Below are 144,179 nucleotides of genomic sequence, written 5' to 3' on the forward strand. Positions count from 1 at the left end.
GAAATTGGAAAAGAGAGATCAATGGGCTATTTCTATGTATTTCAATTTGGACTCAGACTATCTGGAAAAGATTATATTGGTAACAAAGCAAATAGTATTTCTGAAAGCAGAAAGGATAAATGAAAACTAAGGCCACCACTGCCTAAACTGGAAAACAACGTTAAATTGATGTTGTAAATTGGTTTATTATATCCTGTTCACATGGATCTTGAAAAGGAACTATAAATAGTGAACATTGCAATACCAAAATAATTTAAATTACAAATGAAAAATGTTTTACATCTAGCCATGCAGTTATTCACAAAATATTTATTGAGCTATTACTCTACTAGGCACTGGATACAGACATGCAAATTTTAAAAATTGGAGTCTGTATACTATCTTATTTTAATATCTTGGAATTGATTTAGTTTATGTTTTGTTGTTGGTTTTAATCCTCACCCAAGGATATTTTTCTATTGATTTTTAGAGAGAGTGAAGAGAGAGGGAAAGACAGAGAGAAATATTGATGTGAGAGAAACACATCAATTGGTTGCCTCCTGCAGGTGCCCTGACTAGGGCCAGGGCTGGGAAGGAGCTTGCAAGCAAGGTACATGCCCTTGACCAAATCGAACCCAGGACCCTTCAGTCTGCAGGCCAATGCTCTATCCACTGAGCCAAACTGGCTAGGGCAGAATAGATTTACTTTAGAAATAACGAACATATAGAAGAAAATCAGTGGCATTTAGTCTTTTTAAAAATTTCATAAGCTATATACAATGTTTTTATACCCAATTTTCTTCAAACTTACTGCTCACCCTTGCCATGTTTAGCTCTGTAACTAAGCCGGCCTGAGATACAGACTGGGCTTTCAGCTGACTGCTAACCCTGCTATGCCAGTAGTAGGCTATCTTGGGTTACTAGTACCAATTCACTCTCCGACCAACAAGCAATTCTTGAATACCAGAAGGGTGTCCAAGAATCCAACTCAATTCTGACACTATCTACTTAGAGATAAGAGTCCCTACAAGACTGCTCCCACCCCACTTCAGACACCAGTCGAACTGGAGGTTCCAATGACCCCCTTCAACTCAGGATGCCAATAGCAAATCTAGGTTGTTACCTATACTTCTGACTAATTGGCTATATCAAAGGTTTCCACAATCTTCTCCTCAGAATTTATTAATTTGCTAGAATGGCTCACTGAACTCAGAGAAACATTTTACTTACTAGATAACTGGTTTATTATCAAAGGATATAACTTAGAAACAGCCCAGCAGAAGAGATGCATAGAGCAAGACATGTGGAAATGGCATGGAGCTCCCTACCCGCTCTGAGAGTACCGCTCTCCCAGAACCTCCACCTGTTCATCAACCTGGAAGCTCTTTAAATGTTGTCCTTTGGGTTTTTATGGAGGCTTTATTGCTTTGGCTATTTTAACTGTTCAGTTTGGTAAAAGTTCATGTATTTGTCAGGGTTCTCCACAAAAAAAACCCCCAGAACCACATGTACACGCAACACATGTGCAGGTATATAGATTTGATATAGATATAAATGATGATATAGAGATAGAGATAGAGATAGAGATAGAGATAGAGATAGAGATAGAGATAGAGATGATATGGATGTAGAGAAGAAAGAAAGAAAGAAAGAAAGAAAGAAAGAAAGAAAGAAAGAAAGAAAGAAAGAAAGAAAGAAAGGAAGGAAGGAAGGAAGGAAGGAAGGAAGGAAGGAAGGAGGGAGGGAGGGAGGGAGGGAAGGAGGGAAGGAGGGAGGGAGGGAGGGAGGGAGGGAGGGAGGAAGAAAAAAAAAGAAAGAAAGAAAGAAAGATAGAAAGAAAGAAAGAAAGAAAGAAAGAAAGAAAGAAAGAAAGAAAGAAAGAAAGAAAGAAAGAAAGAAGGAAAGAAAGAAGAGATTTACTTAAAGGAATTGGCTCACAGGATTGTGAAGGCTTGGCTAATTCAAAATCTGATGAGGTAGGCCATTAGGCTGGAGACCCAGGGAACAGTTAGTTCAAATCCAAAGGCAGTCTACTGGCAGAATTCTCTCTTCTTTGGAAGAGGTCAGTCTTTGTTCTATTAAGGCCTTCAACTGACTGGATTATGCTCACACATTTTATGGAAGGTAATCTGATTTACTCAAAGGCTACTAATTTAAATGTTAATCTCATCCAGAAATACTTCTGCAGAAAAGTCCAAAAAAATGTTTGACCAAATATCTGGCTATAGTGGCCCAGACAAGTTAACACATAAAATTAACCATTATAGTTCAAATTAATTCTTTAGCTCTGAAGTCTTCAAGGAAACTCCTCCCTAAGCCTAGAATTTGTTGTTTATCCCCATCCCAGGAGACAATAGGTTGTGACAGCAGCTGGCTTTAGGCACTAAGTGTGGCATTCATACCCCTTGACTAGACTACCAGCCCCAGTAGAGCATAGGGAACTGAGTGCCATACTAGTTTGCATTTCCCCACTTTTAAGTAGCTATTTCACCATTAAAGAAGAAGTTATAAAGTGAGTCAAATTCCCCCATCTGCCAACATGATAAAAGACAGATTAGATGGGACACTGGACATAGTACTTCACACCCCACTAGCCCTAACTCTCATGTACAACTTGATTCTTAGTATTTCTTAAACATGCCTTATTCAGCTATTTCTAAACCCCTGCTCTCTTGCATAAAAACATAGTGTCTGATGAGAAAAAAATTCTCAGAATTAGAAAGTAGGAAAAATGCAGTAAAAATAATAAGCGTGAGTACAGGCTATTATGTGAGACATGTTGCATGTAGGTTAAAATAGATTTTTAAAATTTCCTTATGAATACACTCTGAGCTTGTCTGTTAAGTTAGAATGCATCATATTTGGTAGAACAGCTATGTAAGAAAGATAAGAAAGATCTCAAACAAGTATACTCATGAAACCGAGGAAGTAACTCACCCTGGGTTATTCATTGAATGAGCAACAAAATATGAGTTATAAAATTCATTTAAATGTCATTTTTCTCTTGAAATATTTTAATTTTTTGAATAAGCATGCATATTATTCTAATAAAAACTTCAAATTATGATATTCATTCAGAGTTTGGCAAATAGAAGTAATAATGATATGGAATGATGGTAATACAATATGGATCCTTTCCTTGGCTAGGTAGCTCAGTTGGTTAGAGCATTGTTGTCCCAATATGCCTAGATTACGGGTTCTATCCTTAGTCAAGGAATATACAAGAAGCAACCAATTGATGCATAAATAGTGGAACAGCAAATCAATATTTCTCTCTCTCTTTTTCTCTCTCTCTCAAACCCCCTTTCTCTCTCTAAGATGAATATATATGTGTGCATTTATATATATAAGGTAGAATAGCTTCTCTACATAAGGTAGAATAGCAGATGAACAACAACAAAGTAAGTTCAAAGAGAAATTTATTCAGAGGCCAGCAAGCAGGATTTTGTATAATCGAGCCTAGAGGAAACAGAGGTCGAGATGAGCTTCCAGGAGCCTGATCTAATGACATAGGTGATGAAAGTTGAACCTTAACAAAAATAAAGTAATTCTTTTCCCCAGTCAAACCCCAAGCCTATATATTTAGTAGCCATGATCTTAGTAGCAGGGCTTCATAACATGTAAATGGATTCCGTGAAACATCAAAGAACAATATAGATCCTTAAAATGTGTTAACTGATGCAAGTTGAGGAGGTACTATTTCATGAAATGGCACTCAATAATGTCCTGTTGGTGCAACATTTAAACCTCAAGTCAGAGCACTGCTACAATTGCACATGTTAAATGAGACTAAATTATGTAAGTGAATATAAATACATTTTCCCTCCTTCAGATTTATCAGTTTATATTCTGAAAGAGTTCTATGATGATCCTTCAGCAGAAATAACTGAGCATTTCACCAAAAATTTCTGCACCCCCTTTTCATAGTGCAAAGTAGTCATGAGAATCAGTTGCCCAGCCAGAGGGAATTTTTCTTGGATTCATTGTATATAAAGGAGCCATGTGACTGGTTCTTGACAATATAATAGCAGAAACTGTGCATACTACTTCTCTATCCTCACTCTCCCACTGAATGAAGATGATGCTGAGGTCCCAGGGGATAGCACAGTCACAGAACGATAGGATACTGGGTCTGGTTCACAGGACATTGAATCCTTAGGATGATAAGTGGGGACTTTGTGAGAGTGATCTGCCATTGGACTCTAGAGTCTCCAATAAATGAAGTAGACTGGCTGCAGTGAGAAGGGACAGAGAATGGTGCAGTGAAAGATACCTCAAGAGTCCAGAGATTGAATAAGGTGGAGAGGTAATATCTAGAAGAGAGAGTGAAGATCAGTGGACACCAAGCTCATCAGCTCCTAATAGAAAGTCCTGCTTGGAAGAACTACAAAGGATGAGGTTACTCAAAGGAGAGTTTAATAAAAGCAAGGAGAGGAAGAAAGCTTTGGGGGATGAAGTTGAGTATATGAGTGAGTTGGCTGGGTATCGAGTGATAGTTATAGAAGACACAATAGTTAGATTTGAGGATTGTAAGTAAGAAAGAGGAACAAGGAAGGTAAGAGCATCCTATATAATAAAAGGCCAATATGCAAATTACCCGAACGGTGGAACAATCAGTCGCTATGACGTGGAGCAGGCCTAAGCCATTAGTTGGACAACCCCCAAGGGCTCCCAGACTGCAAGAGGGCGCAGGCCAGGCTGAGGGACACGCTCCCCTCTGAGTGCATGAATTCCGTGCACTGGGACTCTAGTTATGGAATAATAGTGTGGTAACATAAGAAGTTTAGGGATCTTACACATTTAGTGTTGACTATCCTACATAATAAAACCCTAATATGCAAATTGACCAAACAGCAGAATGACCAGTCACTATGACATGCACTGACCATCAGGGGGCAGATGCTTAATGCAGGTGCTGCCCCCTGGTAGTTAGTGTGCTCCCACAGGGAGAGTGCCGCTCAGCCAGAAGCCAGGCTCGCTGTTCTTCAGCACTGCCTTGGAGGCGGGAGAGGCTTTTGCCACCCCGCTGCACTTGCCAGCAGTGAGCCTCTCCCACCTCTGCGAGGAGCAGGCCTAAGTCGGGAGGTGGACATCCCCCAAGGGGTCCTGGACTGCGAGAGGGTGCAGGCCGGGCTGAGGGACAACCCCTCCCCCTTCCCCCAGTGCACGAATGTCGTGCTCTGGGCATCTAGTTGAAAATAAAGATCAGGGATTTGGTAAATTTTGTGTCAATTTTCTTTGAGATGACTGGGGACTAGCCCTAGTGGTAATCTTGATCATTTATTACTCCTTACAGTTGCCAAATCTTTTTCACTTTTATTCAAACTCAACAATAGTAAGCAGAGTAGTCATCAATATTAACAACTAGAGGCCTGGTGCACGAATTCATGCATGGGTCGGGTCCAGCCAGCCAGCCCCAATCGAGCCGGGCTGGCCTGGGGGAGGGGCTGCCCTCTGGTGGAACTCCCAGTCGAACTCCCAGTCGAGGGGACAATTTGCATATTAGCCTTTTATTATATAGGATGCCTTATTGATTAGATACATACAGGACTTAACATTTTTTATATTATAAAAGAATAGGGGCCCAGTGCACGAATTTGTGAACCTTGAAAGGAACTGTGGGCCGTAAGACTGTGGTGGGCACAGGGACAGGTCTCGGTCCATCCTCTGTGCCCCTTCCCAGCTCCTCCCGCTGTGGCCCCATGTCCCTGTCTGCTGGCAGCCCTGCTCCTGCTGCTGCCGCTCCCATGTGCTGATGGTGCCAGCCCTGCTCGCACCCGCTGACAGTGTGGAGTGATTGGGGCCGGTGCCAGTAGCATGTGCAAGTGGGGTCAGTGCCATCAGTGGGTGCGAGTGGCGGCTGCTTCCCTGATCACCCCTCAGGTGTAGCGGGAAGTGGAGAAGCCCTCAGGGGTGATTGGGGCCAGCAGTTGCCACTTGCACCCACTGATGGCGCCAAGTGATCGGGGCCGGTGCCAGGCACCAGCAGCAGGTGCAAGCAGGGACAGTGCCAGCAGTAGGTGTGAGCACCCAGCAGGACCACGGTGCGTGGGAGCAAAGAATTTTCAGTAACCACCAGAGGCTCGCCCCAATAACAGCAACTGGTGCACCACCTTGGTCTGGTGTCCCCGCTCACCTGCTCCACCATCTCACAGCTGATGCCCACCATGTTCCGCACTCTGCCACCTGCTGCCGATGCACGCTGTGTTCCACGTGCGCCCCCTGGTGGTCAGCGCACATCATAACAACTGGTTGTTCGGTTGTTCTGCTGTTCAGCTATTTGCATATTAGGGTTTTATATATATAGATAATTTTAGATGATCTGTGATTAATCACTCACTATGAGAGTTTATCCTTTTAAAATAAATTATGCACATCAACTTTATTAGAGTAAGTCAATCACCACAGGCCCCAACATTAATTTTTCAAATTTTGTGGTAATATTGCGGATTTCTTTGTCTTGAAAATAAAGTACATGCACATTGTAAAAAGACAAAGGTGAAAATCTTGAAAGAATTTAACAAATACATTAATCCTAATTTAGTTATTTAATTTCACTAATAAAGGAAGAAAAACCATTCCATTTTTGAAAAAAAAAATGTGTGATTGTCTTTGATGATACAAAATCTAAACAGATGAATGTTAATGAATTTTTATTAACTCCAGCCATGTCTTAGAAATAGGGAGCAAGGAGTGTGTTCTCAGGGCTTTTCATCTGCACTTGAAGATAGCTGCCAGTCAGATGTATTGAACAGTTCCAGGGCTGCTCTGCCTCAGTGAACAAAGCGATCATAGGAAACCAGCAGAGAGTAGCACACTTTCTATGGGGCTCGGAAAACAAAAGGTAGAGCACTAAACACCATAAACACTCAGAGAAGAGAAACTACAAAAAAGAATAATCAGCCTCTGTATGAAAGTACTATTTTTTTTTAAGGTGAACTTCCTCAACTATTTGACGACCCAATTTGCCAAATGACAACATTTGAAAATTACCATGATCTGATATCACAACAAAGGTATTGATGCGTGCAGACATTGGTCTGTGTTCTGATGCTTCTGCCTTTGTCTCATCTTAGAGTGACTGCCTGATAATCCCCACTCTTTATCTCCTCAAGGTCTCTTAAGGTCTAAAGAAATGAAATCCTTGGAGGTGCCACTGAGAGACATAAGATATGCAAGAGTGAATTTCTAACATGGAGGAGCTTAGCACAGGCTAAGCTTGGGTGAAAGGAAAAGAGTATCCCCCCTTTTGTGGTCCACCTGGCAGAGCTAGATCCTTGGCTGGATCTAACAGCATGATCACAGCAAGTGAGGGTCTGGCCACTGCAAGGGGCACGTCCTAATTAGTGCTGCAGCTCCAGGCATCCCTCAGATGCAGCATTGCAAAGGGATGTGGTTTGGCAGTACTGTTTCTCAGAACAAAGACATGAGGAATAGGATGCATCTGTCTGTCCATCAGCTCTCTAGGTGACACCTGAAAGACAGCAAGACATGGAACTCGGTCTTAGGAACCCTTCTGACATCCAAAAACACAAATGCTTCTGTAGCCTGAAGTCATATTACTTTCCACTGTGTACTTAGCGCGACTCAGAACTAAACCTTCTTAGTTCGGATCTGCACTTGCAAATAATCTCTAAAGAAAGTTTCCATCACAGTTTCTTTAATTATTCTAGAGACTTCTCAGCTGTACCCAAAAATATTGGCAAGGACTCAAGAGATTAGAATCTCTTCTTAACTTTGTTCATATCTGAGTGAAAAGGGTTAGTTTTTGGAGGGCTATCCTTGCTGGAGTTCCTTTAAAACAGAAAACAATGGCCTATGTCTAAACAAAGAAACACTCCAGACAAAAAGGGGAAAGTGTGTCAATTATATAAAGTGGACGGAAAGACCCAAATGTGTGCTGAGATTTGCCCCTTTTCTGCTCCATATTTCTCTATCTAAAATTCAAGCTATTTTATCCTATCTCTAGGCTCGTGTCTTCCAAAGGTCATGAGTAAATATTGATAATAGGCAATGGGAGCATAAGGAATCCTAATTTAAAGTCCTGAGTCTAAGCTTATGATACCATTGTTCTTACCTGGGCCCTTGTGTTCCAGCTGTGACAACCCGCCCAGTTAGCACCTGCATGGTCCCCTGCAAGTGGATCCACTCTCTAGACCATTGGCTATTAAATGGTGCATAGTGATATGACTTCAGGCTATGGAAGCATTTGTGTTTTTTTACAGCTACAATGTGTGGCTGCCTAAGGTCCATATAGTCAAAGATAGAGCTAGACTCACATCAAAAGGAAAACTTGTGAACATTTGTATTTATTAACTGGTAAGCTTTATTTGGCAAATGTCATCATGAAACTTAATGGGACTGGGATTGCAGCCAGGGAAGATAAAATAGAGGTGACAACTATCTTTTAAGTATAGTCATTTTTAAAAACTAATGACCAAGCTGCTTTTTAATATTTGCTGAAGGTGAATGGTTGAAAAGAGAATTTAGACAAGCTTTAAAAATTATTTAACAGAATGAAAACTGAACCAGCTTGGGTGCCAGTGGTCACACACACTCCTGTGCACACGCATGGACACCCTCAGATACCTACCTCCCTATTAAGAGATTAAGCGAGTCATTCAGTATCTCCTTTCTCTCATTGTATCCATATCTGCAAAACCAGATTCACGCACATAAGCTTTGGTTCAGAATTTATCTAAAGCTGTCCATGATAATCCAGGAGCCCCCACCCCAACCTCACTGTGGATTGCACATTGTCAGCTGATTCCGAGTTTGCATGTTGTATTTCATTGACTGATACACTGTCGAAGGTGCTAATAAAAGAAAAATCAAAGTCAATCTGGTTGTGCCCTGTAGTGTATTAAAGCTAGCTGCTATAAACTTATACATAGGTGAAAAGTTTGTTTTCCATTTGTAAAGACCATTAGTAGGTGTGGAATGGGAATGGGGTGGGGAGGGAGAGGAAAGTTTGACTCCATGTAGTCATTCAGGGACACAGGCTCATGGGGCCTCTGCTGACCTCGGCGTGCGGCTTTCATGGTTGTCCTGAATATCACCATCCAATCACCTTTTGGAAGAAAGAAGGCAAATGGAGCATCAAATGGAGTTTCCATAGGTCAGGCCTAGAAGTATGATGTACAACTGTGGCTGTGTTTCTAAAAGAAAGAGAAATGTAATTTGAAGAGCAGCTCACCAGTTTCTGTCATACAAAGATGTATCCAAAAAGTCATTTCAAAATACAAATCTATACATTCTTTTAGCCCCAGATCAGGTTCTGTTGGTTCCAGAAAAAGTTGCTTGGTTACCACAGGCCTGAACAATGACTTCTCCCTCTGACCTTTTATCTGCACCATGTTATTTTGGTACTTTATCATTTTGACTTGATGTTTCTTTTTTTAAAAATACATTTTATTGATTTTTTTACAGAGAGGAAAGGAGAGGGATAGAGAGTTAGAAACATCGATGAGAGAGAAACATCGATCAGCTGCCTCCTGCACACCTCCTACTAGGGATGTGCCTGCAACCAAGGTACATGCCCTTGGCCGGAATCGAACCTGGGACCCTTCAGTCCACAGGCCGACGCTCTATCCACTGAGCCAAACCGGTTAGGGCTTGACTTGATATTTCTTTATGAAAGTCTGCTCCTTTATTAATACCGTAGATTCTTAAGACTAGAGGTAGCCTTAAAGCTTTTTAATATATTGTATCTCTCACCCTCTCCTTTGCCATTTAGCATGTTGCAGTTAAATAAAACCATTAAATAAAAGAAATTTAATTAATCTTGATAATTTTTTCCCCACAATACTCATAAGAGAATTCTATGACGGCAAGGGCGGGAAGGAGAATCGCTTTTTTACCTAGGCCCATTGTTAAGAATAGTGCCTGGCATGTCCAAGGCATTCAAAAGTATTTGTTGAATGAAAAAAAAGTTCTATGATTCTACATTTGCTGGTTTTCAGGTCCTGCCACATTCCTTTTGGTCAAATACTTATGACAAATTCTAGTAGTTTAAATATAATAATGAACACATATTGCAATATACAGATGATGTATTAGGTAATTATATATTTGAAACCTATATAATGTTATTAACAAATGTAACCCTAATAAATTTAATTAAAAAATAAAATAGAAAAGAAAAGCAAACAAACAAAAACTCATAGATACAGACAACAATATGATGGTTACCAGAGGAAAAAGAGCGTGGGGTTGTAGTAAAGGGTAAAAGGGGTCAAATATATAGTGATTTAAGGAGATTTGATTTTGGATGGTAAACACACAATGCAATATACAAATGATGTATCATAGAATTGTACATTTGAAACCTATGTAATTTTATTAACTAATGTCACCCCAATAAATTTAATAAAATAGTAATAACAGCAGCTAACACTTTCATAGTGCTTATTGTGTGCCAGACATGTAGAAAACTTATTTAATACAATATTCTGAAGTTCCTTGTACACATATATCTATCTTCTGAAATATCTATCTTCTGAACCAACCAATGCTGGCCTTTAGAGAGCCTTTGTGCAACTTAGAAAGGGCACCACAGGCTCAAAGAGCATCCAGGACAGAGACTTGTTCATAAATGTTGAATGGACGGATAGATGATGGATGAACAGATGGATGGATAGATGGATGGATGGATGAAAAAAAACCATACTATTTGAGTGGGTTTGCGATAATAATTCAATTTACTTCCTTTTATTGCCTAATTTGTTCTATAATGTTACTCAATGTACATACTTATTTCAAAGAGGAAAAATAAATCTATAAATAATAAGTGAGAACAAAATGCATCAATATAGAATTCAGTGGTTTTCAACATTCATAATGCCGCGACCCTTTAATACAGTTCCTCATGTTGTGGTGACCCCCAACCATAAAATTATTTTCGTTGCTACTTCATAACCTTAATTTTGCTACTGTTATGAATCGTAATGTAAATATCTGATATGCAGGATGTATTTAGGCGACCCCTGTGAAAGGGTCGTTCGACCCGCAAAGGGGTCACGACCCACAGGTTGAGAACTGCTGATCTAGATGAACATATTTTAATTAAGAAAGAAAATTAATATAATGCTCATACCTTATGTTTTTTAATTTTCTAGATATATTCTTTATTTGATGGAATTTATAAACAGTTCCAAATGTTCATTAGATACTAAACCTTTTAATACTTCATTGTTGCCCTTGAATTTTGTAGAAGTTGAGCTAAATGATATTTATAATTAACTTTTTTATTTTTAAACAATTATGGATTCACAGGAAGATAGGTAAAAAGAGTGCAAAGAAGTCCTATGTACCCTCACCCAGTATCTCCCAATGGTGACAGCTTACATAAGTATAACACAACATTAAACCTAAGAATTGACATTGGTACAACACAGCCTTTATTGAGATCTTACATATTTCAAATATTCATATTTCACCAGTTTAACACGTGTATATGTGTAGTTCTATGCAATTTCATCACATGTGTAACCACCACAAATCAAGATACAACTAAAGGATGCAGTCAAAGAATATCTTAAGATTGAACTATCCCAAAAATAAAATTGTTAAATCTCTTTCTTAATGTTGTCATTATATAGTTTATTGAATTATAACTATTAATAATCAAAGTAATTTGGATAATTAAATAAATGAATACTCTCACCATTTTTCTATTTAAAAATATATCGGGGTTTGTAGGGAAAAAATCATTTTAGATGCCCTCATGGGTTTCTCTATTTAGAAAGGAATGTGATGGAGAATACATTTACACATGAATAATTATCTCATTTTTATAATATTCTTATTTGTCATTTATAAAGGTTTGCAGTTTAAAACTTTAGAATGTTTGTCTTTCAATAACAGATGATGCAATGTAAGTATTCTGCCACCAGGTGGTGGCCCCTCTAAAATGTGCTTTGAAATTCAAATGAAAACAAAGAATGATTTTCCTCTTAACTCACTGGAATAAAATATTTTATGCTCTTCATATTTAGCTATTTCAAGAATCAGATGTAGTCTGGCATCAGTCCCCAATTTCCTTCTCAAGTTCATCTCCTACACTTACCCTGTATAGGAAACATTTGCTATATCAACTCAGATCTGTTTACTATTTCTCACATATGTTTTTTTCTCATTATATTTCTGCATTATAGTCATCTTTTTTTTTAGACTAGTGTCAGAGTATAGTGCCTAGTACATAATGGGGACTAAATAAATGTTTATTATAAGCCTTTGCTCATTCATTCTTTTTATCTAAAATGCTATACCACCTCCTCTACCTAGCCACAAAAATCCTTCACTGAAAGCTCAACTTCAATGTCACCTCTTCCATCATCATCCCAGTAGGAAGTGATCTCCCCTCTTCCATACCCAAGTAGTGCTCTATTTTTAGCATAAGTATAGCTCCTCTACGATACTTTAAGTTGTAGCTTCTGAAGATTAATTCTCTATTTTCATCTCCCATAGCCCTAAGCACCGTATTTGGGTATTCAATAATTATTAGTTGTGTTAATGCACTGCAATATCACATTTTAGGAAAAAAATCTAAAGAAATCCCATAACTATTACCTTTTTTATTGATTCTTAACTTTATCATTTATTCTGATTTCTAACTTGAAGTTAAATTCCCCACTTTGAGTTTAAAAGTCATTGAAGTTTCAAGTCTTCAAACTTTGGTTGGGCTGGAATCAATATTTCTTAAGGTATCAATATTTCTGTGAGATACTCAGCCCTATTGTTGGGGGGCACATCTCTAGCCTCTTTCCAGGTTAATTGAAGGGTAGTTTTCTTCTGTCCCACTTACTCACTTGAATCAATTAAAGGGAGTCTTCTTTTCCAATCCTAGCCCCCTCTTTGCCCATGAGTCTTTCTGCTTACTTTTAACATCTAACACTAGAACTTTTAAGAAAAATATTACTCTTTTTTCTTATTGAAAGGAAACATTACAAGCACTAGCTATGGTTTTCTTTTATTAGAATTAGTAGATAGATGACCTTGAATTGTATGTCCAATAGATCTTCTTTCAGAAACACTCTAGTAATCACTTGAGTTCCCAACCTGTCCTAGTACAGAGCTCCCAGAGCTGTTTCCTGAAAGAGTTTATGTTCTTCCTAAAGAGAACATTTTAAAATAAGACTATTTTAAAGTGAGGTTTGGGATGGAAATTTAAGACAGTTTCATGACAGTAACATTGATCTCTTTTGGCGGTTCTGATATTTATGTATTGGGTTTTCTCAAAGCTAGGTCACCTTTCCCTGCAACCATTTGGTCTGTTTTAAAAAGTGATTTCCTAAAGACTAAGACTACCTTTTTCTATTTAGAGTCCAACTTTACATTCTCAGAACTTAAAATTCTTCAGACTCACATGGCCGAGCTGCTTTAGGTCAAAGTACAGCCAGATATAAATGCTCAAATCTACCCTCACAAAGTCTCAGTCTTCAGAGGGTTAATGGCATCACTTCTGACAGACTCCATAATTGTTCCATTTAACTGTTGTGGTTACAGATCCCCATGTCTACATCTCAAGCTTCGCTTTTATTGGTTCTGAAAATACTCAATTGGACAAATATTTATTCAACACCTATTATGTTCCACATATAGCATGATGTTTTCAAAATGCAGAGTTAAATAAGACATGATTCCTGCCCTTAAGAATTTTACTGTATTTTGGTGATTTCTTTACTCTGCCAGATATTCTACCCTTTCTTGTGTTATTTTCAGGTTTATAACTCCTAGCCTAATATCATCTAAGTGATTGATTTCCCAGATATTGTGAATTTTAAAATGTTCCAAAGCTCACTATAACTATATGACAAATGACAAAAAAAAATTTTCATAGTCTTAATCCATTAAGATTAAGACCTCCTCAACAGAAGGCATAATAATGCATAGCATATCTATACTAATAAAAGGGTAATGTGCTAATTAGACCAGGAGACCTTCTGGGATACCGGCCAGGGAGGGCAGTTGGGGGCCATCAGACCAGCTAGGGAGGGCAGTGGGGGCCATGAAGCAGCCCGGGGAAGGCAGTTGGGGGCCATGAGGCTGGCAGGAGAGGGCAGTTGGGGACCATGAGGCTGGCAGGGGAGGGTAGTTGGGGGCCATGAGGCCGGCAAGGGAGAGCAGTTGGGAGCAAGCAGGCCGGCAGAAGGGGCAGTTGGGAGTGAGCAGGCAGGCAGGCAGAGTTGTTAGGGGAGATCGGGCAGGCATTCAGGTGAGTGGTTAGGAGCCAGCAGTCCCAGATTGTGAGAGGGATGTCTAACTGCAGGTTTAGGCCCGATCCCATAGGGATCTCTCTTCCACAAAATACCACGTGCAGGTATGCACGTACAGTGCGATTGAAACTTTGTGGCCCATGCGCAGAAGTCGGTATTTTGTGGAAGAGCCACACTCAAGGGGCCAAAGAGCCTCATGTGGCTTGTGAGCCGCAGTTTGCCGAGCCACAGTTTGCCAACCACTGGGATAGTCCCACACCCATGTGTGGCAGATAAAAATTAGGAGGGATATCTCAGCTGCAGAGGTACCCCCTGAGAGTGAGGAGTCCCAACCCCGCACCAGGAACCCCAGCTCATGGTTCCAGTGCCAGGAAGATAAGTCCCCATAACTTCTGCCTGTAAAAACCAGTGGCAATTGGGACTGAATGAGACAGAGGAGTGCTGGAGTACCAAGCAGTTTCTCTTAAAGGTCTTATACATGGACTTATTAGGATTCATTCCCTCTGAGCTTCAGCATATGGGCAGCAGCTTTTCAGCACCAAGGACATAAGGAGAGGAACTGGATTGTCTGGCATCAGAGTGAGAGCTAGATGAGTAGCTTTTCCCAGAGAAGTATTGACAGAGGCCATTGTTCCTTTGCTGGGGTTTCTTCCACAGAGCTATTCAGGCAGGCACTATATCTGAATCTCCATCAACCTGGCTAACACTGTTTGTTCCACCCTTTTGATTCCCTAAGAACCTCTTTGCCCAACTTGTGGGCCCACTTAATCCATTTCCAGTTACTTTTCCATACAAATGGCCTATCCTGGCTCATGCTTCAGACTTACCTAAAAACTCTCTAACAAGCAGCATCTATCCTCAGCATGCTCGTACCTCTCACCAGCACTAGTGGCAGCCAGTCTTGATTCATAGCTTGGCCTTGCCTGGGCACCACAAAGCCCACTACAAGTAGCAGCCATCTGCAGAACACATTGTAGCTCATTCTTATGACCCTCAGGAGGGCACAAGCTGGCAGCTCACTTTGGCCTGTACCTCCCAGAAGACACAAGAGCTAATATACCTTATGGACAGCTTCAGACTACATCAATTACAACCTAACCACCTCCATGATCAATACACTCAAGGGGTGGACTCAGCGGGTACCAGAGCCCTGTTGAAGTAAGTCCTGTTCCATAGGGTGGGCTCCTACAAAGCTGATCTTCCATGGTGATCACTGCCAGTCTTTGTAGTTGATTGGCATAGGGGTAAATCACCCCTATTGATGTGCCAACAACAATCAAGGCTCAACTAGAAAAAGAGGATGTAAATACCACCACAGAGTCGGGCAGAACTAGAGTGTCCCAGATAAGGTGATGAGGCTACTGTGCCACTGGACCCTACAGGATACCTATGACATAATGAGTGCCACTCTACCAAGCCAGGGAGACACAGCATTGGTAGAGACACATAATAGATAGAAACCAGTACAGGGAGGCTGACAAAATGAAGAGTCAAAGAAATATATCCCACATGAAAGAACAGAACAAAGCTCCAGAAAAAGAACTACACAAAATGGAGACAAGCAATCTACTAGATGCAGAGTTCAAAACACTGGTTATAAGAATGCTCAATAAACTTAGGGTAAGAGTAGATGAACTTAGTGAGAATTTCAACAAAAAGACAGGAAACATAAAAACAAAGATAGTAAACATAAAAAAGAACCAGTCAGAAATTAATAATACATTAATTGATATGAAGAACACATTACATGGAATCAACAGTGGAATAGATGAAGCAGAGAATCAAATCAGAGATTTGGAAGATAAGGAAGCAGAAAACACCCAATTAGAACAGCAGAAACAGAAAAGAATCCATAAAAATGAGAATAGTATAAGGAGCTTCTGAGACAACTTCAAATGTACCAACATTTGCATCATGGGGGTGCCAGAAGGAGATTAGAGAGAACAAGGAACTAAAAATCTATGTGAGAAAAATAATGACAGAAAACTTTCTTAACCTGGTGATGGAAATAGACATACAAGTCCAGGAAGTGCAGAGAGTCCCAAACAAGATGAACCCAAAAAGGCCCACACCAAGACACATCATAATTTAAATGTAAAAGGTTAAAGAAAAAGAGAGAATCTTAAAAGCATCAAGAGGAAAACAGTTAGTCACCTACATGGAAGCTCCCAGAAGACTGTCAGCTGATTTCTCAACAGAAACTTTGCAGGCCAGAGCATACAATAAATTCACAATAAATACTTATCTATCAACAATTGAAACTAAAACACAAAGTAAATTAACAAGCAGAACAGAAGTAGACTCATAGATACAGAGAACAGACTGAGGGTTGCCAGAGGGGAGGAGGGTTGGGGGATGGGTGAAAAAGGTGAAGGGATTAAGAAGTACAAACTGTTTGTTACAGAATAGTGGTGGGAATATAAAGTACAGCATAGGGAATACAATCAATAATATTTTAATAACAATGTATGGTGTCAGATGAGTATTAGATTTATTGGAATGATCACTTAGTGAGTCATATGATGTCTAATCATTGTAGTGTACATCTAAAACTAATATAATATTGTATGTCAACTGTAATTGAAAAATAAAAAAAAAAGATTTAAATAAACATATTTTTTAAAAAGCATCCTAAATTCTTCATTCCCCAGATGACTAAATCTAAGCCACCCACCAAACATGTGCTTGTATAATGGCTATTACAAAAACCTTTCATACCTAAAGACCCCAAAATCAAGTTGACAGTTTCTTGCTTTGAGCACCTAGATTCACCAGCCTCTCATTGTTTATACTTATAGTCTATAAATATAAAATTGTTAGTGTTTACAGGATAGAAATCTTATTTTGTTGATTTCACACTTTCCAAGTTCTTGGGCAGTGTCTGGCTCAAACTCTGGGTTTGAGAAAGGTTTATTATTCTAATTAACTTCCCTGCCTGGCAGAAATAAGTTTCCATTAGTGTTTGGCCCAATCCTAGCATGAAGCTGAGGCACTGGGAAAATATGACTCCGTGATACATATAATTTCTTTTCCCAAATATTCAGATTCGCTGACAACTTATGGGCCAGAGATAAGAGAGCACCCATCAGGGTTTTGGTGTTTTGGTTTTATAAAAACCTTGAGAAATTTTGTTTTGAAGCTGATATTTTCAAAAAAGTTCTTTGAATTTTTCAGAACATATCAATCACTGCTTTTCAAGGGAAATTTTTATAATTTTTTCCAACTGAATGGAAATCTATGCTATTCAAACAACAAAGATTTTTTTCTTTTGAAGGTTATTCATATCCTGCTTCTAGGATTGCCAAGGGAATTGAATTACAAAAAAATTTAACCAAGCAGCCATCAATTATACGTACTAAAGACAACTTAAACTCTGAAGTTCAGATGCTTTACCTTTTCTTCAAAACTTGAACCCCATGGTTTACAGATGGGTTTTTATGTTAACCAAATAAGTTTGCTAGACCTATAGTCAAGTTTATTTTATTTTTTAATTTATTTTTACTAGTTTTTCTTTTCTTTCTTTGGTCTCATGTGGGTAACACACAAGGGTTTGAATGTGCATGTGTTCCTCAGCAACAAGGGAATCCACTTTTGGAATAAACCTATACTTGCCACTTTTCAGAAATCATTTTTTACCACAATTCTTATACATTAAGGAAATTTTTTTCATAGTTGCATGTGTTATTATCCACATTTTTATTATTTTTCATTTTTTGAAGATTTTTAAACTTGATTTTTAGAGAGAGAAGAGAGAGGGAGAGAAAGAAACATTGATGTGAGAGTGAAACGTCGATCACCTACTCCTGCATGACCCCTACGGGGGATCAAGCCTGCAACTCTGGCTTGTGCTCTGACCAGAAATCAAACTGGCAACCTTTTGGTGCAAGGAAAATGTGCCCAACCAGCTGAGCCGCCCAGGCCCGGGCTACTACTCACATTTTAAACACAAGAACACTGCAGCCCCATGTCAAACAGCTCAGTAGAACATCTGGGACTCAAATCTAGAACTGTAAACTGCAAGGCCTAATTGTAGTCTACATTCCAGTGGCACTCCACCTTAGGTCTGCATGACATTACCCAGGATAGTTTCTACAGATACAGATTCTCAGGCGCCACTTCTGGGGACTGTGACTCAGTAGATCTTCCTTGGGCTCAGACGTCTGAACTTTGAACAACTGTCCCAGATGGTTGTGAGGCAAATCATTCACATTTCAATGAATTGGATTATATTCCAACTAGAGGCCTGGTGCACAAAATTCATGCATGGGTGGGGTCCCTAGGTGTGGCCGGCAATCAGAGCCTATTGGGGCTGTCTTGCCTAGTTCCAATTAGGGATGGGCTGGCCGGGGCCTACCAGACAGGGAGAGGGACCGTGGGAGGTTTGCCAGCTGGCAGGAGGGACTGGGAGAAGTTGGCTGTGGGAGTGCACTGACCACCAGGGAGCAGCTCCTGCATTGAGCGTCTGCCCCCTGGTGGCCAGTGTGCATCATAGCAACTGGTCAACTGGTCGTTCTGGTCATTCGGTCAGAACAGTTGCTTAGGTTTTTATATACAGAGATTAAGACTTGATACACCTGCTTCTTCTTACCTGCCTCTAGAGATGAAGCAAGATCCTATATATCCACAGTCTCAGCTCCACCACCAATTACCACATGATGTAAACCAAAGTAAACCACTTTTCCTGTTTGGATCCTGGTCTCCTTAGCCTGTTAAATGGGAATAATTATATTATCCTTACCTCAAAGTATTGCTACAAAGATCAAATGACATGATAGGTGCCACTATGTTTATAACAATAGAAGGTGATATTTAAAAAAGAGTATTAAAGCATATATTTTAATGATGAAAAGCATAAAACACAAAGTTTATTTGGATGCTTTGATGTAGGATTATCTGATTACAATACTGCAGAGGATAGTTAGACATTCAGTCTATATCCATAAGCACTTCAACCTACTTAGGCCTCATCCATAATCACTATGGTGTGTAGAAAACCTTTATTAATGCACACACACAAGCATGTGGGCATGCACACATGCACATACACACATACACATGATTGCCACTGCTAAATTAGTGGCAGATTTTTCATGGTCTCTAATCTGAACATCACCAAAAAACAAAGAATAACATCTCTATTTAAAACAATGCAAATGAGCCTGGCTTGCGTGGCTCACTGGTTGACCTATGAACCAGGGGGTCACAGTTCGATTCCCAGTCAGGGCACATGCCCAGGTTGCAGGTGCCATTCCCAGTAGAGGGCATGTAGGAGGCAGCTGGTCAATGATTCTCTCTCATTATTGATATTTCTATCTCTCTCTCCCTCTCCCTTCCTCTCTGAAATCGATAAAATATTTGTTAAAAATGCAGATGGGTTAACATCCAAGTACCTATGACACTCCCACCAACCTACCTGGCCATCTCAAGACCTCAAGGTGCCTTCTTCCTTAGGTATATGTACTTCATCCCCCTCTTTGGTGGGAGAAAGGTTTTAAAACAATTGGTATGACAAAAGACACTGACACCAAGCAGTCACAACTTGATTTCATGGCACACCACATGGAATTTTTCTAAAATTAAAGAAACTTTAGCATTTTCTCGTTATTTAGGGCTACAAAACCATAAGCCTCCCACCTTGCCTATGTCGACTTTGAAATAAGCAGACCGGCTGGAAAACAAGAGACAATTTGCATGTGAAAAATAAACAAACAGAAGTCTTGCTGCATACCATGTCAAAAAAAAGTGTTGATGTCCTTGTTTAGAAATGGGAAGCAGCAAAGTTTAGCAGGTTAAGTAACGTAGCACCTTTTCCTTTCTGTCTCCTAATACATACAGGGTGGGCAAAAGTAGGTTTACAATTGCATTGTGACATTCTTTACAGTGAATAAAGCTATTATAATAATCATAACCTGCATGTCTTTTTCCATATGAACAACTGTAAACCTACTTTTGCCCACCCCTGTTTTTTAAATGAACCTGCCTTGACCTCAATACATCATCATTAGTCTTCTCCCAGGACTCACTGATTCAAAGTTTTTCCTCACTCTCAGGCACACAGCATCAATTTTCTCAAATAATGGTCTCACCATCTCACCTGCATTTTAGTCATTAAATCACTTTATATTCTATCACATCAAGTCTCTATTCCTCTGTCCGGTATGCATTGCCTTCCATAAACTTTTTTCCTCTGTCAAATTTTCAATTATTCTTCAATTTACACTTCACCCCCTCACTTTCTCCCCTAACCCTTGCCATTTACTAACCTAAACACATTCACACACACTCACACATTCTAGTAAGGTCAGTCTCTTTAGTATCTTTCAATTCTGACACACTCATCTCTGCCTCCTTATTTTCACTGATATTCAAATCAATCAGAACGCATTTAGTCAGACTCTGTACTTAAGCGACTGTGCAAGGCTCAGTAGGGAAGGATTCCAAAATGTTAAAATTTAACATCAAGACATTAGAGAAGTAACATAAGTCTCTAACATGAGTAGCAATATATTTATTCACACACAGAGAGACACAAATACATGCAGAAAAGACAGCATATGTGGTCACTAAAATCTATTTTCTATTTCTCCTGAGCACTTCCTTTTTTTCACGTCCCAGGCTTCTTTCAGAATAGTGAGGCCATATGTCTGCATTCTGTCCAAGAGATTCAAACAGAAATGATATACGTCTCTTTTAGGCCTGACCCATAAAAGTTTACAATCATTTGCACTCTTTTCCCTCCTTAATCTTCCACCAACTACAGAAGAGCCAAAGAAGATCCAAAAGAACTCTGGGGCAATGCAATCTAACAGAAATATAATATGGTCATATGTAAAATTTAAAATTTTCTAGTAGGTACAAAATGTTTATTTAATGTGAAATTAATTTTAATAATGTATTTTACTTAACCTAGTATATACAAAATATTGTCATTTCCCCATGTAATCAATTAGAAATTATTCAATATTTTACATTCTTTTTATCACACTAAGTTTTCAAATTCCATGCATATTTCACACTTGCAGTACATCTCAGTTTATCAATACATCACATTTCAAATGCTCAACAGTCACATGTAGACTAATGATGACAATGTTGGACAGCATAGCTGTAGGGGATGGTGGAATTTCAAGATGGGAGGAGCTGGAGCTCTGAGCCACTTCATAAAAGGCACCTCCAAAATACTCTCTATGAATCCTATATAATAAAACACTAATATGCAAATTGACCAAACGGCAGAACAACTGGTCGCTATGACATGCACTGACCACCAGGAGGCAGACTCTAAACACAGGAGCTCAGCCAGAAGCCAGGCTCATGGCTGGTGAGTACAGCAGTGGTGGCAGGAGCCTCTGCAGCAGCGCTAAGGATATCTGACTACTGACTTAGGATGTCCGACTGCCGGTGGGGGAGGGGTGGAGGGAGTGGGCCTAAGCCAGCAGTTGGACATCCCCCGAGGGCTCCTGGACTGCGAGAGGGTGCAGGCTGGGCTGAGGGACTCCCCTCAAGTGCATGAATTTCGTGCACCGGGCCTCTAGTTGTTATATGAGCAACACTTAAGTTTCTATTTTGTATAGCTACTGTGATTTAGAGGTTGCTTATTACAACAGTTAGCCTACCTTACCTAACACATTCCTGTAATATAAATACATATGCATGACAATGCACTTACAGATACTTTTACCATCAAACCAATGGTACACACAGGGAGCACTCCAGGAGTCTACAAGAGACAAGATCTCAGAAGGCTGGAGAAGCCCTGGGTGACTTAACGAAGGAAAATGGAATGTGAAAAAAAGAAAAGCTAAAATAAACAACAACAACAAAAAGAGCAAGGAAGACATTCCAGGGATGAGTCAAAGAAAAAAAATCTTATGCAAATAGAATTTAATTTCACAACAAATTAATCAATCAAAGTAAAGAGTTCCCTTAGGAAAATAATGAATTTCGTGGTAGAAGACATAATTTGATACCTTATTGAGACTTTCTTAAAACAGACTGGGTGGATTTTTAACTTTAAATTTTCTAAAATATATTTCATAAATATCACTTTGTTACTCAAGAAATATTTTTTTAATCCTATGCAGAATAGTCTAGTAAAACTGTATAAATTAATTAAACCAGAATGACTTAAAACAGAGAAATCAATTTGGAGACAATTACAGTAGTTTGGCAAAAGAAAATGAAGGTCTGGCCCTAGCTGAATAGCGTGTTAGCCTGCGGACTGAAGGGTCTGGGGGTCAAGAGAACATGCCCGAGTTGCGGGCTCCATCCCCATAGAGGGCGTGCAATGATTCTCTCTCATCACTGATGTTTTTCTCTCTCTTTCCCTCTCCCTTCTTCTTTGAAATCAATAAAAAATATATTTAAAAAAAAGAAAATGAAGGTCTGAAATAGAGATTTTGAGAAACAAAAGGGAGAAGAAAAAAAGATAGCATTTAGGATGTACCTATCATTCATCAAGTTCATTCGCATTTAATCCTCCTTAACATGTTATGGGGATAACATCATTTTTACTAATGTAAAAGTAGGCTTAGAGAACTGAACTAACACATCAAGTTTTCACACTGATGCGGGCTAGACCTAGAATTAAAACCTAATTCTGTTACTCTTTGCATTCTCAGAAAGAGAACCATTGTGTACTATAATTAGGCTTTAGCAGGTGCCATTTGGGGGCACTTAGAACAGTAGTAGAATGATCAGAAAGCATGACAAGAGAAGGAACATTTAGAAGAATAAAGAAAATAGGAAAGCAAAGTATTGCTGGACTCAAAGAGAGAATGAAAGCAAAGAAATAAGAGTTTAGCTAGTGAAAGCAAGAGAATTGAGAACAGCTTTCTTTTTTTTAATATATTTTATTGATTTTTTACAGAGAGGAAGGGAGAGGAATAGAGAGTTAGAAACATCGATGAGAGTGAAACATCGATCAGCTGCCTCCTGCACACTCCCCACTGGGGATGTGCCCGCAATCAAGGTACATGTCCTTGACTGGAATTGAACCTGGGACCCTTGAGTCTGCAGGCCAATGCTCTATCCACTGAGCCAAACCAGTTAGGGCGAGAACAGCTTTCTTTGAACAGAGAACAAACATGTGCTTATTTCTAGACCAAAGAAAATCAAGCAGAGGTCAGGACTAATTATTTTAGGGAGAAGAGGGGTAATCAAGGAGAACCTCTCATGCCTTGTTTAGTGTTTATTGCTCTTTTTCTCTTGTAAACCCACAAAGGCTTTCTAGTTTATTCCAGACTCAATATTCATCTATAGTGTAGTGAAAAAAGCAGAGAGGGAATATATAACAATATATATATCTCCTATCTAATAATAGACAAACATGGTAATTAACCATACCTCTGACATGCTTCCCATTGGCTAATCAGGGTGACATGCAAATTAACTGCCAACCAAGATGACGGCCGGCAGCCAGGCCGCTGAAGTGAACAGGAGGCTTGCTTGCTCCAGTGATGGAGGAAGCCAAGGTTCCCCGCCTGCCGCCGCCCAGCTCTGAGCTGCACTCTAAGCAACTATGTTGCAATTATAGAAGCTAAACAATCCACAGAAACCTGCTTTCAGCAGCCGAGGTCTCAGAGCTGGAGCCAAGCCTCAGAACTAAAAGCCGGCTCTCAGCTCCAGTGACAGCCATAGAAGGTAAATAAATCCCAGAATAAAAGAAAAAAAGAGAGGTTGGGAGGTTGGGAGCTTCAGTCACCCACCAGCCTGAAAATGGCCCTCAGCCCCTCACCCAGACTGGCCAGGCACCCAGTGGGGACCCCCACCCTGAAGAGGGTGTGACCAGCTGCCAACAGCCATCATCCCCTCATCCAGGCTGGCCAGGCACCCAAGCGGGACCCCCACCCTGATCCGGGACACCCTTCAGGGCAAACCAGCCGGCCCCCACTTGTGCCCCAGGCCTCTATCCTATATAGTAACAGGGTAATATGCAAACTGACCCTAACAGCAGAAGGACAGGGAATGACTGGTCACTATAACACACGCTGACCACCAGGGGGCAGACACTCAATGCAGGAGCTGCCCTCTGGTGGTCAGGGTGCTCTCACATGGGAGGAGCTCTGCTCAGCCACAAGCCAGGCTGATGGCTGCCAGTACAGAGGTGGTAGTGGGAGCCTCTCCTGCCTCCTCAGCAGTGCTAAGGATGTCCGACTGCAGTTTAGGCCTGCTCCCCGCTGGCAAGTGGACATCCCCTGAGGGCTACCGGGCTGCCAGAGGGATGTCTGACTGCCATCTTAGGCCCAAGCCAGCAGGTGGTCATCCCCTGAGGGGTCCCAGACTGCGAGAGGGCACAGGCCAGGCAGAGGGACTCCCCCCTCCCCCCAAGTGCACAAATTTTTGTGCACCGGGCCTCTAGAATATATATATTATGCTAAGTGTCTCTCCTATGGTCTTACTGGGTGCTATGATGCACACTGACCACCAGGGGGTAGACGCTCAATGCAGGAGCTGAGGAGTTGCAGTGACTTGGCAGTGGCGGTTCTCAGGTGATGCACCCTGAAACCAGAGAGGAAGAAGCCCGATTCTTCATGGGGCTATGCGATTCTACCTTTGGCCATGGGTTATGCTGTTGCTGGGGCACTGTTGGCCCCGAATCTGGTTTACTGCACACTTGTGTTTGCATTCCACACCCTGTATGACAGCAACTTTGCCGAGTGCCTTCTCACACTCTGGGACCCCTCAGGGGATGTTGGAGAGCCAGTTTCAGCCCACTCCCTACAGGCCAGGCGGAGAGACCCCACCTGCCAGAGAGACCCCACTCACTCCACAGACGCTGGGGAGGGACCGCAGGAGGTTGGCTGCAGGGCATGTCCAGCGCATCTCGCCCAGTCCCGCCTCGCTGGCCACCTTCTAATTAATTTCCTTTAATGTACACAAATCCATGCAACAAGTCACTGGTATTTATATAAGATCAGAACTGCTGATAAGTGGCCAGGTGAGCTTGATCAAGTTTCCAAACTGTGGTAGTCTTTAGGGCTTATCACAAACATTCCATTCAGCTCTTTCTGGGCACAGGGTAGGATTTTATTTTCCTGCTTTCTCTGAAGTTAGGCATGGCCATGTGACTTATTTAAGCCAATGAGATGTGAGCAAACGTGGCAAAGAAGCATTAAGAGCCTGTGTGTGATCCACCACATCTCCTTCCTCTGCCAAAGAAATCCTAAAAGCATGTATTAGGATAAAGGTTCCATTAACTTTGGTTCTTGAGTGCAATTTTGACAAGATCCTTCTTGCTAATCTAGACTGAGCAACAAGCGTGAGCAAGAAATAAATCTTCACTATGGTAAGCTGCTGAGATCTGAGATTGTTTGTATTTCTGGCACAACGAAACCTTTTCTGAATGATGTAACACACATTCTCACGTTCAGCTTCTATTTCATCCTTAAGATGAGATGGTTGCAAAAGTTTGGTTTTTGTTTTATATTTTAAAAACAAGTAAGACCTTTAAAACAAAATATTGCTCATGAGGTATAATACAAGGATGGGCAAACGTAGGTTAACAATAATAATAAGTAACACATTAATTCATTAATAATACAAAAATAAACTCTGTTTCGCATACTCACAACTGTAAACCTAACTTTGCCCACCCCCGTATAGAGGGACATTGATTAAAGCAGGTCAGAGTGCCCAAAGCATGAGAACTTCTAAGTTTTCACTTGGCAAATTTTCAAAAATCACCGGAAGAAATAAGCTCAAAACTGCCCTTAAAACCTGGCAAGGTTATTTTTAATGAAAAGCATTATGCTAGGCACCATTCTCAGAGATTCAAAGGTGAATATGACACAATGTCCACCACCAAAAAAATTAAAATCTAATGAAGAGCATAAAAACCAGTGCACAAATGTCTATACTGCAAGGCAGAATAAGTTTCATTCGTAGAATTTCCCAAACATATTTTTACCACAGAAAAATTTTAAGATTATATTGATTTGACAGGAGCACATCCAAACGAATGCAGGCTTGAATTTTGGTGGTAGCCAAAGTGCTCTCATAGACAAATTTATTACTCCAAGAAAATACCAAAATGCAATTTGTTTGTCTTATAGCTTTATTTCACAACAAATAACAAATTTTTTAAAAATTAAAAATTATTAGTCTTTTATCAAGAGTAATATGTAGATTAAAATGATAAAACAAGATGCTCAACTCAGACCAATAATCATCAAATAGACATGTGTCAAGGCGCTGGTTGGTTGGGAATTATTGCCTGTGTATCTCTATGATGCACAAATACAATGTCAGGTTTTCATGTGTCAAGTAGTCACTCTGGAAACTTCTAGTAATTACTTGGTGCCGTACAATTCTGAAGGGAAAATTCCTGCATAAAATTTTTTTAAAAAAATTTAATAAATGCATTATTTGTTTTCCTATCCTTTTAAAAATATATTTTAGAAAAATATATATATATATTGTTCCTTATATTTTGGAAACACTGCCCTATATATGTGGGATATAGGAGAGTACAAAAAAGGTAAAGATAAAAGATTAAAGATGTTGCTTCATAGATAAGGTAGTATTTGAGTTGAGCATTAAAAGAAAGGATCTTCAAAAGACAAAACTTCTAGAAGAACAACACAGTATTATCCAAAGCACAGAGAAAGGCAGAGGCAGTAATGTTCTTTGGCCAGAACTTAAGTCACATGAAATAGAGTGATGAGATTTAAAACCTATAAAGATACCTTTGCTTTAGAGGACAGAAGGCTATGAACGCCGAGATAGAGTTAGGACCTCATTCTGCAGACAATAGAGAGCCATTAACTGTAGGTCTTGACTTGTCCATGTGCCACCCAGCCTTGGGCACCAAAGATCTTCAGCAGAGAGACCTGCCTTAAGTCTGCCCCAACCAGACAGCCAGCAAACAAGTCAGACACATCAACAATAAAGCTTGAATTGTATCTCCCTGTCTTGGCAGAAATGCGTGACTATCCACCAGAAATGTGTGCTCCCCCTGCCAGGGTGTGGAATTGTCACAGAGATGGTTGTTGAGCCAGAAACTATACTTCCCAGCCACCCTTCTATCAGATGTGGCCACAGGACAGATCTTCATCAAGAGAATGTGAGCAAAAATGGAGCACATCACTTCAGCCAAGGTTGTTAAGAAGCAGCCACGCTCCCTCCACTGTCCACTGGTGAAGAGCAAAGGCCTCATAGTATCTAAGGAAAAGCAGAGCCACAAGGTATTGCTCTCCTTGGCTGTTAACCAGGGGTCTCCTTCAGTTCCCTACCAGGTGACCCTCTTCTTCAATTAAAGCACAGAAGAAGAGTCGGGGGTGGGGGAAGTCAGAAAGACAGAAGTCAAAGTCTTTTATAACCTAATCCTGAAGCATCACCCCATTGCATTTTCCATATTCTATTTTCTAGTCGCAGGATGTAGCCCACATTTAAGAGGAGGGAATTACACAAAGAGCTTTGGGAGCTCTGCAAAATTTATTGTTTTTATTTTATTCTTTCTTGGTGACCTTTAAAGCATGGGGGAAAGTGTAGACCAGGCTACTTAAATAATTGATAAATTGACTCCTTTGCCCTACCAGCAAGCTTCTTAAGCAGGAAATTTTCCAAAACAAAAGAATTAGCCAAGAAAAAGAAAACCCAGCTAAATGCAATTCCCTAAATAAAACACCCAACATAGAGTGAGATTAAGATAGGTCTTTCTCTTCTCCCCCTCAGAATACTCATCCTCTAATTGCTAAATTGAACTCCCCATGATACACCTCAATATCTCGAGACAGCAACGGTGGCTAGCTAACAGTAGTATGTCAACAGAGAGTGGGGGGGGGGGTGCTTGTGGTGTGCCCTGAGTGCCAGCGATCATGCTGTCTATAGAAAATCTTAAAATGATGACAAAACCGACTAAAAGTTGGTCTGCTTTTATTTTATCACCATGTACCAGCAATTCTAAACAATGTCAGTAATATTCTTCCCAGAGTGGACTACTCCACACATCATCATTTTCCCTTGGTTCCCAACTGGATCATCAGAATGAACACATAAAAAGAGGTTAATGTAAAGATGTATGGGGTAATAAAGGATGCTTGCAGGAGAAGCTTGGCAATTTGTTCCAGGTACCCTCCTACAGAGCCATTAACTGATCCCCAGTATATAGTAATACAAATATTCACTGAGCTAGGGCTTCTTACAGAAGCTTTCTTTAAAGGTTTCTCTACCCACACTCAATACTAGAATAAGAAAACTATAATATCAAGCATTTATATATTAATGAATCAAATTAAAATTGTTCTTTCCTGTCATACACCCCAACCTAAGGTGGAAGCAGGTTTCACAGAATACTAGTGGCTTTTTCTGCTGCCCAGAGGATTATTTGGTACCTGGACAATGAGACAAAAGCATCAAATCCAAGGTTTTTGAGGCTAAACAAATTGAAGAGCAACAAAATCATTGATCAGGAACCAAGAAGAGTGTAAAAGTGGTGATCTTTATACATATAGTTTGAGTTCTTCTGGTCATTGGGGTTTTGTATACAGTAGGCAATCAGTGTTGAAAACTATGTTTTATAGACTTTGTGGGCTAGTTATATAGGGATATGTGTGAGCTTTATTGTTATTGCTTTTTAATTACCCCTCTGGAACCATGTGGGCAGACAGGTGTTAGGGTTAAAAATTCATATGGTATGTGATAGGATTTGGGTGAGGAAATGGAGCAGAAGGGATGGACATTTTAACAGCTTGTAAGGTTTCAGAAGTGAAAAGGGAAGAGAGAGATGCATTTTGCCTATTGAAATATACAGTTGTGCATATTGAAAATCAAAAGGTCTAGTTCTAAAGTTAAAGAAGAAATAAGAAGGCCAAAGATATTTTGTAAGGACTGAGACTGTGTAAAATGGGGATTTTTTTTTAATCTAAGGTTTTTCTAACTAATTAGCTCAAGGATAGATTAATTCCATTATTAATCAATAAATCAATGTAAGACATGGAGAGAAAAAAGGAAATAGATTCCTGTTGTAATTCTACTTCTTATGAGCCTGTCTGCATCTATTTATTTATTCAGCAAACATTTTTTTTTGTTTTTAATATGTGCAAAAAAATCTATTAATGATTATGGAGGATGTAAAGAGATACTTTAGAAAATAAATGATATTCTCATTTAAATTATAAATAGGAAATGATATAATAATAAAAACAGTTATAATTTTTGCAATCTTACATAATAAGTTTGAGTTGGTGTTTTACATGAGTTATTTATATTACTAAAATAATGACACAGCAAGGGAGGTATTTTAATTCTCATTTGACAGAAAATTTGAGGCTCAGACATTTTCAAAGATCACTGAACTGGTACATAATGGGATCAAGATTTGAACCAAATCTCTTGGCACTTTGCTATATGAATAACAGCAAAGCACATGCAGGAAGCAGCAGCATCACAATATAAAATAATTAAAAGCTCAAAGGCAAAAGAGAAGTGCATTTCTAAAAACGTTTATGTATGTATGTATGTATATATGTATGTATGTATGTATGTGTGTATGTATTTATTTAAATCTTTATTGTTGATAGTATTACAGATATCCCCCCTTTTCCCTCCCATTGTCCCCCTCCACATGGTTCCTGCCCCACCCAGGCCTTTACCACCTATTGTTTGTGTCGATAGGTAATGCATATATACATATAAGTCTTATCTTATTCATCAGTTTCTTTTGTTCATTAGATTCCTTGTTCATTTATTTTGATTTTTAGATTCAATTGTTGATAGATATGTATTTATTGCAATTTTATTGTTCATATTTTTTATTTCTTCTTCTTTTTTTGTTCCTCCGCCTCCTCCTCCTTCTCCTTTTCCTCCTCCTTCTTCTTCAAGTATATATTCAATCCTCTTCTCTCTGCTTTCTGTCATGTCTTTCTACATCACTGACAATTTTTATTTTTCTATTTATTCAATAATTTATTTAACAAATATTGGATGAGTACCTACTGTATCTAGTGGTATCCTAGTTTGGGAGACAGAGGTAAATACAGCAAAGTCCTTGCTGTACATTCTAATGTGGAGCTTACATTCTAATGTGGGAGTCAGAAAGGTGATAATCAAACAAGTATGATGACAGGAGGTGATCCTTGCCATGAAGAAAAATAGAACAGTGTAGGAACACAGAAGTGGTGCTATTATAGACCATTCAGAACAATCATTCAGAGGCGGCCTCTTCAGGGAAATGACATTAGAGGTGCTGTAGTAGGGTGAGTTATGTAAATAGAGGGAAACACTAGTTTAAAGACCCTGAGGCAGAACACACCTGGAGGAATAGCAAGGGTCCAGTGTGGCTACTGCAGAACGAGTGATGGAAAGAGTGACCTAACATGAGGTCAAAGGTGGAATCAAGTTATGTAAGAGCCAGATAATATAGATTCTTGCAAGTCATGGGATTATTTTCATTTTACTTAGACTATGATGGGAAGCTATTAGAGAGTTTTAGCATTAAAATAATATCATACAATGTCCAGTTTTGAAAAATCACCCTGGTTACTATGTGGAGAACAGACTTTAGAGGAGGCAAAACTAGGGGCAAAAAGACCAGTTAGAAGACTGTTTCAATTCTGTAGGGAAAGGATGACCTTTTCAATACATGACTCTGGGACATAAGTATCTTCATGAGAAAACGTGAGTCTCCATCTTTAATTCATGTGCAAAAGAAACTTAGTTTGAGAAGGCTCATACACCTAAATGTGAAAGCTAAAAATAAAACCTGCTGGAATATAAGAAAATATATTCATAACCTTCAGATAGTCAAAGATTTCTTAAAAGGAACAAAAATAACCCCCACTAACCATAAAAGAAAAAAGATTAATAAATTGGACTTCATTCAAATTAAGAACATCTGTTTTTTAAAAATAAATAAAATAAATAAGAGAGTAAAAAGTATATGTATGGTCAGGGGTGGGCAAAAGTAGGTTTATAGTTCTGAGTATGGGAAACACAGAATTAATAAAGCTATTATAATAAGTATAACCTGCATATCTTTTTCCATATGAACAACTAGAAACCTACTTTTGCCCACCTCTGTATAATTCAGAAAATATAAAGAACCCCTACATATTGATAAGCAAAGGAAAATAATATAATCATAGAAATGACCTCCCATCATATTTGTCATATTCTATTGGTTGCAAACAAGCCACAGTGACCACCAGCACTTAAGAGTACTACCCAAGGGCATGAATACCGGAAGGCACAGATCACTGGGGAACATCTTAGAGTCTTTCAATCGCATATTCCACCCCCGTTTTATGCAAAAGAAGCACTCTATACACACTATCCTCACATTTCTTTTTTTTTAACTTAACTGCATATAATGCAATAAAAGGATATGAAAATATTGCCCATCCCTTTTTACAGCTGCAGATAACTCTTCTGTATGAATGTGCTATTTTTTAAATCAGTCTCCTATCAATGGACCATTTGGTTTTTTTTCCAATCTTTTGCTATTACAAATAGTATGACAATGAATAGTCTTGCACATACATCATTTATTTCCTTTTTTTGTTTGTTTCATTTTGCCAATGTATCTATGGATACATTTTTAGAAGTAATTCTTGGGGTTAATGCACATGTCATTTTGTATTTTTTAGGTCTGTTGGGAATACTTTATAGCTCTTTATAATAGCTTTTACCTATGTCTTGTTAAGTTTGTGCCTAGATATATTATTTTTGCCATTGTAAAGGGAATCTATTTTCCACTATTTCTTCCAACTGGTTATTATTTGAATATATCTAGGCTATTGATTTCTCAATGATATTTTAATTTTTATTTTATTAAATTTCTTTATCATTTGTAGGAGTGCTTCCATTATTTTTACTTTTCCAGATAACCATATTTATATGCAAAAACAAGAGTTTTATTCCTCCCTGTCACATTTTTATGTTTCTATTTCTTTGACTTATATCCTATTGAATAGTAGATAAAGGACATCCTTGTTTTTCTCCTGACTTTAGCAGAGAAGAAAAGTGTTTTCCCATTAAGTAAGATGTTGTCTCTTTTGGACTTAGGCATGAGTGTATGTAGATGAATATAGAATCAGGTTAAGGAAGTAAATACCAATTTAAAATTGATTGTGTAGCCCTGGCTGGTGTGGCTCAGTTGTTTGGAATTTTGTCCTATGCACCAAAAGGTGATGGGATTGATTCTGAGGGAGGGCACATACCCAAGTTGTATAGTTGATCCCTGTGCAGGAGACAACTGATCAATGTTTCTCTCTTACATCAATTGTTGTTTCTATCTCTCTCTCTCCCTTCTCTCTGAAATAAGTTTTTAAAAAATTAAATTGATTGTGTATTTTTAACATTATTAAGCGTTGAATTTTGAAAAATGCTTTTTTGCTTGTCAAATTGTTATTTTTCTCCTTACCGCTATTAATATGTTGAATTATATGAATGGTATTCCTTTTGAAATGCCCTTGCATTCCTGAAATAAATTCCACTTGGTCGTGATGCATTTTTAAGTGGTCTTGAAATCTGCTTGCTAATATCTGTTTTATAAATTTGGCATTGATAAGCTATAGTTTTCTTTTTGGTACAATTTTGTCAGGTTTTTATATCAATTCATGCTTGTTTCATTAAAAGAATTAGGATGTTTTTCTTCTTTTACTATGCTCAGAGAAAGCATAGTTAGCTTTGGAATAATCTAATCCTTACATATTTTGTAGAATTTTGTATCTTGCAGCTCATACTCATACCTAGACTGGAAACTTAACTATGGTAGAAAAATATAAAGTTAGATTGTGTTGCTTCTTCAATACTATGTGTTGTCAAAAGGGAGACTCTTTAGACTGATATATTCATTGACAAGGGAGAAAGTAAGAAAAAGAGTCTTTGTTACAAGAAATCTTTTTTACTCTGAGCAAGAAATTCAAGATTGCTAAGGGTCATATTAATCATGCATTTTTCAGAATTTGCAAAAGCCTAATAAGGCAGTTTCAAGCCAAATAAAGTGCTAGAAAAAGTAGGTGTGGGAGGGGAGGCCTTGGGGAAAATTAAGCTGTGATATGGGAAGAACCAGAGAAATGGGTGAGCATGATCTGACAGGTCTCTCTAAAACCCCTTCTGTAACTTACTGCACCTGACAAAAGCAATAATTACCTACAGTTTAAAAGCCATTCCCAGAGAAAAAGCCTAGGGACAGGCACTACAACCTTGTTCTTTCCTGATGATCTAAGGAACAGGCAAAGACTAAGGCCAATGGTAAAAAGATTAGAAAAATGGGCGGAGTTCTGAATTCTGTTTCTAAGAGAACAGGTACAGAAGAAAGCAAGGGTGAACATTTTGAAGGCAATGGATATTCAAGAAGCAGGACTAGATAAGAACACCAAGAGGCAGTGGAAGAGGAATTCAATAAAGTAGCAGTTGATTAGACTTTTACAGGATTTGCATTGCCAAGGGGGGTAAAGGCCAGGTTTGGTAAACAAAGGCTTCTCATTGTTCATTGTCTGGGCCTAGAAGTCAATTCTCTATGTGTTGCCCCCCTATCCCCCCAAGCAAACCATACCTACAGAGGGTGGGAGGCTAAAATGGTTCTGTTTCTAAACCAGAAATTCCTCTCTATCTATTTCAGTTGTGATAGAGTCTTCTCTTGGGTTCACCAAGAAACCATGAACAGGGCAGAGTCTTCTCTTGGGCTCACCAAGAGGCCATCTGCCCTGCCAAGGCAGAGAGTTCTCGTTCTTCCTGCCCAGCACAGTGTTAGGGTCAGTGAAATCATAATCAATTTATTGTCAAATCATGTGGAGCCACACCAGGACACAACCTCAAGGAAAACATATCATCAATTGGAAGTAGATGCAGTAACTAGAAGTGACAAGATGTGTCTCCCACTGGGGAGCAGAGAGTGCATGGTTAGTTGCAACAAGGTGGTTCTTAAAATCATACATGGAAAAGAGCACACGTGAGTCCCAGCACAAAGGCTTAAGAAACCAATAAATCAAATATAGTAGTAGACTGTTGTTTATCTATCTAGCAGCTCTTAATTCCTGAAAAAAAATTGTTTGCAGTGGAGAATCTAGTCTGTATTGTTTAGATAGGGCCAACCTCACCTCCTTCCTAGCCTCAGTTCTAAGAACTGGGGATACAGCAATCAACAAAATTGACCAAATCCCTGGCTTCTTGAAGCCCTCATTCTAGTCATTAGAGAAAGGCAGTAAACCTAAAAACTAATATACATATATAAAATATGTCCATGAATGATAAATACTAAAAAATAAAGAAATAAGTATAAGGGAGATGGAAGTGCATTATTTAATGAGCTTTCGTGCACACTACACTAAATAATTTTGAAGAATAGAGAACACAGAAAATCACAATGTGTTTCCTTCCTCCTTATCAAAAATGTTGTGAAAGTTTTCCTCTACATCTAAAACCTATCTAGTCAAGGCTGAAAATAATTTGAAGTTGATGTGATATATGCACCAAAAGATGCCCTTTATTTCGTTTATGAGATGTTGAAGAGATCTGCAAATATTCCAAAACCCACCTTTCTTTGTGTGGATCTGTCAAAGCAGAAGCAGTGACTTTTAAGAATCTTACATCCATCTCTGCAGACTATTTCTACTTTTTCAGAAATACATCATCCGTGCGTAATCATTTGGCTTCAAACCATGTGCAGAGGAAACAATAGAAGGAAATCTTTGCCATGTAATCATTTTTAAAGAACATACTTTAAACCAGAAACTCATGAAGCTTTAAGAAGAAGAAAAAAGATTGTATGTCATCAACTTAGCCATACTAAATAAGAAAACTCATGCATTAAACATTGCAAAAGAAGTAATACAGCTTTAGTTCAATCTATAATTTGTGAGCTATCACAGGGATTGTGGGTTGGCACCACTCAGAAATGTTCACTGAATGTCATTGTAAAGGTTTGAGAGGACTCTCCAAGGACCAATTAAAGGAAAGGAGAACTAGGCAAGATTGTTCACCAGCAGGAAAAATCAAGAATAATGGTTCAGGATGGCTATGGTTTTTAAATTTTCGTATTTTGTCTATAAATAGGGAAACACTGGCCAAAAATAAATAATAATAAACATCTCTTCCAGCTATCTGTTTATGAACATTAAGAAGGGATTTTTATGCACTCCATTCAGGCCTTGGGCCCTCTAATTCCCAGCAGTCTCCACTCCCAAAAACCAAACTAAGTCATCTACTACTCCTTTACCATATGTGTGTGTATACCCAACTTGTATTCATTTTATTAACAAGCAGTATATGACAAAAAATATAAATCAAAGAATCTTATTTAAGTATACAAACAGAAAATATTTTTAAAGAATATTCTTTATCCACCTAACTTATGAACAACCATCAATTTTTATGTTATATATTATGCATTATATATATATATATATACACACACACACACACACTTCTAAAACATTTCAGGGTATATAATAGACACTCAATGTTAATTTAATTGTTAAAAATGTTGATTTAATTCTTTGTTAACTAATTGAATAATTGGACTGGTTGGACTATGTGTCTCTACTACGTTCTTTAGGGGGGAAAGCCTTTCTTCTTTTCCACTATGTATTGTTTACCCAAATCTAGTTGACATTTTCAGAGATTTACAGAGAAAGTTACTGAATTCATTACATATAACGCTTCCTTTCCCTTATGAGTTTCTCTAAGTCTGGAAGATGAGTGGAGGGGACTACAAATGGAAGAAGGGCAGAATAGGACAAGTAGGTTTCTCACTTAGCTCATGGATTTTAATTTTCTCAAAGGTGAGGACCTTCTATATTTTTCTGTGCTACAAATTCCTGACAATAAATCTCCACTAATTATGTGTTATATTAAGAGCAGATAGAAATTTAGAGATAATTTAAATCCCCTGTGTGACTCTATCATGAAGAGTTCCCTACTTTCCTCTTGTTCTCGTCTCTTTTTCACTTCTGAGTTGCTTTAGTCCTTTCCTAGTTTACCAGTAACCTCTGTAATAAACCAGGGCAATTTCTGCTCTCAAACTACAGGAGGCTGGAAACTTGCAAAGTAGAGAAGTCCAGTACCAGAACCAGTTAAAATATTAGCAAATAAGAATTACCACAGAGCCTTGAGTTGGGGGAGTCCTGGTATGAAGGTAGAGCAGAAAGAGCCTTGAGTTTAGAGCAGTGGTTCTGTTTCTTTGTTACTAATGTTGTGGCCCCATCCTATAACAAAGAAACAGAATTTCCGGAGGATGAGGCCCAGAAATCAGGATTTTAAAAAGATTCCCAGGTGATTCTAATGTGCAGCCAAGGTTGAGAACCACTGAGAGTAACCAGGCATGTCTTTTTAAGAAAATTGCCTCCCCTCTCTGAGACCCAGCTTTTTCATTAGTCAAATTAAGGGGATGAATCATGTGTTTCATTCCAGCTCTGATTTTCTGTAATCCTAACAATTTCCCTAGAACATACACTTTGCAATCATTACAAATACCACAGATACATTGCACACAGACATGCCAAATATCAAAGTAAATAAGCATTTTCTGAAGTTATTATTTTTACTTTGCTATGACCAATTGACCGAGTTTCATTCAGTGTAAAGTAAGTCATGAACACACTTTGTACAACTACTATAGAAATTATTGCAATTTTTTTTAATTATCAGTTTACATGTCCTTCAAATTCAGCAGACTATGAGCTCCTCTGGAACAGATGCTATTTCCTAGTCATTTTTATGTCCCCAATGCACAACATTTAGCATGGAGGAAATTAAACATTTTAAATAATTAACCTGAGCAGTTCATCCAAGCTCAAAAAAAGCATGTGGAAGAAAAGCATGCTGACTGATCTCACTGTCAATGCATGACCACAAATCTCAAGAGGGGCCTTGGTGCTGTCTGGAAATCATATTTCATTTCCCTGGTTCATTCAGGTAACATTGGTAAATGTCCATTTTAGACTTTATTTTCTCCCCTCAATTCTCCAATAGTTTCTATTTCATGCCTGCTCCAAAAGGTAACATCCACAAGCTCCCATATGCATTCCTATCAGCACCTGCACCCACATGATATGTCTTCCTACTATTATTAAAGACAAACTATGCTCCTGGGCAAGTCAACCTCTCCACTTGTACAATAGGTGTCATTTTCTCATGCCAACACAAGAGCAATCGTTCCTTCAGTAACAATCCCTTCAGTCATTCCTTGCTCTCTAAATCATCATGTTCTCCCTCTCTACCGGCATTTTTCATCAGTGTACAAACATGTTATTATTTCTCTCATCTTAAAAAGAAAACTCTCTCTTGACCCCACTACTTGATTTCATATTTTGAATCTACTCCAATCAAACCTTCCCCTTTTCTACTGAATTTGTTTGTCAAAGTCACCAATGACCTCCACCTGCTAAATTACAGTTGTCATTCTCAGTCCTCATCCTACCCGATCTGTCAGCAGCAAAGAGCTTGGTTGATCACTCCTTCCTCCTTAAAACACTTTTCTTATTTATCTCCCAAGATACACACTGCTGGCTCTCTTCCTACCTCATTGTATTCCTTCTCAACCTCCTTTGCTGATCTCACCTCATCTTCCCAAACTCTAAACAGTGGTGGACTCCAGAGCCAGGCTTTGGACTTCTGTTTTTCTATCTCTGTATTTATCTGAACCAGGCCCATATGTTTTGAATTCATCAAAATGCTGATAATTCCAAAATTTATACCTTGAAGGCTAATCTATTTCTTAATATCCAAAGTTGTATATCCAATAATTATAACTCAATAATTCTAGTTGCTAAGCCAAAACTTTGGAATCATTGATTTCTCTCTCACACACCCCTATCTGTAATCAAATTTTATCAGAAACATCTTTAAAATATATCCAGAACCTAACCACTTTTAACCACCTTCACCTTCACCTTCACCTTCACCAAAATCACCATCATCTCTCACCTGAATTACTGACATAGCTAACTTCTTTTGCCTGGGCTTGTTTTGAGAAAATCCTCAGCACAGCAACCAGAATGATCCTATTATGTCAAATTAGTTTTGAGCTCTGCAATTTTTTCTTGTCTCACTCAAAGTAAAAGCACAAGAAAAAAAAAGTCTATCAAAATGATCAGGTCCCTTATAACTTCTCTGACCTACATTCCCCCTTGCTATGTCCCCTGCAGCCTCAATGGCCCCTTAGCTGTTCCTTGAGCACTTTAGATCTGTTCCTAGTCAGGCCTTTGCACCTGCTGCCTTTTCTGCCTACAACACTCCTCTCCCAGGTGGCTTGCTCCCTTCTTGCTTCCTCCAGGTTTTTACTCAAATGTCAACTCAATGATATCTTTCCTGTCCTCCCTATCTAAAAGTTCAATCCCTCTCCACCAACATCCAGCCGTCTCTAATTCCCCTTCCTGCTCTATTCTGGAATGTAGTAAGATCTTGTTAAATATATATTTAATAAATGAATTGGAAGAAAGGGAGTAACAATAACACCAGGTTTAACTAGAGATAATTTTTTAGAAGTGAAACTTATTGTCAAATGTCTCAAACAGATTCATAAGGCATTGCCTAAGAGAGCCCTCTAAAGTCTTTCTATAATTAATAGATAAGAGTTATTTGTAATTACCCTATAAACTTTTTGGAAACAATTCAATGCCATTAACATACTTAAAATATTTTGGGGGGAAATTGCTTTTTAAAAATGATAAATATTAATAAGTGAAAATTTTATAGAAATAACGATTGTTAAAAAAAAAAAAGAAGAAGAAAGAAAGAAAAAGCCCAGCTGGCATGGCTCAGTGGTTGAGTGGTTGAGTGTCACAGTTCAAGTCCTGGTCAGGGCACATGCCTGGGTTGCCAACTCAATCCCCAGTGTGGGATGTGCAGGAGGCAGCCAATCAATGATTCTCTCTCATCATTGATGTTTTTATCTCTCTCTCTCCCTCTCCCTTCCTCTCTGAAATCCATACAAATATATTTTTTAAAAAGGAAATAATGCTTGCTCATCTTTGCTACAGACTTAAACTACAATTCTTCTTTTCTCTAAGACAGACAAAAGAGGAAGCAGTTTAAATATAATTTGAATTTGCTCTTGACCAACTAAAAAAAAGAAAATTAGATAACTCACCAAAACATATAGCACCTGCCTAGTACATGCACAGATGGTAAATGGAAGTTCCCTTCTCTAGTAGATCATGTGATGTTATTTTGTAAAGTATTTTTACAATTTACTATCCAAACCATTTGTCGTATCATAAAATAATCTCCTACACAATTTAAAATGCTTGTGCTAATTATAGAACTTTCTGCAAGAAAGGATTTGGTCACTAAAATAAAACTTAAGACTTTCTCTTTCACTTGTTTTACTGTTCTTTATGGAAGATGTGCTACTTTGGCATTGCCTTCATGGGTTATCTTATTTAATTCCTATTGCAGATTTTTAGCATTTTAAATCTTGAAGGGTCTGAAAAATAAAAGTCATGAGCACAAGAATAGTTGAATTTAGATTTTCCACATCCTGGATATTAAAAAGTGACATGGTTGTGATTTGGTTAGCAGTGTCTTATCTTATAATGTAAATAAACGTTAAGTGAAAAGTAACTCAATCATTATTTTCTTGAGGGAAGGAGATGTTTGGCCACCTTCTGATGATTTCTTAGCCTGGAGGGAAGCTTCTGAACACAAGCTGCTAGGACGACAGTGGAGAACTGAAGTTCAGCAAAGTCTGGAGAGATTTAGAAAAATAAAGAAAGGTTAAAAAAAAAAAAAGAACTATGAAATTAGTTTGGAATCCAGAGGGCCAAACGCTCCTGGTTTCAAATGAGCTCTTGAACTGCAGTGGCGCTGCTCAAAATGGGGCACTGCTGATTGAAACTGGGAGGAAGCAAAAAGTAATGTGTTATTTTTGTTTGTTGTAGTGATTTACCCTTCCTCTGGACATTACATTACCTTCTTTCAAAGACGCTGTTGAATCTATGGTTTAGTAGATGGTCTTTCTTTTACCCATCAAAGCACCCTCCCACCTTCTTTTCAGAGTATTGTCCAGGGGTGCGTACAGGAAGATGAAAGGAAGGATATAAGGTCGTTGGTCACAGGCAGAAATTAGCTGTAGTTACAAAAATAAATTGCAGATGTCCAGTGGTGTTGACTTTCTACTCTTGGCAGGTCTCCCTGGAGAGATGGGAAAGGGAGAAGAATGTCCCTTTAGTTCCTACAGGGTTTTCCTTGCTAGTTAGTTATAAACCTGAGTGGCAGAAAAAATGATCCAAGGCCCCTGCTGTTCCAAGAAAAAGAGATCAGTATAAGAACACTTTTATATAACCTTGCACGAAATCCATCATTATATGTGTATAACCTCTAAATCCACCCAAACCAATTCCAATTAAGGCGGCAACAGTTCTAAAAATCATGCTGAGAATCATTTCTCCAACCTCTGCAGTACTCCCTTTTCTGGATAGAAGAAATGTAATTTCTTCTTTCTTTTGGTTATGTTCCTGTGCATTTCCCCTGGTGGATGAGGAAAAAGCCTTGAACTCCTGTACCAGCCCCCATATAATGGCAAACCACCATATAATGACTGTCCCATCCTGTGTATTCTTATAGAAGGGTGTAGCCTTTCTTAAGAATATAAAATATTAACTAAAAGTTATATTTGCCACCAGGATGGATGAAAATAGATTTTTAAGACTTTTTAAAAATAGTAAGTCTGTTCTTGTAATAATCCAAGAAAGGGGATGAAAATAAAAACTATCTAGCCTAGCCCTGACCAGTTTGGTTCAGTGGATAGAGCGTCAGCTTGTGGACTGAAGGGTTCCAGGTTTGATTCCAGTCAAGGGCATGTACGTTGGTTGCAGGCACATCCCCAGTAGGGGGTATGCAGGAGGCAGCTAATCAACGTTTCTCTTTCATCGATGTTTCTAACTCCCAATTCCTCTCCCTTCCTCTCTGTAAAAAATCAATAAAATATATATTTTTTAAAAAACACAAAAAACTATCTAGCCTTGGCCAGGTTGCTCAGTTGGTTGGAGCATCATCCTGTACATGAAAGGGTTGCAGGTTCTATTCCCAGTCACAGTACATACCTAGATTGCAGGTTTGATCCCCAGTCAGGGCATGTACAGGAGGCAACAGATTGTTGTTTCTCTCACATCAATGTGTTGTTTTTTTCCCCCTCCTCCCCCTCCTCCACTTCCTCTCTCTAAAACATATCCTTGGATGAGGATTAAAAAGAAAATCTACGTAGTGTGCTGATATTATCACATAACTGGTCTTCAGCCTTCAGATCCCAATCACAAGCTTGTGAAAACTTGGCTCAAGGAAATAAATATATACATAAGTAGTCCAGTTGACAGGGAACACGGGCCAAGTGTATTTGGGAGTGAAGGGGAGAGTCTATATATATCTTGCTACTTTCTACTCATACACTTTGGAAGGCCTACTTCATCACTATGCGAAATCCCCAACGCATTGCCACTGAAGCAACCGGAAGTCAGATAAATCATAATTCACAGAACCTACCCTGAACTAAGTCCCAGCCCAACCCAACCTATATGTTAGATTTTGCTCTGCTTTCAATTTTATATAATTGCTTTTAATGGGCCCAAGTAAACATGAATTCCACCTGACTACTGCCATGATATTTTATGTCCTCTCTTGTTTCTGTCATGGCTGAGAGATGACGATAGCCAAGCAGAAACAATGCACTTTCACTTGACCACTGACCACCACCAAACATACACTCTGATGAGGATGTACTTACAGTCCTCTTATTACATGATGTTTGTTGGAAGTGATTCGAAAGTACCTATGATAATTAAAGATGCCCTTTCTGTATTTATTTGCATCATCATGCCAACGCAATCTTGTTGCACTCTGGGTGCCCTTACCAGAGAGAACATCAGTTGACTCACTGTAATTTGATAGAAAACTTATCAGGAAAAGTAGAGTGTCATTGGTAAAATGTGGCCTAAGTGCTGCTGAATATTGCAGGTCAGTTGAAGTTCCTGTAAAGAGGACAAGCCTCTGAGGAGGATGAGGCCAAGGCCAGAAGTTTTGGAATAATTCTGGAGACCTTCCAGAAAGTTAGTTGGAAACAAAAGTGAAAATGGCACTTAACTCTGGTGCAAAATCAGGACTACTCCGTGAAGAAAGAGTTTGGAGGAAATTCAACAAAAATAACTCAAGTGATTAGAGAGATGGGAGAACCTTAAAAGAATAAAATTTAAGAAGGTATCAAGATTTGCAATTTATATGAAAGCTATGAATAAGTCTGAAAATTTCACAACCAGACCTAAACCATGAAGTTTGAAGGAGACATGTTTAGGATAAGCAAATCACCTAGGTCAGTTGTCGGCAAACTGCGGCTCGCGAGCCACATGCGGCTCTTTGGCCCCTTGAGTGTGGCTCTTCCACAAAATACCAACTTCTGCACATGGGCCATGAAGTTTCAATCGCACTATACATGCACGCCTGCAAGTGGTATTTTGTGGAAGTACCACACTCAAGGGGCCAAAGAGCCGCATGTGGCTCGTGAGCCGCAGTTTGCCGACCACTGACCTAGGTGAGTGGTAAATTTATTATAAAGATTACATCGAGGAGTGGCATAAATTAAAATTATTGATTTTATATCCATAATAATATAAAATAAGCAATTTATTCTCAAAAACAAAGTTATAGACCCAGTCTCTTCTTTTTTCTCTGTATAGTTTTATTTTTTCTTTACACCTTTACTTTTTTCATTTCTTTCATTAATTAATTAATTAATTTATTTATTTTTTTAATATACTTTATTGACTTTCTACAGAGAGGAAGGGAGAGGCATAGAGAGTTAGAAACATAGATGAGAGAGAAATATCGATCAGCTGCCTCCTGCATACCCCTTGCTGGGGATGTGCTCGCAACCAAGGTACATGCCCTTGATCGAACCTGGGACCTTTCAGTCCGCAGGCCGTTGCTCTATCCACAGAGCCAAACCAGTTAGGGCTTTAATTTATTTTTTTATTACAGTTTTGCATTTACCACTATTTTGTATTAGTTTTAGGTGTACAGCACAGCAGGTAGTTATTTATATAGGTTGCAAAGTGTTCCCTCCAATCATTCAATTGTCCACCTGGCACCATAGATAGTTATTACAATATTGTGAACTATATTCCCTGTGCTTTTTTTCCTCATGCCTATTTTGTAACTACCAATTAGTCCCAATGTCTTCTTAATGATTCATTTATACTCTGGAAATTACTTTTCCTTGTCTTGATGTATCTAACATAAAATAAATTACTTTATCCTTTTGTGTAATCAGTTAGTGCCATAATAATGCTGCATAACACAAAATCTCACACTCCTGGGGCTTAAATCAACAAATACTTATTTTTCTTATTCAAGGGAGTTGGAGTTTTGCTGATCTCAGGAAGACTCTAGGCAGGCTTGGCTGGTCAGGCCTATTCGATGGGTCTCATTTGGGATCAAGCTTAAGGCAGCAGCCACCAGGACATAAGCTCATATGCAAGAGCAAAGCAAGACTGTGACCGCATATTTTAGATGTTTATTACATTCCATGGGTCAATGCAAGTCACACGACCAGCCCAGCCGGTGTGGCTCAGTGTTCCCCATCAGGGCACATGCCCAGGTTGCAGGCTTGATCCCCAATGTGGGGTGTGCAGGAGGCAGCTGATCAAAGATTCTCTCTCATCACTGATATTTCTCTCTCCTTCTCCCTTCTTCTCTGAAATCAATGAAAACCATATATATTTTTTTAAAAATCACATGGCCAAAGCCAACATTAAATGGGGCAGTAAAATACACTCTTCCCTCAATGGGAAAAGGGAGTGACTATGTGGTGAACAATAATTGTGTCACACCAATTGATATTGAAAGTGAAAAGTTTAAAAGAAGGAAGGGTATGGAAAAAAAACAACACATTACTATTTGTGACAACATGGATGGACCTTGAGGGCATTATATTAAGTGAGATAAGTCAGACAGAGATAAATACTATGTAATATCTTATATATGGAATATAAAAAAGCGAGACTCATAAAAACAGAGAGTACAATGATAGTTACCAGGGGCTGAGGGGTGGGGGAATTGGGGACAAGTTGTGTAAAGATACAAAGCTGTGACTAGTAAAGAAATAAGTTCTGGAGATCTAAAGCACAGTATATGATTATAGTCAACAATACTGTATTATAAACTTTAACCCCTAGGGTGCCGGGGAGCGTGATCGCGCTCCTCCTGTCTTTTGCCAAAAGTGCCGGGAGCGCTATCAAAGCTTTGAAATGGCGTCCAGTTCTAAGTCTGCTTTTATTAGTGATGATGATATTGCTAACTATGTCAATGTAGTAAAGGTTTTCTTAAGTTTTTGAATATGTACTTCATTTACTTGCGATTCATAATTTTTTTCCTAAACTGCTGTAAAATCAGCAAAAATGCCTTGGCAATTTTAGCATAGTTCCTAGGATATTTGTTGGCATTCAAAGGGTTAAAGTTGCTATGAGATTAGATTTAATGACAAAAAAAGAATGATAATTACATGATAGAAGGATTAGCTAATGCCTAGGCAGTAATCATATAAACTTACACAATACTAATTGTACCTCAATTTAAAAAGGAAGAGTGTGGTTAAAGGTTCTCATTGTAAATTTAAAAAGGAAGAGTGTGGTTAAAGGTTCTCATTGTAAAGAAGGTAGCCAGAAATTATACTTAAGATTCATTTTTTTTACTTAAAATGAACAAAGTCACATTTGACAAATACAGAGAGAAAACATAACGGGAACATGAGGCTATTCCCAAGGAGATCCATGGCAGTCCAGCATCTGGAGCTTCCAAAAGGGGAGTGGCAGGATCTCAAAAGGACACACTGCATTGATGTCATGAAAATGGTCTCACTGCTACTCTCTCAAGGAATATGCTCCGTTCAATAATGTACTTCTGCCTTTAAATTAATATTTATTATAGCAAAGATCCATGCTCTTCAAGTAAATAGAGCCTGCAGAACCATGGCATGGCCTACTTTGTCTAGAGTTTGTATATCAACCACAGGAACAACATAGAACAACAACACATCCTTAGCCCCCCTCTCACTAAAAACTATTGGAAAGAAGCAGATAAAAAGATAGAGGATTCCCACATCCAGAAGCAAATGCATTGCGAAGGCTCTGATCATACTTTATAAATGGATTGGAAGTCCTAATTCTGTTTTAGCTTAGAAATCTGATTATCCTACAGCTTGTAAGAAATCAGCTTTAATCCTCTTTTAAATGTCATTCAACAGATTTGCTGCTGTACATGGGATGCAAATGAATTTTCCTCATCATAGTCTTTCTAATTCATTTTCTTTCCACCAGACATTCTCAGAAATAATTTAAAACTGGACTCTGAAAACTGTTCCAAACTTGAATAACCTATATTGGAAGCATATTGTCTCCCTAACCAGCAAATCACTCCTGAATCATTATTCCAAAGCAGATATCCTTGTTAATTTGCATAAAATTAAACATAAATTTTTCCAACATATCATGTCTGCATCTAAGCTACTCTCTGTATATTTCAGTGTCAGCTTAAAATGAAATTTAAAAACCTCAGCATTGCCTACCCTATTTAAAAGAAATGAGATTTTCTTACTATTGTGTGATCCTAGCCAAGATCTCATATAACTCAAGCTTTGCTTTCTTCACATAAAGAAAAGTAGTGTTAGCAACTACTCCTCAAACAGATCACGAGAAAAATAAACATTGAAGTCCTGGTTTCAGTCCCAGATCCCAAGATAACATGGGAAAACCTACATCTTCATAAATTAATTTGAGTTGGAAAACAAATAAAATTTTGCTGGTATATTGATAATTAAGCCCTTTTAGGAGGCATAGTTGTTGAAATGTGCCTTAAGAAGTATAAAATATATAATGTGTATGGTCTAAAACTAAATTTATTCTATTGGTTGAATAGATGATTTGGAGATTTAAGATAAAATTTATATAAATTTATCAATCATGTATATACCTTCTAAGAAAGACTTGGGATGCCATAATTTGTATTTCTCTCTTTAATTAGATATAGACACTTATATAAGTGTTAAATGATTTGATTTGCTCTGCACCAATATTAATTGTGGACTTTTAAAAAAGATCAATCTTGCCCTGGTTGGTTGCACTGAAAGGTTGCTGGTTCAATTCCTGGTCAGGGCACATGCCAGGGTTGCTGGCTCAATCCCCAGTGGGAGGCATGCAGGAGGCAGCCAATTGATGTTGCACTCTCATTGATGTTTCTCTCTTCTCCCTTCCTCTCTCTCTAAAAATCAATAAACTATTCTTAAAAATAAAAAGAGCAAGCTTATCATTGATAGATCAATATGTTTAGAGCTATCAGAACATCATTTAATAATTGTCATTGTCTTTTACCCCTAAAAATACATTTTTGAGTCATATATATAACATATATAAATATGTATTCTAGGAATATGTTTATATTTATATTCATTATATATTATTATAGGATATAGATGTAAAATGTGTACCATGTGAAGTTAAAATGTATGACTCCCATCCTAGCCAGTTTTGCTCAGTGGATAGAGTGCCGACCTGTGGACTGAGGAGTCCCAGGTTCTATTCCAGTACAGGGCACATGCACAGGTTGCAGGCTTGATCCCCAGTAGGGAGCATGCAGGAGGCAGCCAATCAATTATTCTCTCTCATCATTGATGTTTCTATTTCTCTCTCCCTCTCCCTTTCTCTCTGAAACCAGTAAAAAAATATTTTTTAAAAAGGAAGAAATAAAACTACATTGGTAAATATTTTGAGGGAAGGTAAATATTTTTTTAAAAATGTGTGACTCCCAGTATTTTCACCCCATTCCTATATTTTAAGAATTTCTCACTATGTAGGTCTTAGTACATCTGTGTCCTGGGGAGGAGGACTATAAAAATCTAGACACTTGCTTTTGTGGCCTCTCTTACAGCTAAGCAGGACACCCTCTAGGATTGGCCAGTCAGAGACGGCTGCTCCAGGTTTGATTCAGGAACCAGTAAAACAAAACTCAGGAGTGGTAGAGGATCTTGCTGGAGGCAGTTATAATGGCACAGTTATAATGGTCCAGTGCCCACCAAGTAGAGAAGCAGACAGGCCCTTGCCATTTATGGCAGAGGTTTACACTTCTTTACCTTCCCTGTTCTCCAGGCCAAATTATCCAATCTCCTGGCAACTCAGTGAGTCATTCAAAATCTTTTCAATAACTCCCCTTTCTGCGTAATCAACTAAAATCAGTCTGGGTTGCTTGTAACAATAAATCCTGACTAAGAAAAAGACAAGTATCACATTATCTCACTCATATGTGAAATCTAATGAATAAAATAAACTGACGAACAAAATAGATCCAGAGACATGGAAGCATGGAACAGACTGTGGAACCTCAGAGGGAAGACTGAGGAGGGTGGGAAGAGATGAACCAAAGAAGAATGCTTCTATGCAAAACCCATGGTCACTGACAATAGGGTGGTACAGGCCTGGGGCGGGGGGTGGGGGCAGGCTAGAAGAGGTCATTGGGGGGAGCAAGGGGATGTATGTAATACTTTCAACAATAAAGATTTTTAAAGTAAATAAATCCTGACTAGTGCGCCATTCCATGAATGATGGAAACCTAGGTCTTTGCAGGTAAGATATCAAGTTATGAAATATGCTAGCTGTGGTGTATGGCAATCTTTGAGGGAACCATGGCATCCAATCTCTTAGTCAGAGTTACCTTAATAAAATAGGAGTTGTTGGTCACTCTAAAATTAAACTAAATAAATAATGGATAGCTTTCCCTTGACATGCTTCTTCCACCATGACTTTTACCTATTGACTCAATAGACAGCTTGGAGCCTGCCTACTTCTTCTATTCAATAATGAATGTAGATTTTAAGTTCTGAGTGTAGATTTAAGAGACTTAAAATACATTCCTAAAATTATATTCTGTCTACCCACACACGTGATTGCTGCCCCAATCCCACCTCCCAAATAGACTGTAAAATTGTTATGCTAGTTAATCTCAACTAGCTTCCTATGAGATAAAAAAGATTATTTCCCAACCTTTGTTTCCTTCTCTATGCCCAGTAGGCTTCCCCTGTAGACCATAATTTGGACTCTACAGCCATTTATTTGTTTATTTGGATTGGTCAATGGATGGTAACTAGGATACAATATCTTTGGCAGAAGTTGTGTCTGACCTTGACCTCTGCTCTTTCTCAGAGAACTCTCCAAATGTCTCAGCTCTCACCAGTCTCTAATAACACCATTTCCTTGATTTCCCCCTTCAGTTCTAGCAGTGGTCTCCTACTGTTACTTTTTCTCTGGCCTCCTATAATTGTTGTTCTCTGGATAACTTAACGTCCTCTTTCTTTTAACCCTAGCCACATCATAAAGTATCATCGTTTATTTCAACTAAGCTGAAGTCTCTTTCCTGCCATCACCCTGACTAATATGGTAGTCCAAAGACAGAGGCTGCATCTTGCTCCCAGCGATTAACAAAGTGTATAGCATACAACAAGTTCTCAGAATATGTTGATGGGTCTGAACTCATTGTAACAGGAAAGCTCCCAAAGGTTCCCCCTTTGAACTATAAATGTCTGGTTTTCAATGAGCTCCCAAAAATCTATTTCACTGTAGTTCCTAGGATCATTCCCATTGTGTCTGGAACTATTGTGGTGCCATAAAGCAAGCAGACTGGCAGATCTGTGTATCTTAGACTAATCACTTAATTTCTCTAGTCCCCCACCCTTCTGTTGGTAATAAAGCTGACCTTAGAAGACTGAACTGATGATTTTTATAGGCTAAACTGCGGTACCAAAGAAATATAAAAAACACAATGGTTTCAATGAGTGAGTAGTTTACTTCTCTTACACATAATAGTCCAAATAAAAAGTGGCTCACACCGTCAGTAGAGCAGGTCTGTTCAGTGCGGTCATTCAGCAACCCATGTTCTTGCTATCTTGTTCTTGCCATTCACACATCACCAAATATTTAGGTTGTTTCCATATCTTGGCTATTGTGAATAATGCTCAATAAACAAAGAACTTTGGCTATCTCTTTGAGATAGTGATTTTATTTCCTTTGGATATATATACCCAGAAATAAAATTGCTGGATCATATAATAGTCCTATTTTTACTTCTTTGGGGAATCTCCATACTGTTTTCCATAATTGCTGTAGCAATGGCTGTGTGTGTACTAGTATGTGTGCTGCTTAACAAGATTCTGAGGAAATGAAACACAAATAATCACAGATTCTGGAGTAAGATAGTTAGTTTTGAATCCTGACTCCTGCCTTACTGTACAGGTCACCTTGGACTAGCGACAACCTATATAAGCCAGTTTTTCTTTTCTTTTTTTAAAATATATTTTTATTTATTTCAGAGAGGAAGGGAGAGGGAGTGAGAGATAGTAACATCAATGATGAGAGAGAATCAGTGATTGGTATACGTCAGTTTTTCATCTATGAATTATGGACAACAATAATGACTACCTCATAGAATTTTACTGATAAATAAAAACAACAATCCTATATAATAAAGAGCTAATATGCAAATGGTCATCATGCCATCACACTGTAATGGCTCAATGGCTCAGACACTCAACACTAGGGAGAGAGGAATGGGGACCAGCTAGGCTGTGGCCCAAGAGAGGGACAAGTTGCCCACCCAGCAGTGACCCAAGAGAGGGACAAGCTGCCCACCCTGAGGTCCTGCCAGCCTGGGTCATGGGTGCCTGTGACTGGCTGGAGGAGGGAATCCTGGGTCCTGGGTGAGGAGTGAGGCAGAGGTGGTTAGGGGTGATCAGACCAGCAGGGGAGAAATTAGGGCCCATCAGGCTGGTAGGGGAGCAGTTAGGGATGATCAGGCAGGCAGGCAGGCAGGCGAGTGGTTAGGAGCCAGCAGTCCTGGATTGCTAGAGGCAGTCAGACATCCCCCAAGGGGTTCCAGATTGGAGAGAGTGCAGGCGGGGCTGAGGGGACCCCCCCCATGCAAGAATTTTGTGCACCAGGCCTCTAGTATTTATATAAAGTAGTTATCCCAGTATATGGAATATAGTATGTGTCAAATCAATTATATTAAGAATTACATTTCTGTGGGGGTCAAGTAAGGAAAAGATAGCTCTATTTATTTCCCAAGAAAGGAAGGTTGGAGTGGAATACCATGATAGTCACCATCATGATCAGCTGTTGGACTTAATAGTTTAAAAGTAGTAGCATTGAACTTCATGAAGATAGCCATATTCTTTTGTTCACCTGAACCAAGGATGATAATAGAGACTTTAAATTCTCAAGTAGAGGGCATCCAAAGAAAGAGACATAAATGCACAAAAATAGAAAGAAATAGAAGAGAAATGACCTCCTTGAACTACTTTTAAATTTTGCATATAGCCGTAACTGGTTTGGCTCAGTGGATAGAGCGTCGGCCTGCAGACTCAAGGGTCCCAGGTTCGATTCCGGTCAAGGGCATTGTACCTTGGTTGCGGGCACATGCCCAATAGGAGGTGTGCAGGAGGCAGCTGATCGATGTTTCTCTCTCATCGATGTTTCTAACTCTCTATCTCTCTCCTTTCCTCTCTGTAAAAAATCAATAAAATATATTTTTAAAAAAATTTTGCATGGAGAATATGACAAAATTCTAGCAATCACTTATCACTTCCTCCAAACTTTAATGTTTTTTGGAACATTATAGGAATTCTTGGACTAAACAAGAAATTAATAAGCTCTAAAACAAGTGTCCTAGTCTACAGGGTAGAACTTTTTTCAGTTTGGGAAGTCATGCTGTATCACTTTCACAACATTCTATTAGTTAAAAAGAATCAGTAAAGTCAGCCTAAATTCAAGAATAAGCAATACACATACACACACACACACACACACACACACACACACACACACACACTTCTTGATGGAAAGCATGTAAAAGATTTCATGAACAAGTTTTAAGACCTTCACATTATGTATTATATTCCTGAACTCGGGTGCTAAGTTTTTATGGATGTATACTGAGTCTGGGAATACACCACATATTTTAAAATCTATGACTATAGATTAAACATTATTTTTAAAAGGCTATTATATAGCACATAAATATTTTTAAAATTATTATTCATCCTTTACCCTAAATTCTCTTTTCAGAGTTTGTAAATATGTATCAAATGTAACAGACAGAATATATTAGCAAAAAAACCATTTGTCATAGCAAGAACTTTCTCAAAATAATTGTTAAAAATACAAATTAGATGTAAATGTTATGTATTTTTGTAGACAACAGATGATATTAAATAGTCTTGTAGATAATTTTCCCAGAAAACTTCTCTCCCTAGAATTACCAGTGCATTTGAAATGATGTGTTTGTTAAAAAACAGAATCCTTAAACCTAAAAGCTTGTATAATCAATTCTAGTGTTCACATATTTTATTTTATTTTTAAATATTTTTTATTGATTACAGAAAGAAGAAGGGAGAGGGAGAGACAGATAGAAACATCAATGATCAGAATCACTGATTGGCTGCCTCCTACACATCCCCTAGTGGCAATTGAGCCACAACCCAGGCATGTGCTCTGACCGGGAATCGAACCATGGAACGGTTACCTCCTGGTTCATGGGTCGATGCTCAACCACTGAGCAACACTGGCCAGGCTCTATTGGTCACATATTTTCATTGTCAATATGTTAATTAAGAGTTATTCACCTCAACTTTTCCAAATCCAGTCTAATTTCTGAGTCTATGCTACTCTATTTGCTAGTTTACTTCAAAAGAAACTCAACTTATTGTTCAGTGACTAGAATATTATCTTTATTTAGGGAAGTCTTTAAATTGCACAGCTGGTCTGAAAATGATATGATATGACCCGAACTTCTGCCCTAATGTAATCCTCTTATCCAGATATTATCCAAGCAGTCTTGTGGGAAGTTCAGGTTTATGCTTTGAATGTATCATTTCCTCTGTAGAGCATGAGTTTCCTGAAAAGAAAAAAGCTCCATATGAAGAACAAAATGATAGCCATGTTCTAATATAAAAGTGGGGAAATTTTTTTCTGTAAAGAAGAATTATAGGTTGAAAATGTGAATAAATTTTATAATTCTGGGACTAGGATTTTTAATGCCACATATCAATGACAAGGCTATGACTGTTTTATATTAGAATCTTCCTCTTCACCAAGTCCAAGTAAACTAACCTACCACACTCTGCTACACATCATGATGTCACATTTTGTTACCATATTTTTTCGTTCATTATAAATGGTTTTGTATTATTAATTAACTTTTTTCTTATATGTGAATACTGCTTCCTCAACTAGTTCCCCAAATACTAAAATTATGTTTTGATCACTTTCTAATGCATTCTTCACTACCTAATAAAATAATGGATGTAAATATAATAGGTGCAACTGAAGAATCTCAGAGGGAAGGGGGGAGAGGGTGGGGAAAGATTAACCAAAGAACTTAAATGCATAACCCATGGACACAGACAATAGGATGGCGAAGGCCTGAAGTGGGGAGGGATCCAGGTGGAGGGGGGCAATAGGGAGAAAAAGGAGGGGGATATCTGTAATACTATCAACAATAAAGATTATGTATATATAATGGGTCCTTACTAATTATTTAATTGCTTATTTTAAATTTAAATAAATTATTGAGAATTAATATGTTAAACCTTCATCTAGAGAAGTGTAAAAACTAGCATTGAGTAGCAGAATCATTTTAATTTTGTATAATTAGTCTCTTCAAATTAAAACAAAAGTCTGATGACAAGTAAGTTGTCATCATAAAGCAATGGTACTAAAAAAGCTTCTACACAGCAAAAGAAACCATCATCAAAGTGAAAAGGGAGCACACTACATGGGAGAACATGTTTGCCAATGATACATCTGATAAGGGGTTAATCTCCAAAATATATAAAGAACTCATACAACTCAGCAAAAGGAAGACAGACACTCCTCAGAAGGAAATAAGAATAATTCTTCAATTAAATCCTTTGAAGAATATGTTCACTGTTTCCATATAGACAGCTTTTGAATGCAGTATGTAGGACAGCATATCCAACTGAAGTGCAAAAATCCTTTTTAAAAACACATTTTATTACCTTAAGATCAAATAATAAATAATAGTAATAAATGCAGCTTGAGAAGGAAAAGCCACACTTCCATTTATTCTTTTGTGTGTGTTACCTTAAAAGAAGCTTTGATATTTTTACACATCAGTCAGCATCCCGCTCATTTCTGTGCTGGTGTGTTAACCTGCTCCCTCTGGACACTTGGGACATTAATATTATCCTCTGTAACAATCAGCAAAAGAAATAAAGCATTTACGCAAACACTGCAAATTAGATTAAACTGCAGTTCCAATGGAACCCTGTGACATACAGTTTCTTGCGAATTAAAGCCAAATGTACAAGCATTTAATGACTAATCCTTTTAGGTATTTTAATGCCCACATGAAGATTTATTGAGGAGAAAGGGAAAGCGTATGCGGTTTTCCGTGAGAGCCTGCCTGCGGGCGGAGGATTGAGCAGATTGGCTTTTCTTTTTTTAATTAATATTTCAGTTCTTTGTGTTTTGGCGGGCAGGTTGCACGTGGCCCTGGTACTGAACGGACAGCTCCTTTCTCTTAGGCTGTGCGCTGGAGGCATACAGTCTATGAGGCAGTGCAGACCGTGGGCAGGGAGGAAAGAAAGAGCTCAAGAGCTGAGTCCCCTTCTTTCTTATACCCCACACAGTCATAGGCTTGCTTCCTCCGGAAATTAACCTCCTGATCTGTATCTGTAATCTGTAACTAGAAGCTTTCTCAGTTCAGCCACAAAGGGGGAGGAGAAAGCTGGTCAGACCCTCCTCCCTCCCCTGGGCTTACTACAAACAACTTTTCTGATTCTAGGAGACCTTTGAAGATAAAGGCAAGTTCAGTTGCATTTTTGGAATCCCTCCTGCAGTGGTAAGATTCTAACTAATGAAATCTCTAGGATCACATTTGTTCTTAATGTTACTAAACCTTGTTGAATAAAGTAATACATGTGTGTACATACATATGTGTGTGTGTGTGTAGAGCTAGAAATATGTGTAGATATAAACAGCCTGATCAACCAACTTAAAATTATCAATGATCTTGAAAAGTTTATTTTCTATTTAATCCAAGTACATATCGCTTTGAAACAAAGCTCAAACTTTGTTTTAAAGTTCATCTTGGTAGAAAAAGATGTCAGTAACTATGAGTTATTGGTAATTGCACATGGAATTCATTTGAAAATGTCATAGATATATAAATTGGAAAAATGAAAGGATCTTTTTGACAGTATGTTCAACATAAGTGTTGATATCCTCCGAACCTAGGTCCCCTAATAAAGTATATTAGGCATATATCAAAAGTCATACATTTATGTTAAGCTAAGACCTAGAACATGCATTTGTATTTACATTTCCTCCTTATGGTAAATATCATTATTGGTTCTTCATTTTCAGTTCTCCCCTTCCTCTGGGCATATGGAAAGATTACACTCTCTCCCTGCCCTATAGTTAAGCAGCGACATGTAACTAGTTCTGGCTAATGTGTTTCTGGAACAAAGGATTTATTTCTTGTGCAAGACCCTTCAACCTCCCCCCACCCCCCCCCAAAAAAAAACCTCCATCTTGTGCTAAAGCAGAGATAAAGATCTCATTAAATCCCTAAGCTTCCAGGGGATAGGGGCTCTGGGGAGGTGTTCAGACCCACTTGGATTGTGTGCTTGATAGCACAACAAACTTTTGTTGTGGTAAGCCACAGAGATTTTTAAATTGATTGTTGTCACAGTACAGTATGTTCTAATCTGACTAATAAACTCCTTTATAAGAAAAAAAAAGAGTATCCTGCTCATGATCAGAATTGTCATGGGACATTATATGCTGTTCAACAGAAATGAAACCGAAGCCACATAAGTAATTTTAAATTTTCTAGTATCAACATTTTAGAAAGAAACAGATGATTGCACATTTAATAATATATTCATTAATACATCAAAAATGTTATAAATATGATCAATAAAAATTATGAGATACTAGAGGCCCAGTGCACAAATTTGTGCATAGGTGGGGTCCCTCAGCCTGGCCTGTGATTGGGGTCAATCGAGGCTGTGGGAGGTTGGCTGTGGGAGCACACTGACCACTAGGGGGCAGCTCCTGCATTGAGTATCTGCCCCCTGATGGTCAGTGTGCGTCATAACTACTGGTCGATGGGTTGTTCCAGTCATTCCGATCATTCAGAACGGTCGCTTAGGCGTATATATATTTTAGAGGCCCCGTGCACGAAATTCATGCATGGGGGGGGGGGGGGAGTCCCCTCAGCCCAGCCTGCAACCTTCTCCAATCCAGGATCCCTCTCACAATCCTGGACCGCTGGCTCCTAACCGCTTACCTGCCTGCCTGCCTGATTTCCCCTAACTATCCCCCTGCAAGCCTGGTCACCCCTAATTGCCTCTGCCTGCGGGCCTAACTGCCCCCAACTGCCCCTGCCCTGCCAGCTTCACTTCAAATTGCCAGCCTTCTAGCCAAAGACCACCAAATGCACACCTATAGCTGAAAAAAATTAGATTCATAACTTGCAGCAATGAAGGACACCCATCATGGGGAGCCATGGAACATTTCAATAAACAGTGTGACAAAGGACTTGTTATAGGATTTGCATTTCGGTTGGATGATTTCAAGGATGGTACAAAAAGCAGAAGTTCACACTGGACTGAGTACCCTCAGAGAAAGTTTATCTCAATATACTTTTTCTAGAGAGGAAATACTAAAGCTAAAGCTATAATCACTAAAGAAGCAGCATTTAGGAAAAGAATGTGTTTTGGTATTTGGGGGTTGAACATGTTCATGTTTTGTCTGTGTTCAGACCTGATTACAATATAGTCTTATTTTCATCTTGATCCATTATGGCAGGGGTCCTCAAACTACGGCCCGCAGGCCACATGCAAATACAAATATTGTATTTGTTCCTGTTTTGTTTTTTTACTTCAAAATAAGATATGTGCAGTGTGCATAGGAATTTGTTCATAGTTTTTTTTTAAACTATAGCCCGGCCCTCCAACTGTCTGAGGGACAGTGAACTGGCCCCCTGTTTTAAAAGTTTGAGGACCCCTGCATTATGGTCACAGAGTGGCACTGTGGATGTTTTGAGAGGTGGATGGTTTTCAACAGAAACTCAAGATCTGACTGTCAAGCCAGCCTGTAGCAACACCATGGTCTAGCTCAGTGGTCGGCAAACTGCAACTTGTGAGCCACATGCTGCTCTTTGGCCCCTTGAGTGTGGCTCTTCCACAAAATACCGACTTCTGCGCATGGGCTACGAAGTTTCAAATCGCACTGTACGTGCCTGCCCGCACGTGGTATTTTGTGGAAGAGCCACACTCAAGGGGCCAAAGAGCCGCATGTGGCTCGTGAGCCGAAGTTTGCCAACCACTCGTCTAGCTGATAATACAAGTCCAAATCCTGGATGTCATGGGCCATTTTGTTTGTGCTTTGGTATTTTGTTTTGTTTCAAAGTGCTTATATTAGTCTGCTAAGGGCTACAGTAACAAAATATCACAGGCTGGATGGCTTAAATAACAGCAATTTATTTTCTTATAGTTGTTGAGGCCTGAAGTTGAGGCCTCTCTTTTTGGCCTGCAGGTGGCCACCTTCTTGCTATGTCCTCATACGGCCTTTCCTCTGTGGATACACATTGCTTGTGCTTTTTCCTCCTCTTATAAGGACGAGCATTGTATTGGATTATGGCCCCACCCTTATGACCTCATCTAACCTTAATTCCCTCCTTAAAGGCCCCATATCCAAATACAGTTACATTGGGGGTCAGGGCTTCAATATACAAATTTTGAGGAGACACAATTTAGTTCACAACAGTACTCAATACCCACATGTTGCTAAGTATTTCTGCATAAAACAGCACAAGTATAGACAATCTGAAATTGATTGTGTCTATTTGCTAGAGACTCATATTGAGTGGAGATATTTCTCAGTGGAATAAAAAAGATTTTGTTAAGTTTCACTGCTCAGAAAGGAGCTCTGGATTTTCTTTGGTCTCTCTTTTCATTATCTCCTTTCCCTGTAATGCAATGTACTGATTTCATGGTAAAGAGTTCTTTAATTAGGTATTAAGATGGCCCAATTTTCTGCATTGGGGTGGAGTTGCATAAGCAGTTAAGTAAGTGAAACATCTCCCTGCCCTTTAGCAGTTTTTAATGTCCAGTCAATGAATCACTTCCTAAAAATATATTTTATGGTGTCAGAAGAACCCTAACTCTGTCATTCCAAGCCATCTAACTGGCACTCTTCCCAACCTAGTAAGAGTCATAACACAGCCTCTGTCTCATGTCAGATATTCTAACTTAGAGAGGAATAGGATTAACTTTCTATACCTATTTCCTAGTAGGCCAGTGGTCTTATTTAACTGTGGAAGTACGAATAGGTTCCATGTTCTCTGGAAAAACACAAATTTTTGAGTGTCCTTTGGTTTGCTGATTTTGAAAAAGGGGAAAAAACATTAGAGTGAACAATTTGAAATCCCAGACCTGTGTTTTTTTAAAAAATATATATTTTATTGATTTTTTTACTGAGAGGAAGGGAGAGGAATAGAGAGTTAGAAACATTGATCAGCTGCCTCCTGCACACTCCCCACTGGGGATGTGCCCGCAACCAAGGTACATGCCCTTGACCGGAATCGAACCTGGGACCCTTCAGTCCACAGGCTGATGCTCTATCCACTGAGCCAAACCGGTTAGGGCTCCCAGACCTGTTTAAAGCGTGGGTTATTTTGGCTACCATCATCTATATGATGATGGTAAACAAGCACGTTGTCAAAGTATACCATTTCTACATCTCAAGGATTTTGAATTTTGCTGTCAATTGTATCTGAGACACACTTGACTTTGTCCATGAATAGTACCTTTAAATGATGCCTCTCTAACATTCTGCATTACTATTCCTCCTCCACCGCAAGAGTCCAGGTAATTAATGGAAGAGCCTCCTCCTCTAAGTCCAAATTGAATGTACCAGGGCAGAACACCTACATGTGCTTAGTTTTGTCACCATGTAAATTTCAGCAATTCTATTAGAACACACTCCTAAAAGACTAATACTGTTTCAACGTATTTAACTAGCAAAAGAAACCTGTTCTCTTTACCTGCTAGCACATAAATACTTGAGAAGTAGATAGTGTTCACTCATACAAAGAACCTTACGCTGTATTATTTAGCAGAATGTCTGCATTCATTACAGATATGTCTAATATATGGTACATATTTAATACATCACAGCCTATACGTGTTTTCAATGTCCTGTTCTAGAGAGAAGTCTCAATGCTAGAATTAGTCCCTAATTCCTCCTAAAAGGAGGACTTGAGAAATGTCATTTTTACATCTAAAAGATAGCAAAGCATAAACCTATACTGCCCCACTTCACAAAACTTAAAATGGATATTCCATGACATGACTTACTTCCAGACAAATTGGCAGGATACCTGCCGAAAGCCGGTCCATCCTTGCTGCTTGACACAGTCGCTGCAGGGAAGAAACATCTGCAAAGCATATGTTTCAAGGGACCTGGCGTATATGGCATACTGTTCTGAATATGTTTGCTCCCCTTCTTAGCGCTATGTGTTTTAGCCAAGGTCACCTCTCCAAGAAAGGTTGTTTCCCCAGGTGGGATTTTTCCCTGAAGTTAGGGATTAACAGGACTAAGGAAGGGATAAAACCCCTTAAGTGCCAGGAGGGCAATTAATCACTTTAACTATGAACATCATTTAGGATTCAGTTACTTCCTTGTAGTTTACAGAACAATAGAGTAGTGACTTTGGAAAGGAGGATAACAAATGCCTTAACCTTTGGAATAGAATGGATAGGATTAAAATCAAATGGTATAAATACAGATGTAACAGGAGAAAAAAGGGAGAACCTTGCTGTGGTGATCAACTGAATGCTGTCTCCGTGTCTCCAATCCGTCCACACCTTTGGGAACCCCTGGACCTGTTGGGGTTGGACCCCAACAGATACCCCTAAGGGGAAGAGACTCCAAGAGTCAATAGAGTGGGGTGTCTTCTCTTTCATGGTCATTTCTTCAGTAAAAGAACTCTGTGTGAAGATAGAGAAAGCGAGTGAGTTGTTAAGAGCAGGAGAGGAAAGTGATGGAGAGGATTACCAAAGGGCAGGAGTGGTGAAATGCTGTTTCTGGGACTGAAACCTCCATCTTTTTCTGAGATTGTTGGGAGATAGAGAGGAGTGAGGGAGTGGGGGGGGGGGGAGCGGTGTCTATAGTTTCCCTTAAGGGTTTCATGACAGTGGAATAAAGAAGAAGCTTGAGCAAAAGATGTCCCCTTTAGAATCTAGACTTTTAGAACACAGTCCTTTGACATGGAAATCAGTAGAAATGTCTACAATGAAGACAGATAAACCAGAAGTTAGTGTTGCAAAGGATAGGTCATGGAAGAGAAGCAATACTCTTCATCACTATTAGGGCTACAGACCCAATGAGAAGGCTTGGCCTGTGGGAGGAAGGTAATTTACAAAATAACTCATACCCTAGTCATTTAAAAGCACATTATCAATTGCAAGTTGTTTCATATATATTTACCCCCATTTAATCCAACCTGGCTGTGAGAGAGAACAGAGTGGTTGAGTGACTTACCTGAAGCCACAAAGCCAATCAATGGCAGAATATGTGCATTCTTCACCATTAAAGATAAATCAAAAGAGGGAGATTCATCCTAGCAATTATCGGATGCCCATATGGTGCCTATATCCAGATCTCACTTAGAAAGAGGGCTGCCAAAAATAGCAGAAAAAAATTAATGGAATGTCCAGTTGGCTAAGATGTGTAATTAAGCAGAAAAGTACAAATTTCTGGACAATATCCCTGGGCATTCCAGACAGCAGAGAAATTGAAAGAAACAAAGGAATAAGGTAAATATGGATGGACCAGGAGTTTCAAAACAAAACTATTCAAGGGTAAGTAAAAGACAGACATGAGGTCTAAACAGCATGCACAGAGTGAGGAGATTCGGCAAGATTACATAATGAAGTCAAGAAAGTGTAAACGCAAACACTAGCACAGCCAAGTTGAAGAATAAAAGGGCGATTGCACCAGAGATTAAGATAAATAAAATTATAAGGCATTGTTCCAGTACATAAGGAAGAAGAAGGTCAATGGAAAAATAAACAGAACCTCTGAGAGGCTGCTGGGGTAATTGACATTAGAGGCAGACACAGCTCTTTTACTTAAAAAAAAAAAATAACACACACGCACACAAAGTAACTGGAGGACTTGGTTGCCACAATGCTCCACAAGGCTGCTATCAGGCAGAAGTGCAGGGGCTTGGGGTTGACAACAAGACAGATTCACAGGGTGGTTAGAAGATAAGGGAGGAGATCAGAACTTGAAGTACTGCAGATGGATAAGCATCTCCCCCATCCCACCCCCACCCCCATGTCACTGAGAAGATGCCCAGGATATTGAGGCAAAAGTGAGATAAATCTTTGGAGAGTAAAAGGGAGGGAGCTAAAACAGAACAGACTCTCAGGAAGGCATGTGTGTGGGGGGGGGGATAACAATGGGGGATACAGTAGGAGTGAGAGAAGGAGGGAGGGAAGGAGGGAGGGAGGGAGGGAGGGAGGGGAGAAGAGAGAAAGAAGAAATGAAATTCAAAATTTAAAAGACCAAAATGTTAATTAAGCCAGGAGGAACTAGTAATTAGCCATTTAAGAAATGGAATTTGAGCCCCCCTGGGTGTGGCTCAATGGTTGAGCTTTGACCTATGATCCAGTAGGTCATGGTTTGATCCCCCTGTCACGGCCAACAGGCTCTGGTTGTGGGCTGGAGTGTCTCAGAAAGGGGGCGGGGAATGAACAGCCGATCAATGATTCTCGCTCATCGTTGATGTTTCTATCTCTCCCTTCCTCTGTAAAATCAATTAGATAGATAGATATAGATATAGATATAGATATAGATATAGATATAGATATAGATATAGGTATAGATATAGATATGGATATGGATATAGATATATAGATACAGTATAGATTTTTTTTTTAAAGGAAGAAATTGAATTTGAGTTCTGGGAGGAAGACCGAGCTGTCCATTCCCTGGGTCCTGAGTGAGAGGCTTTGGAATGAATGGATGCAGGCATCTGAGTTCTGGCTCCAGTCTTGTCACTGCTTAGTCGTGTGACCTTACACCTTACCCTTCAGTAAAGGGTATGATCTCATGGCCTCTGAAGTCTTGCTCAGCCCTATTTACATTGGTGCCATCTGTCCAAGGGCCAGGAAAATGAGCCCTAGAGAGGCAAGGATGCCCTAATAAGGCCTCTTCTTCGGTTGCCTCCTTAACAACACCCTTCTTCCAAATACTTCTCTCTGGTCCAGGCTGATGTATGTACACAACATATACACATCTCTTAAACCTCACAACAGCCAAAGGAGCTGTTAGTATTATTTTTCCCATTTTATAAGTGAAATCCAGTAGAATCAGGATGGAAGCGCAGGACCTGTGGTTCTAGATTCAGCCTAACAATGAATCTCAGTTTCTGTGGGGTCCCCGAGGCTAGCACTGGATCTACAACGTGACAGCCGCCCAGGCCAGGCTGGGAGCTGGCGCAGGAGACTGGTGGCCCCTCTGGTCCCCCTGAGGCCTGGCGCGGGGTGCAGCCTCCAACAATCCAATCCGTGAGGGGCGGCTGAAGCACTGACTGCAGGGGTGGGGGGATAGAGTCAGAGACCAACCAGCCAGAGGAGGGGGGACAAGCTCCGAACCCTACGCCCCTCCCCCCCCACCCCGCCCCGAAGTCAGTCACCAGAAAAGAGAGGGATAAGATCAGGGAAGCCCCGGGAGTCGGAAAAGTTCCGCTCAAGGCAAATCCCTTACTGCAAAGAAACCTATTGGGCCTCCATGTGTGTACTTTCTGTTAGGCTTCTGGAGAGAAATGGAGACATGGGATAAAAGGAGGACAAGTTACTAGTATATGTAGCAGCAGGGGCCAGGAGCTGTCGTAGGGAAAACAAAAAACAAAAAAACAAACCCTTTTTGAATTTGAAGCCCAAATTACCGATTTCAAAGCCCTGCAGGACCTTAGCAATCACTCATATTTCTTTGCACCTCACTTTCACAAGCATTTCTGTGACCCCGTTTGCACTAATACCTACCTCATGCCAATATGAATATGTAGTACACCTACCACATAATGCATACCCCGTAGGGTTGTTGGAAGGGTATGGTACATTGTTTGTAACGAGGCCTGGCGCGTGTAAGTGCTCCTTAAATGTTAGCTGTTGCTGGCTTTGCCGTTACCAGTATTTTGGCCCTATAATCACACAGTCCTCCCTACTTGAGTCATGGGGAGGAGTGTTGTCCGGAGCAAATGAGCCAATACTTGAAAAAGTGCCCAGCAACCCAAGGCCCCATATAGGATCGGAATGCCCACAAGTGAACTTTCCAAAGCCTCTATTTGCTTCAAGTCAAACAACTGAAGGACGGGAGAGAGGACGGAGCGCGCGGCCCTTCTGGAGCGCACGCATGTCTTAGCTAAAGGAGGCAGGTATCCCTTGGGAGGGCAAGACCTTAGCCAAAGGGACGGCTTCCTGCCACAGAAAGCACAGCCAGCGGAGAGAACACGGGGGGCCCCGCCCTCCTGGTCTCCGGGGGCAGGGCCCTTCCGAGCCGAAGTCGGAGGCTGGCGAGGCTGCGGAGCTGGCGCCCGGAGCGGCGGGGAGAGGGTGGGCGAGTGCGCGAGTGCTCGCCCTGCCAGCGTCGGACTCCACAGCTGTTGCAGGCGGGCAAGGAGTCTGTCTTCTCAGATGAGGGCCTCAGCTCCAAGTTCTACTGTTATCAAAGAGAAATCTTAAGACAAGAGAGTTCTTCCATTTAATTTTCCACTAATATGTTCGCAAGGCTTCTTAATTGCTTGCAAATGCATTTTCTCTGTACGATTATGGAATCCGTGTTGCCTGGCGGGCCCGCAAGGCTAAGACGGTGTACAGATCCTGTATTAGGCTGTCGACAAACAGCCCAGAGGGCGAGGTAGGGTCATGCAAGAGGTTAAAAAAAAAAAAGGATTGGGGTTGGGGGAGGTAGAGAAAGGAATTTTAAAAATCAATGGCAACACTTAAACTGAAATGACTGGAGTGTCTGTCAGAAATGTTAATTTCCTCTAAATATCCCAAAGCTCTTTTTAAGGAGTGGTCTCCCATTTTTCCTTTTGCAATTTAGTAACGTTTTACGCGAAGTGGCCTTTCTGTTGATGAAGGTGGAATGGGAGCTGGGGGTGGATTACCTAGAAGAAGGCAGATAGAAAAATGACCCAAATCATAATTGGAAAGGAGAGGGGATGGGCCTTCAGAAAGACAGAGTCAGCATCAGCGAGGGCTAATCGGAGTAAGAAAGGCAAGCATTCATTTGGGGTGGGAAGGGGATCTGACCTGAGTACTTGTGCATGAACACCTAGGCTGCCATGCCTTTTCTCTTCAACTATTACACTTCTTTAGCTGGGTCAAGTTTTAGATTCCTGACTCCTGCCCAGCATTTTTCTGGTGTTTGAAGAGCTCGTCTCTCTCCACCTTGCCTAATGAGTAAAAAAAAAAAAAAAAATGAATGAAGCCCTAGCCGGTTTGGCTCAGTGGATAGAGCATTGGCCTGAAGGGTCAACTGTGGACTGAAGGGTCCCCAGTTCAATTCTGGTCGGGGGCACATGACCAGGTTGTGGACTTGTTCCCCAGTAGGGGGGTGCATGAGGCAGCTGATCAATGATTCTCTCTCATCATTGATATTTCTATTTCTCTCTCCCTCTCCCTTCCTGTCTGAAATCAATAAATATATATATTTTTAAAAATGAATGAACCAGGGATTGGGATACTGTATAGCGGACCCAACTTATTTGCCTTTCCACTGCCTGAAGGATTGCCCCGACTCACCCACCCACAGCAGCAAGAACAGGAAGAGGTTAGGAGAAGCACACCAGAGTAGATCCTTGGATAAGAAGACCTTTCCAAAGTGACTGTGGGACTCTGGCCCCTTGGGAGAGGGCCCTGAGAGCTCCCTGTGTGGTTGGCTCTTAGAGACTCAAGGCTGAACTTGTCTTAGAAGCCCGTCCAGGGCGGAAGCCTCAGAGGCCAGGAGATTCACAGAGTGGTGTAAGGGTGCCTGCGGGCAATAGAACCAGAACACCACTAAGAGAGGAAACAACATCCATTGGTGTTCTTTGAATTATCTAAAGGTATCTCTGCTTTCCCTGTGCGTCCCAAATAAGCCGTGGGAAGACAGAGGCTTGGGAGCTTTAGGATAGGAACTGATGTTCAGATCTACAACTCCTGTTTTGCTTTGTGGCAAGAACATCTTCCGAATATAGTGGATCTCCAGTGCTCCACTGTTCTCCCATACAAAGCCAGGGTCTTTGCAGTCAGGAACATTGTCTCCTATTGTGCACACTCACGTCTGGTTAGGGAACTGCATGCCCCACTGGAGCAGAGCACACTACAATTCGCTCTTAGACAATATACGCACGTGCTCTCTTTGAGCCATAAGCTTAATGGATTCAACCTCATCTCTAGCTTCCTCTAAAGAGGAAGGAAGGTAGAAAGGAAGCAAGGGAGGGCGCGGGGGAGGGAAGTGAGGAAGGAAAAAAAGAAGGTAAAAGGAGAGGATGGAAGACACTCTGCTTGATCAATGTATGTGACTATGTCTTAAGGAAATATTTTTGTTTGAAAATGCTCAAAAAAGTACAATCCTTAACTACTCCACTTTACTTAGTATTAGGCCATTTTGTGGGAAACATCTATTCAGGCTACATATAAACAAATAAATCCATTTGGAGAAGAAAATGATATTCCAAGTAGGAATAAGGAGGAGGGGGAGAAATATATGTTTACTAAAATAGGGACCAGCACTTATTTGCTGGTAATTGTCCACCAGCCTCAAACATGCAGTGGGTAACAGACCCTTTCAGTGCAGACGTTTCAGATTGGATAAAAACTGGGGTTTGTACAGGATCAGCCTAGAAGCTCAAGAAGGGACCTGAGCTTCCCACACCAGCGGCTGAGCTGTAGGAAACAATCCAGAAACTCTCTTCTCTAGCTCTGGATCATAACCAAAACAGTAATGATAGATACAAAGACTTCTCTGCAGTTTCCTAAGCCAAGCTCGGTAGGACAATCCCTCCTGGAGTGTGGCACCTGGGACCCAAAGGAGAAACAGACGCGCTGGGTGTGAGGGGAGACCCTCTCCAGGGTGCGGGGCTGGCAGGGTCACTCCCTTTTACGAGCTATCTCGAGTGGGCGGGCGCCTTTCTGGCCTGGGGCTTAGGCTGGGAAGCTCACTGCGGGTTTCCCCGAGGGAGGGAGCCCCAGGCGATTGTCACCAGTCTCCCCCTCGCCTAGGCCAGTTAATTCAATTACTCCGCCCGCTGGAGAATGTGTGGCCAATCGCTCTCCGAAAGGGGCAAAGCAGAGAAAGAAATTAGCCTTTGGGCCAAGCAGGATGGCACTTATTAATTGCTCTGGACTATTAATTGGATGGGAAGGGGAGACGGTGGGGGGGGGGGGCTGTCTGTCAGAAACAAATCCCGCGCGCGCAAGCACAACGCGCACACACACAGACACCCAAGCACACCACACACCTGCTTCCATGAGTTTCTTTAGAGAAGGGGCGCGCTGAGCAACCCTAGAGCAGATGGAAGGGAGTGCTGACCAGTATGTGCATATGGCGCGGATGCTTTCCCCAACTTCTCTTTCAGGGGCAAACAGATTTTTCTGTTGTTGCTGTTGGGATGAGGCGAGAGGGAGCAGTTGGCCAAATGGAGTTTCCTTACAGTTCAGCCTCTGGTGTGGGAAGCCGGGACACCAGGGTGGGAGCAGAAGAGCTTTTCCCAAAGGAGACGTGGTGCCCTGGCAAAGTAGATCCCTACATTTCAAAAGATGCACTTTACCCTCCCTGCTTCACCTCCTCTAAATACAAGTTTTTCTCCTTATGCATTATCTTTAGTTTCCTCTAATTCCTGGGGGGGTGGGGGTGGGAGTGGGGGCAGAAGAAGCACAGTTAAAGGCAGCCCTGAACGCCTCTTATCTTGGTACCTAGAAGTGACTCGGGAAAACAGGGTTGAACTAGGCAGCGGAATGGAGAGATACGCTTGCCAGTTCTTTGGTGATGTCCTGAGGTGTGCAGAGGAGACAACCAGAGGTCATTCGGTGGCTATACTCAGCGCCAGGCCCGAGCTCATTACCGAAGTATCAGAAGCTCAGGGACTGCGTGTGCCTGTCCTCCTGGACAGGGAGAAATACCGGGCCAAATGCGCGAGGACTGCAGACGTCCTGAGCCTCCCAGTCCTTCCCAGGGGAGAGGATTTTGCGGCTGCCTCCTGGACCTTAGCCGAGGAAAAAAGGTCCCTTTGCCTTCAATGAAGATGTATCTGACAGCAGGGGAGTTGGGGGAGGGGTCATCCTTTTCCATTTGAGTTGGACTAACTGGGAGACCAACATCATCCACCAAAAAAAGCGCGTCTGCCAATTCCCAAGATAACCTGCGGGCCCCACACATTCTTCTGTGGGAGGTTTGTTTCTTCAAGGGGTGGGGGGTTCTGGATAAAGTCAGTGGGAAAGGGGGGGGAACCCCAGCTCCCACAGATGATATTTATGAGTAGAATATAGAGGCCTCACCCAATCCTGGCAAACAAAAGATTTCGCTGCAAGCATTTTGGGATTCAGCCCCTCAGTGCCAACTGCACTCATCCTACCCCTCCCACTTAAAGATCAAGTTAGGCATTCTTCCTTTTCATCTTCATCAGGCTCTCTGTCTCCTGACTTCATTCGACCAAAATATGGAATTTCAAGAAGTTGGGGGTGGGGGCGCGTGCGCACCTTGGAAAAGGAGAGCAAGTGTTGGCTGCTGACCCTTGTGCAGGGCCGAAGCACCACGGATCTCCACTTCAGACAGTGCATTTCAATTCTTGTCGTGTGCCTTTGTCCATTTATATAAAGCAGAGAGTGCTGAGTGACAGCCCCACTTAGCCTGCATGAGCAGATCCTAATAAACCCTCCCAAACCCCGACCTAAAAAAAAAAAAAAGAAAAGAAAAGAAAAAGAAAACCACATGCCTGTTTGCCTGCGGCTTATGATTAAGACACCTTCTCAGCTTAAACACTTAAAAGCTAACCAAATGAAATGGCAATTAAGACTAAATTACCCCTTCTATCTCTGAGATGACTCTGCGGGGCCAGCCAGTTTTTATGAGGCAGAGGAGTCTGGAGAGAGGACCTTGCACAGCCTCAGTATTGCCAGCATGTAGCCACCGATACCCTCTCCAGGCGCTAGACAACTTGGAGCAAGAAGCCACCTTTTGAATGAAGCTCAAATACTCCTTGAAGGTCGAGAAACCCACGGCAGAGCTAGAGACAGTTGTGTGCTCACCCCTCTTTGTAAAATATAACTTTCAAACATTTAAGGGTTATTTGGGGTAATGGTGTTCAAATACCTGGTGCCCCTGCTCCATGGCCCACCCCATCCTCACCCAGCACTGTTTCCGAAAGGGAAGGGACACACAAAAGAGGGGGAAAGTGGGTAGAGTTGGGGTTTGAAAGGCATTTTACCTACATGTGAAATCTTGTCACAAGTCTTTATTCTCTTGTATTTTTTCTAAATATATTGCCAATTACAATGTTTCTTTATGATGGGAATGTGGGATTGTCCATCATGGTTATTTATTTTAAAAGCTGCAGAAAGTGTAAGCCACCGCCGGGTGTTTCCTTCCAAAAGAGGAGAAAGAACCCAAATTCGATATAAATATGGGAAGAGCAGTATTGTTTCCACTTGTGTAAAAGCAGAAACCCCAATCTGGATGAAATTGATTCGGGTGCTTGTTGCAAAAAACCAGCTTTCAGCATCCAGGGAGTGGAACCAATAGGAATGAACACTTACTCGTGTAAAAGGAAGCTTTAATTAATATATGTTTCTATCTCTAATGTACACGTATGGGGGCTAGATCTTTATCTTCACAATAAAATGTGTGCAAATTCTCTCTGCAGAGATGAGTCCCCACCTCAGCCGGTATAGAAAAGCACGATAAAGGTTGGAAAAAATGGATAAAAATGTTGAAAGAACCTCCAGTTCCTTATTAGGCGAAGATACAATATTTATTCCTTGTCTCCTGGGATAAATCTCTTCTGCCTATTGTCCTCCCAGTTCTCAGTGCTGATGCTTAATTTTCAAAACTTCTATATTACCAAGGGACCTACGACATCAGCCAAAGAAATACTCAGCAAGTACAAAATCTGTTCCAGGGAGCTGCTTTTGTGCAGAGGGAAAAATTTGTTCCTACAGGTTTTTAAGTGGGTACGAGGCAAGGAGCTATCTGATCCGGGCAAAGCCATTACAATTTAGATCTCTATCTATAGAACATTTTTTTTCCTTTAAAAAAAATTGGAAAATACAAGAAGTTTGGATTTTTTTTTCCCGATTCTTTTTTTGGAGGGGGAAATTGCATCGTAAGCTTTCGGAGAAACCCAACATGTCAACTACCTTTCCGGGACTAGTCCACGATGCCGAGGTATTATTACTTTTTTTTTTTTTTTGAGCGCGCGTGTGTGTGGCGGCAGTGGCGGCGCGGCGGTGGCAGCTTCCCCTGTCTCTAATCTATGTTGGACCGTTACGTTTAATTATAATCTGGCTTTCGGGAGAAGTTAAGGAAGGAAAGGGGAGAAAGTTCGTTATGACATCTGTCGCCAGGAAGGGCAACTGTGCCCCGCTAAGAAATAGTTGCCATAATGAGGGGGACAACATAATCCTAATAATAAAGACAGGGAGGAGGTGGTGTGGAGAAAGAGATAGATATGGAAAGAAGATACTCAGGAAGGCGAAGTAAAGAGATTGATGGGGGGAGACGGTAGGTGGACAAGGAGGGGGGTGCAGCGCGCCCCTTTTGGAATGGGCTTATTCTAAGAAAGTGAAGCAGAAAGGGGGTTCGGATGCTTTGCCCCAACTGGTTACGGAAATGAGCAAGGGGAACGGTGGGCACCGACTAGATTTTTTTAAATACACGGACCATGCTTTGGAACAGCTCTGGCCAGACATTCCGGCCGGGACCGCGGCGGGATCTCGCGGTTGGGATGCGGCTGGAGGGCAGAGGCGCTCTGAGCCGGCTGATGCTCCTTCTGCTCCCCTGGCTCCCCGAGCCAGTGGCAAACCTGGCTCCCGCAGCCCAGCTCCCTGCGCGAGTGGGGCAGGGGCTGTGTGTGTGTGTGTGTGTGTGTGTGTGTGTGGTGTCACCGCACCTATATAGGGTGGGGGATTTTTTTTCCCCTCTCTTGACTGTGAGGACGGGGCCGCCCACCCCCAGTCCGCCTGCTCGCGAGGGCTTCCTGGCAAAGGCGCTGAACCCGGGCGGCGGCGGCTCGGGCCGAGCGGTGCGCGCTCGCTCTCCTTGGAGAGCCCGGGAACGCTCCTGGCTCCGGGAGAGCGGCGCCTCGGTGGCACAATGACAAACCTCAAGTTTTTCTGCTCTCCCTTTTCCCCCTCTTCCTTCCAGATACGTCACGACGGATCAAACAGCTACCGTTTGATGCAGCTTGGCTGTCTGGAGTCCGTAGCCAATTCCACTGTCGCCTATTCCTCCTCCTCTCCTTTAACTTACTCCACCACTGGCACCGAGTTCGCGTCCCCCTACTTCTCCACTAACCACCAGTACACCCCGCTCCACCACCAGTCCTTCCATTACGAATTTCAGCACAGCCACCCGGCCGTCACCCCCGACGCCTACTCTCTGAACTCGCTCCACCATTCGCAACAGTACTACCAGCAGATCCACCACGGGGAGCCCACCGACTTTATTAACCTGCACAATGCGCGGGCGCTCAAGTCGTCCTGCCTGGACGAGCAGAGGCGGGAGCTGGGCTGCCTCGATGCCTACCGCCGCCACGACCTGTCCCTCATGAGTCATGGCTCTCAGTATGGAATGCACCCGGATCAAAGACTGCTGCCAGGGCCCAGCCTGGGGCTGGCCGCCGCGGGAGCCGACGACTTGCAGGTAAATAAGCATGCAGTGGATTTGCCGGGCCCTCCCCTCTTCGCCCTCCCCCTCCCGCCCAGTCGATGCTCCGACCGTAAGCCGGCTCTCCAACTCTCTCTCTCTCTCTCTCTCTCTCTCTCTCTCTCTCTCTCTCTCTCTCACACACACACACACACACACACACACACAGCACTTATGGAAAGTTATCAAAACAATTAGAGGAGGCGTGTGCCATTCGGTTCCTCTCTTTGGATCAAGGCATTTCACCTGCACGCTCCGGAGTCTGGCTAGCGGCGGCCCCCACTTTCCGTAGGTCTGCACGGAAGTCTTTTGTGAATCCACAGTTCTGCCCTCGAGGGGATGGGGCAGGGGAGATCTGGGAGGCTGGGGTTGAGACTCCTGGACTTAGAGTAAGACCCGATAAGTTGATGACCCATCCTAACCTCAGTCTGGCGCTTTGCTGGGTCTCAGGTGTTTGTCCCGGACTGAGCTGTGGGGAGCTTACTATGAATTGGGGGAGCTGGTTTGTTCTGGAGACATTGTTGGGACCCTGAGCTCTAGCAGAAGTTTCAGCAAAGATACTAGATTAATGTGGAGAGCAAAGAATCACAAATGAAAAACTCAAAAGTGTACCCCAGTGAAAGAATCTGCACAAGGCAGTTCGCCGGGGTGTGGGGTTGAGCCTAATTTCTTTGCCTGAAGCCCACCCAATCCCATCACCCCTTGGTTTACAACTTTATTTTTCTTCTCCAACCCATTAACTTATGTAAGATGCAACTGCTTAAGAAGAAGGGAATGAAGAAATAAAGAGAGAGAAAGAGAGAAAAGACATAGGGAGAAAGAAAAGAGAAAAGGAAGGGAGAGAGGAAAAACAAAAAGGAGAAAGAGACAGGGAGGGAGGAAGAAAGAAAGGGAGGGAGGGAGTAAATCAGATACTGTGGAGGCCATCACTCAATTATATATCTCCTACTTTCTTAATGCATTTTTTGTGTATTCTTTCCAACAATAGAATTTATAATTATATAAACATATCGTCACAGCCTCGTTTCAAACAAATAAGCCCACACATGTCCAAAAAAGAACCCAGGAAACATGAATTTGTAACTTCTTTTGCCTGAAAGTGCAGCTAGTTCTATCTGTGAGTCCCTACTTTTTCAGTCTGCACAGCGCTGGCCACCTTTTCCACAGTCGCCACAATGCAAGGCGAGATACTGGAAGAGCCCAAGTTGGAGACGGCAGAGAACCCTTGTTGCGCACAAAAAATCTTTCCCCCTCATTTACCTCCAAGCAAAAGATCATTTTAAAATTAAAGTGAAAGCCCTCACAATCCCAACAAAGAGCCATAGCCACAAGATCGGCACACAAGAAAAAAGATTTGGCTTCATAAACCTTGACTTTCTACATTTGTATTCACAAAATAATTTTATACGCTCAGGGCATTTTTACATTTTTCACAAGGATCCCCTTATGTCTCAAGGGGGAAAGAAATCTGCCATTCAATGCTTTGCTCAACTAAAACCTATTTACTCTTTTTAATAGCCACGTCTGCTGCTGATTTTTTTGTATCTGTACAAATTTTTTTTCTGTGCTCGGCACAAAGCCGGGCATTTTTCAAAAGAGAGGATTAGAACATTTGCAAGCACCAGACAAAGAAAGAATCCCGTGCAAAAGGACACCGTAGTTTATCCAATTTTCGACTTAGTGCCATTCAACTGGTCATTTATGCAATGTCATCTGACCAAACAACGTTTTACTTATGGGGGGGGGGGAGTTTGTTAAGTGTAGAGACCAAGATTCGTTTCTTCTAAGAAAATAAACATCTTAGCGGTACGCCAGAGAATGGGAGAGAAAGGCTTCACTCCCATGGAGAGCTTTGTGGCCTTTTACCTTCCTCACTTCAGATATTTTGAACCTTTTTTTCCCAGCCTATGTGTGTTTTTTAATTATCTTTAATCTTTTTTCCATTTATTACTCCTACTGAGGGAATATTCATACTGAGAGAAAAGCTCCCAGATATTAGAAGAAATTGAGGAGTGTGGTATACATACAATCTATTTATATATCTATGCCTATAGATAAAGATATATATCATTTTATATATGAGTACATATGAAGCAAGTTGTAAATCTGGCAAGCCATTTTTTTCCGCTCCTCCTGGACTTAGCAGAATGAAAAAGAAAGAAAAAAGTCATGGCTACTTTTAAAACGAGAACTGGGGAGGGGATGTGTGGGAGAAACCCCGTCTCTCTCCTTTTATTTCTTTCTTTTTAAAACATTCATCAGCATATGCCTCATTTCAAATGCAACAAATGTAAATATACTTTTCCCTGCACAGAATTTTAAGTGAAAGTCCAATGGTTTGGAGGGCGGTCTAAGTCTGCCTAACAGATGCAAACAGTCTTGTGGCTTCAGTTCCATCTTTGAGTCCCCTAAAAAGATTTGCTATGGCCAACAAAGGAAACTGTCACACCTTTTCCCATCACTGCTTTAATTTATGCCCAGTTTCCAAGGTTTTTTTTCATATTGATTTGATAATCACTTTAAGGCAGAACAGTTCAAATAAGAAAGAGCTCGTGAACTGGTTGAAAAGGGGGCTCTTACAGGCCTGCCTCAATATGGTGAAAATGGGGAAGCGAAAGGGAGCCAGGGCTGTAAAGGTTGTTTTGTAAAGTGGGTTTTTATTATGCACCGACTCTCTCCGCATTTACTTAACTCTTCACGGGCTGTTGGGTAGGTTAACACCCTTCAAGGCCTCTTTCATGTCCAATACCTCGTTTGTTTGTAAAGGAAAATGAGCCTTTAACACATTTGGACTCAGGGAGGGGGAGGAAGACACATAGAGAGAAATTTTTATTTTTCTTAATCAAAAATCAGCAAACCCTTACCTCCTTCCCAGTTCAAATGACCCCCAAATCCATTAGGCTCCTGAAGATCTACAGTGAGTGAACCTGAAGGTGTTTCCTCTAGAAGACCCATTTTGGGTAGCATTATAGGATGCTCCTCCAACTGGGGTAAAGCAGAACTTCCATTAGATAACTTAAATCCCCCACTTGAAATGACTCCTCTGAGCTCCCAAGAAACCCACAGTGCCAAACTGGACACATTTGGTGTAATTTGCTTCATGCAGAAATTGCCATGGAGACTGTATATGTGCCTTGATGGGGACTCAAAGGGTTTCTCATTCTCTTATGCCAAGATGAAAGGCACTCAGGCCCTTTGAAGTATAATATTTCCTGGTGCTGTAAAATGCATACCTTAAGATTTATACAACTTTTAGATTGTGGTTTTCTGGCAAATTTTTCCCCCTTATTATGCATGCTGCCAAACTTGCTCTAGCTCAATGGTTGCGTTAAATGTCTACTATCAGGTTATGTGGATATGAGGTTCAGGGACAGGACAGATTGAAAAACTTAACTCATAAGGTCATACTTATTAATATCTATTTGAGTGATTTTATGTATTTTCCTTTTATTAAGGGCTCCGTGGAAGCCCAGTGTGGGCTTGTTCTCAATGGCCAAGGTGGAGTCATAAGAAGAGGTAAGTAAGGACATGTTAAAAGATTCTTTTCTTATCTATTATGTTGTTTTGGAGATCTGGTGGTGCTTTTAAACATCAGATCCCTTGTCTGGTGATTGAGAAAACAATTACTTTTAGTCAATTACTCTTGTCCCACACAGACATACCCACTAGAAGAAGCCTCCCTTCCTCCAGGGAGGCCTGAACTGAGCCTGTGCCCCTAAGACCTCTGATAGAAGAGATTGGCTGTTTCTCACAGAACAGTGACAGAATCAAAGTTCAAGACAAAAAAAAATCCTTCTCACACCTCCTTCCCCCATCACCACATCCTGGAGCAGAATTTCTGGTCTTTTTTAGTCCTAAATGTGCCAGCCACAGCCTGGGTATTTGAGGTGATGGTGTTAGCTTGAGGCTTTGAAGGATTCTGTGAAAGGCTGGATTCGTTGAGGCTGCAGTGAAGGCTAATGAAACACCAACGTTGTAGCTGCCCTTATTTTTCTAAGTGTCCTGAACATTTCTTTCTTTAAGGGAGGGTGGGAGGAGGAGGTGGTGTTAACCGCCCCGGATAAAGCTTTCTTGTTCCCATCTGTTGAAGAAAACATCTGAATCCAGAGTTACCCATGGAATTGGAAGGGGGGACAAGAGTAGAAAGCTGTTGATTTCAGCTCAGACACTGAAGGGGGCTGCATCTCAGATGTTCCATTTTGACAAAAGGTTCTGAACTATGACATTTTAAAGGCCTCGAGGCAGTGCAGATTTTGCTGGCTTCCCACTTAACTGTATCCAGTGCCTCTGAAGCTTATTTTCCTAGCAAGCTGAGTAACCCGAGGAGCATACAAGGCAAGGGGGACCAGCTGTTATCCCAACTTCATACGAATTAATAAGATGTGGCCTATTCACCAGGACTAATTCCTGCTCCAGGGCTGCAGTTGTCTTTAGTAGCTGAACCACTAAACACTGAGTCACTTCTGATGGCACCAAGTAAATGTCCTTCAGTCACTCTCCCTCTCTTTCAAAGCTTATTTTCCAAAAACAGAGAGAGAGAGAGAGAAAGAGAGAGAGAGAGAGAGAAATGTATTGATAGACAGCAGTAGGTTCTTTCATGTTTAAACTGCAGGTTTGGCAACCCAGTGTCCAGTGTGAAACTCCATTTAAACTGAGGAGGCAAAAAACAAACAGTGGTTTCCTTTGGGAACTTGAATATTGTCATAGTGGAAGCTTGAAACTTCCATTAAATGTAAAATAGCTCTTTAATTGTGTTGTTTCACCCAATGGGTATTTGAGAAGTTTTGTTTTTTAATTACTAGTGTTGCTCCATAAATATCTTTTTTTAAATGAGCAATATTAAACCTGTCAGCCAGGCCAATACTGTCATATTGACATGCCATGAAATAGGCCCAAGACTAGTGAAAATTGAGAAAAAATATACCTCCTGTTGGGAAGAAGGGTTAAAAATGCAGAGTGAAAGAAGGGCCAGGTGAAAGGAGCTGGTTGCAGTCTGTTGGGGCGGTCACACCAAAGGTGAGGCCAAGCACTCCGGACGCACGAACATGTCGGTGGTGCTGAAGGACAGCGCCACTAATTAGCGCCCGGAGCCGGCTCCTCCCAGAGCCCAGCTCGCGCTACTGCGGTTTTTGAGTTCAGCTTGATCACCCTCTCAATTGCTTGGAAATTGCGTCAAATCGTACAATACCTGACAGAGGGTGGGAGTTATTCGAGGTCGAAGGTGGGAGCTAGATAGGAGATGGCTGTGTAATCAGTTGAATTTTCGGAGAGAGTCATAGGGGACACCCCCACGCCATCCTCCCCCAAAAGACCAACGCTCTTGGTCAGAGGGAGCTGCGGTCCTGTCCTATCAGAGCCACAGAAATGGTCTTCCTTGGGTGATGTTTCCGTATTCTTCTAGGATCCGGTGCCAACTCACTTCACCTAACATATCAGCTCCGAATCTGCTATTTTAAGTCTAATATTGATCTTTTAGGAGCACAGCCTGGCTCCAAAGAAAAAGGGGAGGTAACTTGGGGGTTTTGTTTGTATTGTGTGACTAACTCCCTCTGTCTTCCCCCGCCCTGCAAAAGGAGTTCAGAATTTAACTGCTGAGTTTATTCATTTCCTATGTGTCTTAAAGATAGGCCAATTAACTTGGGATAGCCCTGGAGACCAGGGTGTGCTGTCTGTTTACTCTGAACAGATCAATGTGCATGACAATTTACAAACGGATAGCAAGGGTATCAAGGAAGTCTTGCATTAAAAGGTGGTGTAGATCCTTCCGGAGCACGCCCAGCGCCTCATCTCAGGACTCCCAGTTTTTGAAGAAAAGCTAAGGAAGCCTCTTGTCTCTATTGTCATAGTAGTGCACAGGGTTCCTAATATCAACAGCTCTAGTCACCTTTGTTCTTCATGAACTCATGCTCTCTGCCATGTTGCCTTATTGTGTAATAGCTTAGATGGGAATGCCTGTTTCTCTTCTAATCCATGCCTTACAGGTAACTCTCCCCATGAAACATCATTTCTTGAAAAGCACAACTTTTCACCATTTTCCTTCTCCTGCTAAGCTCTCGGATAAACTTACATTTCTAATGATTTCTAGAATTTACTGTGGGAGAAAAAAAAATTGGGTTTGACTTCCAAAGACCCCTGAAGAAAGGCAGATCCCTAAATACCCTACAGGAGTTCTCCATGGAGAGGTATCCTGTTTTGCAGTGGTGTGTGTGTGTTGGTGGGGGGAGGGAGTTCCAGTTAAAATTTGGCCACTTCTATAGGGAAAGATCAAAATACCATTTTCCTGACTCACTTTGGTAAGTGGCAGTTACGTTGTGTTTGCCTATAATGAAGGCCCCATCGCCAAAGAAAGTGCGGAAGAGGGGGCAGCAGCAAGGTAATTACCACCTAGATAAAATATTTGCCACCGCCTCTGAGGTGCAGCTCCCCGCGCGCTCACTCTCGGTTAATGGTGTGCGCGATTTTGCCCGCAGCTCCGCCACTCGAACCATCAGAACCAATAATCTTTACTTTACCCAGTCCTCGGGTATCGATAGCTTCTCTCGCCTCCGGGCGTCGGCTTTGATATGTTAATATTTCTGAGTAGCAAATTCTGCAGAGATCATATTAATGTTGTACGTACAGAGTGGAGCTTTGCCTTCGTTGAATATTCAGATACTGGATTTCAAAAGGCATCTCTTGAAGAAATGAGGCTTCTATTTACAGGAGTCGTCTGTGTTTTTAATCATTAAAAAAAAAAAGAAAGGAAAACCCACTCTTCTTTTCCCCAGGAATCTTCTGAGACTCCCTTATGGCCCCCTCCCCTTTGGCAGGCGCTGGCCCCTTTCATTTCTCGCCCTGAGAATATAATAATAAGAGAACAATGTTGATGACAATGAGGACCACGGTGATGATGAAGCTAATAATGAGGGGACCCAGATTGGAATCGCAGGGGTAGGGGCTCCGTTGGGCTGGGCGCTGTGGCCTTCAGAGCAGGATGGAGGTGAAATGAGAAAACCCAGTTTTTCCATATTTGGGTGGGAAGTGTCACGTTGGCCCTGGCCTTTTTTTGTGAAATCGGGATGGCAAACTCAAAAAAGGAAAAGAGGAAAAAAAAGAAAAAAGTGAAGAGGGGAAGCGCCCTTGTTTCGCTTTGTGATCACTCTGCCTTGCTGCCCCAGGCTAATTTCAGAAGCTTAAGTACCGCCATAGCCTCTGGGCCACGCGGAGAGGGAGCGGCCGGCCGTGGGCAGGCAGGAGCGCTTTCCGGATTGCCTGTGGCTACACAAAATACAAACTACTTTGAATCAAAACATTTTTGGGGAATTAATATGATCTGAACTCTGCACGTTTTAAGAGCGCTGGAGTTTGTCAGATCGCTTAGAGGTGACTGGCACGCCAGGCGGAGGCATTTAGGCTGCGGCACAAACATTGTCAGATCCGATTTAATTAAAAAAAAAAATGCTTCGGTGAAACGGAGCTTAGCATCCATCGCCCATTCTGCCAATAACAGGGTGGGTGGATCTGACCGCTTTTCCCTTCCGAAGCCTCCACGGCTGCCCCTGGGCTGCTGGGCCAGGAGGACCAGCTTCCTCTCGACTTCTCCAGGCCCCCGAACTTTGAGTCAGCCTTTGGGTCTTTCAGCATTTCCTGGAAGGAGTAAGATTGGAGGAGGGTGGGGAGACTTGTGCCTCTTCTTTTGTCAGAGCTTATGGACTCTCTCTACCTCAATACTCAAAACTCATTTCTATGGCTTATTTATTGTGAAAATAAGGCCAGGAAAACACCTGGAGCCTCGCCTGGCTCATTAGTCCCCACATACAGATTCCGAATTCAGTCACCTTTCCGTGAAGTCTAAAATTCAGATACCAAAAGACCTGGTCGCGTGGTTTGTTGGAAATCTATTTTGTGGGAATAGCCGGGCGGGGGGGGGGGGGGGGCTGCTTTTCCAAAGGCTAATGCCTTCTCCCCAATTTCCTTATTGCTTTGAAAATCACCAAAAGCCAAAGCACTCTATCTTGGAAAATGGGGATTAACACCGCCTCCCCCCACACACACACACATGATTACACACCCACCACCACATTAAACTAGTAGGTCTCCCCTGGCAGGCCTCCCTTTCTTTTGTTCTGTCTGGAACCTGCACCGGGAGGAGCGCTTTCAAACCTGGGAATCCAGTTATACCTGGCATCTCCTCCCCCCAAACAGCGCGCTTTGCTGCTCAAATATCAGCTGAGGCCTATTTGATTACAATGAAGCCCCTATCCCTTTGTTATTTGATTACAATTAGTATCTGCTTCCAAGGACTGAGTGTGTGTTGAGGCGGGGGGCGGAATTACCTGGGGGGATTGCGATTGAGAAGGGCAAGAGGCTAGAGGGGAAGCCGCCGGGAATGATCCTACCCCACCCCGTTTAAACGTGTGTACCTCGAAGAAATGCACCAGCAGAACAAACTGGGACAGGAAACTCTCGTAATCGCTTACACATTTTTAATGTGTCAGAAAAAAAACCACGAGCGTTCACTGGAGATGAAGAAGGGGAGGAAAAAAATCCCTGCCGTTTGTATTTCTTTCATTTGAATTGTAAACATCTGTTTGGCTGTAAGGCGAACAGAACATTTATTTTGCTCTCAAGATTTGGTCTAATTATGTCAACACCGACCGGCAGCGAGCGGGCGGCGCGGCGGCTTTGGAGAGGCTGCGCGCACCGGCCGCGCGGAAGCCCGGCAGGAGGTATCGATCGCACCTGGAGGACGCGCGGGGCCTCCGGCCGGCACCCGCTCTGTTCTTGAGGCGGGTGGGGGGCACTCAGAGGGCACCCGTGGCTTAGAGGCAGCTTTGGGGGCGCCAGGGGAGACGCGGTTCCTTGGAGACGACCGTGGCTGTTTCCTCTGCCCTAATTGCCTGGGATGAGAAGAGGAAAAAGCGCGTTGGCGCGTGGCTTTCTAATCCCGAAGCAGCGCAGAAAAGGTGGGTGGGGATCTTGTCACGCTCCACAGCTCGCACCCAGTGACGTGGTAGTTGCTCAGCGCCATGGTGGGATTGGGTGGCTTTTGCTCAGGGCGCTGAGCATGCGTGTATCCGTTTCCCATTGCACCTCCTCACAATCTGGGAAAGTAAGTAGAGCAGCTGTGAGCATCCCCATTTTTCAGATGGCCAGACTGAGTTCCAGAGTTACTCGCCTACAATCGAACGGATCGCTAGTAGGCCAGCCTGTTACTTGCAGCCCAGTCCTCTTTCCACTCCCCCTCTCCCCCCCCCCCTCACCCGCCCTTGCCTGGAAACACAGGGCCAGACTTTTGCAGCCAGGCCACAGAGGGCGCAGCCCCAGCCCCCTGCTTCTTCTAGAGGCCTGGGATCTAACAAGGTCTGCTGGCTGAAGGATCTGCTTCTATTCTTTTGTGCATGACTTTGTCATACACACACTAAGCCCTTGGCTGACATTTCCCTATAGCGGTGGCAAAGTTAATCCCTTTTATGATAGCCAAGTCCTAGGCGAGTGACCTTGAGTAGATAGTCCCTGATTTCTTAGGCTGTTACTATAGCTACACATCTAAGTTTACTGCAGCACTGGAAATAGGACACCCTATCTCCAGGTTTCAGTTTAAAAAACAATGACCTTCGTGGAAGTATCGCTTCTCTGCACTATGAACGGAAAAGAGATGTACTCTAAGAGTTCTGCGTGAGACCCTGACTGTGGCACCACAAACACCCCTTACCGGAGTGCTGGATCTAGAATGAATATTACATAATTTCAATAAGAGCTGGCAGGCAACACAGGCACATGAGGAATTTCAACTAGTAACATTGGGGATGGACGCTGTACATGGCTGGGCATGGTTGACGCTTGCATGACGCTCCTTCTTTGAAATCTCACCATGGCCATCAGTTGTCTGGATCCCCTTCAAGAATCCCCACCTCCTTGGAACCTTCATTCCAAATGCAGAACTCTGGCTATGTTGACCTATTGCTTTTTAATTCCTCCCTTCAAAATAAACTGGGGAGAATAACAGGAGGTTCCCCATGCTACTGTAAACTTTACAAGTTGCCAAATCTTTAGCCAGGACAAGAGAGTTCCCTAAGGCTGCAGCAATGCCAAGTATCAAAGCAACAGAAATTCCCTTTAAAGATGCTATGACATAAAAAACAAAAGACTCTAGAGTTGATGGCTAATCTGAATACAAAATAAATCCTCCAGGCAATTTGTGTGTGCATCAAGCATACTCTTAATATGCAGCCTGTATGACTTACCTACTAAATGCTTAACTGAGCATAAGCCAGAAACCCAACCTGGATGCAGGGGAGAGAGACCAAGGGCCCGGAGAGCTAGCGCTTAGCTGGGTAGCTGACCAAGGGCTTCCCTGGGAGCAGCTGGTTTTCAGCACATGGGGTTTTTCTTTCCCAAAGAGTGCTGCTTCCTATTGGAGAAAGCCTAATTTGGCTCCTTTTACAAAAATTATACTATTTTGAATCTCTCTAAATAAGGTTTTAAACCCACTGTACATTAGTAAAGATAGGAAAGGTCTAAAAGTGTGTCCTTTCCCTTAGCAACCAGGAACATAACACATGCACAGACCCTTTTTTCTCACTCATAATAAACTTGAGACGCATTGGGTGAGCGGTCCTGTGTCCTCAATTGTGTACTGGCTAGTGTACAAGAGAAGGGGCTTTATGTAAGAATATGCATTTGCTTATGATTCATAGTGGCTGTGGGTGGAGGCCCATTTTCAGTAGAGGGCTGGGTGAATTTTGGCTATAGATATCATTATGGCTTTTTAAAAATATTTTTGCTTCAGATGACCTCACAGTGACCTAAATTCTAAGGTTCTCAGGTTCTCAGTTCTCATAATATGACACTAAAGCCCAGATTCACTGATACCTAGCTTACTTTCCTGTTCATCTCAATGCTTTCAAAGTCACACGTTTGTTTTTAAAATGCATTTTGCATCTGTAGGTATAAAGTGAGAGCATAACCGAAAGTATAGTCGTGTTTTTGAGCCCAGAAATCTAGGAGAACTGTATTATTATTATTATCATTATAGCAGTTCCCTCTTATCCTCAATTTTACTTTCCACAGTATCAGTTACCTAAGGTCTACTGCAGTCTGAAAATATTAAATAGAAAATTTCAGAAGTAAACAATTCATAAATTTTAAATTGCATGTCGTTCTGAGTAGTGTGATGAAATCCTGTGCCATCCACTTAGTCCTGCCCTGGACATGAATCACCCCTTGGTCCAGTATATCCATATTACATAGTCTGTCTACTCATTAGTCACTTGGTAGCCATCTAGGTTATCAGATCACCGACTAATCACAGTGCTTGTGTTCAAGTAACCCTTATTTTACTTAATAATGACTCCAAAGTGCAAGAGTAGTGATCCTGGCAATTTGGATATGCCAAAGAGAAGCAGCAAAGTGTGAGTATATATAGGAAAAATATAGTATATATAGGGTTCAGTACTATCTGTGGTTTCAGACTTCTACTCAGAGTCTTGGAACATATCCCCTGTGCATAAGGGGTGAATACTCTGCTATTATTTTAAAATTGTTTCTGAGAATGACAGGTGGGGAAGCACAGGTAAATTTCTGTTTCTAGCTCCTGCAGAAGGTATTTGCATGGTTTCCCATGGTGTTGGCCACAAGTTTAATAATAAAAAAAAATCAGTTTGACAATTAATATGATGGCCCCTCAGGTTTTAACTAATGGCACTAGCACAGGCAATTTAGCCTAGTGTATAGGACCCACCTTCCGGCCTGGAGAGGGCTAGCTCCTCTGATGTTCTCACTATCCCCTCTTCTGCCTTTGAGGGACATGCAGGGTGATCACCGGCCACAGAATGCTCAGGGAGAAAGACGTTAGTCCCAGCACTTTGGGGGGAAATTCAGATAACGGTAAGACGGCCAGTAGGAATTCCAGAAAGTACAGGGGTGGAAACACTTTAAGAGTAGGGCAAGGTTAGCCTGTTCTCTCCACCCAGGTTCAGGACCCCTTTGCCTTTTTAAACATCCTCCCAGGTTCCTTAGTAACTGTGCCCTGAATCTAAATACCAGAGACTCCACTGACATACATTCCTTCTGAGCTGCTCAGTAGGAGGGCAGGAGTATGTGGGAGGCCAGTGGTGAGTCCTAGACCAGTGCTTCTCAAACTTTAATGCACACACGAACCACCTGGGGGTCTTCTAAAATGCAGATTCTGACCCAGAAGGTCTGGGGTTGGGCCTGAGATTCTGCATTTCTAATGAGCTCCTAGGAGATGCCAGTTGAGGACCACCCATTGAGAAAAAGAAATTTTGGATAACACTCTCCTGAGCATTTTCTCCCTCTGCCTACATTTTTCCCCCTTCTTTTTTGTCATAGAACTTTAGCCTTTTCTGGAGATGAGTCTAAAATAGCTCATAACCAAAGAAATCAAATGTATGCTCAGAAAAGCAAACTTTGAATTTAACTTTGCCAAGGAAGCTCTTCCCTCAGCTTGCTCAGTGAATTGGGGGTGGGAAGCTGAGAGCAGCCTTGGATCCTGGGGCTTTGTAGCCTCCTTGTTAGCAGTGTGGACATTGGCTCAGGAATTATGCAGTAAGGGAGGACTGAGCAGCAGGAAACTCTCCCCAGCAAGGATCATCGTGGGTCCTCAGCTCTACTTCAGCTGCCTGAGGTTAGGAGTGTGCTCTTGTTCGAGGAGGAGAGCAGAGCTCCAGGGGCTTCCTGGAGATTATTGGCCACTCACATTTACCGTGTTCCTGTTACTGTATGCTAGGCCATGTGCTGCGCTTGACTGTGTGTGCTGATCCCAAGGGCGGACTTTCTGGAAGTGGGCAAATGAATTATAGTGGTGCCTGTAGTTGGTAGACGTATACAGGAGGGAGATGGCAGCTCTCAAGCTTTTTGGAAAGGAGATCAAAAATTTTGTCTATATATTAAGTCATGGATAAAATCAATCCATCTATGTACACACACATACATATACACACAGCCATGGATAAATAATACCTACCTTTTGTGTGATTAATTGGTGGAGTTTGGAGGTTTTAATTAATTGAAGTGTTTCTTGGCATGCATGATATCAAAATGAACACTGATGGGTCAGCCTACACTCCACAGTATGCTAATTTTTACCTAAGATAATCTACATAAACATCTCCAGTAGATATTTGAAAGACAAAACGTTGAGTGTCATTTGAAAGGACATCTTCAGAGCAGCTCTGAGATGATTCAGCTGATGTGCATGTAAGGAAGGTGGGCGATGCATCCCTGAATCCTGAGGAGAGCCTTGGTGTTAACTGTCTTTCATGCAGTCATCATCTCCACTGTCATTAACAGACAATATGCTTTTTCCTCCAAAGGTGGTACCTGTGTGGTCAACCCCACAGACTTGTTTTGCTCTGTCCCTGGCCGGCTGTCCCTTCTCAGTTCTACTTCCAAATACAAGGTGACCATTGCGGAGGTGAAGCGGCGCCTCTCACCACCCGAATGCCTCAATGCTTCACTCCTGGGAGGCATTTTGAGAAGGTATGTTAAAGTTGTTTTCCAGTTGTTTGTGGGTCTCCAATACCACACTCCCCAACCCTTAGCTCTTACATCTTCTGTCCCATGTTGAATTCCTCAAGTGGTCAAGAGTTCTCATATTTTCCCTCAGAATGTGAATTGTCAAAACTTAGTGTTTGCTTGTGTTTGGACAGAGCAAAGTCCAAGAATGGGGGCCGCTGCCTGAGAGAGAAGCTGGATAGGCTTGGCCTGAACTTACCCGCAGGAAGACGGAAAGCAGCCAATGTTACCCTCCTCACTTCCTTAGTTGAAGGTATGGCTTTTCAGCTCTGCAGAGTAACGATGGAAGGTTAGCAATTCTTTGAAGCACAGGGTTATTACATTATGCTGTCTAATTTTTGTCTATGCCAGTGATTTTCAACCTTTTTCATCTCATGGCACACAGAAATTAATTACTAAAATTCTGCGGCACACCAAAAAATATATTTTTGCTGATCTGATAAAAAATAGGCATAATTTTGGTTCATTCACACCAGACAGCTATTATTGTGTTGGCTATTGTCATTTTATTAATTTGATAATCTAAGGGAAAAGAGGTCAGTGCTCTTGACTGAATAGTCAGGTATTGCGTGTTTTAAAAATTCTTGTGACACACCGGTTGAAAATCGCTGGTCTATACCGTTAAGCAGGATAGGTAACAGTTACAAGCAAAGTTTCCAATTCATCTTAATAATTACTAAATTGCACTTAATATAAAGATCAGATAATTCACAACATTATTTAATTTACTGATCTCAGCAATAATAGGGAAGAATGCAACAATGGAAGATTGAGGTACTTTAACAATTATGCCCTAAATATCAGCATCAAAAATTGTCTGTACTATTGTCATTTTTATTATTGTTTGTTTTAGAGTTCAGATCAATTTGACTTAAATCATTGTAACTCAGTGCAACATGATCTACAGGATAAATAATAATTCTTTATAAAGAGTTCATGGGAGTCTAGGCATGATACTGAGTCTGAGGACACATCATTTGAATCCTAGCAGACATCTGTCTCCTAAAGTACCGTGCAGTTGGGTACTTATGGGTAGAGAAACTGAGTTACAGAAAAGTTAAGGTTAACCAGTGGGGTAGAGACAGAGGTAGAAATATGTTCCCAGAAGTTATTCCCCCCCCCATTTATCTTTTGTTTCTTCTATGAGGACTAAACTTTGCATATTCTCATTCCATCTTCTTCTAAGAAGAGGCATTATTGAAGTTTCATTTTAACTCTATGGGGGAGCTATTGAATGTTAAAGGAGAGTTCTGTAACACAGAATGCTATTGTTTTAAATATGAACAAAGAGGCTTTTTTCCAAGAGTCACTGAAGTACTCCTATGGCACTTTTCTTGCATTGGTCGCTCACTTGTCTACAAGGCGCTGTAGGAGGTGAAAAGTAAGTGACACACAAAAACAAGCATCCAGTATTTTTGCAGATTACCCATGCATACCACTTATTGTACAACTTTGTGAAGTAGTGTGTTCCTGACATTTGTCTTGGCAAAATTGCTTTGGTGACTTTGCTGTTAACCGTTATATTTGCATTGTTCTCTAATTGTAATAATAACAACTACAACAATAATGTTATTGGCCACTAACATTCACTAAGTATTACGGTTACTGTATTCTCTAGTTGTGCTGTGTTTGCTTGAGTGAGTTCATATTGCAAGATGACATATGGTACAAGGAGTTGACCAGTCATCCATTCATATGGGTTGGGGGACTGGGAAGAAGGGCAAAGTAGAAAAAAATGACTAAGGTGTTGATTCTAAAAGGAGAAAGATTTCTGCTCAATTTAAGTGAGAACATCACTAAAATTATAGCTATTTAACACAACAATTGTTCACGATGTAATAGGAATAGCATGGATAGTGGGACTTGATTGGTTCTTACACCCAACTCTGCAGTGGAATTGACTGAGAGGTTTATTTAAAATGCTTGGACCCCATCCCTTCATCAATTGAAATCATTCTCTGGGGGTATGGCCCAGGCATCTATATTTTTTAAAAACACCCCCAGTGATTCTGATTTAATGAGGTTTAAGGGTCATTGCTCTGTTTCCTGAGATCCTTTCCACCACATAGGATGGACTGACTATGAATTCTCATGAAATTTGTAACATATGTGAAAAGTAAAGGCCTTAAGAAAGACTTTTCTCCATGGTTTCTGTGAATATACTGGGCAGTACAAACTGAAGAGCCATAAAAGGATATATTCGCAATTCTTCTTATTGATTTTTATAGTAGCCAAAAGCACTGGAGTATCCTGTGTGGGAATCGTCGATCGATGCTAACAGAGAGGATGCAAGTTAAATATGTGAGATCCTACGATGATCTCGTGGTCTTGCCATATACTCCTTCAGCTGCCTCTCACCGAAGTGCCTAACTATCACAAAACTGCCTAACTTGTGTTCTACTCATTTGGTCTCTGCTTACAGAGGAGTCACATCAACCTTTGCTGATGAACCTTAAGATTTTATTCTTCCCAGATACAACTCAAATTAATTAGATACATTTGAAGTCCCCAAAATACAAATGGTGTAGAGAAATATATCTTTTTTGTTGTTGTTGAATTCCAGGCACTTTGAAGGAACTGAGGAAAAGAGAGTTAGGAGCAAAGGGACCTTTTCCATTCCTCAACTACTCACATATTACATTATGATCCTCAAATGCACACTGTATTACACACACACACACACACACACACACACACACACACACACGTTTTAAGTTTCATCACTAACTGCTATGTTTTCTGATATTTTTATTCTATTCCATATATTTTCTTTCTGATTGTAATCCCACTAAATTTATTTAAAGACTGTTGAATCTTGAGTCATGACCCACAGTTTAAAAAAAAAACAAATTTTAGAACATGAAGAGAGCTTTACATTTGAAGAACAAGGACATTCCACCTAAATTAAAATAGGGTTCATTGGTGGTGACAACTGATGGCTCTTTTCCAGCCAGCAAGATGCCATGTGCTGCGTTAGGCTCAGAGTCCTTGGAATCCTCTGGGTGATGCCAGCTGTATACAGAATAATGGTGACCCAACTCCCATTTATCAATCTCTTAGGATATTGAAATAGTTGATGCTTCTCTTTAGTACTTTTGTGACCTTGATTCTTTCTGTGCTAACATGGGTCTGATTCTGTTACCTCAGGTTGTTTTGCTTGTTCAGTGTTAGGTGGTACGTAAATTAAAACCTCACCATGTTACTAGTTGGTGTGAATATAAGGCTTTGAATTAATCATATCTCTGGGTAATATTTTTCCTCTTCAAGCAAACATTTTTGTAAAAGCCAGCAACATTTTAGATTTTTTTTTCAAAAAATTTAAAAATCTAGATTTCTATTCATCAAAAATGGTCCCTCAGCTTTCTTATATTCACTAAAGGCTCAGTCCACAGATTCGTGCACTGGTGGGGTCCCTCGGCCTGGTCTGCATCCTCTCGCAATCCAGGATCCCTCGGGGGATGTCAGAGAGTAGGTTTCGGCTTGATCCCTGCAAGCCATCACTTGAACTCTCTGACACTACTTAGTCGCCCGAATTTAGGATCGCATTACATCTTGGTTTGTTTCTCTTTTCTGATTATCAACAGTGTCTCTTGTAGTTTCAGTAGGGTGTCCATTTAGTCATTCATTCAGTCAGTTATAAGATTACCCTCCAAACCCTTTTTTTCTAGTCCAAACATACCAACTAAAGGTAAGAGAAAGGAATGCTATCACTTGGTGCTATTTCCCTGTTTTCTTTAATACCGAACCTATGCAATTGCATTGCCAGGAAACCAGGGAAAAGAACAACCAATTTGACAATTAATTCTTTCCCATAGAAGAGGTAGTAGCAAGTGGAGGTACATTACATTTGCTTGATATGTGATTAGTTCATGGCTTTTTATTTTAAGAAGAGGTATTGTTCACTGCTTGAGGCTTCTAGGATTCAAACACTAACATTCTTTTGCCAAGAATTTTGATAATGCATGCACAGGGCATGCTTACCATCAGTTGCTCTTCTCAAGGGATTGAGAACAAAGCTGATAGTCTCATTGCCTTTTATATAGGTACCACAATGGGTGTTTAATGGACTGTGGAGCTTAAGGCTAGTTTCCAGGGACTCATGGCAGTTATAGGTCTGAAAGGACTATCATCCCCAAATAACTCCTCCACTACCCATTTCAGACATCACATTCCCACATTGTCCTTCCTTGGGGATAGAGATTTTCAGCTTTCTTCTAAAACTATACATGATATAAAAAGGATAATAAATTGACTCTTTGTCATAATAACTCTAATTGGTGCTTGTTTAGTCAGACAATGCCCTGGAACACCTCAATCATGAGGGTCTCTGGTGTTCCCATTGGCACACAAACGCTCTAGCATTGGGCTGTGCATTTCACAGCTGTCAATGGAATTGGGCTCAATAGAGTAATGCTAGTAAAGCCTGTGTTACACATTCATTTCAAGGTCTCAGAAAATGACTTTTTTTCTCCCAGGCCAATAGGTATTATTTCATCTGTAAATTTCTTTTTTCTTGTTTTTAATATATTTTTATTGATTTCAGAGAGGAAGGGAGAAGGAGGGAGATATAGGAACACCAATGATAAGAGAAAATCATTGATCGGCTGCCCCCTGCATGGCCCCTACTGAGGATCAAGCTCGAAACCCGGGCATGTGCCCTGACCGGGAATCAAACCGTGACCTCCTGGTTCATAGGTTGACGCTCAACCACCTACCCATGCCAGCCGGGCTATATATTTCTTATTCTAAGTTATAGAATAATTTCTATCTGAGAGACGCTGCTTTGATAAATGGTATTAGTAAGAACTAGTATTTATCAGAATTTTCAATAATTGATGACAATGAAACAGAGATTGTATCATACAATGTTATGAACAAATAGACACCTTCTTAGATGATCTTAAATCATTTACTTACTTCCTAATATTACCCGAATCTATGATTTCATTCATTTTTAGGGGGAAGAGGTTGAGGCAGAGGAAATAGGCTACTACACATATGACTTTGTGTTAGACTATGTGCTCAAAGTGTCCTTACATTCCTGCTTCTCATGGTGACTGTGGCAGAAAAGGCAAATGTGTTGAAGCCACTATTGCCCCCTTTGGTCCAGCTCATTACACATTGTTGTAAGCTGTAATGCTCACTAAAGACATGTCTCTGCATTATTTTCCTTGTGATTTCATTTTCTTTTTTCTGTTACTGTCATTCAAACTTTATGCCTCAACTAATACGCTTTTCAACCACTCTGTTCTGCTTTTCTCCCAATATTCACATTTATCAACATTCCTACGTGTTCTAATAAAATTGCAATTGCTATTATTGATGTCTAACTCCTACTGAGCAGCAGTGGATGTTTTGGAATTGTTCATGTTTTAATTTACAACAGATGTTTGAGTTTAGAATTAAATGTAAGAACAGGTCCAGAGAGTAAGTTTGCTTTGAATTCATATCATTTTAAATAGATAATTTATACAAATGGTAAAAAATACAAAAGTTGAAAAAGAATATATAGTGAATTACCTCCTTTTTTCTTTGTTCTTCAATCATTCAGTTCCCTTCCTGGAAGAAAACAAATGTCATTGGTTACTCTATTCCTTTCCAATGACATATGCATGGGTTTTTTACTATTCACACTTTTTGCTTGTTGAGTTTTAGTTTTTTTTTCTCATCTTATCTTAGTGTTCTTTTTTTTTAGTGATTATAAGTTGTCCATTCTTTAAAACACTCATGGTATTCTATTGTTTGAGTGCATTGTAATTTATTTAACCAGTGCCATACTGAATTTCATATAGGTGTTTTTAATCTCCAGCTATTACAAACAGTGCTGTACAATGAGTAACCTCACACTTAAATGTAAATAATCCTGCAGATATGCAAGCACATCTATTCAATAAATTCTTAGGGATGTGTTACAGGGTTAAAAGATATTTACATTTGTAATTTCAGAAGCTTATAGAAGATTGTTCTCCATAGTGGTTTTAAATTTGGAATCCCATCAGCAATGGGGGTAAGAAGTATTGATATGATAGTACTTCCCTCTACTATAATCCAAGCAGGATACTGTCAATTTTTTAATTTTTGCTAATTTGATTGATTATAAAAAAGGCTACCTATACTATGAAGGAAGATGAGTTGTGTATATTTTTAGGAAAATTTTATTAGTTTTTCTATATGTTCATTTACTTTATCCTTATGGGATGAGTTTGTGTATTTTCCTCATTGATGCATAAATACTCATTATATATCAGAAAAATTGGCTGTATGTCTCTGATATGAATTGTAAAGTTTCTCCACTCCTGGCTTTGGTTTATCTGTTTGCTGTTTGTCTGTTTGGTTTGTTTGTTTGATTTGTTTATGTCTATGTCCTGCAGAACTTTTTGATGTTAATATAATCATATTTCTCATCTATTTCATTCCATGGCTTTTAGTTTTTATTATCATACTTTAAAAGGCCTTTTTTTAAAAAATCCCATGTTATCTTCTAATTACTTTGTGGTTCTTTATTATGTTTAAATCTTTGATGTATCTAGACTTTGTTTTGTTGTTGGATGTATGATATAGATCCAATTTTATTTTATTTTTCCCCATATGGCCACCCAGTTGTCTCCACACTGGGTGTTGATAATACATTTTTTCCTCACTAGCATGAAAAGCAAACTTAATCTTACACAAAATATCCCTACAGAAATATACTTTTTCAATAGACTGATGGCTTTGTTTCCCTAATATTGCTGTCTCCACTTCTACCATCACATGTTATTTTCTGTTTCTAGAGTTTATACTATATCAGCCAAATAATAAGGCAGAACTTCTCATGCAAGAGCCCACATATAGGTGTGGACAGTTTAATATTAGCACTGTAATGACTGCCTTCCCTTTGAATAAGCCACAGATTCCTTGTATTTGGGGGATATGTATAGTCAATTCCTACATAATACTTTCCCTTAGGGCAGTGATTCTCAACACTGGCTTGTGATTACTGCAGGAGCTTTCAAAAAATGCAGATGCCCTGACTCCAGAGAATAACTGATATGGAGTGGAACCCTGACTTTAAAAAAAAGGACACATAGCCCAGCCAAAGTGGCTCAGTGGCTCAATTGTTGAATATTGACCTATGAACTAGGAGGTCATGGTTCAGTTCTTAGTCAGGGCATATGCCTGGGTTGCGGGCTCAATCCCCAGTGTGGGGCATGCAGGAGGCTGCCAATCAATGATTCTCTCTTATCATTGATATTTCTATCTCTCTCCCTCTCCCTTCCTCAATAAAAAAATATTTTTTAAAAGACCCATAAACCATAAACTCTCAGGTTATGGAAGTAGCAAGGGTTGAAAAACAATGCCTTCAACTATAATCTATTAAGTGGCTCTACTAATAAGACAATATACTCTATTTCTATGGGTTTGCTATATATTTTGCTCTTTGTAGCAATTCTCTTTTGTTCTACCTTTTCACTATATGCTTTGGAAAGGGTGCCTCACAAGACTATTATTTCAATTAACCAAAAAATATTTCAAAGCTTTTTCATTGAACAAATGTTTACTGAGTACTTATTATGAATTAGATGCTGTGCCAAGTGTGGAATGGTGAACAAAATTATCTCTTTGAAAAATTAGGGGGGAAAAAAGAGGAACAAATGTAATAATCTGAACAATAAAGATTAAAAAAAATCAATATCCAAAAAAAAAAAGAAAAGAAAAATTAAGTGTTGGCATTCAAACAAAATCATCATTAAGCTAGGGAACCTGCCACATAATAAGGCACCTGTCTATATTTTACACTGTATGATATATATAGTGTAGAGTACATTGCTTTCAGAATACTTTGGGGAAACCTATAACAGATATATTAACTTTGTCCTGCAGCTCTAGGGTTTACTGTAGCTGGATATCGTAAGATAATTTATTTTTTTAATCCTCACCTGAGGATATTTTCTCCATTGATTTTTAGAGAGAATAGAAGGGCAGGAGGAGGGGGAGAGAGAGAGAGAGAGAGAAACATTGATGTGAGAGAGACACAGCAATTGGTTGCCTCCCACACACACCTTAGTTGGGGCTGGGGATTGAACCTGCAACTGAAGTATGTTCCCTTGACCAGGATTCAAACCTGTGACCCTTTGGTCCAAGGTCAATGCTCTAGCCACTGAGCTAACCGGACAGGACGTAAGATAATTTATTTAATGTAATATCCAGGTTTAAATATATTCTCAGATTTGCTTTCTAATAGGTACTTTCTTGAATAATCCCAAAGGTAGACTTAATTGTGCTCTTGCCCAGTACATGTAAATAAGACTGAAATCATAAATATGTGACTGGGATTGAACACATATGAATTTTCCTTTTAGTTAATAACATTGGGTAGTGCAATACTAAGTTAAACCTGAATTGTTTTTAAGGCAATATTTATAGTGATAGTTGGTAAGAATTATCTAGTGAATAACAATGTAGAAATGTCCTTTAGTACAAATTAGTTTAGATACTGATATTTAGTTGCCTAAAGTACACTTTCCCCTAAAATACAATAATTTTAAAAGAAGGAATAAGCCCAAATGACCATATAAAAGTTGAAAATCAGGTGTATTTCCTTTTTGTTAAAAATGCATTTAGATCTGCTTCTGGTAAAATACTGTGGGAACCCAGAATCTCAACAAAATGAGCAATCAGCTCTCCTCAGAAAACATTTTCCCATTAACTTTCTACTTCCAGGAGGCATCAATTATCGCCGTTTAATTTTTTTCTTTCATTTTTCACTTTTTGTTTCTGAGTGGGAAATATGAGTGCCCTGAAACCAGGGAGCAAACCCTCTTCTTATGTTCTTCCATATTCTGTAATTTTACTTGTGCCGGCTTTTTGAGAGAGTTACTCAATACGTGCCATCAAGTGGTGCTGTTATTATGGAAACGTTGAATATTCCTTCATGGTTTCCACTTTTTTAGAACTGGTGGTGTAGCCACATAGAGCCTAAAGCCTTGCACTTGGAATACTCCTGTCTAAGCATTAACACCAGTCCCCAAACCGTCCTCCTAAAATGTATCCTCCTTCTACAATGTTCTTGGAATGACATGAAATACAGTGGGTGTACTTGCTAAAGTTAGTGTAGCGTTCAGTTGAGTAAGTAAAGAAGGAGTGGGGGACTGGTTGTCAGGTGGCACAGTGCACTGAAATAAAGGAATAGCTTAAATCTGTTCTGGAAAAAAATAGAAGAAGAACCAGGGCATTCCACCTTGTCTCACACAGAAATAAGGTAGGAGCAGCTGTACTTGTGAATACGTATGGGGGTAGACAGGAAAATGTTTTGGGCCCATTATGGACCACACTTTTCACTATAAGTTACTGTACTTGCTTGTTGCCATGTGGGTGTTTTTTTGTTTTGTTTTGTTTTTAATTGATTTCAGAGAGAGAAAGGGAAAGGGAGAGAGTGATAGAAACATCAATGATGAGAGAGAATCATCTATCAGCTGCCTCCTGCACGCCCCCTACTGGGGATTGAGCCCACAACCCAGGCATGTGCCCTGACCGTGACCTCCAGGTTCATAGGTCGAGGCTCATCCACTGAGGCACACCAGACGGGCACATGTGGGCGTTTTGATCCACCACAGAGACAGGGATGCTTGTAGATCTCTATTTTCACGAACCAGTCAAATAACCGAGCAATTTATTCCTATGCTTTTGTGATCCTGACATTTCTATCTTTTTTAAGCCTGTTGACTCTAAAATATCTGCTGTACAGCATTTAACTATAGATTTGTCATCCTTACTGAATATCATGTGTATTTTAACTCACAGATCCACTTCCTCATTCATTCTTGGGTCCTCAACACACAAAGCTTTGGTGGCACGATGCACACATTTTAACTACATAGCAGAGTGTCTTCACTTGCCACCTCTTTTGATGCAGCATCACTGTACATCCAGTAACAATGTTACATCACAAGCAGGAAGAAGCAGTAAACAGAACTAAGGAAGGAAGGATCTGGCTGTCAGGGTAAATGTAAATAGCAGCTGTTCCAGTCAAACTGTTTTTAAAGCAACCACACGGTGAGAGCTTTGCATAAAATGGGCCAGAACTGCAAAAGTGACTATACTATATGCCATCCTTTTAAGAAAATATCTTTGTGCCATTTTTTTTTTGCCAAATATGCACACATGTCCTCCCCTAATTGGTTAGGGTAATAAACTGCTGGTATTAAGCACTCTAAAAATATGGCTTGTACATTGCAGTGTTATTCAAAACTGCGGCCCTTCAATAAATAGCACTACCCAGACTAATCGGTATAGAGACCCTTCCCATTTAGTTATGTCACCTTTCTATTTAAAATGGAGGAAAGAAAATGATGTTTTCTAGCACATGAATATAAAAATCTTAACTAAGATTTATATGTTGCAGCTGCGTTGAAACAGAATACAGAGGGTGGGGGGGATCATGATGAGATAGTCCGCCAAACATTGTCTGATCTAACATGTTTACCTCATGGTAATATTTATACTATGTATTGAACTAGACTCTTCTAAGACCTAGAACAGGACTTCTCACATTGCAGAAATAATGATTTTTTAAAAAGTTGTTAAACACTCATGAATGGATAAAAAGAATGAATGACAACATTAGTGTCTATTGGTAACGTAAATAAAAATTAAACACACTTGCATACATATTAGTCTAATTTTAATGCTTGTTTAATATTTGTACACATTGAAACTTCATATCAGGATATTAACTAATCTGCATATAAATGTATTTTTCTGTCAAATAAACAGGACAAAACCCCCACCAGTTTCTCTTTACTCAATAGGTATAAATCATAGAAATAAACCACCATTCAATAGTTTTTAGCCTTGTTCCTCGTTAATATACATCAGGGAAAACTTTTGAGATAAAAGCTTTTAGGAAAAGACTATAAACAAATATTGAACCGATTTAATTGCATAATGCTGAAGTCTTTAGGGAGATGTATACTGAGGTTTATAATTTACTCTGAAATGCATCAAAAATAATATGGATTGATGAATGAGTAGAGATAAAGAAAGGTGAGTGGATATTGATAAAGCAAGTAAAATATTAAGGGTGGACATAAGGCAATTCACTGTTAAAGTCTTTCAACTTTGCAATATGTTTGAATTTTTTTATAATTAAAATGTTTGAAAAAAATTATTATGAATTTATTTACTTTTTTCCCCTGTAGCATTTTTAGTTGTAATAAAGGCAAGGTGTCCAAGAATAATTTAAGATAAAATTACTCTTAGGATTATATTTTCTCAGTTCTATATTATCCTAAAATGTTTTCCTGTTTTCTATTATTGGTAATTTTCTTTGTCCTTAATTATAAATGAGTTTCCCAACCTGAAAAATTATTATTTCTCATTTCCAGAGAAAATGAATATATTTACTGAGCAAAATATATGAAAGTTTCATTAATATTAACTAGCCTACTTTGTATATTTACTTTGTGTAACTATAAACTATTCCTACTCTTAAATTATCCACTACTCTGTTATTCTATGAGTATAAAGCAGGATTAAATCCATTACATCTTAGACTGTTACTTTGGCTAATCACCATACAAACATCATATGATTTGGACATCAAGCCTGACTTTTGAAAATTTTTTATGGCAAAATTTGATTGACCCGATGGCTGTTAGATCACCTTCACCTCCTTTGAACTTACCTGAAACATTTTACCTCTAACACTCATTTGATACTTGTAAGACAACAGCTTGTATTATATATAATGTCAACTATGTCAACAAACATGTACAGATTATAGATATTACTTCTATAGGTACAATATAAATTATAAAGTGCTAATAAGGTGATTTTGTGTTTGTTGTTATTGCTGTGACTAGTATTTGGTATGGTTGTCACCTTCCTATAAACAGGGATGATCTTTGATGTCCTTTTATATCCCCCATTACTCTTACCTAGCACTGTACCTTGAACAAAGTAGGTAGTGAAAGCTTGCTTTTTAAATGTTTTTAATGGTTGAGTAAGAGTTGACTTGATTGAGCTTTAAAAATACTGTTGTTTTCCAGACCAAAGTCCATCAGTAAATCTTTACCAATAAACCATTTTTGCCCCATGTCTTGAAAATGTACTTGGGTTTAAGATTTTATGAAAGAACCAAAGTTATTTATGATTTTATTATACTGATGAAGCATCAAATATTTTGTAATGTACTTAAGAAGCATCGTTAGCAACATAATGATATGAAACCAATAGAATTCATTTATCTCACTTTCCCAAGTGTTCCAGCTTCTTTGGAAAATCATTTAGACCCTTTGCCAATATTTTGATAGGTCCCCTGGAAAAGATAGCTGAATATTTCAGATATACTGAGAATGGGCTGTAGGTTGAGCAGCAACAAGATGAACTACCCACGAAGCTTGTTCCCAAGGGCATTAATTAATGCTCCTGAATCTCAGATGATGTCAGTCTGGCCTAATGGTCAGAGCTTCAAGGGGAGTCAAAACTAGACTGCGGTTCTGGGTTTTCCCCTTGATTTTCCACATACCCCTACCTGGTAAGTAGCTTTTGTTCCTCAGTTTCTCCTCATCATACCCATCTTACTCCATCCCCCCAAAGGTCCTTTCCCTGGGATTATTCAGAATGAACAGGAAAAATGATCCATCTGACCACAGCCAGGAATGAGGCGTGAGAAAAATATAAGGCACTTCTCTTCCCAAGTTTGGTCAATCCTGAGAAACTGACTTTTATTGTCTGCCAACAGGGGAGGCTTTACACTTGGCGCGGGATTTTGGCTACACTTGTGAGACAGAGTTTCCAGCCAAAGCCGTAGGAGAGCATCTTGCCAGACAACATATGGAACAGAAAGAACAGACAGCAAGAAAAAAGATGATCCTAGCGACCAAGTAAGCCAACGGGGAAGCCCCTATGCCGCTTTATCCCCGGTGTTTCCATTTTCTATGAAGTGGTGAGGCACTCAGAAAGAGAAAACACCTTCATCGTTTCTTATGGTTTCATGGTGCATATTCTAAAACAGAGAATTCCTTCTCCCTGTCCTCCTGCAGGAATGGTTGTATTACTGTTCACCACTACCACCGCAGCCGCCATTAACATTCCAAACACAAGTCCATTTTCTTGGGAGCTTCTGTCACTCTGTTGAAGTGTCTGGGAGTCAGTGTATTCAAACTGATGCTGAGGTCTTATTTTCACACGAATAAATGTTAAAAGAACTTGATAGAAGAGAAGTACTTCCATATTTGTCAAAGTTATGCTGAGGCATCTGCTATAGAGTAGTAGCTTCAACTTGGGAGTTGTCTTTTCTTTCTACCTGGGATCGAAATCATGTATATTATGTAGGTGATATTTTGACCTTTGACTTCAAAAATATTGTGAAACATGTACTTTTCTTTGATTCTTCTGCCCATAGCTGAACATTTGCAGACATTAAATATCAAGCAAAAATTTAATTCTCTAGTTTCAATGACCTTATTTTACATGAAGTATACAGGCCATAAACGTCTAGAAATTAGATCAGAGCCTTTATAATTTTTTTCTTTTTTGGTTATTTATATCCATCCGTCTTCTTATTAGATAATGTGAAATGAGAATTAAGAACCTGAGACAACCTGGCTGGTGTGGCTCTGTGGTTGAGTGTCGACCTATGAACCAGGAGGTCATGGTTCGATTCCCAGTCAGGGCACCTGACATGCAGGAGGCAGCTGATCAATGATTCTTTCTCATCATTCATGTTTCTATCTCTCTCCCTCTCCCTTCCTCTCTGAAATCAATAAAAATATATTTAAAAAAGAAGAATCAGAGACAATGCAGTTATAGCAAACATATACAGTACTAGTAGTCATCAAATTAAGTAGATAAAGTAAAGGATGTGTAGGAATAACACACTTTTTCTACAACTTACCAATAGATCCAACATGTGTTATGAGTGGTTTCTACTGAGTGGTAAAGCATTGGCTGTTTTTAATTAAAATACTCAGAGTTGAAATTAAGCAGCCTACATAGACATTCTCACAAATCCCTTAATTCCTAAGAGTGTGACAATTGTGTCAAAAATATGTACAAAATTCAAAATTCTTTGTATGAGAGATCCAATTGCTGACCTGCATTGGCTCACATATTTATTTTTATCTCTGTGAATAACAGATTCACTTGTATTTAATTATATTGCCAAATATATAATTGTATGAAGGCCCATTGATTAAGTGTCATTAGCCTCCTGATTCCTCTTTATTTCTAGTGCTTAGTTGATTAACCAAAATACTTTGATGTAATTAGATAGTTATTTATGAGGAGAGATAGAAACTGAATTAGAAAATTTGTGAAATCTAAAAAGTACTGGGCAAAACATGTATTTGATTTATGGAAACACATTTAAATGTCTTCCTTAAATTTAGAACTAAATATGATTAACATTTGATCTACATAAAGGTAAAGCAAAATAGTTAACAAGTTTTAATTGAGCGTTACCATACCATTAATCATCAACAGGGGAAATATAGAACTTTCAATTCAGACATCAGCTAAAAATTGTGTCCTTAAGGACAATGACGTAAGTGACAAAGTTAGAATTTATGATTCATCGAAGATCATCTTTTGTTACATAATTCATAATGTGACATCTTGTTTGAAAAAATAAGAATATTTCTTATTGTAGCTTCATAAATAAAATTTTAAATTAGAATGAAACTAGGCATAAAAATAATAACTTTGTGTCATAATGAGATGATGATGATAATTGCCTACAGGATATCTACAAAATTATCATCTTTTTTTAAGTCTAGAAGCTATCCTAAGTCAGTGAATTAAGCAGCAGATTCAAATATCTAACACTGAGAATTCTGAAACTCCTGGTATAGCTTAATGCGTGGTGTCATTGAATTGCTTGGCAAAAGTTAAATTTTTCCACATTTTGCCATTTCCTCATTTCTTTATCAACTTAAAAGTTAATCATAACTTGTTGTATTGTTAATATAGTTAGAAAGTTGATTTACCACCTTATAAATTAGTTTACTCAATTTTCCAAATAATTCCCTTATCATAACACAAGAACTAAAGCAATGTTTCAACCTTCATTTTAATTTTTAATATATTTAAATCTAATAGAAAATTTTTAAAAACATATCTTTAAACAACTCCAATATGTTTTTATAATAATGGATCATATTGATGGCCTTCCAGATAGCAATTCATTTTGCTAATCTGAAAAATGATAGCATCAGTCTGTACTTACATTTTTAGTTAGAAATTTCCTTAAAACAAAGATAATATAGCCAACTGTTAAGTAACACAGAGCACAACAGATAATGATGCCCATAGATGTCATTATTTGATGCCATTAAACACTTACCTTGAGTTGCTATTTATCTATTAAAAATAGTTTACATACCTGAAAGTCAGCCAACTGAGTCTAACTCAGAACAGAGAAAGTGAGAAATTCAGATCAAATATTCTCAATGGAAGTACAAACATGCCAGAGACTCAGCCAAATATCCGCAGGGGCCTGTGGAGGATCAGCCAAATATCCGCAGGGGCCTGTGGAGGATCCTGTTTTCTTTAGGGCAAATAAGGACTGACCTCTGTTCATTGGTTTTTCCTCTCCCCATGATCCTCTTTACTTTCCCCTTTACTTTACTTTCACAGAAGGCAAATTCTGTGAAATTAAGCATTCATTAAAAAAACCTCTGTAAGAATTCAACATTTTAGGCACCTAATAATAAACAAGACTCCACTGATTTTAACTCAGTGATAAATTATGTGTGCTTCAAGATATTTTGTCATTTTCCACCCTAGCCAGTTTGGCTCAGTGGATAGAGCATAGGCCTGCGGACCAAAGGGTCCTGGGTTCAAGTCCATTCAAGGGCACGTACCTTGGTTGTAGGCTCCTTCCTGGACCGAACCCTGATTGGGACTCGTGAAAGAGGCAACCAATCAATGTGTTTCTCTCACATTGATTTTTCTCTCTGTCTTTCCCTCTCTCTTCCACTCTCACTAAAAATCAATGGAAAAATATTCTCGGGTGAGGATTAACAACAACAAGATATTTTGTCATTTTCTAGTAGTTATTTGTTAATGACACAAATGCTTTGGACAGGAATTAGTGGCTGGGACCATGGAATAACAATCACTTGGAATAAATTGGCCCTTTCATACTTGTCTTTGGCTACATGGATAAGTATCATCAGAGCTACACGATTACATTTTATGACTGCCCACTGTTAATCCAGACAAGTGAATCTATTCACTATCATATTATCCTTTGAATGTGGAGTGGCCTCACTTTAGATATATTCTTTATATAATATATAAAGAAGATATATTCTTTTCAGCAACAGCTACTGCGTTGATCTAGCGTTTTGTTGCCATTGTTTTAAAAAATGTTTCCGTATGTTTTGCTTCTTTAGATATATCATTTGGAGTATGTATTGCAAAGCCTTTACTTTTATACACCATACATGGTAATGTGGCAATTAAAACTAAAACCAATGATCAGAAATCATAATCATTTAAATTAAGAAAAACAGCAAGTAAATGCCCTTACATGGAGCATGACAATCATTTTTGTGAGGCTAGTGGATGACATTGTGCATAAGTAACCACATCAAATATTAAACTACGAATTTAGTCTACAAGAGCCTGAATTATAATGAAATATTGGGAAAAGGGGGATTTTCCAAAGTTCACTTGAATCATGGCTCTGGAATAAGCCTATAACTTGATTTAAACTTCTTTACAGATATGATATCACCTCAACATCATATTTTAATTTAAAAAGTAACGATTGCTCATAATCCTTTCACATAGGTTTTCCCTTGTCCTGAGGTTAACCTATGAATATTTGCCGTAACATTAACCTTGGTTTTATCAGTGCCCCTGGACTGTTGCTCACTGGAGAAGTTTATGATCACACTATGTCGAGAGCAGCTCTGCCACTGTGCACCTCATCTGTACATTGCAGATGAAACTTCGCAGGTTGCTTTATGAAACTGTATCTAGTCCTCTAGTAAAAGAGAAAACAAGCCTTTGATAAAATGCCATGGGATGAAGTTAAAGCCCCCGTTTCACGAGTTCAACTTCAACTTTGAACCTTTTATTTTAGACAAATTTGTAAAGAATTCCAAGACCTCTTGAGCCAAGATAGATCACCCCTGGGATCCTCCAGACCCACTCCAATTCTAGACCTGGACATCCAGAGGCACTTAACACATTTCAGGTAAGACTGGGTTTCTAATTTGCTCAGACTCTCTTTTTAAATTGTTCAAACTGTCTTTACTAATTGCTCAAACTGTCTGTACTAGACATTTTGTGTTCCTATCACAATTCCATTTAGAGATATAACATATATGTATATGATGACTAAACTGATGTTTTTGAAATTCCAAGCATCTAAAATAAAATTGTAAAAATAACTAATGCATGAAGCATTTGAGATAAGAAGAGTTAATATCTTTGGTGATTATCAAGAACTTATGGCTTTAAAAGTAGCCACTATTATTTTAAATAATCACACTTTGGATTAGGAGTCTGAAGTCTGTTAAACAGTTCTTTCCCTTAATTAGGTAAATTGTTGAATGAACAGATGATATGACAAATTAATGGGATATTATAGGCTGATTTTCCAGTATAATTTCTACACAACTAGAAATGCAAATGGTTCTTAAGTTAGTCCACACCAACATATTTAAAGGGCCTAGAATGTATTATTAAAAGTGTATTTTGAAATTTTTTTTTGAGAGGCTTTGGAGAAGAATATAATATTTTTTCTGGTTAACTTATGCCCTGGATGCAATTTTGAAAATAATATATAACTATTTAGGTGCCTTCCAATTTAAAATTTTAGGATTCTATGCCACATGGAGTTCTCATCAATATAAAAAATATTTATTCTCTTTTAATTAGTATCATTTAGCTTAAATACAATGCTAAGGAAAGAGTAATATACATTAAATTTTTAAAAGTTTTAAATACCTCTCAATGATTATAATGCTGTTGAGGAGAATACCCCATTATGATAAAAAATAGAGACTTAAATAAATTAGAATTTTATCTGCAGCATCAGAAACGTTTAAATAGAATATTTTTTCATAATATCACAAGGCTCCTCAAGATATAATAGACACATCTCTGAAGACTAAATTTAGGATTTATCTTCCAAAAATGCAGAAAATATAGGTTATAGTTCACAGGACTTTTCTCCTATGACTCAGCTGGATTAGCGAAGGTGAGTGTTCTAAAACTGGAAGGAAATACAATGGCTATACATGTAGAACAAAATACTTTGGAGTCAATAGAAACATCTTCAAATTTAGACCCTTACACATTGGAGCTGGGTTGTTTGGGGTAACTTTTACACTCTTTCCAAGCCTCTCTCTAGCTGTAAGTGAAATAAGAACCCCTCCATTGTATCCTGGTAGTGAGCTAAAATGAGAAAAATGAATATAAAGTAAGCATTCCAATAAATGATGTATTATTTACTCCACCACTGACCCAAGTTTAAAAGGTACAGATTGCTCCACTATTGCATCTGTACATATATTTTCCATATTTGTATTTGTGTACATACTAAAAATATCTATAGTTTTTACAGAAGTTTAAGTCAAAACTTAATACTTTTTATACTAATTCAATTATGGATTTAAGGAATGTTTAAGGTACAAATTTACTCTAAGGAGGAACTTACTGTTCAAATACAGAGAACTGGATCTCTATGTCATGTCTACTAGGTTATTACCAATTATAGATGCTGCAGCCTTCATCATCTGTGAGCTCAAAATAAAATACAGCATCAGTGTGTAAATCTAATATCACCTACAGTGTGAAATAAATAGTCAAGTCATTTGGTTTGCTCAGTATAGGCACAAACTGCTAATGTGTTGATATTTTAGTCATTTGACAACTTAATGCCACAGAACTCTTCAGAGAAAACTTTAGCTTCTAACTTAAGCTAAATGTTACCCAAATGGGCTTTAAATACTCTTATTTACACCCCCATGCAGAATATGGTAACAAGCTGGTCTGGTGTCTCCCAGAGAAGAGCAAAAGATATGGTAAATTACTCCCCCAATTCTCAGTTTTAAAAAAGGGAAAGAGAGATTAAATTATAGGTGTAAAACTCAAGATCCTCTGTGGCTGGAGGTTCTCAATCACAGCCATTTGAGACGCATAACCATCCTTAAAACGTTTAATGTATCTACTTATAAAAGTCTGATCTATAAAATGTTGGTGTTACTTATATGTTGAGTATTTTGATATCAGAAAGTTGTGAATTCCACTTATTATACTCTTTTTAATGTTTGCTGGATTTTAAATTTATTTTTCTTTAATTACACTCCAGATTAATTATGTAGATGAAATCTTTTGATTTTATAATGGGAAACAGTATGATGTTAGAAGTCTCTTAACCAAAATTCATTTTGTAGCAAATTTCCTAAATTATATCTTTTTAAAATTGTGGTGAAAAACACATAACATAAAATTTACCATCTTAACCATTTCTAAGTGAGCAGTTAAGTAGTGTTAAGTATATTCACATTGTTCTGCAACCAATCTCCAGGACTTTTTCATTTTACCAATGAAACCATGACTATTAAATGCCAATTCCCCATTTCCTGCTTCCCCCAGCCCCTGGCAATGACCATTTTACTTTCTGTCCCTCTGAATTTGGCTACTTTAGATGCCTCATACAAATGGAATCATGCAGTATTTGTTTTTCTGTCACTGGCTTATTTCACCTAGCATAATGTCCTCAAGGTTTGTCTATGTTGTTACATGTGTTGAATTTTCTTCCAAGACTGAATAATATTCCATTGTGTGTATATGTGACATTTCACTTCTAACTTGAGCTAAATGTTACCTAAATGAGCTTTAAATATTCTTATTTGCACCCCCATGCGTCCATCAATGGGCACTAGGGTTGCTTCCACCTCTTGGATATTGTGAATAGTGCTGCTGTGGACATGGGTGTGCAAATGTTTCTACAAGGTTCTGCTTTCAATTCTTTTGTATCTATACCCAGAAGTAGAATCACTATGTCATATTATAATGCTATCTGAGAAACTGCTCTACTGTTTTCCATAGTGGCTGCACTGTTTCATATTCCCACCAACAGTGCCCAGGATTTTATTTCATTTCTCCACATCCTGGCCATCACTTGCTATGTACTTTTTTATTTTATTTTTGGTAGTATTTATCCTAATAAGTGGGAGGGGATATTTCATTATGGTTTTGATTTGCACTTCCCTTATGATTAGTGATATTAATCATTTTTTCATATGCTTGTTGGCCATTCTGTGTCATCTTTGGAGAAATGTCTATTCATGTCCTTTGCCTGCTTTTTAATCTGCCAGTTTGCTTTTTGGCTGTTGATTTTTAGGAGTTCTTTATATATTCTGGACATTAAACCCATATTAGACATATGATTTGTAAATATTTCCTATTGTGTAGGTTGCCTTTTTATTCTGTTGATTGTGTCCTTTTTATATAGATGCATAGATGTTTTTGATGTAGTTCATTTTGCCTATTTTTACTTTTATTGCCTGTTCTTTCTGTGTCACATCCAGGAAATCATTGCTAAATCCAATGTCACAAAGTTTTTGGCCTACTATGTTTTCCTGTGAGAGTGTTATAGTTTTAGGTCTTGTGTTTAGGTATTTGCTTCATTTTGAGTTAATTTTTGCATATGATATAAGATAAGTGTCTGACTGCATTCTTTTCCATGCCATAAATTACACTAGGTCTCACTTAATATCCTCCGTAGGTTCTGCAACTTTAAGCAAAATGTTGGATAATGAAACCAATTTTACTCTAGGCTAATTGATACAAACAAGAGTTAAGCTCCTATGACATCTCATCAACACTATATTGAAACTATGTTATTGCAGGACCTGCTTTGTATATCCTTTTAAACAAAAGGTTTAAACGTGGCTTAAACATTGCCAGTTAAAACCCAGATTGAATTCTCCTAATGTAGACTGGATTTAAGTGGGTGTCTTTGTTTTTACTGTGCATTTATTAAAAGTAGCCTGGATAGATTATCTTAACAGGACTGTAAAAGTCAGCGTGCTGCCTGACCTTGAAAGAGACTCCACACGTGACAAGTGTAGCCCTTAAACCTGGCTTCACAGTGGACTCTCTCTTGGAGCGTTTTAAACCTCTTAAGAACTGGAGTACCCCTTTAAAGATCTGATTCAACACGTCTAGGATTGTACTCAGGTACCCGTTATTCGCAGACCTGAAGCTGATTCTGATAGTTAGGCAGCATTAAGAACCACGGTCCTGGGATATTCCTAGACTATTAGAAAAACAATTCTTATTCATGTTTAAAGTAACGCTGAGAGTTATGTAAAGTTCTGTCCTGTACACTAACATATTAAAGAGATTCCTAACTTTGAAAACAGTCCATTGGCAGAGTCTTATTTCCCAGTTTTTGCTGAGTGCTGGCTGGGAAAAAAGAAGAGAGCATGATTGGATGGGCATGGAGAATAATTAGTAACGTCACCTGTGCTACTATTTTATTTAGTCAAAATCTCCTTCCCAGTGCAGACCACTTGAATTACACCTGATAGGGTGCTTGATTTGGTTCCTTAAGAACTGGGGCTTACTTTCGGCAAGTTTGAATTTGTCCCGGTAAAGCGAGGATGTGATCAGAGTAGTTGACATATCAGGGTGCTCTGGAACCCCGTGCGTGCAGGGACCCACCTCGCTTTTCACAGCCTGGAAGACTGCTGTTTCCATCAAAATAGCAGGAGGTAGATTTATTCATGATATATAATTTAGTGACTGTGAAAAAAAAGTGTCTTGCTGTAGAGAACACAGCAGACACCACAGCTCCTACTGGAAGTGGGAAGAAAATGAAATGAAATCTGCAGGAGACCCTGTAGACGATTCCCAGGAATGGCAACGGCTGTGAGATCAGTGACATCGGGTTCCACGGACAGAACAGGTTCTGCTAAGATAGAAACCCAGAGCCCTAATTTTTCAAAATGTTAGGAATTCTCCTCTGAGGTCTCAGGAAATGTTAAAAACTTTTCCCTTTTCTACCTCTTACGTTCTCATAATCGCATTGAATCTGAAGTCAAGCATCTGGCAACATGAATAGGGAAGGAGGTTAGACTGTCGTTAACACTCAGTTTAGAAAGAACAGTCTATCAGAAACAGAGGAAATTTTCTTTCTCGGCACTCAATTGTCAGCCTGAAATGTTATTGTTTCTAATATTTTACCGTGCTAATGGCAGGCGGTGAAAGATAACTAACTAAAGGACTGTCCCATTCTTTAGGGACTTTTAATGTGGAACACAATTATATTCAAAGACTTATATGAGAGAGATTTTATAATAGAGAATTAAACAGAGTGCAGGCTTTCATTTTTCCATCCACAGTACTTAGCACATAGTATGTGCCCAGCAAATATACGTTAATAAATGAAGATAATGATGCTAGCTATGTTAGGTCTTAGATGAATCCGCCACTGATTCATTCCCCAGAGCCATGGGCTGAGGAAGTGGAATGATCACCGTGCTTACTAGTAATTCTCCTGTTTGAGTCAGAAAGTGTGCTGACACCACACCTTAGAATTAGATGCTCCTGCTACTCCCATAATGCTTTGAAAATAAGAAATGTACAGCATTCCCAGATACCTATGTGCCTGCTGGTGATTAAATTTTTCCATTGATTCTCACTGTTGAAAGCTCCCTTCTGTTTCCCACTCTTCTTCAATATTTGGATCTTCTGTTCAGCATCCCTGTCAAGTTGTCACCCGTTCCAGGCTTGAAAACTTGCAATGATAGACTGCTCTTTGCTCGAGTAAGCATCCTCCTATCTCTGACAGCTCTATTAGAAATGCCTTTTTTCCCCAATGAGGCAACAACTGTCTCCCTAAAGCCCCCCTCCTTGGGGGTCTTACAGAGTCAGTTCTATCCTGTTCCCCTCCCAGTCGCTAAAGACAGCTCTCATGCCTCTCTGAGCTTTTTGTTCCTGGGCTACTCATCCACATATGCCATGTATCCCAGTCAACTCAACCAGCATCTTCTGAGTGCTATGTGGTTGGCAACATGCTGAAGAGAGGATGTTTCTCTTTACTTAAGCGTGAGCATGTTTGGTCTTCTCCGAGGAGCCTACAATGTGTATAGTCCCCCTCCCTTGGGATGGGAAAGTGGCAGGGGAGGTAATCTGCAGTGGGTGAATTTCTTTTTATTTATTTATATATTTTATTGATTTTTTACAAAGAGGAAGGGAGAGGGAGAGGGATAGAGACTTAGAAACGTCGATGAGAGAGAAACATCAATTAGCCGCCTCCTGCACACCCCCCACTGGGGATGTGCCCACAACCAAGGTACATGCCCTTGACCGGAATCGAACCTGGGACCCTTCAGTCCGCAGGCCAATGCTCTATCCACTGAGCCAAACCGGTCAGGGTACAGTGGGTGAATTTCTTAATCTTGCACAAGTATTTTCAGGGCCAGAAGAGAAATGAAGAAATTTAAATTCAGTCTCTAATCCCAAAAGAAAGCATCATGAAATAAATTACACAACTAAGCTTAGCATTTAAGAAGTCAAAATAGTAAGCTTTCTTTAGGATGTTCTGCCTAGTCCAAGGGGACATCTAAGCCCATTTTATTTAAGAATATTGGAAATAGTGAGCCTGAATTGTGAAGGAAAAAAAAAATCCTTCCCAAACTTAAGCTCCTTTACATAAGGTTGAAATTAAACTTTAAAAGGTAAACTTCGCAAGTGAGTGCCATTCCCAGGTGCAAAGAAAAATACACTCATCAGGTCTTATTCACCAGTTAAGTGGACAAGGATAATCTGTATTCACACAAAAAAAGAGACTCCCTTGAAGTAAACCTTGCACTAACAGCAATGTCGACTGGACTAAAACAGTTTTCACTTCCTCAGCAGACAAATGGAATCGCGATGCTCTTCTCATATGAATCAACATTAAATCACTTACATTAATTTAGTACTAAGTGGAAAATTAAAGAATTCAATCAGTTGCCAATATTTATTGTACTTCACAAGTTGTGTGGCATTTGTTTTAAATGCTACAAGAGGTACATATGTAAAAGCGGGTCATTTGATGACATTTTCATGGATTTTTAGGTTCAGCAGGGAGGAGGTTAGTAATTCAAATAACAGAAACCAGAGGCAATTGTTTCTAATAATAAGTGGCAAAAATGGCCCACAATAGTTATGTGTGAATAATTGATTTGTGGGAATGCATACATTGGGGAAGAAATTCGGTGAATTTTTATTTAAATAATTTCTGGTTTTTTGAGCTATGGACTGGGGAACAGACATAGGGAGACAGCAGGGGATCATGGGAAACACTCAGGGGGATGTCAGGGGGCCTAGCTCAGTCTTGTTTCAGTTACCAGCTAGACGTGTGGATTGAGGGCAGGTACTTCACCAGTCCAGCCTTTGGGTGTCCATCTGTAAATCGATGCAGTTAAGCTGGATGATCTCTAAAGCTCCTTCTAGACCAGTGGTTCTCAACCTTCCTAATGCCGCGACCCTTTAATACAGTTCCTCATGTTGTGGTGACCCCCAACCATAAAATTATTTTTGTTGCTACTTCATAACTGTAATTTTGCAACTGTTATGAATCTTAATGTAAATATCTGATATGCAGGATGTATTTTCATTGTTACAAATTAAACATAATTAAAGCATAGTGATTAATCACAAAAACAATATGTAATTATATATGTGTTTTCCCATGGTCTTAGGCGACCCCTGTGAAAGGGTCGTTCGACCACCAAAGGGGTCACGACCCACAGATTGAGAACCACTGTTCTAGACCAATGGTGTTTTACTCCATTGTTGGTTGACTGCTCTGTTTTAAATCATTATTTATGCTATATTTCCAGACGATCTCATTTCTTCTCTTTATGCTTTAGCCACTCATTTATTTTTAAGTCAACAATTGAATAGAGTTTAGCTAAAAAAGCACAATAGTCCTAAGATTAGTGTCTTCATTCCTTTATACTATAGAAAATATTAACCGTCTAGTAGGAAGAAATATAAGGAAATGGTTCACTTATCCACAAAAGCTCTATTCCCATACGTTTTAAAAAAATAGGATAAAAGTAAAAAAAAAAGTGTTTACCTTAAAAAAGTTGACTTGTCTGTGTTGGATTTTGGTCTCTCCTAATGGGTGTGCAATGATTGTACCCTTAGCATTGAGCTGGACTGCCCAGATGACCATTGAGCAGGACTGAAACGAAATGGAATCCCAAGGACCCACTCCCCTTTGGGACCTCAGAATAACTGGCTGAGAAGAGCAGGAGGAATGTGGCCTTGGGGGGGGGGGAGAGGCAGCATGTCTCCCAATCTGGCAGAGATTCGGGGCAGTCATAAACACATTTCTCCAAAGTGAGTTTCATAGAGCATTAGTCCCATGAGATGCGCCTTGAAATTGTCTCATGATCAAGTGTTTCTCGGATCAAGAAACCCTGACTGGCTATTATACCTCTCTTGAAGTGTGCCAGTGCACATTAGCATGTCAAAGGCTCCCAGAACCTTTTGAATGGAACCATTTTTTAATGAAAGGAAAACTTAGTCCCCCTGTTTTCAAAACTTGATCACAGAAACTATTTGTGTGTGTGTGTGTGTGTGTGTGTGTGTGTGTGTGTGTGTGTGTGTGTGTGTGTGTTTTCATTCCATAGAACTCAGGTTCTGCCGAAGTTCTTGGGGGAAATGCTGAAGAAATTCATCATTTTCACTTTCCCAGAAAGGATAGCAGTCATGGTAGTTAGGTATTATTTCTTGGCCCTAAGAAAACACATCCAACTCCCTAGCTGCATTTAAACTGTTTTAAAAATACTAATGTTTTGGACCCCTCTCAAACCAATGAAATCAGGATCTCTGGGGTGGGACCCACACATTAGTTTTTAAAAGAAAAAAAAAAGCTCCTTGGGTGATTCTAGGTTTGAGAACCACACCAGCTGAAGGAGCCACAGACCATTGTGAGTGCTGTGAAGGCCTTGCTAATGAGTACATTTCAATGATGTGTAGCCACCAAAGCAAAATGTACCATAAATATGCACCTTGATTAAACTCAATTTTAAATTACTTGGGGCCATGGGATAATATAGTCTATGTAGAAAATAAATACAATCAGACAGTTTCCATTTCCTCGATTTCTTCAACCTGTTAGGATAGATGCCATCAAATTCTGGAAGAATAGGACCTAGCTACACTCCTCCGGGTGCGATCTCTCTCTCTGGCCTATACTCAGGGTTGTGCTGCTTCAGAGAGATGAACAGAAGGAAGGTTTTTCCGAGAAGGCCCACAATCCTTTGCTGGTGTTCTCCGGGGTCTGTTTCCCAGCCCCCTGCCCTCACAGCTGTTCTCATGAGTGCAAGAAGGCACTTTTCTGGCCGCCACCAAAAACTAGAGTAGGGAGTACAGACTGAGCCTGGGGCTGTATTTGGAACTCAGCCTGCAGTAGCTGAACAATCCAGGAAGGAAGGAAAAGGAGATTTGTCTTCCCTTTAAATCTTGCTACCTGCATGCCTCTTGGAGGCCAGAAAATAGAACTGAAGTTGATGACAGTGGCATCAGCATGCAATTCAGAAAATCAAAGATACACGTTAGCAAACATCCATTGGAATATTGCAACATAACAAAATAGTAGCAATAATAGCCCAAACTATTTCAACCTTTACACATACCAAAAGAAATGGAGGAAGAGAAGCTGGCTTGTCAAACATTGTCCAGCGAGAAAACTGAAATTTGACAAAATGAAATGAGAAAATGGCAGTTGGCTATTTTCTCTTGACTTTCAGTCTTCCAGTTTGTAGCATAATAGTATCTATTACTTCCAGCTTTTGGTATATCGTAAGAAAGCTAGAAAAATCCATCCATGGTTGGCAAACACAGCTGAGTGACCCAGTCTTCAGTGGCAAATACTAATGAGGCTTTTGTTTTCTTTTCAGTACATATTAAATCAGTGTTCGCTTAGTAGGTGGAAAGAATGTGCTGGAATCCGGGCCCATCTCTTGCCAATAGAGGAAGAATCCAGGGGAAGATTCCACAAGAGTTTGCTTTAGGCTACGTTTTAGAAAATTGCTTTAGTAGTTTAATTTAAATTAGTTTAGACAGATCAATTAAAGTAATGATAAAGCACTTCTGAAGGACAATTCCAGCAATATGGAAACAGTTTTGTCTAGGATACAACAAAGCTAGGGAAATGTAAACCATATTTACTCAGATTAAGGAAAGTAAAATAGCTCTTGTCCCTCTGGTAGATTGTCCATTCACAATCTTATATTAACTTCCATTTCAAATTAACACTGAAGTTTTGGAGATTTTAAAGATAAACACATAAGGCCTTTGGCCCCAAGAAAAAAAATGCCCCTTAATCAAGGATCACAACGTGTGAAGAGACGTTTTTGACATTTCTGTTCTATGGAAGTTTCTTGATAGTCATCATCATTAATGTCAAGTACAGTCATGTGGCACCTTAATTATGGGGGTAATTTCTTTTGCTTGTTTGTTTCTTTGTTAATCCTCACTTGAGGATATTTTTTCCATTGATTTCTAGAGAGAGTAAAAGGGATAGAGGGCAGAAGAGAGAGAGGGAGAGTCAGAGCAAAGGAGAGGGAGACAGAGGGAGAGAGAGAAACACATCCTTAGGCTATTTCCTCTCTGTGCAAACATTATAGAGTATACTTACACAGCCTAGATGGTGTAGCACCATCATATATGCTGTCAGTCACTGACCAAAACATTGGTATGTGGCACATGACTGTAGTTTATATGTATAAACACTGAGTTATAGATTGGTTGTCACTAACATCTGGTTAGCAAAACTGCCGAAGGTAAAAGAAAAATGATTGTAATTTATTTCCTTTCCATTAGAAATCTCTTCTCTTTCATCCTCCATTACCTTTTTTTATTTCTGACTCACAATTTCTTCATTTAAAAAAAGTATTTTTTTCATTGACTTCAGAGAAGAAGGGAGAGGGGATAGAAACATCAATGATGAGAATCATTGATCAACTGCTTCCTGCACGCCCCCTACTGGGGATTGAGCCTGCAACCCAGCTTGTGCCCAGACTGGGAATTAAACCATGACCTCCTGGTTCATAGGTAGACTGGTTCATGGCTCAACCACTTAGCCACACCAGTTAAGCTCATTTTCTTTGTTTGTAATGCCACTGATAGAGAATAAAGTTTGAACTGTTGCAATATATTCTCCTTTAAAAAGTTAAAGCATGCATCAGAACTTATTCAGGTCAAGTCATTGGTCAAGAAGAGGTTAGGAAGTCACCTTATAAAAAGGCAAAAGCTGCAAGTCCCCAGGTGTGCCTTCTTCCTATTATTAATATTAACAACTAGCTAATTACAGTGGTAACAGATGCAGCAAACAGTTACTCCTTTCCTGAACTCAGCCAATTTGAAGAGATGGTTTATGTTGCAGAAAGATGCTCTAGAGAATGTTAATTGGGAGGCCTAGCAAAATAGGAGTTTTTAAAACCATGAATAAAATTAAGAAGATGACTGTTAAGTATAAGTTACATTTTCTCTAACATCAGGTGCTATAAACTGTCAGTCTAGATTTTTCTCAGCAGGTGATTATATTGCTCACAATCAGTTGTCAGAAACTTCCTGCTCCTCAGTGTGAAATTAGTAATAGGAAAATGAAATCAATGGGCTGGAATCTAGTTAGAGACAGAAAGAATAGTTCAAGATAAATATAGCTACTGAGCCTGACAAGCTATGATTCAAACCTCAAATTTTGACCCTTGCTTTTTTTAGTTTAGACTTACTGATTTGGTAAGACATTTTCCTAACAATTACTCTTGAGTCAGATCTCTCAGTGTACTGCAAGTGGATATGTTTTCCTTAATCTCCCCTAAATTTCACATCATTGATTTTGGCCACCAACTAAGCTTTTTACCACATTAAGGTATTTCTGCACATTGGTTTTTGCTATCCAATGCAGGAATTTTCCTCTCTATTTTAATTCCAGCCATTAAGTTACAAATCCATGATGCCTTCAACCACATTGTCAATTGACATGTTGAGCAGCGTGGAATTAATGAGAGAGCCTTGTGGAGCTCCATCAGAGATGTCCTTCAAGGTTGACAAGTCCACACTTTGGGTTTCATTGTCCAACCAGCTGTGACTCTTCCTCACTCTGCTGTCATCTAGCTCACTTCCCTTGCCCACCCCCCACCCGCCCCCTACTTATCATGTGGTATTTTGGGAGAATTTGACAGATGCATTGCTAAAATCCTACAGTAAATTGCATTGCTACTGCTCTATAAGACTTTTATAGAGGGAAATAGTAGTTACTTTATTGGGTTCAGAAACCCAGACAGCACTTCAGTGATCACCTCTATGTTAACATTTCAGATTTGTACTAATCCATTACATGAACAAAGTGTGATAAACCCCTTCACTGGAACACTTACAGCAATAAAAAGAATCTATTGATAAACACAACAAAGTGGATGAATCTCAAAATTATTATGTTAAGTGAAAAGAGGCAGTCACAAGAAGTCTATAGACTTTATGATTCAGTTTAGGTGGTATTTAGAGGAAAAAGCAAAAACTCTGGATAGTAATTGGAGTACTGATTCTCAGTAGCTGGGGGTGAGGAGAGTGAATGCATTGAAAAGGAGCACGACCACACTTTTAGATAATGGTGGTGATTATATGACCCTATGAGTTTGTCAAAATTCAGTAAACTATATACCTAAAAAGACTAACTGCCTAACCGGTTTGGCTCAGTGGATAGAGCGTTGGCCTGCGGACTCAGGGGTCCTGGGTTCGATTCCGGTCAAGGGCATGTACCTTGGTTGCGGGCACGTTCCCACTGGGGGGGCGTGCAGGAGGCAGCTGATCTATCTCATCGATGTTTCTGGCTCTCTATCCCTCTCCCTTCTTCTCTGTAGAAAATCAATAAAATATGTTAAAAAAAAAAAGACTAACTGTTACCCGATGTAAATTCAAACTCAATAAACTTGTTTTAAAAATATCCCATTATAAGAAATTTGTTAAGGGACTAATTAAATGTAATTTAAGAACGTAGTTTCTCAAATCTGTCTCTTTTCCCCTGCTTTGATTATAAAGGCATGTTTCTCTGTTCCATCTCACTACATCCTTTCTCGTCTCCCATAATTTTTCAAAGATTACCTAACAAGCTAGTGTCTCAGAAACACAGTCCTGTGGTTTTTTTTATCCTGAAATAGGAGTTTCCTATACTTAAAAAGTCTCAACTCTATTGACAGTTTTAAAAGAGCAAAGCATCTAAATTACCATTTAGTCTTTTATATGCAAGCATAGCACTATCTTCCCCAAGCCAGGCCTATCCCTGCATTATTTCCCTTCCTCATCCTTGAACTTTAAGGTCTACCTGCATCAGAGACTACCAAATGAAACCAAGGAAATGTTAGCCTTTGTTAACGCAATGATTCCATACATTGAAGTCCCCACTCCTTCTCCCCAAGGCTGCTGCCCCCTGGAGGTGACTCTTACCCAAATGTTAGCAGAGTAGTATAGGCTAATGACAGTAGTGCCCCACCTCAGCCTTGTTTGTTTTATTATTTTTGCTTTTGATTTGTGGGGTTTTTTCACTTTGTTTTAGCACTCTTTATTTTTTAAGATGAGACTATAATTATGATAACAAGTTTATAGTAGGAGCCCAAACCACACATTTTTAGAGACACATCGCATCCTTTTTGCCACTTACATTAAAATGTTGTAGACTTTGATGATCACTTTTGCTGTAAGGCCACCCATTCTTCTTCCTCACTTTGATGACTGAGACCTTACTCTCATGGGTCTATTTTCTTCCCATTGTCTTCTCTCTGCTCGATTTCACATTTTTGGATGGAATGTAACTCCTTTCTCCTCAGGATTCTATTAAAGTCTCATCACTTTGGCAGGAGCACCTCTTTTTCAATGTCTTAATTAAGGGATCAGGAAACTAATTCCCTATTTTCAGTAACATCCAAAGAGCTTTGAAGGGCGAGTAGACTTTGATTGGCTAAAAAGAAGAAAGAGGGCAAACAAAGATGCACAACTAAGAATGACCATCGTAGGTTTGGGGATGGAGAGGACATATGCCTGAGATTAGCCTTTTTAAAATAAAGTAATAGAACACATGATCAAAAGGATAAAGGAAGGAGACCTAGGAAATGCAAATGTGTTAAGAAATCCATATAACATTTGTATCCTCTGCCATTCTTCAGCAAAAATTTTTTAAATGTGACATGAAGCTGATACATTGCTAGCTGTCTCTTTCACTTGTCTCATGAGAGTCAAACTTTTAGATGAATTTGAATTTAGAACTTCTAGATTTTGACTACCCACTTCAAACCATCATGGCTACTATTTATCCAGGTAATATTTGCTATCTACTTAGGAAATGTTCTCTGATGTTAATCTTATGAAAATACATGCAAATGCCAAGTATAACCGAATAGTAAGTCTGTGGTTAAAAACTAATATTTTCGAAAGAAAAAAAGCAATCTCCAGTATCAAAGACTTTTAAGATTGGACTATAGTGTATTATATTACAGATGACCTTAGTTTATTTTCTGTCTAGGACTGAAAGTCAGCATTACCAGTTCTGTTTTTCTTCTATTTTTCTATATGTCCTACATTATTTCTTTTCTCCTTTTTGTATGTCATTAAGAGTGAGATATACACTTGTTTTTCTGGAGTGGTTGGGGCCAAGAGACTGTCATGATATTCCCAGAAGTGTGTTGTTGTTGTTGTTGTTTTTGATCATCCTGTGATTTCACATTTTTCTGTGCTATTCTAAAACAATGTTAGATTAATTATTTGGCGTCATAAACCTCACTGAAAGCTATTAGAACAGAGGTCATGCTTTACATTAGTATCACCTAGGGAGGGGGCAGGCAGGTGCATGCTTTTTCAATGTGAAGGTATTGTTAAATTAAGGAAACCAACAAAATTTGCATAATGTTTTTCATGTGGAAAGATAACAGTTCAAGTCATTACTTTTCTTATGTTGAATGTTCCGCAATCAATTTATGACTTCTCTGTTGAGCTCGGTGTTCTTTCAACTTCCATAACCTTCTGTTCATGCCCTGCATTTTAAGAAGAGCACCATAAGCATGGATAATAATGAATTGAAGCTTAGAGTTGGAAAGAACCATGCAGATGTTCTAGTTAGACCAGTGTCATCTTACAAGGCTAAGTAACTTCCCCCAAATCACAAATTGCCTAAGGTCAGAGCCACTGTGAAGACTTGGGACGCCTGGTTCTCAGTGCAGGGCAGAGATGACACTGCAACCTGCTAATGAGCAGGTACGTATTTCAGAAGCAAGAAAGGCCATCAGCCAAGAAGGACACCAGCTTCAGAATCTTTCATTATGGTGACAACTCTTCTGGACATGGAGAACTAAAGCATTTATATACACCTATCCATTTTGTACTTGATTTTTAAAAACCCTGGTCTTAGACAGGAAATTGAACACGAGGAATTAACATCTTCTGGGCCTACAAGTCTGCCCACAGAACAAAATTAGAGAAACTAAGCTGAAACTGCCAACATAATGTGATTGGGCAAAGAAAAGGACTAAAACACACCCTTAGCCCGAGAATAACATAAGTAGAGGCAATAGAGAATATTAGATTTCTCAGGCAAATTATTACTTCTCTGGCATTAGTTTCTTCATCTATAAAACAGAGATAATAATACCTACTTAGTGTTGATGCCAGGATTATGTGAGATGATACAGGATAAAGTACCCAGAATAGGGCTTTCCATATGGTCAGAACTCAAATATTGGCTATTAACTTTAATGTTTAACCTAGCAAAATTAATTCTGCATATTCAGTTATAGATGAAGAAGGCAGTCATAACCAAAGAGGACATGGCAGTAGAGATGAAAATAAAACTCATCTAATGATGTAAGGATCCCTGAAGCATGAGAAAAGCACAAGAAAAGAGATAGTTTGTACCCAGGTCCAAGCATCTAGATATCGATGGGTGGCTTCCCTCAGTTCTTTGTGTGGGTGCAGCCATGCTTAATTCCTCCACCGCTCCCACAATTCCATTTGTTGTCCAGACTCCCTGATAGATCCTAAAGCATATGGATTCTTCTCATTGTAGAAATGGAGCGGAAGTCAGTTTTCCTACTCAGTAGTGCAAGATACTGCAGCAAAGATATGCATATGCTCGAACTATGATGATGTCTTATATTACAAATTTGGTGCACATAGTTGGCCAAGCACTGATCATTCTTGTTTCTTATTAATTGGAGACCGAAGTTGTTTTCCTTTATTGAGTGTGTTAATTATGTCCTAGACATAAGGCAAACTTTGCAAGATATTCAGATGAAGGATGCTAGCAACCTGTGCAGTGTAATGAGGGACATGCAGAAAATTTTACCCTCACCATTAAAGCCCCAAAGCCACTATTCTGGGTCCTTTAAATGGATTAATATAAACACAATTCCATGTCATCTTATTATTATTATCACCACTGGGGTGATATGGGTAGGCTGCATTAGACCCTAAGTCCCTCATTTTCATTGTTTTAAAATTTCACTATTTTTGTTCCTAAAGATTACATACCCTAAGAGAGATAACTAGCTAACATGTTATGAAGGATAGTTAAAAACTTCTAAAGTTATAAGTTAAAAATTTCTAAAGTTTTAACAACCTAGGGCTTGTAAGCAGTTGATAGTTTGTTTTTTTAATATAATATAATATAATATAATATAATATAATATAATATAATATACACCATGTTGTATACATAGTATAACATGCATAATATATGTCAAGCATATTTTTCAATATTATTTCAAGTATGAATAATGGAGAGCAACCTGGCAATGTTACTTCAGAGACAGTTTACCAAGTGAACAATCTGGATGGCTTTTATTCACAAGAAGAGTGAATACACACTTACTTGTTCAACTAGAAATATCTGTCATGGTAGGAAGGGCTACCTATACTGAGGTTGCAATGGCACCCTACATTTGCTTATTAGTTATGATTATTAGTTAATTAGTTAGCTGCTAAAACCCAAATGCAAGGTGGAATTTTGTTTTTCTCTCACTAAAGAGACTAGAGGTGAGGGGGTCCCTTCTATGCTGCTCCATCTCCATCGCCAGGGTGACTGTCCTCATCTGCATAGCTGCATAACTATTTTGAGAGGACACAAAGGGCACTCAGTTGCCTTTCAAGCAGGTGGGAGTCTCATACAGCCCCACATATTTTATTGTGGGAGGGTTAGTCCCTTGTTCAAATCTAGCTGCAAGGGAAGCTTGGAAATATAGTCCCCAGCTGGATGGCCACCTGCCCAGATCAAACCCTATTACTATGAAGAAGAAAAGAATGAAGTCAGAGAAACAGCCATCAGGCATACTCGACCAATTTTGATTTCTTCTTATATGATCTATGCCCAATCAAGCATGGATATCATTCTTTAAAATGAGATGATTCCCACACATAGAAAGTTGTATTTTCTGACTTTCCTGATGAGACAGAGAGTCAGAGTCATGTGTTAAATATTCAGACTTGCTAATAATTCATGCATGTCAACTCTATTAATGACAAACCTTCTTCCAAATACATTCCAAATTTCTTATGGTCAAAAGGAATACACTGACTTGTGTTCTATCTTCCACAATGCTTGGCACCATTTAGGAATATAAAAAATGCCTATTGAATTGAATGTTCTGGATCAAACGGGGGATTTATTGTCCTATTTCATCCTGTATGTTGCTCATCTCTTTCTCCTACCACTTCTCGTTTCCAGTTTGATCACTCATGGCTTTGGGACTCCAGCAATATGTGCAGCCCTAAGCACTTTCCAAACAGTCCTCAGTGAAATGCTGAACTACTTGGAAAAACACACTACCCACAAAAATGGCGGAGCGGCGGATTCTGGCCAAGGACATGCCAACTCGGAGAAAACCCCCCTGCGGAAAACTTCAGAGGCCGCCGTGAAAGAGGGCAAAACAGAAAAGACAGACTAGCGACATCAAACCACCTACTTCCAGAGAGTCTTGCTGCTGATATTTTTTCTAATATATATATCCTGGAGGGTGATTATACTTCAGTGGATCCAATCTTGACTCTCCCCTGAACCTCCATAAAAAACAAAAATGGGAATGAAAAATGAAAGAAAAAAGGACAAAACCACAAAAAAAAAGTGAAAAAAAGGAAAACAGCAGTGTAACCGTGTGATGAAATTGTCACTTTTAAAATTTCATGTTATGATAAACTCCTTTCGTGCACGTAATTTATTGTTCTGAATGATAGACATCACAGTGTTAAGCACTCCTGGACTTTGGAGAGGCAGCACATGCGTTTCACATCTGACTGATGCACTTTCTCACCCTGCCCTGTAGGAAGGGATCAGAAAGCGTGACCCAACTGGACTCCACCACCAGTGCTGACAGCTCCAGTCTTGACATAACTCCCTGTAACAAGAGTGCCTCTTTCCAATAAGTAGACCGATCTGGCAATGAATCCCTCAATAAATACTTTGGGAACTGAAAAGGGCAGTCACGAATCTTTGTCCTGTGAATTGACAGAAATTCTAAAATTTTGGTCACCCCCCCCCCCCCGCAGCCCACTTAACTACCAGTGCCTTGGTGGTATTTAAAAATTCCAGAAAACTCTGTCCCCCCTACGTATGCCTACTCCCACCTCACCCTAGGTCCTTCTTTATGTTTGCCCAAGAGCTAAGAAGAGAGTCAGCATAATATTGAAGAAAGAACAAGTGTGAACGCCTCTATCCATTCTCCTCACACGCCCAACCTAACAGTTCAAGGAAACAGACTGCACTTAAGGGATCAGGGCAGGATGGATACGGTAGCTTTGCCATTCTTGGGCTCCCGATGGAAAGCAGTAGGATTGTGATGCCTAGAAAAGCTTTGGGATAAGAGCAGCGATCTCTCCAGGAAGCCCTGCCCCTCAGAGACAGGAGAGGTCCATTGACGTACTGGTGGCCAATGATTGTATGATTAGAATGAGATCCCCTCCTTCTTCTACCCTTGTGCTTCTTCTACCTGCTCAATAGCCGTGTCCTAACCATTTAGAAGCACAGAAGCGTTCAGGTCTGTGTTCAATAAAAACAAAAACAGAATGATCGAGGTGACTTTTGCTTTTAAGATGCTTCCTTTGTTTATAGCTTGTTCCTACAGTTCATTGTCCTTTAGTCAAGACACTGAAGACAAGAGGTTCCGGGCTGCCAAGGCCAGAAACTAACTGAATGATAGGACCATTTAAACCTGAAAGTGTCAAGAAACCTGACTGGTACCACATTGTTCTAAACTTTCTACTGTTAACATTTTCCAGCTTCTAAGCAAATCAATATATAGGTCATCATCTGTGAAAAAAAATAGTTTAATAATGTGTGGACACACCTGACACCAAGTGTAGCATGAAGATATTATCCTCTTGTTAACGTGTTTCAATTACTTTCACTAAGTGTCTGCCATAATATAACCCCATGGGGAAGATTAGTATTATTTTTAATTGGAAGGAAATTAATTGCTCAAGATTTTTTATGTAGAGATCAAAAAAATATTTTTATCTAATAATAATTCTTAAAATTATTTGACCTTTATCTTCAGTCATGTACAGAAAAGGGGAACCATACCAATAAAAATCTAAATTTTCCAGACTAAATTCAATTAACAGGAGACACTACTAAGGAATTCTTTAATAAGGGGGTTTTATAGTTAGTAGAAAAGCTTACAATAAAGAAATGAATTGTGGGTTCATGTTCATCTAGATCCATTTTTAAAATTTTATCATTATTCAAGGCTTTAAAAAATTTTTAAATAAAATAGAATAAAGCTAAGATTCTGCAGTTCCAAATTTCATCACAAAATAAATTATTCCATTTTTCATGACATTTTCCATATTGTAATATATACACAAAAATGATGAATATTTCAGTTTCATAAGTAGTAGAAAAGTTATATACAGGTAATGTGGACCACTAATATTTATTTCCTTAATAAAATTTCCACATTTATTTTCTTTTATTCCTTTTATTATTAACAATACATATGTATTTAATATGGCATTTTGATATGCATATCTGCTACGGACTTAATGTAGTTATATACCATGTAAAATGTTCACCAATAATCAGATGAAAAGTTAGATCTGGCTTATAGTACCACCCATAGTTGTTACTAGTTGGGGTTCTTAACACCTCAATGGGGCATCTTTTATTAACATTGGAAACAAAAGTATAACTAAATAATTACAGTGCATTTTATTTACCAGGATTTTGGGTGTCTTCAGAGCCTTAAATGGACAGCACCCATCATTTAACTTAACCAGCCATTGGGACATAAATGAATTGATGGACTGGTCATATTTAGAGTCATTATTTATTATCATATCCTAATAGACATTGTTAACATACCAACTTTTGCCTTGTATATAATAGGTACTTAACACTTTTTAAATAAATGAATAAATGAATGTGTGTGTGTTCTTTGTCCAAAATGGGCCAAAGGACAGTTTACTTTTGATTCTTTTTAATACTCAGTGCTTCAATCTGGCTTGCTTCTTCCATGGTCATTTATAGATAATTCTTTTTTATTTGAATAAGGAAATATTTCCATTATCTCATACTAGTGGCAAGTAGATGTAGTTAATATAGAACAATGAAGAAAATTAGATAAGTATCAGAATTTCAGCAAAAGTAAAGTTATAATCATTATTAGTAACATAGTTTATAGTAATGGAAAGTAGTTCATAGAAATCTACCTTATTTTCAGTGTTATAATAGGTAATAAAACAATAAAAAAGCTTTTCAGATTAACTATTACTTGCCCAGAAAACTGTGCAAACCTCTCATAATTACACAAAATTAATGTATAATTTTCATATTTAAACTTGTGAAAGATTAGGTCAAATTCCTATGAAAAGAATTTTTTGTGTTAAAGCTGTTTCAATAATCAATTTCAGGGCCACCTCTAAGGCTATTTTATCAGCATTACATTTGACTTAAGGTTGGCGGTTCTAGAAAAATCCATGAAAACTCTGTATCACTCTACTCTTTCTTCTCTAGAAAGACAAGAGCACTGGAAAGATGCCTCATCTATTCTCCTGCTCACTTTTTTTGAGATGGTATGAAAATAGAAGTAATTCTTTCTGGCTTTAAGTTCTTTTATCCCTTCCCCCCAACCCCTATTTTTTGAGGGTATGTTCTCTTCAATGTCCAGGACATAACATGACCCTTTAGCACTTCTGAGCATCCTGAACTTAGTGTGACAGTGATAAGAATTTGATCTTTTGTTACCTGGTGCTTTTAAGGTAAATGTGTCAATAAATTATTCTGGTTACTAATGAGTAAAACAATATAATTTCATTTCCCTGTATTTTTTTTCCTTTTCTGCTTCTTTGGAGGCATTTTAGACCAGTACAGTTTTTAACATGTATCAGAATGCTCTACGCAATGAGCAGGCCATCTCCTTACAAAAGCCATATCAACATAGGACAGGTGCCATGGCCTAGTGCAGTGGTTCTCAGCCTTCTGGCCCTTTAAATACAGTTCCTCATGTTGTGACCCAACCATAAAATTATTTTCGTTGCTACTTCATAACTGTAATGTTGCTACTGTTGTGAATCGTAATGTAAATATCTGATATGCAGGATGGTCTTAGGCGGCCCCTGTGAAAGGGTCATTCGACCGCCAAAGTGGTTGCGACCCACAGGTTGAGAACCGCTGGTCTAGTGACTAAGAACATAGACTCTGAAACCAAATTACCTGGGTTCAAATCATGGCTCTTTCACTTCCTACTGTGTGACTGTGGGCACGTTGTTGAGCCTCTCTGTGCTTCCATTTCTCCTTCTGTGAAATGAGAGTTATAATAGGTACCTGCACACAAAATTACTGTCAGAATCAAAGAGTTCATGTATCTAACCTGCTAAGAGTAGAACTAGTGCCATGTGTTAGTTATTATCTTTAATACTTGGACAAAATACACTTTTTATCTAGATATCAATTTCTTCTCAGTTTATTGAACCCTTTCTGTATGGCAGGCTCTGTCCTAGAGATTGAAGATATAGAGTGGAATAGAACATTTTTTTGCAAGTTTCTCACAGTCTCCCACGAGGATCCCAGACATTAGCATCCGGTAAGGCCACAATAAAAATGCGCACAAGCTGCCCCAACACAAACCAGACCAGGTCCAGGGAATCTGGGGAGGGCATGAAGGGTAGAGGACAGGGAGGAAGATCAAGGAAACGGATTGTGATCGGGGAATGGGAAGGTGAACATCAGGAAAGAAGGGATTTTATAGTTCCGGGTGAATAAACACATTTGGGGCAGGATGCGATTTTGAAAACGAGCAGATGTACCTTGTATTCCTGGTCATTCCTACCTTCCTCCCTCATGTTTTGGGCAGCTAACATTTCATCCTGCCTGCCTCAGGGCAGAAATGGGGCCCAGTGGAATGCAGACAACAAGAGTTGAACTTTTGCACAAGTTTTCAGTTTCAAAATCCCAGGCCCTAAGGAGGACTTGAGGTTTAAAAGTTTTTCTGTCAGGACCTTTTTCTTTCTCACACACACACACACACACACACACACACACACACACACACACACTCACACAGTGGAGACCATAGTTCCCAGATCGGGAAAAGAAGGAGAAAATAAAAGATTAGTTAAAGAAAGCTTAGCTATCATGTCATCTCTCTGAGAAGGGGCCATGTCCTGGGAGAAAGGTTGGAGACAGAGGAAACCATATTTCCATCTCAGATAAAAGCCCAGGCAGGAAGAACAACCAGCATAGTGATGGAGCAGAAGCCATGTCTATGTGGTGTGTGTCCATCCGATGGTTCTCAGACAGCCTCATGGGGTTTCTCCCAAGAATCCACATGGCATGGAAAGGCCAGGATGCGGTGAGTTCAAGCACAAAACAAAGAAGCAGCACCCTAGCCGATTTGGCTCACTTGATAGATCGTTGGCCTACAGACTGAAAGGTCCTGGGTTTGAGTCCGGTCAAGGGCACATGCCTGAGTTGTGGACTTGAACCCCAGTAAGGGGCATGCAGGAGGCAGCTGATCAATGATTCTCTCTTATCATTGATGTTTCTCTCTCTCTCTCTCTCTCTCTCTCTCTCTCTCTCTCTCTCTCTCTCTCCCTTCCTCTCTGAAATAAATAAATTATATATATATATATATATATATATATATATATATATATATATATATATATATATATCTCACAAAGAAGTAGCAATTCCTGCAACCCAGAGGCATGCATCAGCAAAAGCATATTTCAGGCCCACCCAGGAGCAACCCAGGTAGTTGACAAACATGCAGAGTGCCCGCAGGTTGGACACAAGTACATACAGGAGAAACCTGAGACATGCCAATCAAACACCAGATGGGAATTCGGGTGTATCAGGCTCCAGTCAGAAGAACAGAAGCCTCTCTAGGTATTTCCAAGAGAAAGGATTTAATAAAGAGAACAGGTTAAACAGGTGTTAGAGACTGAAAGAGCAAAAATGAGACACCAAATCACCCAAATATTAGTAATTTGAAAAAAATAGTGACCATCCCTAGAAATGGAAAAACAAAAGGAAGGAGGTGAGGTTACCGCATCTGGAAGCTGGGAGGAGAGCATCCTTCTTCCATTGTTGTTGCTCAAACTTTTGAGACTGGTGCTGGTGGCACCTCTGAGAGGGTGGAGCATGGCTAATGCCAGGAATGTGAAAGGAGCTAGAGGCTGGAAGCGTGACCTTCCTCTTTTGCTTGAGGAATGCTCACAGGAACTGGAATATGTGGAGCACCCTTTGCCTTTCCTTCTTCCTTGGAATTCCCACCAGTGTCTTCCATTGTCAGAACCAGATTAGAAGCCAGGGGATGAAGGGTTATGAGAAAGGTAGTTTGCAGACTTCCAGCCCCAGCATCTCTGCAAATGCCAGCATCAGTAGATGAAGATTCAAGCCACATGTTCTCCCCCCACCCCAATTTGGTGCTAAATAAATCCTTCCCCACCCAACTCTGGACATAGATGCAACTCAAGAAGACCCTAAATAGACTGAGATCAAATATCTGCCACATCCTATATAATAAAACCCTAATATGCAAATCTATTGTACGGCGGAACGACTGGTCGCTATGATGCGCACTGACCACCAGGTGGCAGACACTTAATGTAGGAGCTGCCCCCTGGTGGTCAGTGTGCTCTCACAGGGGGAGCACCACTGAGCCAGAAGCCAGGTTCATGGCTGGCGAGTGCAGTGGTGGTGGCACCAAGGGACCCCTCGGGAGATGTCCGACTGCCAACTTAGACCCACTTCCCAAGGACATCCTTGAGGAGACATCCCCTGAGGGTCCCAGACTGCGAGAGGGTGCAGGCTCGGGCTGAGGGACCCTGCCCACCCCCTCTCAGTGCACGAAATTTTGTGCACCGGGCCTTCTAGTTTAAAATAAGGGTTCAAATTTAGAAATAATGGCAGGTTATAAAAATACAGTTGCTCTTAACATCAAGTTCAAACTTCTTCTAGAAGATTTACAATATCCTTCTGACCTGGCCTTTGTTCTCTCCTCCAGACTCCCCAACATTATCTTGAATCCCTGCTTCCCCCATCACATTCTGTCTCCCCCCCCCCCCCCGACTACCTACACACTCTAATAATCTTCTTTGAATTCCTGAAACTCTCCATGACCTAAGACTTTGCCTATCTAGTTCTTTTAGCTAGGAACGTTATGTTCTACCTAACCTCCTTCACCAAGCCAGCTCCTAGTCATCTTAAAAGTCACTGATGAGCAACTCTATTGCTGCATCACATATTACCACAAACTCAGTGGCTTAAATAAGCATCCATTTATTAGTGCATATTTCTATAGGCCACAAGGCCAGCCAGGCTCAACTGGGTCTCTGCTTAGACTCCCATGAGACTGAGCTCAAGATGAGAACCAGGCTGAGCGGCTCATTCAGGCCGTGGCAAGGTTAATTTCCTTGTGATTGAAAAGGCCCCCATTTCCTTGCTGGCAGTCAGCCAGGGGTCACTCAGAGCTCTCAGGTCGTTACCACATGGCCCCCTTGATGTTCAAAGTCAGCAACGGTGGTGAAGCCAGCAAGCAGCTCTCTGACTTTTCCTCTGCTACCAAGTAGAGAAAAAGCTCTGCTTTTAAAGGGTTCATATGATTATATTGTGTCCACCAAGATGATCTCCCTTTCAATGAACTAACTCAAAGTCAACAGATTAGTAGCAGTAATTACATCTGCAATTTTATTTGTTACCTAAGGTAACATCATTATAAATGTGATACCACATTATATTCAGAGTCCCAGGGATTAAGGTCAGAAATCTTGGGAGTTCATCTTCAGAATTCTATCTACCACAGAGGCCTTCTCTGATTCTCTAAACTGGGGTGCTTTTTTCTCCTTTGTGCTCCCCTACCATCATTTATTCCAGTTGTGTTGCTTGTTAAAGACTTTTGAATAATCATTTGCTTAATACAGATGATCCTCAGTTTCCACAACAATAAAATGAGGATAATTATGGCATTTACATCAATAAGATGTTAGAAGGTTTAAATGAACTTTTCCATGTAAAACAATAATAACATGGCCTGAGACATAGTTGGGGCTCAAATGATGTTAGCTGCTAATATTATTGTAATATTGAAATTGCTAGTATTAAAAATTATTAGGTTTTAAAGAGGGAATCCATGTATCTTGCCCATCATTGCATTCCCAACAGCTAGCCCCGTGCCTACCTGGTGTATCTCTATCTGGCAGGAACAGGCAAATGAATATGGAATTCAAGGGCTAACCAAAAGTCTATAGAGAAATATTCTCTTAAAGAAATGGAGACAGTCATAAATTACTAGAATCCCAAGAAGTGTTTTTAGATTCACAGTGCCAAGTGAAAAGTGATAGGCACAAAATATCTCATGCATTAACACAGAAAGTCATTATCACACAGTCTCCAATGCATAAATCTTGTAAGTACATTGTTAAAACAAGATTTTAAATAAAGGAGTAATGGAAAATAAAACTGACAACTTATTGTCTCATCTATAGCAACATGTTCTTTGTACAAATTATTATATCCTCAAACAGCACTGAAATGGGCGTAAATGCTTATTGTTCCAAATTATCCTAATTATCTATTTGAAGCCTATTTACTAACACAGTTAAGATGTTTTTTTTCTTCTTTTTTTCTGAGGGTGGTTGAGGGGATGTGGAAAGCTGTATTTCTTTTCTGGCTTCATAAATGTTTTCTCTAATTAGTTAACTTCCATTTTATAGTAGATAAGTTTTTGTTTTCATAATGAATGACAGAATTCCACTGGAAATTATAGCCTTTCATCCTAGAGGTTATAAAGCTATTATAATGACTTTGAGACAGAAGGCTGTTATAATGGTTTCATTGAAAGGGCTTTGGAGAAGATTGCCTATGACTTCCTTAGAACATGGAGCAAAAAGCAGTACTGTGTGCAGAGAAAACATTTAAGTTTTCCCCTATTGCCTGGCTTCACTTACCCTATAAGAAAGCATGTTTTTAATTGTTGTATGAACATATAGCTCCTAGAATGTGTATCAGTAACTTTCGAGATTCCAGATTTCCTTGCAAATTGGTCAAGCTAAAATTTTTTACCATTAGCACCAAATAGTATTTAATCAAAAGAGACTTTCTTGAACCCAGACATTTTAAAAATAAAATCCTCTCACAGACTTTATCCGAATGAAGACTAATTAAATCAGTTCACTCATTCTTTCATTCACTTTTCAAAAAATACAGGGTGTTCCTCCCAAAATGTATATATACTTTAACAGCTGGTAACTCACTTAATTTTCACTCCTTTTTAGGTTTAACTGATTTGAAATAATGGGTGAAGCAGATTAAGATTTGAACAAAGAAAATTTATCCACTAGGCTTTTTTTATGGGGATACATAAAAAATAAAGTTTATGGTAGAAAAACCTGCAACAGTTGATGAATTGAGGGTGCACAAATACTGAACAAAATGATTCTTGATTTTTGCAATTCCATTGCTTCTCATTATCAGCAGTGCCTGGACCAGAACAGTAATCAGTTTGAAGACAGGCATTGACAAAAAAAGTATTCATTTCTGTAGATTCTTTTAAATTTTGAAAATGAATTATATGTTAATAAACATTGACTTTATATAATATATATATAACTCAAAGTATATACATATATATTTTGGGACACCCTATATTTATTTAAAATTTAGTATATGCCTGTCATAAGGCCAAACATATAATAGAAGATGCTGAATAAGTTCAGCACTAGAACTTTAAATTTTATTTAATCCTTTGTTTTCATTGGTCTTGCTTCTTTAAAATTCAGATTAATTTCAAATTTTAGATCTGGGAGCTCATGCTCATTTTCAGTGGCCATAAATAGCAATTCTCATGTTATTTTTTTTAAGTGCTTCATCACAGACTAGAAATACTTTATTTTATGCTCCTAGAGTCTTCAAAAATAAGATTTAATGCAGCTTTCTTATACAAATAATAAAACACTATAAATTAGAAATAGCTGAGAAATAAAAATAAATTAATGGTAAAGTTATAAAATAGAACTGGAAATAGGACTAATAAAAAATAGGGTTGTATTTGCTACATACAGGTGGGTAACAAATTTAACTCTGAGCTTTCTAATAGCCACTGCAAAAGGATCATTTATTCAATTTTGTGTTTGTGCCTAAGACTAAGCTAAAACAATTGTTCAGCAGAAATACAACTATTTCTGACAGATTAGAAAAAAAAGAAAAATTTCAAAAGAATTATTGGAAAAAGAACTATGAACATTCTTTCAGCAGATTAGAGTTTCTCAACCTCCGCACCTTTGACGTATTGGCTGGGTAACCCTTTGCTGTGGAGGGGGGTCTGGAACAGTAACTCCTGGACTCTCTCCACTAGATAATGGTAGCACCCTCCCCCAGCTGTGACAACCAAAAATGCCTTCAGACATTGCTAAATGTCTCCTGGAAGCTAAAATCTCACACCACCTAAACTGTGCCCTGCCCATTAAGAACACTGGAGTAGATCCATCAAGGAGAAACACCGTTGCTTAAATAAATGCCATTATAGCAAAAAACAGTTCAGTGAAAACAAGGCTCTTTTGGGTCAGAACAAGAGTCCAGTTACTCAGTCTGCTACTGTCCTAACAATTCTGGGTTATATTTAGAGAAACAAACTGATATGAATCAGTCAGGACTTTAAGAAGACTGTTCCTCTTAGGTAAACTTTTGATAGATACTGGATTGCAGTAACTTCAAAATTGTCCTTATGGAGCGGCCGGGGAGAGGTCAATGGGGGGAACGGGAGATATATGTAATACTTCCAACAATAAAGAATTTAAATTAAAATAAAATAAAAAACACAGATTGTCCTTCTAGGTAAATACTGTTCCCAGTTGCATTTTTTGATTGAAGTGATTGCCCTAATTTTCCCACCTTCCTGTACCACAACCCACACCCTTTGATAGTGCCCTCCCACACCAACTCTTGAGTTTAGCCATGTGGCCTTCTTTAGCCAATGGAAAAGTAACAAACTTGATGCAAGCAGAGGCTTTCTCTCCTTTCATTCCCTCCTCTCTCCCTCTTCCTGCCTTTGCCAAGAGGCCAAATCCAGACTAGCCTGTGGGAGGAGAAGGGACTTCGTGGAAAAGAGATGAGTTATCAGCCAATAGGCCAGTGATCATCTGCTCATGCCGACCACTCACAATAGATGCATGAGCAAGACTAATCCAGCACAGCAGAGCTGAACCCAGATCAGCAGAACAGCCCAGGCAACCTTATGCTTACAAAAACTAACAAATGGTTGCTGTGTACATCCACTAAGTTTTGGGTGGTCTGTTACCTAACAATATGTGACTGACACAGGTGCATTAACCACTGGCATACTGAAACAGGTTGACACCCTCGTGAAAAACTGAGGGGCCAATGTAGGATTTCTCACCTTTGCTCTGAGTGAGCTGACTGTGTCTGCGGAAAAGGCTCCCAATAGTCATCAAAAGCATTGGACCAGCCCTAGCTGGTTTGGCTCAGTGGATAGAGCATTGGCCTGTGGACTGAAGGGTCCCAGGTTTGATTCTGGTCAAGGACACATGCCCAGTTTTTGGAGAATAATTTCTGATGATAAAATATTTTTATTTGAACAAACAAAATTTTCTGCCACAATGGAAAAGACCAGTGTTGTCTTCCTTCACAGGACAAACGTACATGGATTCGTTCATCGGGCCTTAGCACTGTGCTGGATATAGAGTGTTAAACCAGCCTTGTACATGGCCCCAGACAGGAGAGCAGCACTGGGGCCATGTACAAGGCTGGTTTAAAGCAAAGACTGGGATCAGGTTGTTTGGGTGGTGGTCTTGACTTGGTCACTTTCCAGTGTGGTCCCTTAGTTGTGCAAATATGTACTTTTTTTAAAAAAATTAAATCTTTATTGTTCAGATTATTACATTGGTTCCTCTTTTTTCCCACCATAACTCCCCTCCACCCAGTTCCCACCCCATCCTCCGCCCTCACTCCCCACCCACTGTCCTCATCCATAGGTGCACGATTATTATCCAATCTCTTCCTGAATCCCCAACACCCCTTTCCCCCCCAAGAATAGTCAGTCCATTCCCTTTCTATGTCCCTGATTCTATTATAATCACCAATTCATACTGTTCATCGGATTATTTATTCACTTGATTTTTAGATTCACTTGTTGATAGATGTGTATTTGTTGTTCATAATTTGTATCATTACCTTTTTCTTCTTTTTCCTCTTCTTAAAGGATATCTTTCAGCATTTCATATAATACTGGTTTGGTGGTGATGAACTTCTTTAGCTTTTTCTTATCTTGAAGCTCTTTATCTGACCTTCACTTCTAAATGATATCTTTGCTGGATAAAGTAATCTTGGTTGTAGGTTCTTGGTATTCATCACTTTGAGTATTTCTTGCCACTCCCTTCTGGCCTGCAAAGTTTCTGTTGAGAAATCAGCTGACAGTCGTATGGGTACTCCCTTGTAGGTAACTGACTGTCTTTCTCTTGCTGCTTTGAGGATTCTCTCTTTGTCTTTTGCTCTTGGCATTTTAATTATGATGTGTCTTGGTGTGGTCCTCTTTGGATTCCTTTTGTTTGGGGTTCTCTGCACTTCTTGGACCTGTAAGTCTATTTCTTTCACCAGGTAGGGGAAGTTTTCTGTCATTATTTCTTCAAATAGGTTTTCAATATCTTGCTCTCTCTCTTCTTCTGGCACCCCTATAATTCGGATGTTGGTACGCTTGAAGCTGTCCCAGAGGCTCCTTACACTATCTTCGTATTTTTGGATTCTTTTTTCATTTTGCTTTTCCGGTTGGGTGTTTTTTGCTTCTTCGTATTTCAAATCTTTGACTTGATTCTTGCGATCCTCTAGTCTGTTGTTGGAACTCTATATAATATTCTTTATTTCAGTCAGTGTATGCTTCATTTCTAGTTGGTCCTTTATCACAACATCGAGGGTCTCACTAGATTTCTTGAGGATCTCACTACATTTATCGGTGGTTTCTAGAAAATTCTTGAAAAACCTAAAAAGTGTGGTTTTGAACTCTATATCCAGTAGTTTGCTTTCCTCCATTTCTGTCATTTGTGTCCTGTTTCTTTGTCTTGGCATTTTTTATGCTTCGCTGTGTCGATAGAGTGGCTTTCTGTGCTAAGTGTCCCAATTACCTGAGGTAGACACTCTTGGTGCACCCCTTGTGGGCTTTGTGCACAGTCTTGTTGTAGTTAAGCCTTGATTGTTGTAGGTAAAACTGGGAGGATTTGACCTCCAGGCCAATTGGCTGTGAGAATCAGCTGTGTCTATGGTGGGAGAACTTCTGTGCTGAAGACACCCTTATGGGGCAAGACTTGCTTCAGTGGGGCTTTGGTGCTCACTGAGTCTGCCCCCTGAGTGTGTCCCTTATAGATCTGAGGAGTTGTAATTGGATAGTCCCACTCTGACCACTGGATACACTGGCTCTTGAATCTAACAAGGTGCTAATCTAGCCTCTGCCTGTAAAACACAATCATGTCCTCAGCTGCCAGCCCTCTCCGCATGCACCTCCACACCTTTGTATTTTACTTCCGCACCACACCTCCTCTGAGTCTCAGTATGGTTTTCTCTTTCCTTTTAGTTGTAGAAATTCCACTCAGCCAGCCTTCCTGTGGTTCTGGATGATGTCCATTCCGTCTTTTAGTTGTATTTTTGAAGTCGTTGTTCGAGGCAGCAAACGCCCGTGTTTACCTATGCCGCCACCTTGGTTTCTCTGTACTTTCAAATTGGTTATAACCTTAGGCAAATTGCTCCCCATGTCTTGGTTTTTATATCTGTAAAATGAGGATGGTTATGCTAATAGCACTACCTTCCAGGTTTGTTGTAAGGTTTACCTGAATGAGTTCATGCAAATTGCTTACCAGATCGCCTAGCACAGAGCAAGTCATTTTGGAGGCAGTTTTGGAAAGAGTCAGGATCCGAGAGGATGCTGGAGTCAAGCTGCTTCAGTTGGAATTTGGGCTCAACTGATTTCCTAGCTGTGTGCCCGGGAAAAGGTCTATAACTTCTCTAAAACTTGCGGAAAGTAGAATAAATTAAATAGGGAATTAAAGAAGATAAAACCATGTAAAGTACTTAGCACAGTAAATACTCATTCATTTATCTATAATTTTATTTAAATTAATTAACAAACACACAAATTATAAGGGCTATTATGAAGACAAAATGACAGAGATTTAATTTAGACAAGGCGAGGTAGGGCAAACCTCTCTAATAAAAGGGAGAATGACCTGAAAGATGAGTAGTATTTAACCAGTCCTAGGAGAAAGGGAAGAGCATTCCTAGTGAAGGAACAGCATGTGTTGAGCCCCTGAGGAAGGAGAGAGCTTGGAGTTTGTAGGAATTGTCAGAGGTCAGTGAGGTTGCCATACAATGAGTCAGGAGCAGTTGTGCCAAGGATGATGGTAGAGATGAAGCTGCAGAAATATTTCAGATCATGTAGTCCCACTGACAATCCTATATTTTATTGTTAATGCAATAGGGAGCCAGTGAGGGTTTTAATTGGGAGAGTGATGAAATATTAGGGATTTTCAGTCCTCAATACCTCTTAAGATCTGACCTTTAGACTTCTTGTTCCACTCCTTTTTTTTTTTCCTTCAGGCTCTGTTCTAGTTGAGGAACAGGAGGGTGATTTGGGAAGCTTGGAAATAAATGTTTTAAAATCTTATTAGGAAGTTGCTCAACTTCACCAGCTATAAGGGAAATGCAAAATATCTTATTAGGAACCAGGTGTGTGCCAAGATGACCAGGTAGACAAGGAGTGTTGGCAAATCCTGAGGGGAGGCTCTAGACCTTGTTTTGCTCCCAGCACCCACTCTGACCTTCAGCCACAGAGGTGAGCATGATAAACCTCATCTTCAAAAGCAAGGGTTGCTGAAGCCCTCAGTGAAGACACCCAAGCAAAGATCACCATGGAGCCATTCCTTCAGTGCCCAAGGTTTTTAATTGCCTGGAAAGAGGATGGTTGATAGTGGATCTCACAACCAATTGATTCTCACGCATTACCTGTGTCATGTTTTATCTTCAGTGTGGATTCTTTTGAAAGTGAACTTGACATTTTAGATGTATGCCAAGCATTTGGGAAAACAATAGTCCTGTGCTGTTGTTTTTTTTATTGAGATATAATTGACATGTAACATTCTATTAGTTTCAGGTATACAACATAATGATTAGATATTTGTATATGTTGAGAAATAATCACAATAAGTCTAGTTAAGTGTTTTTAACTGAACTATGAACTGAACTTAATTTTCCATACAGGCAAGATCACCAGCTTTCTTGCAAAGTGGTGAAAAAAAAAACAGTATATTAACATACTGTTAACATCCCATGTAATAAAAGCTTAATATGCTAAGTGTCTGGTCATCTGTTCAAACAATCAAAGCATAATATGCTAATGATATGCTAAGGCCACTCAACCGCTCACTGTGATGTGCACTGACCACCAGAGGGCAGACGCTCAGACTGGCAGGTTAGCTTGCTGCTGGGGTCTGGCCTATCGGGACTGAGCGAGATGGGCCAGACATGCCCTGGAGCCCTCCTGTGGTCCCTCCCCAGCTGGCCAACCTCCAGTGTCCCTCCTTGGCCCCAATCATGCACCGGTGGGGTCTCTCGGCCTGGCCTGTGCCCTCTCGCAATCTGGGACCCCTCAGGAGATGTTGGAGAGCCAGTTTCAGCCTGATCCTACAGGCCAGGCCAAGGGACCCCACTGGTGCATGAATTCGTGCACCCGGCCTCTAGTGTGCTAAATAAAAACTAACCTGGGCTTAATTATGGAGAAACTCCACTCAAAGGGGTCATTGCAAGAAGGGGAGAGATCCTATTGCAATAGGGAGAACAATCCACGTGTAAAACCTGCAGGGTCTCAAAGGTCAAGCAGAAAAGGACTTTTCAATATGGAGGGGTAAACAAAACTAGAAAGAATCTGGGGTGGGAGAGTGGGTGGAGAAACAGGACAGTTAACCCAGGAATGGCTTGGCTTTTTGATCAGCCATTCTCAGATGGTCTGTTGAGAAAGGGTTGTACACTAGTTCCTGAGGAGAGTGAGTTCAAGTTCAGGGGTGATGGGGAAAGAGAACAGCTTAAGTACAGTTTGACCAAGTCAGCTATTTGGTTCAGATTAGTCAGTAAATACAAACAAGCCAAGTAATCATTTATGAGACAAGGAATGGGGTTTTGGAGGGTGTGTACCTGTCATTGTCATAGGTCAGAAAGAGTGCATCTGAGTCTTATCTAAGTCCTATGGAGAAGTTGTTTCTTTGCAGTTAGCCAATCACAGAAGAGTGAAAGAATTTCTTAACTGTTGCTATTTTTCAAGAACACAGGGCTCAGGTAAAGTTTTCACATGAATGAGCTCGTTACTACAATTGGTGCACAAAATAAACAGGAAAACTCTGAGACTGCCCTAAGGAACTCCATCCTATGATATGTTCGTTTTTAGAACTATGAACATTCTGATGATATCAAGAAATATAAATGTTGATGACATCTGTATAAAAATGTCAACCCTATCATCTTTTAGAGGAAAATGGAAAAAGTTACTTCCATTTAAATCCTTGAGGTAAGAGTGATATAATTACCAGGTATTTTTTTTTTCCAAAAAAGGAGAACACAAGGGATTTTAAGGAAAATCAGTATGTGAAGTTGACTGTTGTTTTGGATTGATCAATAAACAAAGTAAATCTTTCAAGTGTGATTTATTTTTCTAAAAAATCCTATGCCTACCTAAGTATTGCCATTGGTCTTATCGCCACTGCCATTTTGAAAATCCTTTTATCCATGCAACCCCAAAATTGAATGTTTTTGAATGTTTGACAAGCATTTCTCATTTTAAAAATTCATAGTAATTATTACATAAGGAGCTAAATATATTTTCTGTGAAAATATTTTAATATTAAATTTCAAATTAACTAGGTTCAAAGTAATAAGTAATAATTAAAATATTGTTTATATGATTGAAAATCCCTTAAAGGCACTGGCAAGTAGTCACCAAAAAGGATCCTCAATTTTGGCCAAAAAATTCTGTGATAATTTCTTAAGTGCTACAACCTTGATAGTTTTACAAATTAAATTATTTTTTTAATCTTTACCTATGTATATGTTTTATTGATTTTAGTAAGAGAGGAAGGGAGAAAGAGAGAAACATCAATCAGTTGCTTCACTTACTCAAACCCACAACCTGAGTATGTGCCCTGACCAGGAATTCAATCCACAACTTTTTGGTGTATGGGACGATGCTCTAATCAGTTGAGCCACCTGGCTAGGGCTACAAATTAATTTTTGAGGAGAAATTGATTTCTGACTATATTTTAACAAACCTAGTTCTTACCTTTTTATATATACTTACATACCATATTTTTCTGTGTATAAGACGTTCCCATATATAAGATGCCCCCCACTTTTCCAACCCAAAATTAAGAAATCAGTACTTTAAACATTTTGCTGGTTTCACTCTTAAGGCCTTCTTTTTTCTTCTTCTTCTTCTTCTTTTTTTTTTTTTTGGCATCTTAAGGAGTTGTTCTTCCTGTTTTCTCCACTGTCTGATCATACACTCAATGGGAGGAGCTCTGCCACTCTATTTCCATGTTCTTTTACATAGCTGATTACATAGCTGATTACATTCAGTTTGAATTTTGCAGAGTAAGACAATTACTTACCCGTATTTATCTTTTTATTTTTTTGACATCTTTATGGGCTCAGAACTCTCAGGTCCCTGTGGCATCTGCCCATTCTCCACCTCCAACTCCAATTACGGCATCAGCTGACGTCAGTAACAATAAGGCTCGTGATTGGAGGAAGCCTGTTTGACAAGGTATGGGCAGCTATGCACCTGCTTGGCTCCCTCCTTAGCTAACTTCCATGTATAAGATGCCCCTCACTTTTCAGTCTAACGATTTTAGAAAATAATAGCATCTTATACACGGAAAAATACAGTAAGTTTTCATATGCTTATCCTATATAATAAAAGGCTAATATGCAAATTGTCCCCTCGTCCAGGAATTTGACCGGGGGGAGTTCAAATGGGAGTTCAACCAGGGGGTAGGGACAGCTGGCCAACTGCCCATGGCCCCTCCCCCTGGTGGGCCTGGCTCAATAGGCCCCAATCGAGCAGGCCAGCCAGACCCCACCCGTGCATGAATTTGTGCACCGGGCCTCTAGTGTTTATATAAGTTCAACATAAACAAAAATGGCAGCCCTGAAGTGTCCTAAAAGGTGTAACAAACTTCAAGCAATCATAAAATGTAGTACATGATATCCTCAAGCCACCCAGCCACTGAGAGTACATATCTGTAGACAGAACCAAACTTACCGATCAAATACACTGAGGTCAACTATTTACAAAAGTTCACCTTGCAGACCCACTAAGCATATATCCAGATATATTGTTTCTAATAAAAGAAGTTTCAGTCTCATTTTGGCCATGTAATGATTTTATGGCCCATGCTTTGAGTAAAACAAAGATCAACCTGTCAGGAGACAATTTTCCATGGATCTTTACTGTGTCTACATGTCTTTTGCACTGACTACTTTGGTCTGAATGATCTCCTCAAGGATGTTCATGTGGTAAACCACCATGGAAGGTAGAGATGATATCTCCTTCTGGAGCAGGGAACAGTCATGCTTTTGTTTACTGCCCTTTATTAAAGACTTATGTTCCATAAGCTCAGTTCCTCTCTTTTAACACAACCTGCTGTATATATAGGTATCATCTGGCTCTCTTCACATTGTCCTGTGGGAACTGGGCAGATGTTTAAACTCTGGCTATTGCTATTACCATGAGTAATAAACTCCTTTGTCCCTGACCTAGGAGTCTCGTGTCTTCCAACAGCTTCAGCAGGATAACTTGTTAGCTTGCAAGTAAGGTAAAATCTCAGAATCTTCACTGTTCTTGACAAAACCACCCCCTAAGGCAGTGATGGCGAACCTTTTGAGTTCGGTGTGTCAACATTTTGAAAAACCCTAACTTAACTCTGGTGCCGTGTCACATATAGAAATTTTTTGATATTTGCAACCATAGTAAAACAAAGACTTATATTTTTGATATTTATTTTATATATTTAAATGCCATTTAACAAAGAAAAATCAACCAAGAAAATGAGTTCGTGTGTCACCTCTGACACGCGTGTCATAGGTTCGCCATCACTGCCCTGAGGAATTCTCTTCTAATGTATGCCTTTAAATGAACCTCTAATAGTGGGGAAATTTACTCTGTTTTTCACAGACATGTCCCCATCACTCAAAACAGTGCCTAACATAAAGTATTCACTTAAATATCCTATATAATAAAAGCCTAATATGCAAATTGTCCCCTCGCCCAGTCATTCGACTGGGAGTTTGACCACTTGCTATAATGTGAACTGACCACCAGGGGGCAGTGTGGAACATGGCAGGTGTCGGCGATGCGGTGCTGGCAGTGGGCAGCAGTGGAGGCGCTACCAGCCCCTATGGGCCCCGACAATAACAGATGAGTGAGCGGTGCCAGGTCAAGGCAGGAGCCCCGCCAATCACCCTGCAGATGGCAACCAGTGGCAGTGGTGCAGGGCGGGGCCACCACCAGGCTCTCAGTCACTGAGGGAGCTGCAAGGGGGGCCCAGCCCGGATTGATCGCCCCGCAGGTGAGAGGGTGGTGCCAGGCCAAGGTAGGGTGCCAGGCGGGGCTGCGAGGATGGGGGCATGAGCTGGGCCCGATCTCTGTAGGCCACCCTGAGGGACCCACCCATGCACAAATTCGTGCACCTAGTAGATAAATAAATGAATGAAATTAAAAGTATTCTTTGACAACACATGTTTAATACAGGGCCCTTACCAAAAAAAAAAAAAAAGAATTCTTTTTTCATTCCAAATGTAAGAGTTTACAAAGTAGAAAAATGTCACCCTGTACCAAAGCATATTCAGAAAATATTTCTTAAAACTTTAAGCAATTCCATTTAAATGAATATTAGTTTCCCACTGCTTTTGTGACAAAGTCCAAATACCTTAACAAGGCATAGAGCCCCTTTAATTTTATTTATTTATTTATGCCCCATTAGCCTCTCTCCAGCCCCACCACATTCACTCAGAGCTCCTGGGAAGATTCTGAACTATTTCAACAACCTGAGAGGGCAAGTCATACTATCTAGATCTGACACATCCTGTAATGCTCTCCACCTACCAACTTCCCCTTTTCCTCTCACACCTATGAATCCATTGGGTCTTAGTTTACATATCACACCTTTTAGTAAGCATTCTGTGGTGTCCCTCACAATGACCAAAACTGCCATCTAAACCCAGGTTATACTCAATCAGAGCACACTCTTCTCCCATTCACTCCGTATTGTATTACTCTGCTTACTTCTTCCCTAGTATTTATCACTCTCAGAAATTATTTTATTCATTTGTTTAGTGATTTATTTCCTGTCTTCATGGGAGTAGGGTATGTGACACAGAGTAGGTCATCAATAAGTACTACTCAAATAAATAAACAAAGGCTAAATGGAGGGACATTATAATTCTTTATTACATTTCTTCTTTCATTTATGAGCTGTACCAGACTATAAAGTCCACAAGAGAAGAGACCTCATCTACTTTATTCTTACAATGTCTGGGACAGCAGAAAAAGTTGTTGATAAAGATTGCTAAGCCCTAGCCGGCTTGGCTCAGTAGATAGAGCATTGGCCTGTGGACTGAAGGGTCGCAGGTTTGATTCCGGTCAAGGGCATATGCCTGGGTTGCGGTCTCTATCCCCAGTAGGGGGCGTGCAGGAGGCAGCTGATCAATGATTCTCTCTCATCATTGATGTTTCTATCTCTCTCTCTCTCTCCCTCTTCCTTCCTCTATGAAATCAGTAAAAATATATTTTTTAAAAAAAGATTTCTACATCAGCCCAGCTAGCTTGGCTCAGTGGTTGAGTGTCAACCTACGAACCAGGAGGTCATAGTTCGATTCCTGGTCAGGGTACATGCCCAGGTTGCACGCTCGATCCCCAGTGTGGGGCATGCAGGAGGCAGCCGATCAATGATTCTCTCTCATCATTGATGTTTCTATCTCTCTCTCTTCCTCTCTGAAATCAATAAAAATATACACATATTTTTTAAAAAGATTGTTACATCAAACCACTCAGACAAACACTCAGGTAAGAGGAACTATTGAGAGAATTTGGAGTTGAAATGAACCATAGACGCAATACAATCCAGTTTCTTAGCCCTAAAAATAAGAATTAATACAATATTTGAGATGACATAGACTTTAAATGTTATCCAGGATAGCTATTTAAAAATGCAGTATAGCCCTGGCCCATGTGGCTCAGTACTCTGCAATGAGGGATTTCTTGATCTAATCCTGGTCCTGGCACATGCGCAGGGAGTGGGAGGAGCCGGGGAAAGGGGGGGAGTTTGCGGTAGGGGGCATGCAGGAGGCAGCCAATAGATGCTCTGCTCTCACATTGATGTTACTCTCTCTCCCTCTCCCTTCTTAGCTCTCTTAAAAAATCAATAAAACAATCTTTTTTTAAAAAATATATTTTATTGATTTCTTACAGAGAGGAAGGGAGAGGGATAGAGAGTTAGAGACATCGATGAGAGAGAAACATCGATCAGCTGCCTCCTACACACCCCCCACTGGGGACGTGCCCGGAACCAAGGTACATGCCCCTGACCGGAACCGAACCTGGGACTCCCCAGTCCACGGGCCGACGCTCTAGCCACTGAGCCAAACTGGTCAGGGCAACAAAACAATCTTAAGAAAACAAAAAACAAAAACCATGTATGTGAATTTGCTCAGCAAATTGCTTCGTTGTGACCCATTTTTACTCCCCTACCTGTTGTTTCCCCAAATTCCAGTTTCCACTTCATCATGCCTACTAAGCAGCTGAGAATTTCCAGCACCAGGACACCTGGAGGAATTGCGATCTGGAGGAACATTGAGATTTCCCACTCCCTTTACTTTCTATCTTCTTAATTGAAAATTGGCACAGACAGTGATAACCACAGTGGAAGGAGGGACAGGGCAGTGTGGGTGTTTGTGGCTAACAGAGATGTGTACATAGGAGTGACAGGGGATGAAAAAATGATCCAACAGCTAGTAAGATCAAAGGGCGAGGATTGGGAGAACTTTCTGCATATCCTAACATGTTGATAGATGTGCCAGGAACAAACAAGTTTTGCAAAAAAAACTGTCCGTGGAGGTGGGGCTCTGGAAAAGGATCTCTGCCCTAAAAGTGTTTTAAAGTTACATTAAAATGTTTCTTGGCCTTGACCGGTTTGGCTCAGTGGATAGAGAGTTGGCCTGCGGACTCAAGGGTCCCAGGTTCGATTCCGGTCAAGGGCATGTACCTGGGTTGCGGGCACATTCCCAGTACGGGGCGTGCAAGAGGCAGCTGAATCGATGTTTCTCATTGATGTTTCTAACTCTGTATCCCTCTCCCTCTCCCTTCCTCTCTGTAAAAAATCAATAAAATATATTTTAAAAAGCTTCTTGAATGACTAATAAATAAACTAATAGTTATAGAGCACAGATATTTGACTACTAAATATTTTTAGTAGCCATAAGGCACAGACTTACCTTTCTAAATAAACACGTAACCATAGGGGCAGATTTATTGGCCCTTTAACCCATTTCATGAGGAAATAGAATATGGATAGGATATCATTTAAATATAAAAGATAATTAACAAAGATACTTAAAAAGTACAAGATTATATGGGGATGAATGCTTTTGAGTCACACACCAATTGCCACTTTGCTGAAGAAGAAAAAAATTACAATGAGAAATAATTTTTTATTTTGATTCATAACAGGGATCAATGTAACCCCCCACTTTTTTTTCCACCCAAAACTCTCATATTAGGCTTTCTTCTGAACACAGTACTTCCTTTCAAAATATCAATAGTGACTCTGAAGGCCTTGATAAACTAGAGTGTGTATTCTACTGCCCTCTGCTGGAAGATGGAGAGAGTTATCACCCATCAACTAGATTGCTAGAGCAAGAGGAGGAAATGGCTGCTCTCTCCATCATTCATTCAAATAGTTACATATCACCTGACAGCCAATGTACCACCTATTATAAATGATAGATATATGATAATTATTATGACAATGGCTGATAGATGATATATAGATGTAGGTGATAGATAATAGAATATTATTCAGAGACAAGACTGCAATTTATATTAGATTATTCACAGAACTAAGTTAAACTTCAACAAAATTGAAAAATAAAACTAGTATACTCCTTTAGAAATCATAAGCATTTGACAAGTAGGGAATGTGGCAGGAGTTGATTTTAACCAATGTGCAGATAATTGATGAACTGAAGCTGCTCAGTAGAGGGGAAAGATCTATGTTAAAACAGGAAATTGATGTCAAAAAGATAAAGAATAAATGGATGGGTAAAGGAGACCTTATCACAACAGTATAATTCTTTTAAAAAATATATTTTTATTTATTTCAGAGAAGGAGAGAGAGAAACATCAATGATGAAAGAGAATCATTGATCATCTGCCTCCTGCACACCTCACACTGGGGATCGAGCCTGCAACCCAGGCATTTGCCCTGACTGGGAATCAAACGATGACCTCCTGGTTCAAAGGTCAAAGCTCAACCACTGAGCCACTCTTGCGGGGCAGCAGTATAATTCTTTATTGTGTTTCTCTACTCACTATGAGCCCTATTGGACTATGAAGTCCATAAGAGCATTTAATAACAATATTCAGTAACTAATTGCATTGCTCTGTACCTTAGTTCATCCACCTTTAAAGTAAAAGTTTAAAATATATATTTTATTAATTTTTTTTTGGTTTTTACAGAGAGGAAGGGAGAGGGATAGAGAGTTAGAAACATCGATGAGGGAGACACATCGATCAGCTGCCTCCTGCACACCCCCTACTGGGGATGTGCCCACAACCAAGGTACATGCCCTTGACCGGAATTGAACCTGGGACCTTTCAGTCCGCAGGCTGATGCTCTATCCACTGAGCCAAACCGGTTACAGCTAAAGTAAAAGTTTTATTCCAACTTTACAAGTTTACTGAGGGTGACAAACAGGTTGTGTGTGTGTGTGTGTGTGTGTGTGTGTGAATTTTCTTAAAATACATGTTATATTTAATTTCATCATTTTATTTAAACCTTAGGTTTAATTCAAAGTTTGCAGAAGATGTATGTGAAATATAATGGCTTAAAATTTAATGGCTCCTAGTTTGAGAACATGTTGTAACCTCCCTTTCCAGGTACTGTTGACATTCTCTTTCATGTCTGAATGAGGCATCTTGACTCACTGGGGTTGTGTTTGGGCTTGAACACTGGTTCAGCAATGTTATTCCAATTGTTGAGCAAGGAACTAGCATGGGTTTCAGATTCAAACAAACTTGGGTTTGACTTTCTGCTCTAAAAAAAACCCATGTAATGACTGTTGGAGCAAATACTTGCATAATATGTACCATGCAGAAGAGCCCACGAGGGAGGTGCCACTCACCATCCTCATTTACCAATAAGGAAACTAAGGCACAAAGAGTGTTCAGTAACTTTCACACATGTAACTCACAGGGCTAGAAAGTGGTGCAGTCAGAATTCAAGCCCATGGCTCAAGGGTCTGGAATCCTTGCTCTTAAGCCCTAATATTATGCCACCTCTTTTCTCTGAATCTTATTTTCTTCATGTATAAAATGATAGTAAAGAAACTCAGCTTGCTGGGTTTGGGGGAAGACTGGGAAAAACACACATAAAGTATGAAACACCAATCCTGGTTTCCAGGAGGAACTGAATAATGTTGTTGCTAGTATTTTCTCCCTTGATGACTTGGTGCTTATAGACGACCTGACATGTATCCAGTTTTTAACGGCAATGATTCACTCAATAAGGCTATTACCAGGCCTTCCTACAGAATGCAGCCCTGGAAAAGAACCCAGACCATCTTTCCTGGAGCCTTCATTTTAGAGGAAAGAATAATGATGCCTAGAGAACATAAAAGGTTTGTCCCAGGAAGCACCGAAACCGGACCCTGGAACTCCTCATTGTCAGGTTGGTGTGTCGTTTCTGTCGCTCTGCGTTTTCTCTTGGTAGAGATTGCTGTCTGAATATCCCCACCTCTGAACGTCTTGTGAGGATGGCTAGAGCGCCCTGTTTTGGGTCAGATCTTAAAGCTAATCAAACCACACGTGTCAGTTGAAGAAGCACAACAGAAAAATAATGACAGAACATCTCCCCTATTAGGTTTTAGACCTCATGGCATCTCATAGATAAAGGTTTCCCCTTTCCTTCCTTGATTCAAACATCCTTTCTTTCTCCTCTATCAAAATAACTTAACCCTGAATTTCCAGTATGATCACATTTATTCAAAGGAAGTTTCATTTCACATACACATTCTCTCTCTCTCTCTCTCTCTCTCTCTCTCTCTCTCTCAAAAGTTTCATAGGACCACCTGAACCTACATTTTCTTACTCCTAATTTGCTGAATCAATATTTTAAGTTTAAGAGTGGAGCCTGAGAATTTGTATTAACTGTGCACTCCCCTCTAAAGCACCTAAAAGTCTGAAAATTGCCACCTTAGAGCAGATAACTAAAGTCAAACATAGGGGGCAGTACAGTACACCTCTGAAGCCTGCATTCCCAGGACTGAGAAATCTGGCTTCCCCAACTTTCTTCTCTGCTCCTACCTCTTCTCCACCTCTTCCCACCATAGTGTCTCTCTCTCTCTGTCTCTCTCTTTCCTATTTGCCTTTTCCCTTCTTGGCAAAAATAGGATCTATGTAGGTTAGATGTCTATGAACTTCAGAAAAGTATTCATGGATGTATATAAGTGTGTGCTAGGATTGTTGCTTTTAATCACATTTCTTAGTTTATGGCAACATTTTTATTTTTTAAATATTTTTTAAATATATTTTTTATTGATTTCAGAGAGGAAGGAAGAGAGAGACAGAAACATCAATGATGAGAGAGAATCATTGATTGACTGCCTCCTGCACATCCCCTACTGGGGAGGGGATCGAGCCCACAACCCCAGGCATGTGCCCTTAGCCAGAATCAAACCTGGGACCCTTTAGTCCGCAGGCCGATGCTCTATCCACTGAGCCAAACCAGCTAG

At 39.8% G+C, this 144,179-nt stretch overlaps 1 protein-coding gene across 1 annotated transcript; it reads left to right on the forward strand.

Annotated features, from left to right (window-relative positions):
* The first annotated feature begins 68,083 nt into the window (after positions 1 to 68,083).
* TFAP2D (transcription factor AP-2 delta) lies at positions 68,084 to 118,741 on the forward strand. Its single transcript, XM_006093220.3, has 8 exons — positions 68,084 to 68,635; positions 69,614 to 70,111; positions 73,570 to 73,630; positions 83,431 to 83,596; positions 83,767 to 83,885; positions 96,357 to 96,498; positions 100,707 to 100,820; positions 118,356 to 118,741. Exons 1-8 carry the CDS (start codon positions 68,597 to 68,599, stop codon positions 118,573 to 118,575), a joined length of 1,359 nt encoding a protein of 452 aa, XP_006093282.1. The 5' UTR covers positions 68,084 to 68,596; the 3' UTR covers positions 118,576 to 118,741.
* The last annotated feature ends 25,438 nt before the right edge of the window (positions 118,742 to 144,179 follow it).

This window comes from Myotis lucifugus, unplaced genomic scaffold, assembly GCF_000147115.1.
Source record: "Myotis lucifugus unplaced genomic scaffold, Myoluc2.0 scaffold_111, whole genome shotgun sequence".
NCBI classification, from domain to species: domain Eukaryota; kingdom Metazoa; phylum Chordata; class Mammalia; order Chiroptera; family Vespertilionidae; genus Myotis; species Myotis lucifugus.

What these genes read in the sequence shown, in the direction of transcription:
- TFAP2D (XM_006093220.3), top strand. Translation starts at nt 68,597, where the DNA reads ATGTCAACTACCTTTCCGGGACTAGTCCACGATGCCGAG. An exon ending in AAGATGATCCTAGCGACCAA is followed by an intron (nt 96,499 to 100,706) that starts GTAAGCCAACGG and finishes CTTTTATTTTAG; the next exon opens with ACAAATTTGTAAAGAATTCC. An exon ending in AGGCACTTAACACATTTCAG is followed by an intron (nt 100,821 to 118,355) that starts GTAAGACTGGGT and finishes TCTCGTTTCCAG; the next exon opens with TTTGATCACTCATGGCTTTG.